Here is a 144,179-nt window from a genome sequence, read left to right on the forward strand (position 1 = left end):
CCTTGGGTCACTAAATGACACTGTCAGATCTCTGGTTTCTAGTTTAATATTCTTCGCTCTACCTCATGCTGGGGGTTAATGTTAATTTCATTAAGTCAATATAATATCAACAAGGTGACTCTGACAATATGACTGTGACAATTTCTCTACAAGCTGTTTTCTTCATCTAAACATTATCTTCTTCCTGATATCTCTGTGACAATAAATTATAGAAGAACTTTAAAGTCATAGTTAGGCTGTTCAACAAAACTTGCAAGAGGGGTGTGGGAGTCACAAAGCAGGTTCTGAGAATCATGTGTGTTGGCCTTCTGAGGGTCAGAAAGAAATACAGAGATTCTTATGAAGAAAGAAGAATTTACAGATGCTTTTATGGTTTGCATCTAAATTAGCTCAAGCTATGTCTGTGCTGTAAAAACTAAATTACCATATTATTTTTAATGTAAAATATAATTAAATATTTTCAAAATATTGATAAGAAACTAAAAAGAAAAGTAAATGACCAATATTGTAAATGTAACAAACAGAGACCCAGTTGTAAGGTGGATCAGATGTAAGTTATGGAGTTTTCCAGAACTCTGAAAGAGTGTATTCTCCTCAGGAGCATCAACAATTTATTTTTAAGAGCAGTTATTCACAAGAGGGTCAGGCATCATTTAAACTAAATGTAAAGCTCTAGAAGGGACTTCTTCTCTGGCACATGCTATATTCATCCTCAGAAATGGTGGTTTAAACAAACCTGCAAAACTCTGTTTCAAAATATATTACTTCAAATTAACATACTCTTTCATAGAAGACACAAATGTCTGTGCTTACCCACCATTACTTTGAAATAAGTGAAGGTTTTGGTGTTATTTCAACCTTCTATGTATATTGAACTGTAATCAGTATCATCTTACTCTTGAGAAAAATGAAGAAATTGGTCATTAAGAAATTAAAATCATTGCTTAAAATTATCTTAGTCAACAATAAGATGAAAATTAGAAGAACATCACTAGCCCATGCCATTACAAAATTCAACAAAGCTGTTTCTTAAATGTGTAGATTTAAAAGAAGAAAAGGAGGGAAGGAGAGAGGGGAGAAGAAGAGGAGAAGGAGAAGGGGAAAGGAAAAGGAAAAGGTAGGAAGAGAGGAAGGAAAGAAGCAGGGAGGAAGGCATCTGAGACTACAACTTGATGAGCTACATTTCTTCTAAATATTTACTAAACAATTAGTCGAAGAATAAAGCATTTAGGAAAAATAATGACAGCTCTTCAACCACAAAACAATAGTATATGTCTCCAGACTGCTTATTAGTAATTCAGATATTATCACCAAATTTGCCTAAGGATTTCAAGTGCAAAACTCACAAAATGTCATTTTAATTCATTCTTATAGTGTTGTTTTGGCAATCAGTGGAGAAAATTATCGTATTAAGTTGTCTGGCTATATATAAAACAAAGGCATAAACATAAATCCCTTCTTCAAATACTTGACTGATGTAATGATTTTAATGACTTGCATACTATCGTTCTTCATTCTTAGGAATGGATTATAGTTCTGGAAACTGACTTGACTGATTAAGTTTCATCCAGTCTCACTCTGGATTTTGCTGCTGAATATGATCATTTCTACCACATGAACAGCAGGAGCCAAGCATCTGCCTCTTTATGGTAGCTTCCATGGTATTATTGTTGAATGTGTAAGCCAGTGGGGCCTTGCTGAATGAAGTCCACAATTCAAATCATAAAATTTTTCATACACCAGAGAACACTTTGGAGGCAACCCAAAGTGAAACACAACATCTACAGCAATGAGCTATCTGCTGCAGACCCATAAGGCACAATTGAAGTAAGCTTTAAGAGCAGTGCTTCTCAAAGTGAAGTCCAACTGCCTTGTGAAACAACTGCCTTGGAATTAACTGCAGTGATGAATAAAAGATGAAGATTCCTGGGCACCTCTTGAGAGTTACACAATCATAATTTCTAGAGGCAAGTCCCAAGCACCTGCACAAGCTCACACGGTGATTTTTATATACCCTAAAAATTTAAAAGCCACTGTTTTAATTTTTTTCTCACTGTTTTGAAGTCTTCAGTATACATAACTCTCAGATGCCGATGTATTAGATTGGTTGAAAGTCATGGCAAAACTGCAATTACTTTTGCACCAATCTAATAGTTCCCCTAAAGAAGAATTACAGAATCTTTTTTGAAGTAGAACAGTTTCTTTTTATAGACTGTCATGGAACCCAAATGGGTAGAGTAAGGGAATGGATAGAGGCTGGAGAAATGCCCTGCCAGGTTGCCAGGCATAGAACTTGAAAAAAAAATTAAATTCTTGTTGTATCAAGAAATAAACATCATGGGGTAGGGTTTTTTGAAAATATGTTGCAACATAAAATATGAATTTAGTTTAAGAATTATTATTGACATTTCTTCCCAAACAAGATTATAGTGCTGATGACACAGTATTGACACATTTACATATAGCACATGGGTAGACACATATGGTAGAAAAACAGTTTCTTTCTTTGCCACATCCACATGCCACATATGCTGGAACTTATTAACATTCTGTTGAAGTGGTCAGACTGTTCTTAGTGTGCTTGTTTTTTCTTGGGGAAATCTATTTCCCTCTCAATGAGGAAGCATTCAGTTACCAAACTATTCCTGGTTTTAAGTAATTTGCAAACTTTGTCTTGTAAACACTTACAGATATACCACAGAAGTCCCTGGAGTTACCTTGGAAGTAGCCCAAATTTATCTCAAACATATCTTGCTCATGCAAAATAAATATTGAAACCATTATTTCAGAGAAACTATTTTTCTAACCCAGTTTCTTTTCAAATTGAACGTCAAGGGCATCGCCTTGGAAGTTGGAAATGCAAAGCCATGTTTGGTGAGATCGCCTGCGCTGAATGGGAATTATAGGCACAATTGCCTTCCCTCCTTCCCACGGATGTAGGCCTTGCTGTTCACACTTACCTGCTTTTTATAAAAGAAGAATAATGACTGGAAATATACAGCAGAGCTCTAATTTAGGCTTGCTCTCAAAACTTTCACCTCCCTTTAATATTTCCTTTACAGCTGGCATTGGCAAACTATGGTCCGTGGGCCAATGTATCCTGCAGCTAGCTTTTGTAAACAAATTTTATTGAAACACAACCACACCCACTTACCTACATATTGTCTATGGCTGCTTTCCCACAGCAAAATTTGAGTAGTGGCAAAGAGATACTGGGGCCTGCAAAACTAAAAAAATATTTACTATCTGATCCTTTGCAGATAAGGTTTGCCTACCATGGATCTAGATAATATTTACAGTTGCCTCAGTAGTAATCCCTGTCAAACAGAGGTAGGTAGAGGCAGAGGTGGTATATGCCTAGCATGATGAAGGAAGAAATTTTATATAAATATTATTGCAGAAAAAAGGGACAGCTTGATCATAAAAAGTGAAAAATGTGTATTCTTAAATAAAATAACTTCTTTCAAAGTACCCTAAAACTTAAAGTACAATAAAAAAAAAAAAAAGAAAAGTGAGACTTTCACTAAGTTGCTATTTTGAAAAGGAGGTCAGTAATAACCAAGTTATTGCTGTATGTTTGATTTTTATAAATATATAGTAATCCACATAATTTCCCCAGATAAATATTAACACAATTATTTTGTTTTCCTCTCCTACATTATCTCATTCATTCACTCACTCAACACTTATTTAATAAGTACCCATGCTAGACACTTGGTACACAAAAATAAACAAATGGACATTGATCTATTTTCAGGAAAGGCTTGCCAAGTGCAAATTTTGAACTCATATTTGAATTTATAAATAAAGAAAAAATATCAGACTATAAGAGTTTCTCTCCCCAGATAAAGTATACTATATGACGATATACAATCAGGCAATGCAACCTAATGCAAAACACTGATATAATATAGATTATTGTCAATGAATTTCCTATAGAATGACATTTTTTAAAGTAGTCTAAACTGTAGTGTTATTATTTTTGTTAAAAAAATTGTAATACTACTCACAGAGCTAAATGAAGAGGAGATTCAGACAAGTAAACTTCTAACAACAACAGGGTTCTAGGATAAAGGAAACATAGCATGTTAGGGAAGCAACATTATATGACAATGGAGTGAGACAGAGACTGTCTCCTGGAAAGCCTACCATGGAAGGTGGTATCTACTATGGTCAGACCTGATGATCATGGTAGGAAATTTTATAAAGAGGAAATAAAGAGAGAATGGAAAGAGGAGACAATGCCAGATCATGCATGGCCGTGTTGGCCATGTAAAAAGCTGCATTACTCTTTGTGTTTTTTTAATTGAGATAAACAGGGAGAAATTATATGTTTTAAATAAAAAATGAGAAAATAATGCGTTTCTTTATAAAGACTACTCTGGCTGCACAGAAGAAAAGCAGACTGGAGGTACTGAGACCACTTAGGAAGCTGGTATAGAAATTCAGGGAGGAGATGATGGAGGCTGATCTATGGTGATGTTAGTGGAAATGAAATGAAATGAAACGAAATGAATGTGGTGGCATTTGCTCTGATTGGGACTATGGAGTGGTAACGGGTTAGGGAGAAAAAAGTGATGAGTTCAGTGTAGAACATACTGACTGTCTAGTACCTGAGGATCATCCAGGTGACGTGTAGAACATGCAGCTGGATAGGCCCACCTGAGGCCAGGAGACTGGAGATAAACATGACCCTTCAGTCTACTGACAGTGATTGCTAGAATTGAGTGGATGAGATTCCCCAGGTTGCATATTTAGAGTGAGAGAGGAAGGGCCCAAAACGGAATCCACTAGGTAGAGCATGAGAATTTTGTGAAACAACAAAAGTTTAAGAAGGTGTGGCTTAAGTAGATTGGATACAGTGTGTTGCGTGTTTGATCATGAGAGTGCAAAGAGAAGGTTTCATAAACAAAAGAATGGTCAATTATATCATACTAAGAAAAATATATATAACCTAAAATGTGTTCCATAGATTTATCGTCATTGCCAATTGTAGTGATGGCAGCTGGAGTGGGGGCAGAAGCCATACTGCAGAAGGTTGAGAAATTAGTGAAGAAACAAAGTGAAGTAGCAGATTTAGGCAATGCTTTTCATATGTTTAACTATGAAGGAGAAGAGAGAGAGAGGGTGGTAGCTGGAAGCAAACACCAGCTAGGAAAACACATAAACAGGGCTTCTAGAAAGCTACCAATGTTCTATTTTTTAACCTGGTATATAGCTACATGGTTGTTTGTATTTCAACTAATAAACTGAGCTTTTCAAATAAAAAGCTAAACTTTATGTTTTGTGCACTTTTTGTTTGTTGGTTGGTGTATTTTCCAGTTAAAAATATGTACGAAGGTATCATTTTAAGGCCACAAAAGAAATGTAAAAGAATAAATCTAAAAAAAAATATGTGTGAAGAAAATTATAAATCTTCTTTGAAAGATATTTTTGAAAATCTTCTCTATTTGGAAAGGTATATGATGCTTTCGTATAGGAAAACCAAGAATCACTTAAATGCATATTCTGTTAAATCAACCTACACATTAAATGCGATTCCAGCAAAATCTGAATAGAGCTTTTCTATGGAATATAAAAAGGTAATTCTAAAATCCACATGGCATTCCTAAGGCTTAAAAACAGCAAAAATATGCCTAAAATATAAAAAGGTCAGATGTCATGCCTTGTCAAATATTAAGACATTATATCATAAATAGAACAGGTAAGAGGTGTAAGGATATAGAAATAATATGAGTGGATAGACATAGAAATAATAGAGATAAAGCCAAGCATATATAAAAGAGTCTTAACAAAGCTGACATTGCAGATTGGTAAGGAAAGAATTAACTATTCAATAAAAATGTTGGGAGAGTTATTATTCATATGAAAAAAGAAGATATGAACTTTACCTCACACTCTACAGTAATCTTAAATTCTAGATACATGAAGTACTTTCTTTTTATAAAGAAAAATCTATAAACTTCTAATTTGTCAAATAGAATAGCATCTTAATGAACTTCAGGTAAGAAAAGATTTGTTAACAAGACACAAACGATATGAAGATAAAGAAAAAGATTGATATATTTAGCTACATTAAAATTAAGAACTTCTGTTTCTTAAAATACACCATGAAGAGAATAAAAAGACAAGCTACCACCTGAATGAAAATATTTGCAGTATCTGTAAATAACAAGGATTAGTATTTAGGATACATAAAAGTTCTTTTTAATCAGTAAGAAAAAGACACATAACCTCAAGTAAAAATTGCAATAGACATAAACAAGCATTACACAAAAGAGGAAGGCCAAATGACCATAAACTTGTTAAAACGTGCATCCTCATCAGTAATTAGGAAATACAATTTCAAACCTCAATGAGATACAATTTCATGCAAAATTTTAAAGTAAGTCAGTGTCAATTTTGGTAAAAATATGGGACAAGAAGAACTCTTAGTCACTGCCAGTGTACATGTAAATTGGTGCAACCCCTTCAAAAACTATTTGTCACATAAAGTTGAACATGTGTGTATGCTGCAGCCTTGTAATTCTACTACTAAAAGATTTTATATTTATATATTAGAAGATTTATGTAAGAAAATGCATAGCAACATTTTTCCGAACAACAACAATCACAAACATTTACCAAAACAAATGCTCAACAAAATGTGTTGTACTATTGTTTTCATACAGTTATGTGTGATATGAGAAGTGAGGAAACAACTTACAGTATATTAATATACTGAAATCATCTAAAGTGATGAAAAGAAATGACATAGTACTTTATAAATCAATAAAAATGAATCTCAATATTAAGCAACATATGCAAGGCATAGAATACATATATCATGTGTTATTATTTGATTTTCACAAAATTCAATACCAATGAATTAAACCTACTCTTAGGGTATATACATGTGGTTGGACATAAAACATAGAAAGGGAAAGGAATGTGATCTCAGAGGGATACACTGCTATCATGATCATGTTTTATTTCTTAAGCTAGATAGTGGGCACATGGGTGTTAATTTTATTTGTTGTAATTTTACAGTACATGTATGCATTTCACGTACTCCTTTGTATGTATAGTGTATTTTCCAAATCTCTTTAAAGAAAATATCATATGCCTTAAAAATAGGAAATCTTTGATGAAAAAAATAACCAATGAATTTTATCTGATCATTTGAACATTATGAAGTTGATTTTTTAAAACACCTCAACATAAGGTAGGGAAGTAGTAAATAATCACTGAGCTAGGAAGAAAAGAAAAAAACTAACAAAACTATTATGAGGGCGAAAATTACCAAAAAAAGGGACTCTAAATAGGCAAAAAGCAGAGGAGTAGGTGGAAAGGATTAAAAAATTATGGAACAAAGTGTTAAAAAAATTGGCACACTGCTTTCTGCATGCCAGTTTATGTTGCCTCCAAAAATATAATACATTAAAGATTCCAAAAAACACAGAGGGAAAAATAGCTATTTTTCTTAAAAAAGCAAATAAAAATAACTAACTTCAGTTTGCAAGTACTCATGAGGGAAAAAGTTTACCCTGTGTTTTCATAAATCATGTTTCATTTGTGTGAAAAATAGAGAAGAAAATAATATTCTAACATAAACGCACTTAAAAATTTACTAATCTTTTACTGCTGTCATGTAATAAACACATACATAGAGAGGTGTTATAATAAAAGAACAATTCTTTATGTAAGTGTGTACAATAATAAAAAAATCATGCAAAAGACCCAAATTCCAGAGGGTTAAGGCGTTCCTTTTTTTGGTGGTAGTATGGATTTTATTCAGAGAAGGTAGCTGGACATTTGATGAAACTAGAAATGGATATAAGGTCTTTTACATTTGAGTTTTCCTCACTTTGAACCTTGTCCAAGTGGTGAATGAGTCATGACCAAATATTTTCACAACCTACTACACATTTGGTGATCATTGAGCCATGAGCTGATGGCCTTCCATCATTCCTTGGTGGGCAGGTGTCACCACTACTAATTAGGCTTTTGCTTAAAATCTGCTAGGGAGCCAGAAAGCAAGAGGGTCTGGAGACTGAACAGCCCATTCATGGCCTGCAGTGGCCCTATCCAGGTAGGAACAGAAGGCTCCAGGCCAAGGCCAGCTGGTAAATGTCATTACATCCAGTATAACAAAGAGGGGTTTTACCTTGGATTACTGTCAGTCTGGCTCCTCTACCAGCATTTAATTGACAGGATAAAATTTCACAAATGTAGGTGCTTTGAGGAACATTACTTTGTCTGAATCAGTCCCATAAATTTTACAACTGACATTTCACATGACATGTCACGGTATATTCTGGTCAAAAGTCTATCAGCCACAGATCAGCAGAATCTTAGAATAGGTACACGAGTAGGGTGTGCTCCACAGGCAACTGGTTTCCACTACAGATGTAGTTCTAGAAATGAGGCAGAAAATAACATTCTCAAAATAATAATACTCTTCATTTATACAAAATATTACAATTTTCAAATGATTTCACATACCCTTAGAGATAGAACATTTTAATTTCAGAAGTAAAAAAAATAATAATAATAAGCTCACAAAGATAGTATAGGACTGAGCCAGGACATATTCTGAGCCTAAGTTAAAGTCTAGTGTTGCAACACCAAAGACATGGAATCAACCCACGGTGGCCATCTATAGTGGATTGGATAAAGAAAATGTGGTACATACATACCATGGAATACTGCACAGCCATAAAGAGAATGAGATCATGTCCTTTGCAGAAGCATGACTGCAGCTGGAGCCCATTATCCTAAGCGAATTGATGCAGGAACAGAAAACCAAGCACTGCATGTTCTCACTTATAAATGGGAGCTAAACACTGGGTAATTATGGACATAGAAATGGCAACAATAGACACTGGGGACTACTAGAGAGGAAAGAGAAGGAGTGGTTGAAAAACTATTGCGTACTATACTATCTGAGTGACAGAATCAATCATACCCCAAACCACAGCATCATGCAATATACCCATTTAACAAACTTGCACATGTACCCCATGAATCTAAAATAAAAGTGGAATTTTTTTTAATAATCTATTGTAGGATCTTCTCCCTGACAGATGCTTAAACATAGTAACAAGGATAATGATTGGCCAGGGACCATGACCCATACCTGTAGTCCTGGCTACTTGGAAGGCTGGGGCAGGTAGATCGCTTGAGCTCAGGAGTTCAAGGTTACAGTGAGCTGCACTCCAGACTGGGCAACAGAACGAGACCAGACTCAACTTAAAGAAAATAGTGGTAGTAGCTGTCATTTTTATTAAGCAGTTAGTATGTATGAAGCATTGTATTATGCACTTTGTACTTCCATGCTGCATTGAAAATATTAAATTATATTAAAACACATAGCAAGAGCTTTCTCTATTTAATCCTTTGATTACAATAAAGATTTCTTATCAGTTTCTAAACTTAAATGCCGTTGTTTTGGTCTCTAACTGGAGCATAACTGTACTGATTTTATATACATATATAAATTAAATATTAAATATATGTGCTTATATATTATATTTTTACATTATACTAATTTCATCATATTTTGCAACTCATTTTTAATAATTTTATGTATTTATATATTTAAAATATGTTATAATTGTATTATAATTAATCATAAAGTATAATTATATATTCCATATATAAAAGATAGTTTATATGTGTATATATTTTATATAATGAACATATATTTTATAATTTTGTTATAATCAATTAAATTATTATATAATTACACATAATCATGTAATAATTATTTCTGTTATTTCACATATGAATGAAATTAGCTACGAAAACAGTATTATACATTAAGAGATGATAATTTTACTAAACTTTAAAAAAATTGCATGGTCAATATCTAAAACAAAAATTTTTCTTAGCCATTATTGACATTTTATTTTTTACCCTTAGTCTCACAAAAACAAATTACCTTGGAGGGTTCTATTTAACAGATATTTATTGAAAGTTGGCTGTGCTAAGAAAGCAGGAGCTATACAGAAGTGAAATCAGATAGTACCCTTAAGGACTTTATTATCTACTAAGAAGAATAAAAACACACAAATAGAAGATACTGAGAATTGACCAGAATTTTCTTTCTTTAAGTTCTTCTAAATAGAAAAGGTAGTGTATTTAAAATTAATCTAAAATATATTTAAACTGATATTTCAGCAATGGTAAACTAATATTTCTAAGTTCTCAAAAGTCAACTCAAATTCAGAATGGTTTCAAATATTGAGTCACTAAACTGACCCATAAGAATAAAGAGAGGACACAAACGGTGTCTCTTTATTTTCATTGATTTATTTCAGCACAATTCATCAAATTGGGTTTTTTCATTGGCAGGAAACTTTTTATTCTTGTATTTTTCATTTAATACAAGAGCCAGCAAAAATGCGTTGAAAGGCAAAGTTAATAAACTAAAATCTCTAGCTCCAAATGCAATACCTAAAAAGGAAAATCTCAAATCGTTAGCCCACATAAATATTCCTCTTCCTCATTCATCATCCCAATCTCCCTGTGTCCTCCTGAGAAAACACACACACACCCTTCACTACACACCTGAATCAGTTATTCTAACATACAGCAACCTGATTCTATATCCAGTTCTTTTATGTCTACTTTCAGTTTAACCTAAGCCAGAACACTATCACTGAATAATATAATATAATGCATGACAAGTATGAATCTTTTTAATATGGCCCCATATGCTAGAGAAGTAAAGAAAATAATATGATGCAGATTTCTGAATCTCCTTTTACCTCAGAAATCATATGCAATAATTAGAGACATATTAAAAATCCAAACAAAGAGACCTCTCGCTGTATGGATCTATAAACTGGATATTGGTGTTACAGATGCCAAAACACAGTCAGAAAGATTAGCTTTCAGCTCCAGCCCTGCTGAGGAAGTTCCCTGAAGGATGAAAGAGGCCTCGAACAAAGTGAGATGCTTTAGCTGATCAAGCCCTATTTGGTCACTTTCATCTTTGCGATGCATGGAAAAGGAGCTGCTTTCCTGCCAGCTCTTGGCACTGTGACCAGGCAGAGACATAAAGGGAGGCAAGGCAAGGCCAGCACAAAAGGGGAAGTGGTTAAAGGCAGCAGCCCATTCCAAAGAAACAAAGGTGCTGGCAGGAGACGTTAACAAGGAAGACGCTTGAGCCTCCATGGTAAATAGAATGGCAATGGCCTAATAATAAACCTGAAAGACACAAGTGAGGATGGTTGCATGCAAAGTGGAGGGAAACCTTCCAATTACTGCTGTAGACAGCCCTGTTAATCCTTAGGAGCACTCCCGACAAAAAGTCTATTCAATTTTCCCTTGATGTGTTCCATCTAATGGGAGCAGTATTATGTCTGACACTGAGGGTAATTACCTCATGAGAATTTCACATACAGAGAAGTAAAGTCTTTAATTTTCTGCAGGTGTTTTGGGCACATTCTGCATAATTCTTTGCCCCAAAATGAGGTGGGCATTCCTCTTCTGCAGAGCTGCTTTTGGATTGGGATGGCTTGCATTTGAGGACTATAAGTTAATAGTCATTTCTCTTAGCCATTATGGAAAGCAGCGCATAGTATATTCTCCCTTCATCACATTACAAATGTCATTTAGTAACTTCAGCAAAGCTGAAAAAATAAATATAATATATATCATATATGTACTGTATATATATATACATACACGTACTCACATATGTACAAATCTTGTTATAACACTCCTCTAGCTCACAACCATTAGCAGTAGATAAGTACTTAGGAGCCCTTCTATATACATTAGTTATGAGAGTTCCAATAAGACTATAACCCTGTAGGCAGACACTTAACTGTTTATGCCTCCTAGTTTATGAAACTTAGAAACAGTTGAAATTGCACAGGAAAGAGAATAAATAGAGAGAACAATATTAAGGCTGTTTTATTTTCTGAAATAATTACACATGTAGTATGTCTTGTTGATTTATTCTAAAGACACCTAAGCCAAACATAAACAGATAAATTTTTTGCTGAATTACATAAAGCAGTTTTATCATTTTAGCATTCAATCCCTTTTGCATAACAAAGAAAGCATCCTCTAACAGCAGAGGTGTGACAAAAAGTATGTTTAATATGCTAAGCAAACTACGCACAGGGAGGAAAAACTCATTTTTTTAAAAAAATTGTTTTTCAATGATGGAGCAGTCAAGAGTATAGAAATAGGTTATAATGTGGCACACCTCACTCAAATTAATGCAGAAATAATTAAACATTTCTTAGAGTTGATGGCTTTACTACTGAGAAATTCTTACATTATACAAGAACAAAGATGATCTTATTTTTTCTACTAGGAAATAGGTTACATGATCAAGACCACACTGCTTGGTGTCATATATGCTCTTAATGAATGTGTTTTCTTAAAAATCCACATTGTTAACTAGAAAATAATGACACTTCAGATATCGCAATATGGTTTACTGAAACAGAGGTGGCTGAATCCCTTTGTTTCTAAATTGGTTCTACTTCCAAAATGGCCATGATTTTAGGTTACAGAAGCTATGCCTGCATGGGACAATCAGATTGTTGCCCTGGGTTCACCAGCACTCTCTGCTGTTCAGGGGCTCATAAACAGTCCACACTAACTGTTCAGGTTTCCTTCTTGTCCAGGTGTCTTAAACATTGTAGAACATTTTGAATGTGTTCAGAAAATTCCCAAAAAGCCTGACTATAGCTAATAAAAATTTTTTATTACAGTTCAACTTTAGCAAAAAATTAACATGTCCTTAAGTGTAAGTTATCTTTAATTTTCTTTTTGAAATTAGGATGTAAAACTTCAATTAATTACTCTGAGGAAGTGTCATCTTCTACTCAAAAGCCTGAGGCATCCTTTCAGAGAGAGAAGACTAAGGATGTGCTCACGTCCTTCTCCCTCCTCTCTCCTGAAAATCCCAGTATATCCAGCAATCAGTGCTTCTGGTAATTGCAAAGGACATGCTGTCCTTGGCTTTCATTATTTCCCAATTTACTCAGGCAAGCAAAGACATCCATTGAGTCTTCAAGCCATAAACTTACTGGCATCCTGTAAAACTTCCCCAAAAGTCTCCCGAGGCTGAACAGACTGCAAAAAAACTGACCTGGAAACTTCCATAACTAGTGTGCTAACCTATAACTCAGTAAGAAGTATAGACTTGCTAATGCCCAGTTACCCTTCATGCTCGTGGCTAATCACTAAGGTTGGTCTCATTTCTTGATAAAAATGCCACAGGTGAAGGTGAAGAAACTACCAGTCATCTATTACTCCTCTCTGCTTATAAGCAGATACCACAATATGTTGTGTTTTTCTTTTACAGGGAGGGTGAAGAAAACCTTGGTTATCAGCTTTTTTTTCCCATTAATAGATATAAAATGGTTCTTTATGAAACATCTGAGTATAACTTTCAAATTTCCCTCTGTGAACTCACCATGGCTATGAAATATTGCAATCATGTAATTCTCCTGTATATTCTTAAAGAGACATTGACTTTCAAATTAGGTCAATGATAGTAAACTGTCTAAAACCAAGTGAACATAAATCTGAAAGATAATTCAGCATAAAATAGTCAAAGTAGAATAATTTTAACTAATACTCACAGTGCTCACTATTTTCTTTTCTTTTGTTTTCTTTCTTTCTTTTTTTTTTAACATCAGAAGTTTTTCAAATACCCAACCCCCTGGCAATTCAGAACAGATTCAGGAAAGGACATTACTTCTTACTCAATAATTAGTTCCAAACTAATACAGATGACGGAACAAGAAAGCATACATGGGAAATAAAATCTGAAACAGATGGCAGGAAGTCCTATATGAAGAATTATACATGCATAGTTGATCTGGCCAAAGAAAATTATTCTGGCACAAACACTGGGTCCATTCAAGAGATGGTCGAGAAGAAGGATGAAGTGAAATTGTCAGACCAATAAGTGGTCATCATGGGGCAAAATATACTTTTTAAATGTACTATTGGTGATGTAATTCACATTAGGGTATTCTGGCCTTATAGGTCCTTAGTTAGAAATGAAAACAGAACATAGCTTTATTCACCCTCATTTGCATGCAGTAATTTCTGCAAAAATGTACAGAAACAAAAATGCATTCTAAATACATGAGGATTCTGATATGAAAGGATGAACGAAGGTTCATAAATACAGTGTGTGTTGAGTATAAAGAGAGAAATATATTAACATCTAGATTATGTTTCTATCTCCAAACAGATTTATTTACTATTTTTATTTTCTGAGACAGGGTCTCACTCTGTCACCCAAGCTGTAGTGCAGTGGCACAATCATAGCTCACTGCAGTCTTGACCTCCTGGGCTCAAGCAATCCTCTTGCCTCAGCCTCCCAAGCAGTTAGGACTACAGCTGCACACCACCACACCTGGCTAATTGTTTCCTCAATTTTTTATAGAGCTGGGGTCTCACTATGTTGCCCAGGCTGGCCTCAAGTAGTCCTTCCATCTTAGCCTCCCAAAGTCTTGGGATTAACATGTAAGCCACCACACCCAGCCTGAACAAATTTATTTTTAATGTCTCTGAGTTCCAATGCATTTTGAGAATTGTACTCAATCTCCTTTATTTTTATTTCAGTCTTCCTTATAGCAACTGTGCATATCTAGCATTTCATAAACAATTAAAACAACATGGATTAGGATTCCAAAATGGAATTATAAAATGTTAACAGTTTAAAAAAATCAGATTTAAAGGCTTATGAAGAAAGATTTATGCAATACAATTTGACACTTCCATTTCTAGTTCTAGACAATGTAGCACAAATATGACTTTCACAGAGTATGTCAGGACTGTCAGCTTTAGCTAAACATTTTTAAAATATTCAGACTAAATTAAAATAACCTGTTTCCAGCCTTTGAATTTTTTTATTTTGTGTTAAAAGCTGTACAAAAATGTAAGGAGAACCATTATTTTACTGAACATTTAGTATGTGCTAGCCAATATTCTATTGTCTTCACACATGGTGATCCATTTAATATTCAAGATCCTCTAGTATTACTTACTGTACTTATCCTTGCTTTGTAGATGAGAAGGTTAAGTAAACTTATCATGTTCAATACTGTCAGGTAGCATAGCTAGAATCCAAACCTAGCTCCCAAATTCACTCACTTAACTGTTTGCTACAGTATTGTTTTTATATCTTACACATCCATAAACATTTATTTACCTCTTACTCTCCATTATCTAAAAACAAAATCTTTTTTTTACAAAATTTCTCTCACTAAACCTGAATTAATTAACTATAGTCCAATACTCATAAAACTATTCTCTTTACATTTATACATACAATTGAATAAATGAATGTGTGTGTTCTTTACCCCTCTAGCTGAAATGAATAAGAATTGTTTTGGAAAAAAAACTAATATAATACTTAATTTCTCCACTACAGCTATACAGTAGCACATTTACAGCATTTCACAGTAGTATCTTGGAAAGTCATCTTATTGCCAGATACTATAATATTTAACTCTCTGATATTCAATTCCCATTACTTTTTTGTGTACTTTCAAAAATTTTTAACCTGTATGCATTATCCAGCCAAAATATTAAATCAAAAAGTAGAAATTTGCCCAGGTGCAGTGGCTCACACCTGTAATCCCAGCACTTTAGGAGGCCGAGGCAGGCAGATCACGAGGTCAGGAGATCAAGACCATCCTGGCTAACATGGTGAAACCCCATCTCTACTAAAATATACAAAAAATTAGCCAGGCATGGTAGCGGGCACCTGTAGTCCCAGCTACTCAGGAGACTGAGGTAGGAGAATGGCATGAACCCGGGAGGCGGAGCTTGCTGTGAGCCGAGATCTTGCCACTCCAGCCTGGGCAACAGAGTGAGACACTGTCTCAAAAACTGCCCTGTTCTCCGTTTCGGCCTTACCCTGCTTGGTGCATTCTCTTAGTCTGTCGGTTGTTGTGTTATTCAGAGTTCTCAGGGAAACAAAAGAGAGAGAGAGGGAAATTTATTTTAAGGAATCGACTCAGGTGATTGAGGTCTGGCAAGTCCGAAGTCTGCAAGTCAGGCCAGGGCTGGAGACACAGGGAAAAGCTGATGTTGCAGTCTTGAGTCTTAAGGCAGTCTGAAGTTAGAATTCCATCCTTCTCAGAGGAATCTCAGTTTTGTCTCTTAAGGCCTTGACTTGATTATACAAGGCCCACCTACATTACGGAGTGTGATCTGCTTTACTCAAAGTCTACTGATTTAAATGTAAATCACATCTAAATACTACCCTTAAAGTGACATCTAGACTGGTGTTTAACCAAACAACTGGGTACCATAACCTCCCCAAGATGACACAAGAAAATTAACCATCACAGCATCTCGTACGAAAATTTTACATTTTAGAAACTGTGAACATTACAGAAGGCCAATTAGTGAATTGGTTTTGCCATCTTAAATCCTAAGTAGTGTGTCTTAAAGTTTCAATGATTCTGTAAAGCTGGACATATCATATCTTGAATAATTGTAAACAAAAACATTTTTCCCATAATAAACACAATTCCACTGAGCAACCAACACCACTAATGTAAAATGAAGACCCTTTTTTAGACTAGTGAATTGCGGTAGTGACAGGAGGGGACAGGGTAGAACAAGGAGTTCGATTAATAACTGATTGTGAAAAATCGATTTCAATAACGCACTACTTTCACACCAGCTGTGAGATATTTAAGGCTTGAATTTGAATTTGAGGCCCACACAAAATATTGCAGTGTCCTACAACAGATGCCATTTGAGCTTTGGGAAAGAGAGCCTTGGCCTGACATCACGGTGTTGTGATGGCTTCCTTCCTACAGACAAGGAGCAGGAAAATTGGGAAAGTCACTAGTGTAACCAGAAACAACATATTAATTTCAAATAGAAATTTGATAGTACTGCATCCATTACAGCAGTCTTCACATTCACACCCAATTTCATTACAAAATTAGGATTGGAAACTGCTAGTATTCTGGCAGGTAGTTTCAGGGCACAATCAAAACCTCATGTCACCTGAGGCGCTCTGAGCAAAATTCCAAACTGCCAACAGCACCACCTAATTTGCCTATACAGTTGCATATTTTCGCTACAAAGATAAAGAGTGCAACAGTGATATTTGCTTGCATTTTTGCATGTTACCCGATAAGTGGCTTCAAACTTCAAAGGACTTGTATTTTTTTCAGTGCTCACACAATAAAATTCTGAGATCATCAGCTCTGTATTTGCTTTCTCATCTCAGGGAAAAGTTGACCTTGGGTGATTTCTAATTGCTCTGCCCACAGCACTTAAGGGTTATTTGTAGCTCACATACTTTAAAAAAAATACTTCTTGTGACACATTGATCCAAAATATTACCACCAAAACATTTAAAACAATTGCAATATGATACTGATTGTCACATCTTTGCTGTGTAGGGGTTTATATGCAAAAAGATTCATGATTGACTCTTTCAATAGTTACAGATTGAATAATATCCAAGTTAATAACTATCCTTTAAGTATAGTTAAAGAGAGAGGCTAAGGCCTTCTCTCGTGTGCATATGCATTGTCAGCAACGCCATCAGTCAAGAGAAAGTAGGAAATATTACTTTTTCATGTGCACATGAGACACACACAGATAAACAGGACATGGCTCCTCAAGAATCTCATAGTCTTCTAAAGGAGAAAGAGAAGTAATCAGTTAAAATACAGCACAGTAAGGGCTGGGGTTGAGTATCATGAGCATCTGGGAAACTACAAATCTCTTAGTATGACCAGGGTACAGGACTTAACATGAAGTATTATTAGAGCTGTCCATGATTATAGTAGCTTAACATGAAGTATTATTAGAGCTGTCCATGATTATAGTATAGGATTAAGAGGCATTATTGAAGGCCCAATTCTAAAGCATGAATTTGTAATGATACAAATCTAAATACTATATAGAGATGGTTCTTGTTTTATCTTACCATAGTCATGCCATTCTGATTGTAATCATTCTGGCTTTAATAGATAATGTAACTGGGACTTAGAGACATTTATCAAGCCAACTTCGTTGACCACTTTTTTTCACACAGAACAATGGCTCCCCAAATATATCTATATCATAAATCCTGGAACCTGTAAATATGTTGCCTCACATGGCAAAGAAGAATTTGGAGATCAAATATATTTCTTGAGATGGGAAGATTATTCAGGTGGGCCCAATAAGAGGGAGGCAGAAGAGTCAAGAGTCAGAGAAGGAGATGTAACAAGAGAAGTAGAGTTCAGTGTTGCAGGGAAGGATCCCCAAAGCAGAGAATGTGGGCAATACTAGAAGCTGGGAGAAGCAAGGAAGTGAATTCATCCTAGAACCTCCAGAAGGAAGACAGCCCTATCAACATCTTGACCTCCATACTGTAAGATAATAAATGTGCACTCTCTTAAGCCAGTAGTATGCCAGCATTATCATAAGTGCTTTGCATGAATGAAATAATTTTAGCCTCACTAACATGAGTCAGGTACTACTTTATATTATATGTAGTCCTCACAACAACCCTTATAATGTAGGTACTAGCTTTCTATCCATTTTGGAAGTGTGGAAACCAAGATACAAAGAATTAAAGTAATTTGTGTAAGGTCATACACTTAATCATTGACAAAGCCTGAGTTTGATCCCAGGCAATCTAGGGTGCATCTTGACTTGAAGTGTCTTCTTTTCCACATTCGCACACTTATTAAATGTCAAAAACAGCGTCTTAATCTGTGTTTCCCCCAATAAAAACAGAGCCTAAGAAAAACGTTTGTGTGCAAGTAGTTCATTTTGAATATTGATCCTAAGAAGCAGGAATAGGGGACTTGGAATAATGAAAACAGAAGAAGGAGAAGCCAGTCCAAGGATTTATGATCAAGCTGTACTCACTGAAAACAACTAGGATCTTATCCCACGGGATAATGTCTAAGGAATGTGGAGAAGGCATCTCAGAATTGTCTATTCAAGGAACAGAAGAGGGAATTATTTATTTGCCAGATTTTGTCCCCCATTAATCCAAGGATCAGAACTCAGTGATAACTTTTCACACTTTCAGGGCTACGCATACACCAGATGAGATGAGTGGGTTACTAAGGTCTTCGACTTGGAGGCAGCTAAGAAGCCTCATGGTGACAGGTACTCAATTCAGCCAGAGTGAGGATCTGTCAGGTTACACCTGCCCCAGTTGAGTGCTGTGGCAACAGCTGGAGAAATAAATGTGAGCTGTAAAAATGTAAGAGCATAAAAGGAGTCTAATGCAGCTGGTCTTTGGATTTCAAATTCCAGATTCTTTCCATTGTATCATGATGCATCTCCTCAAGTAATCACTTGTTTTTGCATTGATAAGTTCTGATGTTTTGAAAGATTAAGTTTCTGCCATAATAGTGAACAATTTTCTTATATATCCCAGGAAAGGTGGATTATGCTGTTTTATATGGATTACTTTTGTCTCACTAAATGGATATCAAATTCCTAGAAAGTGGATATGGTAACATTTACCACTTTTTTTCTTTTCACAATATCCAAATCAACATTGGACTTAAAATAGGAACTCAAAAAGCATGCACTAATTAGTATTCATTTGAATTTCAACTTCTCAGATATTAGTTTTATTAGTAATTACTGTCAAAATGTAAATAGCCCCACTATGGATTTTAGAAAATGCTTTCTTCATGTTTTAATGCTCCTTTCAAATCTGTTGCCGTTCTTTCTTCTTTTAATTTTAATAGCTTAATGTTTTTCATCCAAATATAGCACAAAATTTGACTTCTGTCATTAGACAGGAGAATCACCAAGGACCAAACCTGGAAATCCTGAAAAATGTTTCTTTCCAGATGGATCATAATTCAAATTGAACAAAGTTTTAAGAAATTCTAAGTATAATTCTATATTAACATATTTGTCATTTTTATAGAGAACATTTTTTATCAATTGGACAACATGTACAGTACAACAAACCATCCAAAGAATAGACAACATTAGAATGTAGGTTAATATGGTTATGATTCTACGTCACTAATTTGAGGCCAATTACATAGACATAATAAAAACTAAATAGATTGTGATATATTATTATTTTATATATCTGGCCACTAAGTGAAAGACAGCCAAATATTTTATACCTTAGCAGCACAAGGAAATTTCTCAGGACATAGCACTCTTTATTTACCTCATTTTAAAAACAAAAACATTTCCATAAAGAAATATTCATGCCAAAATAAATACAGAAAGTAAACTTTGTTGGATATAATTATTTGAATTTGCTTGATATTTTTCTATCTTTTCTTGGTTATTACACCTGTGAAAATGGTGTTTTAGTTTTAGTATAAAATAAGCCAAAAAATGTTCCACTGGGAATCACTATCATTTACCAGAAAAATTAAAATTAAGTAATACACTAAAAATGTTTACCATTTGAGAGACAGTAATCTACAAAATTTACTATAGCCACATTGAAAATTTATTCTTGAATATGGTTTTATTTAATGGATAATTGCATAGCATATAAGTAATTTTCTACACACATGTATCATACAATAATTACTTTTGATAATCATTATTTTAAAATCATTTAAAGTTATAAATAACATAAAAGAAAAGATATTATTTTTCACTTTATCTGTATTTAATAGAAAAGTTTCTTAGGGTATAATTCTGGAAAAGTATTACAAATTAAGGTTTATTAAGTTTTTTTTTGTAGTTAACGCTTGGTAAGGATCAATCACATACTTACGATTTTGGAGGTTTAGGATTCTGTGAGACTCATTAATCATGATCAACTGCACCTTGAAAAAATATTCTATGCCAATGAAAAGAACTATTCAAATATGGTAATAAATCATCAATTCACAAGGAAATGTGGGGCCTCAGTTTTTATGGGCTCATCAGAAAGACCTGCATGCCATAAACACATGTATTTGGTATTTGTGGTTACTGCTTTTAAAAATATGGAGAAAGGACAAAAAAAATCTGTCAAATCAAAAAGCTAATATAAGGTTCCAAATTTTTTAAATCATAGATTCATAACCTTCTTAAGAAAAGGCGTGAATCTTTAAAGAAGGATCTTTGGAGGCCTAATACAAATGATAGAGAACAGAAATTTAAAACCTGTTTTTTCAAAGTTAACAACCCTATATTTGAAAAGCGATATATTTTAAAAATTAAGCAAATATTTTTGTTCATATTTCATTAGGAGAAAAGTGGCTATCACATTGCAGTTTCAAGTTGCAATTTATATGTAGAAGCTTTCTATTCATGCTAATGCTATTTTTTTCACTTCTTAGCATCTTCTATAGTTTGAATATATCCCCCCAAAAAGCAGGTGTTGGAAACCCCAGTGCAACAGTATTGGAAGGTAAGGCCTAATGAGATGGGAGTGGGCTATGAGGGTTCCATCCTCATCAACAGATTAATGTCATTATGGCAAAAGTGTGTTCATTATAAATGGGCAAGTTTTGTCCACTGTTCACTCTCTTGCCCTCTCTCATCTTCTCTCTTACTCTTTTGTCTTTTCCATAGGTTGCTACCACAAGAAAGGCCTCACCACAGGCTAGCCCCTCTATCTCAGACTTCCCTGAATTCAGGACTATGAGCCAATAAATATCTGTTCATTATCAATCACCCCACCTCACGCATTCAGTTATAGCTACATAAAACAGACGAAAATAACATCCCATATTTTCCATGTTCCTACAGTGTAACTTCAGAGAATTGCTTCCAATTTCTGAACACCAGTGAGCATGTACTAGAATGTAAGACTCAGTCAAGCTTCTGGAATGCTGGGAACACCAGGTAAAATGTGTGAAACACAACATACAGCAACTTACCCTGTACTGGCTCATCTCTAGCTGGCTGAAATTACAACACGTAATTTATCTTGCAGGAATATTGTTTCTACCATCTGTATCAAATAATCCAATTACCTAACAGCAGTAAAAGGTATGCAGGTAATATCAGGAACGATATTAGACTATGAACAACCTGAGGTCTGTCGTATTGGGAAACTAGACGAAAAGAGGAAATCAAAACCCAAAGAAATGTAAAACAGAAACCTTCACACAACATGAAGACTTAGCCATCCAACATCCCATCCAATAACTAAAATAAACAAAGCATCCATTTATCATGTTACAGTGTCTGGAATTCTTACTGGCCTAGTTTCTGTTCGCTCACACTAAATAATCTCAAACCAGATGTATGATGATCAGCCAGGTTTAGGTGGAAGAAGTATTTATTCCCATTAACCTGTTAACAGATAAATATGTCAGTAATGCCATGTAGTACCATCTGATTCAAGGGAATAGAAAGGCATATTTCTTCAGTTAAAAAAAATTCCTAGTACGTGTTATTTGTTCTTTTTAAAACATCTTTTCTTTTCAGTATAGATACACTTTCATCACATACTTTTCTTCCAGAATGTACTTGAGTGTTCTTTGTTTTTCAAACTTCCTATTACATGCGGGTTCTCAGCTGAGTGGTGTGCTGAAATCCCAGAAGGAAAAAAACATAAGCAAAAGGGAAGAAAGTGGGGACAGAGCCAAGTGTAAGAGATAAACCCTGCTTTAATGCTAACCCCAGTTAACTTGGCCAACAGCTCAAATCAAAATGTACAAAGTAGTTTTGTAAGCTAAGCTCAAACTGACCCTTCGCTGGCCAATGGACACTGTTGCATGAGGGTAACCCAGGCTTTTACACTGACTACAGTCGTTTAGGGGAAACTGGAAGGGAGGGCTGTATCTCAGGAAATGTAGGGGAAAAGGCCAGATCTACAATGGTCTCTGCAACAAAAAGCAGGGTTAATGGGTCAAATCCATTATGTGTCTGTGTGTATACTCAACATGAAAACTGGACATCAAAGACCTAATTTTAGATGAAGAGTCTGAAATTTTGGTTAAGTCCACAGAGTGAAAAAGGTCCAGGATTTAGAGAGTCCCTAAGGCCATTGTAGGCCCAGAGTGTTTTGTGGAAGATGTCAGTCGGGAGGGGAAGAGAAAATTCACAGTTGATTTCTTAGACGGAAATAACAGAAAAGTGACAAAGATCCAGAAGTAGATTTATTAGGGTTTACCTTGAATCTTATGACATTCAGGGACCCCTCACCTGCACAGACCCCTTCTAAACATATAGGAGGAAGCCTAGCAATATGGTCCTATGATCATAGGTTTCTGAAATTTTTATCAGTATAAAACAAACTTATTATGACATCAGAAGAAACTTGGAAAGACCCTTAGATTAGGAATGTCTGATTAAATCACGTGAGGAAAAAAAGACTCCTGGTATGAAGAGTGCTTTCTTGTATTTATTTATTTATTTAATAAAAATAATAAAGGACCTCACTCTGTTACTCAGGCTACAGTGCACTGTTGTAATCATGGCTTGCTGCAGCCTCGACCTCCCCGGCTCAAGCAATTCTGTCACCTAGGCCTCCTGAGAAGCTGGGACCACAGGTAGATGCCATTATGCCACGCTTTTTTGTGGTTGTTGCAGAAATTGAGTCCCACTGTGATGTCCAGGCTGGTCTCGAACTCCTAGACTCAAGCAAATTTCCCATCTCGGCCTCCCAAAGTGCTAGAATTACAGGCACGAACCACTATGCCCAGCCTAGAGTACTTTTTTTGTCATCTCTAAATTTATCTTTTAAAAATTCTCTATTGTTTTTGTATGCACAAACCTATGATAGTATTTCTCCCAGTTTTACAGTGATCTTAAAAACTGATGACAAATAACAAATAATGAATTGTTTAGATAAAAGAGCTTTTTCAAAACTTTTGGCAACGTATATTTTCTAAACTATCAATATACGTTATTGGCAGTTTAGAAAAACCTCTTTCAGATATATATATATTTTATATATATATATTATACACATACACATATATAGGTACTTTTCAGATATATAATCAACCATGCTAGAGGAAGTATTGAGTTATCCTTTCATTCTCTCTGTTGCAAACATAACAAAAATTGTTTTCATTTGAAGCATATGCAGGTCAAAAAATATAAGAAACACTGTATATATATGTACATATAAGGTATGTCAGGTAGTTAATAAAATATTATGTTATATTCATGAATTTCTGATGATTATGATGATTTGTCAGTTTTTTTAAGTTAGTAATTTTTGTAGTTTCTTTTGTATTCTAAATAATTACTTTATACCTAACTTTTATATATATAACTTAGAGGAAAGGGGTTTGAGGGGGAAAGACAGATATCTAAATTATATAAGCTTTAGCCTCCACAGAATCTAGAATCACTCCCATTTTGAAATTGAACGCCAGTTTTGTTTGTTCTTTTTTATTGTTGTTTCCAGATGGCAGATGAGGGGCTTTTAGCATGCTTCAACCACTTGGAAATAGCAAGACAGTGCATAAAGACCAACTCCATGAGCTTTATGTCAAGAAGGAAAATAGGAGTACACCGGAATCAGGAAGGACAGCCAGATCCTGGGAAGGAGAACATGGGAAAACAGACCCCATGACAGTGTCTGACTGATAGAGGTGAGTGAAGCCCCAGTACGTCAGAGAGGCAGAGAGCTTGCCTCTGTGACTCACCTTTCCACTGAGGATCCAAGCAATCCAGGCTGAGGGAAAGCACTTTGTTTCTCCCAAGCCCTGGAGCTTACCTGGGGAGAGGCTTGAAGATGCTGTGAGGCGAAGACACTAGGAAAAGCTGCAGACATCTTCCTAGACCAGGACCAAGAGAAGGACACCATTTATAATCCAGGTGCAAATAAAGACAACCCGGCACCGTGGCTGCACAGGCATTTCAGTCTTGGGCGGGATATTGGAGCACCTGCTCTGAAGCAGATTAGAGGCTTCCAAATCCAGAACTGTGGAAAGTGACTCAGCAATGGCAGTGGAATTGTATTCTTCTCCATCACAGGCCTGGGGCAGGAAGAGAGCTGCTACAACTACAGTCTCTCCTGGATGACACCACTGGCAGCCAGGGCCAGGTTAGTGACCTGGAACTGGTTTGTGTGTGTCATGGTTGAGTGCTTCAGCCTGCTCCCATGAGATGGTATAGAGAAACCCTCTCTGCTCCACTCCAGGCAGAACCTCAGGCATTTAGAGCATCCACTTGTCTGGAACAGCAGCTTGAGTTAACCCACCCTTCATGGACATAGATTGTGGTGCAATGGGGCCCTCTTTGCTCCACTCCCAGACACATCTTCAGGCATTCAGAGCACCCATTCACACAGGCTAGCAGCCTGAGTCACCCCACCCATCCTGTGCAGACTGTGCAGAGATCCTCTGCATAGGGGCCACTCTATAGCCAGACAGATCTCCAGGAATTAGGAGCACCTGCTCACCTGGTTCGACAGCCTGAGCTAACCCCCCACTACCTGGGTATAGATCTTGGTGCAATAAGACCCTCTTCACTCCACATTTAGGTAGATCTCCAAGCATTTGGAGCACCCACTCACCTGGATTAGTCATTTAGGCCACCCCTGTTCCTCATGCAGCGAACTTGGGGCCAAGGAGGTTTTCCAGCTCCACGCCAAGGAACAATTCTGGGCTCTTGGTGGCTGTCCACTGGATTCGTCCTCAGGCCTGGTGTTTGTACCTGCAACCAGGGCCTTGTAGGTGGACCTGTATAGTCCAACTCTACACATCTTCCCCCTTATCCCACTGGGGCTGAGCAGGAAGCTCAGACCACTGTGAACTCCACAAATAAGCCTCTTGCCTGAGGCAACAGAGAGCTTCCCCTGGTAAACAAGGATTAAGTATATACCCAGCCATGTGTTGGCCACAGTCAGCTCTCACCCATAGCACTATCTATTGATTGTAGGTCAAACTGCACAGTCCAATATAAAACCTGCCAGCAGAAGTCCGTTGGCTGTGGAAGAAAAGTCAAAAGACACTACCCAGAATTCTCTAGAGTCATACCCTCTAAGGAGTAGGGGAAAGGGAAAGGGAAAAAAGAAAAAATAATAATATTATAGGAAAAGAAAGAAAATAATAATCCTACCCACAAGAGAATAATTAAAAAATTAAAAAATACCAGTGTCCCCAGGTGAGAAGGAACCTGGGCAAGAATTCTAGTACCATGAAAAATCTTGATGACGTGATACCTCAAAGGATCACAGTAGCTCTCCAGCACTGGTCCCTAACCAAGATGGAAACTCAGAAATGACAGATAAAGAATTCAAATCATGGATGCAAGGAAGCTCAATGTGATCCAAGATAAGGTTGAAAATTAACATAAAGAAACTTCTAGGGCAATCCAGGAAATGAAGGAAGAAATAAACATCTTCAAAAGAAATCAGAGATTTTGGAATGGAAAAAAAATCACTTAAGAGATTTTCAAATACAAAGGAAAGCTTTGTCAATAGATGGACCAAGCAGAAGAAAGAATTTCAGAGCTTGAAGACCAGTGTTTTGAATTAACCCCATCAGACAAAATTTTTTTAAAAAGAAATTTAAGACATGTCCAAAGTTTTCAAGAAATATAGGATTACGTAAAGCAACCAAAATTATGAAATATTGGCATTCCTGAGAGAAAAGAGAAAAAGAAAACAACCTAGAGAACATATTTGAGGGAATAATTCAAGAACATTTTCCTTATCTTGATAGAGAGGTAGGCATCCAGATATAAGAAATGTAGAAGACACCTGGAAAATACTATTCAAAACAAACATCACCAAGACGTAGATTCACCAGAACTGTTCAGGGTCAATGCTAAAGAAAAAAATCTTAAAGGAACCTAGAGAAAAAGTCAGATCACATACAAAGGGAACCTCATCAGGCTAACAGCAAGACTTCTCAGCAGAAATCTTACAATCCAGGAGAGATTGGAGGCCTATTTTTAGTATTCTTAAAGGTAAGAAATTCCAACCAAGAATTTTATATTCCACCAAACTAAGCTCTATAAGTGAAGGAGAAATAAAGTCTTTTTCAGGGAAACAAGTGCTAAAGGAAATAGTTACCACTCTTGGGATAACCACTAGACCAACCACTAGACCACCAGACCACCTTACAAGAGATCCTTACGGGAATTCTAAACACAGACACAACAGAACAATACTTATTATCATCAAAATATGCTAGTCCACGGACCCTATAAAGTAACCACACAATAGGAACTACAAAGCAACCGGCAAACAACTTCATGATAGGATTAAGACTTTACTTATCAATATTAACCTTGAATGTATATTATCTAAACACACCACTTAAAAGGCACAGAGTGGCAAGTTGAATTAAAAAAATAAGATCCATTCAACTGCTGTCTTTAATAGACTCATCTCACACATAACGACACCCATAGGCTCAAAGTAAAGGGTTGGAGAAAGATTTATCACATAAATGGAACCCTAAAAAAGACCAAGGGTCACTATTCTTATAAAAGACAAAACAGACTTTAAACCAACAAGAGTGAAAAAGGAAAAAGGAGAACATTACATAATGATAAAGGGTTCAATTCAACAAGAAGATTTAACTATCCCAAATATATACACACCCAACAGTGGAGCACTGAAATTCATAAAATAATTTCTTCTAGACTTATGAAAAGGCTTAGCCTCATAATACTAGTGGGAGATTTCGATACTCCACTGACACTGTTAGATCACAGAGGCATAAAACTAACAAAGACATTTTGGATTTAAAATAACACTTGACTAATTGGACCTAATAGACATCCACAGAATACTCCACCTCTTAATCACAGAATATACATTTTTCTTATCTGTACACAGAACATACTCCAAGACTGACCACTAGCTCAGCCATCAGGCAAGTCTCAGTAACTTCAAAAACATCAAAATCATGCCAACCATAATCTCAGACCACAAAGGAATAAAAATAGAAATCAATACCAAGAAGATCTATCAAGGCCACACAATTACATGGAAATTAAACAACTGTATCCTGAATGACTCATCAACAACCTTTGTTGTTTTGGGTAAACAACAAAAGTAACACAGAAATAAAAAATTCTTTGAAAGCAATAAAACAGAGACACAACATACCAGAATCCGAAAGACATAGCAAAAGCAGCGTTAACAGGAATGTTTATGCCACCAAACACATACCTCAAAAAGTCAGAAAGATTTCAAATTAACAATCTAATATCACACCTACAGGAACTAGAAAAGCAACAACAAACTAATCCCAAAGCTAGCAGAAGAAAAAAAAAATAACTAAAATTAAATGAGAACTGGTTAACTGAAACACAAAAATTAATACAAATAATTTTTAAAAACAAGAGTTCATTTTGTTAAAGAATTAACAAGATTAATAGACTCTTAGGTAGATTCACAAAGAAAAAAAATGGAAGATCCAAATAAGCACAATCAGAAATGACAAAGGTGACATTAAAACCAATCCCACAGAAATATAAAAATACTCAGAGATAATTTTTAAAACTTCTATACACACGAACTAGAAAATCTAGAGAAAAATGAGTGAATTCCTTGGAACACACAATCTCCATCTCTCAACATTGAATCAGGAATAACTTGAAGCCCTAAACAGATTAATATCAACTTCCAAATTTAATCAGTAATGAAAACTCTACTGGCCAAGTATGGTGGCTCACACCTGTAATCCCAGCATTTTGGGAGGCCGAGGCAGAAGGATCACAAGGTCAGGAGTTCAAGACCAGCCTGGCCAACATGGTGAAACTCTGTCTGTACTGAAAATACAAAAAATTAGCTGGGCATGGTGGTGCGTGCCTGTAATCTCAGCTACTCAGGAGGCTGAGGCAGAAGAATTGATTGAACCAGGACCCTGGAGCCAGAGGTTGCCAGTGAGCCAAGATCATGCCACTGCACTCTAGTCTGGGCTACAGAGCTAGACTCTGTCTCAAAATAAATAAATAAATAAAAGAAACAAACTGAAATGAAAAATCTACCAGCCAAAAAAGCCATGAATGAGATGGAGTCACAGCTAAATTATATGAGATGTGTAAAGAAGAGCTGGTACAAGTTTTATTGAGACTATTCAGCAAAATCAAGGAAGAGGGACTTCTCCCTAACTCATTCCACAAAGCCAACATCTCTCTGATACCAAAATCTGGCAAAGATGGGATGATTAAAAAAACTACCAGCCAATATCCCTGATGAACATAGACACAAAAATCTTCAACAAAATACTAGCAAAGTGAATCCAGCAGCACATCAAAAAGTTAATTCACGATGGTCAGGTAGGCTTCATTCCTGGGATGCAAGGTTGGTTCAACATTTGCAAATCAATAAAGGTGATTCACCACATAAACAGCACTTAAAACAAAAACCATATAGTCATCTCAACAGATGCAGAAAAATCTTTTGATAAGATTCAACATCCTTCATGATAAAAAACCCTCAAGAAACTAGGCATAAAAGGAGCATATCTCAAAATAATGAGATCCATTTGTGACAAAACTACAGCCCAACATTATACTGAATGGGCAAAAACTGGAAGCATTCCTCTTGAGATCTGGAACTAGACAAGGAAGCTCATTCTCAACACTCCTATTCGACATAACACTGAAAGTCCTTACCACAGCACTCAATCAAAAGAAAGAAATAAAATGTATACAAATAGGAAAAGAAGAATTCAAAGTATCTCTCTTTACTGGTGATATGATTCTATACCTAGGAAACCCTAAAAATTCCTTCCACCAAAAGGCTCACAGAACTGTTATACAACTTCAGTAAAGTTTCAGAATACAAAAATAATGTATAAAAATTAGTAGCAGTTCTATACACCAATAATGTTCAAGCTGAGAGCCAAATCAAGAACACAATCCCACTTATAATAGCCACAATAAAATTCCTAGAAAGACAGCTAACCAAGGAGGTGAAAGATCTCTACAAGGAGAAATACGGAACACTGCTGAAAGAAATCATAAATGACACAAACAAGTGTGAAAATATTACATGCTCATGGGTTGAAAATTCATGGCCATACTGCCCAAAGCAATCTATAGATTCAACACTATTCCTACTAAGCCACTAATGCCATTTTTTTTACTAGAATAAAACTATTCTAAAATTTATATGCAACCAAAAAAGAGGCTGAATAGACAAAGCAATCCTAAACAAAACAACAAAGCCAGAAGCATCACATTATCCAACTTCAAATCATACTATAAGGCTACAGTAACCAAAACAGCATGGTACTGGTAGAGAAACAGACACATAGACCAATGGAACAGAATGGAGAACTCAGAAATAAAGCCACACACCTATGGCCATCTGATCTTTGACACAGTCAACAAAAACAAGCAATGAGGAAAGGACTCCCTATTCTAATAAATAGTGCCAAGATAGCTACCTAACTATATGTAGAAAAATGAAACTGGACCCTTATCTTTCATCATATACTCAAGATGAATTAAAGATTTAAATGTAAGACCTCAAAATATAAGACTCATTGAAGAAAACCTAGGAAATACCATCCTGGTCATTGGCCTAGGAAAAGAGTTTATGACTAAGTTCTCAAAAGCAATTGCAACAAAAACAAAAATTGGTAAGTGGGACCTGATTAGACTAAAGAATTTTTGCACAGCAAAAGAAACTCTCAACAGAGTAAAAGACAACCTACGGAATAGGAGAAAATATTGTCAAACTACGCATCTGATAAAGATCTAATATTCAGAATATATAAGCACCTTAAATACTTGAACAATTTTAAAAACCCATTTAAAAAATAGAAAAAAGACATGAACAAAGTCTTCTCAAAAGACTTACAAGTGGCCAAGAAACATATGAAAAAATATTCAGCATCACTAATCATCAGAGAAACATAAATAAAACCAAAATGTGGTAGTATCTCACATCAGCCAGAATGGCTATTACTGAAAAGTTAAAAAAAAAATGCTGGTGAGGATGCAGAGAAAAGGGAATGCTTACACACTGTTGGTGGGAGTGTGAATTAGTTCAACCACTGCAGAATACAGCTGGGTGATTTCTCAGAGAACTTAAAACAGAACTACCATTCAACACAGTAATCCCATTACTATGTACATATCCAAAAGAAAATAAGTTATTCTACCAAAAAGACACATGCACTTGTATGTTCATCACAGCATTATTTATTAGAGCAAGGATATGGAATCAACCTAGGTGACCGTCAGTTGTGGATTGGATTAAAAAAAAAATGTTGTACCTATACACTGTAGAATACTATGTAGCCATTAAAAAAGAATGAAATCATTCTTTGAAGCAGCATGAATTCAGCTGGAACCTATTATCACAGGAACAGAAAACCAAATACCACACGTTCTCACTTATAAGTGGAAGCAGACAATGGGTACTCATAGACATAAAGATGGCAAAAATAGACAATGGGGACTATTGGGGGAAAGAGAAGGGAGAGAGGAAAGAGTTGAAAACTATTGGGTACTATTCTCAGTATCTAGGTGATGAGATCACTCAAACCCCAAACCTCAGCATCGTGCAATATACTCAGGTATATTGCACGTTTCTATAATAAAATGTGAAATTACTTTTAAAAATAAATTGAGCAACAACCAGCAACTTGGAAGGAACAAAAAAATGTCACAAGCACCACAAAGAAGCAGCCATAAAAAAGGTGAGAGTTACCAGATTTTAGCCAATGACTGATGCTTACAACAATAGAAAGCTGGAGTGTGTGACTCAGGAACTAGAATTCCTTTCTAGTTCTCAGACTGTCTTTCAACACAGAGAGATGGCTGAATGCTGTTGTATAAAGGCACCTAAGTCATCCCAGAAAAAGATACCCCATTGTTAGGGTAGGAATATAAATTCTAAACCCCACCAGAGACTTTGCACTGTAGAAGCCCTCTTTTTATCAACAAGATTATAAATCGCAATTGATTGGTTAATAAGAAAAAAATAAAATAAATTGGTGATCCATAAATATGAGACATGTTTTCAACATTTTATTATAACTTGCAATGTCTAAATATGCATTTCACGACCAGATCTTTGATACAGTGTCAAAGGATTTCCTCTGAGTATAGGTCACTGATTATATTCCCATATATAATAGTGAGTTCCATATAAAATTGCCAAATTTTAGCCGCTTATGATTTTAAAAGATGGGAATTTCATAAAGTTCATTTGGACCTACAAAACAGCAATTTTTTATACCTTGCATCTAATTTAATTCTTGACACCTTGATTTTGTAGTCTTTATAACACAATAAAGTTACTTTTCTTAGAAAAATTGACCTTAGGTTTTCCTTTATAGGTTACCTGGTACTTCCGTCTCACAGCTCTTAAGATTCTTTCCCTGTCTTAACTTTGGATAACGTGATGACAATGTGCCCAGGCGAAGATGTTTTTGCGGTGAATTTCCCAGGTGTTCTTGGTGCTTCTTGTATTTGGATGAAGAATACAAATAGACAATCTAAGGTCACACCTCAAGGAACTGGAGAAACAAGAACAAAACAAACCCAAATCAAGCAGAAGAAAGGAAATAACCAAGATCAGAAACAAACAAACAAAATATGAAAGATAAATGAATCTGCTCTCCAAGGCCTTTAACCGTGAATAAAACAACTGATTTTTTAAAAATAAGTACATAACATAAAAATTTACAGGAGAAAAAGTGCACAAGTGTATCAAAGAGGAGTCAGCTTGCAGGAAGCTTGCATGTTCTCTGGGCCACCAACAATATGTTTTACAGACAACACTGATTAATTGACAGTTCAGTTAGCAGATCAGTGAAGAGATCTCTTGCCAGACTTGGTCAATATTATCTCCAGCACTGAAAGAAATTGAGCCTGGGTGGCAAAGTTTTCCGTTTACAATTTACTTGGAGTAGGGAAGCTGAGGATTGGCAGTTTCACATGAATACAAAGGCCAAACAATGGAATAAATTAATTTGAATCTCTCATTCAATGAGTAACATCATCCACATGGTAATCTAGTTCACACGTGAGGCGTGTCCACAGTGTGTGAGGCAAACTCCTAAGTAGCCCAAGGATAGCCTATCTTATGATGATATGAATCTCACCATAAACTGTGTGAGCAAAGAGTGTTTCCAATTTACTATATCTTTTACCTTTGTATTTTCCTTAGTTCTTCTCCTTATAAGTTAATTGAAAAGTATAAAGCATATTAAGGTAGAAAACCATTATGATACAAAAAAGTGAGAAAGTTCAGGACACTTAGAGATATATATTGTATTCACAAAGAAATGTACATAATTTTCATAATCGATCCAATTAGTTATGTGTGTACTAAGTTTTCTTAGTAAGAAGAAACCTGAGTTGAGGCTGAGTTTGCTATTTCCACAGAGTTCTAGGCCTAGCCCCATCTCCATGCTGTTTGAAGAGATGGCATAACAACCCCAACAGAATATTTTGGCCGTCTATCTGAGAGGGCGAGGGGAATCTTAAGGCTGAAACCTCATCTCATGACAGACACTGTGCAATGAACAAATCAATTCAATATATATTTTGCTGTAGGATCAAAATTGGAAGTCACTGACTTCAAAATCCTCTTATCAGTCCTTTCTGCTTTTGCCAGCAAGCAAGTATATCCCCAGAGTCCAGCCCCTCAGGTGTGAGCACATCATAATATAAAAATCTGTCAAAATCTCTAGTTTTCTATATGAAAAAATAAACCCCAGAAGCCAAATAAATATCCCTATAGTGTTACATCATATCTTTGACTTTGGTACAGACTGTAGGCATTACCAGCAGTCTCTATTCCTACCAAATTAAAGTAGGAATCCTAAAAAAAACCAGTTCACTTCCATGTATCTTTATTTAGTTGAACAAGACAGCCTACCTAAGCAAAATAACGAGACACATAAGAACTAGCATGTATTTTGAAAAGAAATTCCCCCAGGGTTCAGCTAATTACTATCTTAAAACAACTGCCTATATTCAGATGCCAATTGAAAGATTAAATCAGTGGCTATGACCATATTATTTGCCTCTTAACACTACAGACAATGTGTCTGCGGTTACTGTACTAACAGCAGGGTACCAAGCATCCTGTGGAGCATTCTGTAGAGGATGATGCTTTGAGGGAACACAGCTGCTTTCAGGGGGAGAAAAACTGCAGATTTAAATTTCAGAATGTTTTCCTTTGGGTCGTTTTGTACTTGTGAACAGAAAGTTCACTCTCTTATGCTCTCCTTCAACACACACACACACACACACACACACACACACTTCATACTGATGCAATTATTACCAACCATGATGAGTGTGGTTTCTGCAAGTCAGATGTTGTCTTGACTCATGACTAATTCAAATAACTGAAATAAATCCAGACAACCACTTTACAATATAAAGGGGAAAAAGTAAAAGCTTGTATATGTGTTTCTCCAGCATGCACAAGCAAAGTGTATGTATGGACTATGCACAGACCAGGTGAGAAACTTTTCCACATAGTAGTCTTTAATGTTTATTTTACATCAAAATAAGAATAAGACTTTCTCATGTAGATAAAGGGAAGAAGGCATATGAAGTGAGTGCATAGAAAGGCAAAGGAGCGATAAGCAATTGGGGAACAGCACATCAGCTCCTCCAAAAGGCTATCACTGTTGCAGCAGCCACATGCATTCTTATTCATCCTATACAGTCCACAACATACACAAGCAGCCCACAGGCACCCCTGCACTTGGCATGGATCCTGGAAATACTCACACCTACCTTTCACCAAAGCCAACCTGTCATCCACAGCAGTTGAGAACACATTCTCAGAGGAAAGTTTGAAGGATTAAGTAATCTAAAGCACCAAACATTCTAAATATAGGCCATAACAAAATGGGACAGCCTTACCGCATTCTGTGTATCCCCATTTGCAGTTCCCCAACAAAACCCTGCTCTGTCGTACTGTGATGCCTTTCTGCATCCCATTCCCACTGCAGGAGTGTTCCTCTTGATGCTTCTACCCAGACAGGTCCTGTCTTCCTTGTGTTACCTGCTGTGGTAAAACCATTCTTCACTACTGCTCTTTAATCCTTGGGCAACCTAGACATACCATTTTTTATATTGCATTGTAATTTCTAATACTAATTTTTAATTTTTCTCTAATCCTGCCCCCTCCACCACCCAGATTATGAGGTGTTGAAGGGCAGACAGTGATATTTATTCTTTTTCTATCCCTGGTGATTAGTACAGTACCTGGCAGACAATAGATTCCAAGTAGATGTGTGACAGATGAACAATCTCTAGGCTTGTGTTGGTTGTTCTTTGTTTCTTTTTCTCTAATTGTGTTTTGGGAAAACAAGTTTCTTACTTTATGAGGATGATATTTATTGATATATAAAACTTCATCTCCTTCTATTTCTGCTCCAACAAGGGTTGATTTGTGAGTGACCAGGTTCACTTCTCTGCTGCACAGCTGGCAGAAACCTCTGAAATTCACCCCCCACCCCCCGACAAGGAGTGCCCTTGGAATCACTTTTTTGCACAGAATCAAATTTTGCTCTCACTTCTAATTCTTACTATCCCTCTTGATGATGGGAGGGATTTGTAACCTTAATTTCACCATATATTACTTCAGAAAATACATCTCTTGTCTCAATGGTCCTAATATCCTTCCCAATGAAGCATGAACACACACAAACACACACATACACACACACATACACACTCTTGCCCTTTGAGTTATTTAAAGAGTAACCAACATCAATAGCAATTCAGTCCCAGAACACAAGTTTGGCTTCATAAATTAGTCTCACAGTGACAAGGAGTCTTTTCCATCCCAGGTGAGAAACCTATTCCTTATAGCAAGAAAAGAAGTCCAGGGATTGTTTTCTTTATATTATATATTTTCCTGGCAGTTTTAAATATATTCCTTTTAACTTTATAACACATGCATTATTTTATCTTCATTCATCCATTTCATGATTTAATTTTAACAAATAACTAATAGAAAGAAACCGTAATTAAAAGGAATTCTAAACCAACTACCTGACCTACTGGCCTTCATTCATGTTTTCACAAGCACCACATTTACACTTGTTTTAAAATGTTCCAGCAATCTTAGTTCTAACTTTGACTATAATATATTACTATACTCACTTAGAGTGAAACTCTCTATCCAAATTAAATCTTCTTCTGAGTTTTGCATAGTCAATAGTAAGATCTCACATAAAAGGCTTGCCAGAAAAATTCTCAGAATGTCTGGTGCTGAAGTTTGGAAACTGAAGGACACTGTACCCAACAAAAGGTAGGAAGGCAGAGCGAGAACCCAATGGCAGTGTAACAGGCAGAACAGAATCATGGTTCAGAGCACAGATCCCCAGAGCCAGACTGCCGAGGTCCAAATTCTACAACTGCAGGCAAGTTACTTAACACTCAGGTTCCTTATCTATAAAATGGTCATAACAATATTACCTACTTCATATGGTTGTTTGTGAGGATTAAGTAAGAGTACACATACTTAAAATGTTTGGACTGGTAACAAGGTAAGCACTAAGTATTTACTATTAAAAATATTATTATTATCAATAATATTCTCACCAAATGTATCAAGCCTCTGAGTTAAAAATCATTGTAACTGAAATGCATTAATTGACATTTCTGTGGTTGATGGCATCCCTGAAGAGTCAATTAATCAAAAGCAGGCCATGTAGCTTGCTTTATCTTTAAGGCAAGCTGCCATGGGTTTTAAATTTAAAGGAAAAACAATCATGGATAGATGCATATCTAAAATAAACTTATCCTTCTTAGTTTCATAATTCTTAAATTACAGCTAGTCTATCTAACAAATACATATTATATGTCTGCTATTATATCAAGAGGTGTAGATAAAAAGAAATGCAGTATAATACATGATTACTTTTCTCAACAAATTTTGGAGAAAACAGCTTATAGGCAGGAACTGGTACAATGCAAATTCTGAAGAAAGATCTGGAGGGAAAGACTCTAAGGATAATAGAATGGGCTTGAATTAATCTTTGAAAGATAGAGAAAGTTTAAGTCAGAAAAGAAAAGGAGGAGGCCTCCCAGGCAGAGTGGATAGTTTAGGCAATAAGTAAGCATGCTGGGAGACATTCTCATTGGTTAGGAATGAGCGACCCAGTTAAATGAGACATTGAAGGGACTGGCGGTGTGAGTGTACACCCAGGCCCTGGGACTGAGGTTAGACTTTATGTGCCTCCATGTTTCTCTTCAAATTGGAAATGTGTTTTCACTGTATATGAAAGGGAAGGAGATGCTTTGATAGATGGCACTCTTAAAGAGATGTCAAGTCTTCATGGAACAACCTCAAATACCATCCAGTTCTCTTGATACCTTGTGCCCTGGTTTCTTTTCTTCCTTGATGTTAAATCACTATGGAAATTTGCATGAGAAGGGGATCTTTGTTTCTCAGAGTTCATCTGCTCCAGTAGCCATTTACTCCTCACTTCATTGTCACTCATCTCCTCAGCAAAGAGAGGGTGAGGACTCCAAGGAGAGAATAGCGGCAGGAGCAGACAAGCTCCTGAGGACCAGAGACTTTGTTGTCATGTAAATCAGCACAGAAATAAAAGGGAAAAGATGTACGGAGAATAGGTTTTAGGAGCAAATAAATAAAATGATTTCCATGGGGGCAACAGTAGCTCTTTAATATTTATCAGTGCCACTGAGTTCTTTTTGCAACAGTAATTCATCATCATAAAGCCCATTTCCACATAACTTGTTGGGTATTGCAATCACAATGAGGGTACTCCCCTAAAAAAACATTACTAATGGCTATCTTGGTTTCAAAATGCTAGACTCATGCTAATGGAGAAGATGACCAAAACAAAAGAGAATAGATGCAAACAGAAACATCACATTTTCACCAGGGAAACTTAAGTTGAGCTGTGGATCATAGGACTTTGAATCTTTAAAATGGAAACTTACTATCACACTAACCCTATACGTCATTGACTTATGGGAATCCAAACACATATGGACAAAATGGTAAAGAATGAAATCTGATCCATTTTACCGGAATTCTTTTTGTAAAACATGAATTTCATTATATTGAAATGGGCAGCAAGGAAAAATACATAACAGACTGTGAGAAAACGTTTGCTTATCTGTTTCAAAGTGTTTAATGTGTTATGGTTAAGAAAAAAGAGTCTTAAAAAGTTGCTGTCAGCAGCAACTCATTTGACTGACAGATTCCTTAGCAAAAGCTAAAGGAGTGAGTAACCCTGGAAGCAATTCACGCATGCATGCAGCATCAGTTTTAAGGGAGCCCTGGGTAAATTTCACCCGATGAACTCCTAGTGGTAAACAACTTCACCATTGTATAGTAAAAGAAACACTAAGGGAACCTTGAAACTACTGAGGCATCAAAGGAAGCTGAGCGGACAAGAGTGGAAGCTTGAAATTTATCCTGTGTAAGCCACCCTTTGCTTCAGAATCCAGCTCAACTTCCCCCTGAGATAGACTCTAGATAAGATGTAAAACAAAGGCCATTCTTACCTTTAGAGGCAGTGAAAAAGCAACGAGAGGAAATAAAAAACAAAGAGAGGTTTTTGTATTCTGTTATTTTGATTTGGGAGCTCCCCTGCCCCCAACCCCCAACCGTTGTCCATCCTTGCACAGTGTCTCATGGCATTCATTAGGGAGATATAGCTTAAAATGGGTGTGCCCTAACCGGTTGTCTCCCAGAGTAACCTTGAAGGCAAAGAACATAACTTAAGGAGGCATCTGTCAAGGAATTCTCAGCTACTGTAAATTTAAGCTGTGAGAGCTCAATAATTAGAGAATTGTAATTAAGAAAAAGTGGAGCAATGTCAGATTCATTCAGAACCTAGAATAATTTCTATATTACCTTGCTTTATACAGTTTCTTCCATTATTAGTTTAGACCTCATAATAAAAATGCAGTCACACATCTTTGTGCCACAATTCCAAAGGAACTATCTTCAAATTTGTTTCTTTCCCATGTTCTCTCACTCAAGAATTGTTACCTTCATCAGCCCCTTCACCCACACCAGAAACCCTGGGAATCATCCCTGAGTCTTTCCTCACACCCAGTCAGTTGCCAAATCTTGTTCATCCTACTGCCTTACAATCTCTTTTATAGTTTCCACACACACACTGCTTCTACCCTAGTTAAGGCCCTTAGAACTCACCTACACCTAGTTAAGGCCCTAAAAGTCTCACTCACTTATCTTTTACTCTCCAAATTTAATCTTATCTAATAAACCTTTTATATTGCTGACAAGGTACTTGTTTGAAAATTCTTACAGTTGCTCCTGCCTATCTGTGGTATAAAATGCAAAATCTTCTTGATCTGGTCATTATTTGACCGTCCATCCTCATATCTTACCCCTACACATAGCTCCTCTGTGCAGTACTTATTCTTTTTGAACTTGGCTTATTCTCTCTTGCTTCTCTGCACTTGCACAACTGGTCCTCTGTCCTCTCCGTGGCCCACGCTGTGTGCCCTTCAAGTCTCAGGTGAACCATGTTCTCTATGATACGGTCAGGACTCCATGTTCTCTATGATACGGTCAGGACTCCCTATTTCATCACCTCATAGTACTTCTGTGATCAGCACTTCAAATTGCCAAAATCAGAAACTCACTCAGGCTACAGAAAAGTACAAGTGAGGAAGAGGGGCCCCAGACAAGTATCAGAATATACCCCCAGCCAGGCACCAGGAAAATGGAGCATGGTTCAGGAAACAGAATAGCATTCAGGACCCCAGGCAGCTTTTGTGGTTTATCTCACCATTCTCCTCAGAAAAGAGAATATGTAAAGCCCTTTTCTCAGTCCCAGTCATTGTTACCCCACAACATCTTCCAGCTTCTGTTCCAATTATCAACTGTCTGACTTCCTCTATACGTTGAATTCAAACCGTTTAGAAGAGATTTTACCAAGGCAATGAGGTACCATGAATCTCTATTGAGGTGTTCTTTCCTACCACACCCCACAGGACACTGGTTTGTAGCTGTGCTATGTGTTGGCATATCAAGCCAGCTGTGGCAGAGCAATTCCACTGGGCAGCAGCAAGGTGATCTATGGTTAACAAATGCCATAAGGGGACTATCGGGTGTCAGCATTCTGAGATTTGGCATACCCGATAAAAATTTCATTGTGTATAACTGACAAAGAAATTCTCACACTGTATTATATTTGCTTACATGATTGCAGGACTATCTTTTTAAAAGTCTGTGAGCATTTTGTGAAAAATTTTATCCCTCAAGCTCTAGATCTACTACATAAGTATATAGTAGGTATGCAATAAATATTTGCTAAATAAATGAATGAATGGATGGATGTATTAAGAATACACACATATATGTTAAATAATTTTATTTTGGCATCAAAGAGTTTATTACTAAAGGCATTCTAAGTATCTTACCTTTATATCCCATTTAGCTGAAGCACCTTATCTAAATCTGTACTGTAAGTCTCCTAGAGAACTATGGAGTGGAAACTCCCTCAAACCATAAACACAGAAACCCTAACCCCAGAATTGGTAGTTCTAGTATGTTAAAAGATTATGAAATCATAGAATATCAGGGCTGAAGGGGACCTGAGGACCATTTTCCTAACCTCTGTCCATCAGGATACACACAATAGGCAATATTTACGTGAGTAACAGTTGAGGTGGCCTAACACACTTCTCCATCGGTAAAGGGGACCATGAGCTCTGCTCAGTTACATGCACCATGCACTTTAACTTCTTCCTTTCCCAGAGATGCATTTCAATTGAGATATTTGATAACATGTTTAGATGAGGAAACCTAAGCCTATAGAAGATAAGTTGCTTGTTCAAGGTCACACAGCTCCCTAATTAAAAAGCCAGAGTCTAGGTCTCCTCCTCAGTCCAGTGTTCTTTTCTAGTTCTGTTTAGCATTTCTCAGTAAATGAATAATTTAACCTAAAAGTTCACTTTAACCATTTTGCTACCAGAGGCAAGAATGAACATAAGGCCCATAAATGGAGAATTGAGCAAATTGTATTTAAGGGAAAAGATCCACAAGCAGATAATGTGGTAAAGGAGAAGGCAAGAGCAGGGACACAGGAAAAACTACAACTCTAAGAAATGCTTCTGTAACACAGTGAACTGGTCATTCGGTAAATTGGTTCTTAGGTAAATTAATTTTCTGCAAATTGGCCTTGGCATATTGCAACTGGCATTTAAATACATAGCTCCATAAACACATATAGTTGTGAGCTAACTCAGAAGTCTCATGTAAGCCATTATCACTTCATATAATTTGTTCATATAGAGTATAATAATTGCTCTTTCTCAGCCTAGTTAATGTTTGGTTGTTTCGTAATTTTTAAAAATACCAGATACTTAATTAATTTAAGCTCATTGTTTTCCAGTCTTTTAAGTTACAAATTAGCAAGTTTCTGCTATGCACACATTTAGCATATCTGTGGTAATTGAGAACAGAATTTGGAGGCTTACTAACAGCAACCACATGAAGGAGAATATGAAATGCTGATTACCCTCATGGATTGCAACAAAATTCTGTGGTGTATGAATTGTCTGGCATTTAAACTAAGAGCTGATGGAGATCAACATCAAAAGAAAATTTACATTAAATGCTAAGGATTATATGTTTTCAGGGTCCAGAGTAGGAGAACAAGGAAATGCACTGAAAAATAAAAATAGTCAAGGTATTGGCCTACATTCCCTTTAAAATGCATATTATATTTTTCACTAATATTAGTTATTACTTTCTTAAGTCACCAAGCTAAAAGCCAAATTTATACCACGTATCACTTTGTGAGTATGCATAGATATTAAGTAGAAATATACATTATTGAAAATAAAATAATTAAATCATCAAGAAATTTTTTTTAAAAAAAAGAAACTCTTGACTGTCTCCCAAACACTCTTACTTGCAAAGTTTTAAGAAATTTAGTCCTACACAATCTCCCCCTTTGATTCTCCTGGAGATCAAATAGGATGGAAGGTAGAGAAGAAGACTGAATAAAAACTAGCCTGGACATTTTCACTATTTCAGCTTCATTCTTTCACTTCAGGTTATCACTCCAAATTCTCTGATATTTGTTTTTGTTTTTTCTTTCCCTTGTAAAATCGTCATTTCCACGAACCAGTTTCTATTTTTCTTCTCCTAACCTACTGACTTTTTTGCCTCTCGAAACAATCCAGAGTAATTTGTTCACACCAAAAAATCCCAAGGATATTGGGCCTCACCCACACCCCTCCCCAGGCTGGAGGTAAGATTTTCTTGACTTCAATTGAGACTGTCACATGATTTCTGGATCCAGAATCTGACTTCTCAGAGTGGCCAGTTATACTTTGCCCCTCGAGACAAAATGATCCAGGAAGCATGACTACTTGTACTACAATTTCCAGATAAAATTCAAGTTTCCCATTAAATGTGAATTTCAGATATACAATGAATAACTTTTAAGCATAAGTATATCCCATGCGATATTTTTTATATATTTTAACTACTTATTTATCTGTAATTCAAATTTAACTGAGAAACCTATATTTTTATTTGATAAATCTGGCATTCCTAACTTGTACCTCTCCCTCCTTTTGAAAACTTCCATTTCGTTTTCTCTAGAATTTAATCCTTCTTAAGTAATAGTTTAGTCTTAATAATGTTCCTTATTGTTTCAAGTTTCTTTCCAGGAGTTCCTATGATGATACAAATGTATATGCACAAGTATATATGGGCATGTACCTGTACTCAGAAAAGTTTAATGTCAATAACAACAATAACAAAAGGCTGAAGAATAAAACTTCCAGCCTTCCCCCCAAGGATCTTCTGATACTTTTCCATGTCATCCAACATAAATTCTTCAAAAATGGTCAAAATTTTCAATTTTCCATGGATGACATGGAAACTTTCAATTTTTGAAATTTTCAATTTCAAAAATTATGCCACCACAGCTCTTGAGAAGATAGAGCTAAGGAGAAGGCCTTCTTTGGCAAAGCTTACTGTACAATCTGAATTGGTAGCTAGATCCAAACATACATTGTCATCTATTGAATAGAAATCACCCAGATTTTGAATTGGCATAAAAGATTCCCAAACTAAATACTCTGTTATAAATATTTTGACCTGTCTAAAACTGTATACATTTTGTCAACACCAAGGGTAAGAAAGAAGAGAAGCCAATAATTCCTGTCTCTCTCAATAATTTTTATTTTTTATTTATGCTTTCTCCATTTGCACTGAAGCTAAAAGAACAGAGAAAAACCAGAAAGAAAATGCTGTGTCATACACACACACACACATACACATCATTTCAGCTTTATATACTTATACACATATATACATATATAATTTTTATATTTATATATGCATGTATATATCATATATATATAATATGTATATAGGAAAGTATACATTGAAATGTCAGTTCATTTAAAATAATCAGTAAACCATTGGTTCTCTTAGTGAATATCTGGATGGAAATTATTTCTTCAAAAAATTTTATTTATCAGTCATCCTGATGACATGTCCTGAAAGCCAGAAGCCAAAATGGCCTAGAAAGAATGCCTGAATTATTCTATTTTTCCTCTGTAGATCCAGGATGCTCTGAGATGATGGCTCCTGTAATCAGAGCTGCATCCATTGTTCAGTTTCCCAAAGCCAGAATTGTGGGAAAGTTATGTGAGAAAAGAAAATAAGGTGATTGTCTTTTCTCTTTTCTCCTAAGGAAAACTAAAATGCCAAAGTACCTAATGTGTAAAGAAGAAACACTTGCACTATGTCACAGATAGTGATGTCCTTTAAGATTCCAGGACTTGGATTTCTTAGATTTAAATTATTATGTCACCAAGATGGCAGAATAGAAGGTCATGCATTCATATCCCTCTACCACAACAATAATTCTGTACCAAACCACAGTCAAAACTCTTTCTGCAGGAGCCTCAGGATTCAGGTAGGAATTTGTGAAACCCCGGTGGAGTCAAAGACCTAGGTAACACCCAAGTGGCTGATCTGCTCCACTGAGCTTGCTTTTGGGTGCAAGCCCAGAAACAGCTCAGTCCCTCAAGGGGTTTGGCTACAGCCCCATTTGGCCATGAGCCTACAACCAAAACCAGCTGCCAAGGGGTCCAGAAGAAATAGCACACACTAGTGCATTGTTAGAAAGGCTCTCTGCCCACTGACATTGGTCTTGGCAGTGGACCTGAAAATTGCCCTGTGGTGCTGCTCCAGCTTTTCTTTGCTGTGGTCTCAGCTTAGAGCTGCTCAAATGAGGATTCAGAGGGAAATTTGCCCCATCTCTCCCAGCTCAAGAGACCAAGTGTCCCATTTGGGCTCACCAACCTTCATCCCACAGAAGATCCTGTAGGGGCCCAGTCTCAGCTCTGACCCCTATTGCTGCAATCTGGCACTATTACATCTGTGCAGAAACCTGCTGGCAGATGTGTAATAGTCTGTGCAAAAGAGAGGAATAAGCTCTCCAGGCTTCACCCCACAGCAGATCCCAAGTGAAGACAGTCTTAGCTCTGGCCTCTCTCACTGCAGATAAAGAATTACCCTATTTGTGCAAAGACATGCTGGGACATGCATACCTGTCTAGGCCAATGAGATGGACATTCCAGTCTCTAATCCATAGCAGATCCAGACGGAACCCACTCTCAACTCCAGAACCCAGGCTCTGGGAGGCATGCTCACGAGGGACACCAAGATAGTCTTCCAGACTCAGGACCCCAGCTAGTGTTCCCACACAGCTCCAGTACCTTCCTTGGGTCTTCCCCAGGCCTATCTGGGCTGAAAAGCTGCATCAATCTCAGAGGCCTAGTGAGACTTGCAGGAAGTTTGGATGCTTGAAGTCTCCTCTAGTGCTGAGGTAGGTGCAATGGTGATAAGCTCAAGGAATATAACCGTCAGTCAGCTTAGAATCCCTAGAAGGACCTCTGAAGAACAGGCACAAGCAAAGCCAGACTGTGAAGACTGAAATAAATACCTAATCCCTCAGTAAGCAGACGTTGTCACACTTCCGTAAGCATCATTTGGTGAGGTCATATTCCCCTCACCAAACAGACAAAATAAAGTACCAGAGACTGACCCTAAAGTGATGGAGATGTGTGATCTCTCAGACAATGAATTTAAAATAGTTGTTTTAAGGATGATCAATGAATTTCAGGAAAACATAGAGAAGCAATTTACAAATTCATCAGAGAAAATTAACAGAGAGATTAAGACAATTTAAAAATCAGATAGAAATTCTGGAGCTGAAAAATACAATGAATAAAATGAAAAATGAAATGAGTAACATCAACAGCAGAATTGATCAAACAGAAAAATGAATCAGTGAGCTTGAAAACAGATTATTTGAAAATACAATATCAGAGGATAAAAAAGAATGAAAAAGAGTGAACAAAGCTTATGGGATCTATGGGACAACAACAAAAAAGCAAATATTCACGTTATTAGAGTTAAAAAGGAAAGTGAAACAGACAAAAGGGTAGAAAATTTACTCAAAGAAATAGTAACAAAACTTTTCAAATCTGGAGAAAGATATAAATATCCAGGTATAGGAAGGTCAAAGGTCACCAAACTGATTCAACCCATAAAAGAATACCTTAAGTTATATTATAATCAAACTCTCAAAGGTCAAAGACAGAAGAAAGATACTGCAAGTAGTGAGAGGAAAGAACCAAATAACACATAAAGGAGATCCAAAATGCCTGGCAGCAAACTTCTCAGCAGAAACCTTAGAAATCAGGAAGCAGTGGAATGATATATTCAGAGTTCTAAAGGTTAAAAAAAGTTGTCAACCAATAATTCTGTACCCAAAACAGCTATCCTTCAGAAAGGAAGGAGAGATTAACACTTTCCCATACAAATAAAAGCTGGGGGAATTTATCACTATCGACCTGTTCTACAAGAAATGCTAAAGGAAGTATTTCCAAGTGGAAGAAAAGAACACAAATGTGATCATTGTATTTACAGTGTAATTACAGTGTCTAATTGACTGACATCATTAGTAAGAAGACTAAAAGACAAAATGTTAGAAATAATAACTAAGAAAATTTGTTAAGAGATAGGCAATATAAAAATATAAACTGTGACATCAAAAATCCAAAATGTGTGAGAAGAAGGGAGTTAATGCTTTTGGGGGCTTTGTTTCTTTCTTTATCACTTCTATGATCAAAACAAGGTGGTCATTTTTAAATACTTGTTACAATGTTAGGATGTGTTTTGTAAGCTTCATAGTAACCACATAGCAAAAATTTATAACAGGTACACTAAACATAAAAAGCAATGAACTTGGTGGAAGATTTTTTTTCCTTTTTCATTTCTATGATTAAAATAAGTTGGTCACTTTTAAATACTTGTTATAACTGTAGGATTTTTTTGTAAACCTCATGGTAACCACAGAGCAAAAATTTATAATAGATACACTAAACATAAAAAGCAATGAATTAAAACATACCACCAGAGAAAAACCACATAACCAGAAAGGATGAAAGAAAGGAAGAGAGGGGTTACACAATGGCTAGAAAACAAATAACAAAATGGCAATAGTAAGGCATTGCCTATCAATAATTGAACATAAATGAACTAAATTCTCCAATTAAAAAACATAGAAGGGTAGAACATATTAAAAAAACTATATGCTACCTACAAGAAATTCACTTTATCTATAAAGACATGCATAACCTGAAAGTAAAGAAATGTAAAAAGAAACTCCATACCAATGAAAACCAAAAAAGAACAAGAGTAGCTATACTTATATCAGATACAATAGACTTTAATAAAAACTGTAAAAAGAGACATATATGGTTATTATATAATAACAAAGAAATCAATTCATCAAGAGAATATAACAATTATGTCTATGCACCCAACACTGGAGTACCCAAGTATATAAAGCAAACATTAATAGATCTAAAGGGAGAGAGAGACTGTAATACAATGATAGTAGGAGATATCAACATTGCACTTTGAGCAATGGACAGATCATCCAGACAGAAAACTAACAAAGAAACATTGTAGTTAAACTATACTCTAAATCAAATGGACCTAACAAATATTTACAGAACATTTCATGAACTGCTGAAAAATACACATTTTTCTCATCAGCACGTGGCACATTCTCCAGGATAGACCATATGTTAGGACACAAAACAAATCTCAACAAATTCAAAAACGGTGAAATCATATCAAGTATCTTTTATGACTATAAAGGCCAAAACTAGAAATCAATAACCAGAGGAACACTGGAAACCACACAAACACATGGAAATTAGACAACATGCTTCTAAACAACCAATGGATCAATGAATAAACTAAGCAAAAACAAATTTAATCTTTTGGAACAAATGAAAATGGAAGCACAATATAATAAAGGAACTTAATTTCCAAAACATATGGAATACAGCAAAAGCAGTACTAAGAGAGACGCTAATAGCCACAAATGCCTACATTAAAAAAATAGAAAGACTCCAAATAAACAACCTAATGATTTGCCACAAGAAACTAGAAAAGCAGGAACAAGCCAATGCCAAAATTAGTAAAATAAATAAATAATAAAGATCAGAGCATAAATAAATAAAATTGTGACTATAAAAAATATGAAAGGCTGGGTGGGGTGGCTAATGCCTGTAATCCCAGCACTTTGGAAGGCCAATGCAGGCAGATCACTTGAGGTCAGAAGTTCAAGACTAGCCTGGACAACATGATGAAACCCTGTATCCACTAAAAATACAAAATTAGCCGGGCACGGTGGCGTGTGCCTGTAATCCCAGCTACTTGGGTGGCTGAGGTAGGAGAATTGCTTGAACCCGGGAGGCAGAGGCTGCAGAGAGCTGAGATCGTGCCACTGCACTCCAGCCTAGGCAACGGAGTGAGGCTCTGTTGCAAAAAAAAAAAAAAAAAAAAGAAGAATACAAAAGATCAACAAAACAAAAAGTTGGCTTTTGAAAGGATAAACAAAATCAATAAACATTTAGCTAGTATAAATACAAATAAAAGAGAGAAGACCCAAATAAATAAAATCAGAAATGAAAAAAGAAACATTATAACTGATACTACAGAAATACAAAGGATCATTAAAACTATTATGAACAATGATATGTTAACAAATTAGAAAACCTAGAAGAAATCGGTAAATTCCTAGACACACACAACCTACCAAGATAGAATCATGAATAAATAAAAAGCAATAACAAATAATGAGCTTAAAGCAGTAGGAAAAATTCTCTCATCAAAGAAAATCCCAGGACTTGATCTATTCGCTTCCAAATTCTACAAAACTTTTAAGGAATTAATAACAATTCTACTCCAAATATTTCAAAAAACTGAAGAAGGGGAATGCTTGTTAGCTTTTTCTGTGAGGCAAACATTACCGTGATCTCCAAACCAAAACAACACAACAACAAAAACAACAAGCCAATATCGCTGATGAAATACATATAAAAATCCTCGACAAAATACTAGCAAACCAAATTTAACAACACATTAAAAAGATCACTTGCCATTGTAAGTGAGATTTATTCCAGGGATGCAAGGATGGTTCAGCATGAACAAACCAATAAATGATACATCACATCAACAGAATAAAGGATTAAAACCATATGATCATTTCATTAGATGCTGAAAAAGCATTCAATAAAAATATCCTTCATGATATAAAACCCTCAAAAAATTGGGTATAGAAGGAACATACTTCAACTTAATTACAACTGTATAAAAAAGCCCACAGCTAATATGCTGAATGGGGGAAAATTGAAAGCCTTTCCACTAAGATCTGGAACAAGACAAAGATCCACTCTCACTTTCATTCAACATAGTTCTGGAAGTCCTAGGTAGAACAATTAGGCAAGAGAAAGAAATAAAAGGCATCCAAACTGGAAACGAAGATGTCAAATTATCCTTGTTTGCAGATGACATTATCTTATATTTTGAAAAACCTAAAGACTCCACCAAAAATCTCTTAAGACTGATAAACAAATTTAGTAAAGTTGCAGGATGCAAAATCACCATAGATTTAATTGAATTCCCCTCATGCAATTACTGACTTAGGAGAACACTATTCATATGTAGAGAATATAAATTCTGGGCCACAAATTCAAGCAAGTGAGGAATAATCAAGACTTCTATACAGTCACTTAATTTCCATTTCAAGCTGTCATCCCCATAAACCAGTAGGAAGCTTGTGCTCAGGCATAAGGAATTCCCCCACTTCATACCAAAGTTCAGGAATACTATTAGCAGCACCAAGGTGTTGGGAGCTCTGGTTACCTGTACAGTTGATTCTTGAACAACATTGGTTTGAATTGTGTGGTTCTACTTATACATGGATTTTTTTCAACCAAACACAGATCAAATATACAGTATTCATCGGATGTGAAACCCACATATATGGTGGGCTCTTTGAATATGCAGGTTCCACAAGGCCAACTTCAGGTCTTGAGTATGCATGGATTTTGGTATATTCAGGGGTCCTGGAACCAATCCCCATGCATACCAAAAGACAACTGCAGTACCTATTAAACAACAGGAAGTGTTTAGTGGGTCTGCACACAGGTTACCACTGAGATGTCTAGTAACTCTTTCACCCTAACCTCTCCAGGTCCAGAAGCCCTCTAATGATTTCTGCCATGCATAAAACACTTTTACAAGGTTGCTTTTTAGTTTTACCAGTCTAGATGTCCCATGAAGCCACTACTCAAAGTTGCAAACATAAGAAGCCATGTTTGCTCATTTCTGCTTGCCAACATAATTTCATAAAGCCCCTGACTCTATGACAATATGCCACTCTCCAGAAAGATGCTCTGAAGACAAAATAGAGCACACAGCCCCCAGCGTCTCTTGCCTTAGGCACTATGTTTCTTAAAAGACAAACAACCTTGGTTTTTGCCTTTTCCTGCATATAAGATAATGTCTGATGGGGTTAGTGACTATGCTTCTGTAATCCATAGCCACCTGTACTCTTAGACAGAACCGTGATCTGGTTCTGCTTTAATGTAACTTCAGAGAGAGTTTGATGCACCCATAACCCCCTACCCGTACATAAGCAGTGGGTTCAAATACCGTACCTGAGCAGTCTAATAGAACCTCTCTAAAGGGCTGCTCCTGGGACACAAGCCTTGGTCTGTACTCCTCAGTAAGAATTCTGAATAAAACTAACTTGAATTCTTAATAAAGGCTTGATTTTTTTTTTTAGTCAACATATTTAGTCACTATGCTGCCAATAATCAGGGCCAGGTCCTATGTGCTCTTGGGGCCACATGACCCACCCCTTCCACCTCTCTGAGGAAACATTAAAGATACGTCCAAGGGAAATCCTTTCCATCTCATGATTCTTTGAAATAATTACTTTATAGCCAGTAATTGCCATCTTTTAAGCCCTTAAGAGTTGCAGACTATTTCTATTTTCTCTCCTGCAAAAGGCCTCCCTGAGGTTAGGCATTGTACAAACACTATCTACTAGAAGGAATAGGTAATTTGATGAAGGGAGAAAATGCAGAGGAAAAACACTCACAGACTAATATCCCAGAATCAGATATCTACGCTCAAGCTCAGTTAAGAATTCCTAGTTTTAAAAGAGACCAAACAACCTATTAATGGTCTAAAATCAAGGTTTTATTTTCCATATCTTCTTAAAAGGTATAACCTCAAAACAGTCTACAGTAGTTTTCGCTAATCCACAGGGGATATGTTCCAAGACTGAAACCAATACTACCAAACCCTGTATATACTATATTTTTATCCCATATATACGTACCTATGATAAAGTTTGATTTATAAATTATGTACAGAAAAAGATTAACAATAATAATAAAACAATTATAACGATATATCGGCATGACTACCTTTGCACTTTGGGGCCATTATTAAGTGAAATAAGGGCTACTTGAACACAGATATTGTGATACCGTGACAGTCAGTCTCATAACTGAGACAGACACTAACTGTCTAATAGGCAATAGTGCATACAGTGTGGACGCACTAGACAAATGGATGATTTCACGCACCAGGTAGGATAGATCAGGACTGCAGGAGATTTCGTTATACTACTCAGAAAGGAGTGCAACTTAAATCTTATGAATAGTTTATTTTTGGAATTTTTCATTTACTATTTCAGAGTACAGTTGACCGTTGGTAACTAGAACTGCAGAAAGCAAAACAGCAGATAAGGGGGGACTACTGTACTGCAGATGTGACTTGAGCATCTAAGAGAATATTTTCAGAGAGTCTGTGGTTGATCAAAAGATACATTTGAGAAATATGTAAGAATAGGAGGTTTGTGTTCTTTTAATAAACTGATGATATTCATATATAAAAGACTCATACCAAAATATAGTCCTATATAATTAATTCAAATTAAATATAGAATGGCCTGTTGTTATAGGCACTGGTGGGTAGAAGTAAAATTTTCCTTTCTGTTAATGATAGAAAGGGTGGTCAATATGAAAGCAGTACTTCATTCTTTACTTTCTGGCAGATTTACAAACCAATAAACATCACACCACTGTTCCTTTAGCACACACGGCCTGGCAGATTTTATTCCAAAAGACATATCTCATTTGAATCAAATGTAAAAATTGTCCAAGCACATCAAATAGGGCAGGATGAAGCTGTAGATTTTGAAGTGTGAGGTGAAGTGCAGTGTTTTAGACTTACATAAAAATAGAGAAGTAGACCCTACTTTTATAAATAGCTTTATTTTGGCTAGAACAGCTTTCCAAAGAGTAGTTCCAGGGGACACATTTGCAGAGGGAGAAATGTGACTGTGCAATTCTGTTCTAGGTGTGCAGGTGAACTGTAGGGACACCCAGGATTTCCAAACGGCATTGAAGGACTACCTAGGGTAAGACACCAACCTCCTAGAAAATGGAACATTTCAAAGGCTAATTCCCTGACCTGCTTTACTGAAAATATCAACAGCTGTTTTTGCCTAAACCTCAGATGTGCCAAAATATATAAGGATGAGATTAAATTCTACATAAGGAGCAGAAAAATGAAAAGTGAGAAAGAAAAATCTCAAAACAGTGAAGAATAGGAAAAAAAAAAGAATTCACAGACCTCAAGTAAGTTGAAGAGTGAGTCTGAACAAAAAAGAAGAGAGCTATTTAGCATGAGCTGTTTAAATCTCAATGAGACAATGAGTTTATAGCTCTTTAGTATGGAGCAATGCAACTCTGGCAGCAGGATACTCAAGAAGACCTAATGGGCCTCTCGGATTACTCCATGATTCAAAAGTCCTGTGTATCTGGTGTGTGTCCACAAGGGCTGGAACACATATGATGGGACAACCCAGCACAGCATTGCCTGGTCCCACATGTGAGTGAGGAAGAATGTGTCTGAAGATAGTGAATCTCTATTTTTAAAATGTGAGATTTACTATTTGTCTCCTAACTCTACTTTAGATGTCTGCTTTTTATTCTAGCCAGCATGCTTATTTTAATTCCTGGTATATTTTAGAAACATGACATTATTCTGAGGTAATAAATAAAGTGAGAGAGAGGGTGTGAAAAGACTGAGTTAGAAGAGTTTTCTGATGATTTGGTGAAGCTTCTGGAGAGGAGAATAGGGACTCCAAATATTGTCAAGATGCCTTTTGTATTGAACTACTCAATAGGGCAATTTGTCATTTTCTTAGTGTCCTGCAGATTAATTCATACCGCTCTAGGTGCCAGGAAAGTAGGATCAAGTAGGCACCACGCTCCGCTTTTTGGTGTAACCAGCCCCTCGACACACAGACACGTACCTATAGTGGCATTCCAACCACTCTTCCTGAATCTGATTTTATCTTCTTCCAAGTATTTCTTCACATTGCAACCATAATACTGTTTAAAGAATGCACACCCAAACAGATCAACCATTGCTAACTTAAGAAACTTTCTTTTCCATGACTCTAAGTATGAAATCCACTATCAGTAACATGAATCTGGCCAAGGCTTACCTCCTCAGCCACATGCTGCCCTTCTCTGCTCGCTGTGCCTCAAATGTAACTTCTTTTAGTCCTATAAACTTCACCATAATTTTAAATATGTATTTTATTTGAGAATGTATTATTTTAATATTTGTGTTTGCCACTAGTCTTAGGATTCATAACAATAAAGATCCTATATGTCTTATTCATTATGCTACTTGTAGGCAAAAGAAAAATTTGATCCTAGTTTTCCTGCCTTCAACACATTGCACCTCTCTCCTCCCTCAGTTTCCAGAAATCAATTCTTTAAACTTGACTTTCAAGACATATTATGTGATGAATTCCCCTAGAATCCCAGCCCTCTGTTCGAGTTACCCCAATCTGATTGCCTTTTCACAAAGCAGGTTCTTCCCTATTTCCTTGTTCTTGCCTGTGATCTTCTCATAACTTGGAATATTATGGATTGTTCAGGACTAAGATGATACTTTACTTCCCTTCCAAGCCTTCACTATAAATTTCGATGAATTTTTATAGCACATTTGCTCAATTTGATATAGTATCATGTCATAGTTTTTCATATTTATTATCTATCTTAACTTCTCATGTCAATTGGAAGCTACTTAAAGGTAAAATCCATGAAGTCTTATCATTTTAAACTTGATGATTCCTAGTACAATGCTGAGTAGTGCATGATTGGCTGGTTTCACGAGAAACCTTCCCAGAGATGACCAAGTTCCTATCATTTCTCAACTCAAGGAGTGAAGCCTCATAGATCTCAGACAAATCTGCCTTCCTGAAAAATAGATGTTTCTTTTTACACTGCGTTGTCCATGTGAACCTCCCCCTGAGTTCAAAGGAGAACACATCCAGCATGCTGGGCGTCCAGGAGTTTCTTTTGAGCAAAAACATTTTGGATTTTTAGTTTCATAGTATATCTTGCCTAAAGCTCGAATAATAGAAAAAGGAGAAAAAACACTGTTAAGGTATCTGACAAAATTTTACTCAGGCCAGCTGTAAAAACAGTACATGCTGCTTTCTAAGGGACACACATCTGAGTGCATGCCTAGGAATAATGGTGCACAATTCTAAGAACATAATCTCATGACTGGTCCAAATATATCAGAGGGCTGTGTTCTATAAGTGTTTGAAAGTGTAAATTCAGATGCCTCTAATTCTCATCAACAATGATAATGTAGTTTCCAAACAATTGCCTCTTGTAAGAATTATTCTAGTTGAGAAGCATTTTGAATTTCTTTTATTTCCCTAACAATAACTGAATTGACAGTTCAAGACTTCAAGTCTCAGACAGTCGTTATATGGGACTTTGGTTCTACTATGCTAAAGAAGATTCGTGTTTCTGTTGCCTATTTGAATAGCATGCATTCCATAACTAACCAAATATTGATCTTAAAACAGCTATTTGTCAAGAAATTTCCTGTATAGGAACAACAAGAAGAAAAGCAACAGGAGCAGCAGTTTCTGCTTATTCAGCAATCTGCTATGTAGACATTTTAAATAAATGATTTCTTAATCCTAATGGATTAAAGTATAGAAAATATTGATTTTACTGTTTTTTAAAAAAACAAGTTCGGCTGGGCACAGTGGCTCACGGCTGTAATCCCAGCACTTTGGGAGGCCGAGGCGGGGGGATCACCTGAGGTTGGGAGTTCAAGACCAGCCTGACCAACATGGAGAAACCCCATCTCTACTAAAATTGCAAAATTAACCAGGTGAGGTGGTTTATGCCTGTAATCCCAGCTACTTGGCAGGCTGAGGCAGGAGAATCACTTGAACCCAGGAGGCAGAGGTTGTGGTAAGCAGAGATTGTACCATTGCACTCCAGCCTGGGCAACAAGAGCAAAACTCCATCTCAAAAACAAACAAACAAACAAAAAAACAAAAAAACAGGTTCAAGGAGGCCAAATAAAAAGACAGGAAAAAAAGCAGTGAGAATTTGAATACTCAAAGACCAGTGTTCTTTCTACCATAAAAAGCAAGCAATTGATAGCTTTTGAGAATTCAGAAAGTTTTTAAAGACCAAGTGGGTATTCTTGGGGGTCTTGCTATCAGGGCAAAAGTCCAACATAATGTAGAACATGCCACAAAATATATATATCGCAATTACATGAAGGACACTGAATGCTGAAGTTGTTTCACTGTAAGAAAATATTTTCTCTTTTAATCACAATAATAACTAACATATTTTTACATCAACTGACAGAGTATATGCAAAGGCAAATAAAATGCTTTTAGCATAGCAATCCAGTTTTTTAAAAAATTTGTTATTAATCTGTTATGGAGGATTATACATTTCCATCCTATTGACCTTAGGAGTAACTATGTGACTTATTAAAGCAATGAAATTTGAATAGAATTGTCATTGGCTACTTTTGGCTGAAAACTTTAAGAACTAGCATGTGCTTTGTCATCCTGATTTCCTCCTTATCTATGGAACTACCAATATTCTTGACTTAAGCTGCTTCATCAGCCTGGCTGCTGGTGTAACTACACTGTGAAGCAAAGCCACATTTGATCTTCAACAGACATGCGGCATGGGTAAAATACAAACCTTTGTGATTATAAGCCACCGAGATGTTGTGATTGTGGTCCTAGCATAACCCAGCCCATTCTGAATGATAGATCTGTAAATCACCCTTCCTAACTCCCATTGTGTTTGTTTTCTGTTGTAAAGTGTCACATAGTAATCAAGCCCCAAAACAGTACCTTATAACAAGCTCTCATTTGTCACTTATGAGTCTGAAGGTCATCTAAGGCTCTCTGCTCTTGGCTGGGATATTCTGGATGCAAGAGATTATGGCTTGAAATCAAACATCATTCTATTCTGTATGTTTTCTTCAAGACCACTATCTACCTGAGACATTTTCTTCTCGTGGTAGATGGTAGAAACACAAGAAGCCATCAAAACAAGCAAATTTAAATCTTCTTCTTGCAGCACACTACGATAAGGTATGCTCCATCACCAAGCCCAAAGCTAAGGATTACTTCACTGAGAGGTAATGCAAGATAGCATGGTACTGAGATGTAGTTAAAATTGAGAATAATTATACAATCTACCACATGCCACTCCCTTGGCCACAGATATTCACCCTCTCACACAGGAAAAACTTACCCCTTCAGGACATCCCCAAAATGCTCATCTGATAACAACATTAGGCACAAAGTTCCAGATCTTGTGATCTACCATGGATCCAGATGTGGTTGCTCTTGATCTCAAGACCTACGAAATAGAAAGACAAGTTATCTGTCCCCAACTCCCTTTGGTTTCGTATGCCCAACATAAATGGTGGGATAGGGAAAGGATAACCGCAGTAAGCAAGACTCTTTTAAAAACAAAAGAACAAGAGGCAAACAGCAGTCTCTGGTCTATAGCTATTCTAATCACTCTGTACAGATCCCCCTATGGTGTAATCAAAAGCATCTCTTGATCAGACCCAACTCCCATTTCCTAGCAGAAACATCCTAGTCCATAGTTCTCCTTGGCTACTGGCTCCATTATGTATGTCTTTTCCATTAGCTCCCCAGCCATATCTTAAGAGGGCATTGTAGAAAATGTCATCAGTGGTTGATGAGCAGCTTCCTCTCAGCCTACTTCCCGGCTGTAGAAAGTTGGTCTATTAAAACATCCTTTTGGGTATTGAATTACCGCTTCTTTTTTAAATATATGCTTATGGTACTTTGTAGCTCTCTCAGAAAAATTTTGTCTTTCATGTATCAGATTGCACTCAACTACATCTGGCAAATGCCTTACAATTCTTTGTGAGACATGTCTCTCTTGACTCCACATTGGCAGTGCCAGCGATTTCATAAAGAGTTAAGTGATATATTCAGAGGAAAGGAAACAACTGAGTCACTCTGAGGAAGCTTACAAGACTTGAGTCAGATACATCAAATAATCTGATCTGATTTTTTAGCTTAATCTGGATTCCCTGCCTTTTCCTGAAAGAATTTAATCCTTTTACTTATGATTATGACTATATATTTTAATATATTTGGCTTGTCTGCTCCATCTGTTTTACTTTTTTAATAAGCCATGCCTCTGATTACTTCCCATGTCTTTTTCTTGCTTTTGTTGTATTGATCAAATTCTTTCATTTCATTCTTTTCATTTGGTGGTTTGGGAGCTAGACATACATGTTTAGTCTTTCAATGTTTCTCCTTACATTTGCAACATGAATGTTTAAACATTCTGTCAATGTATAGTTCCCAAAGCAGTGCCTGAAAAATAGCACTGCTAAATAAATATGTGTCTATGTAATTAAGACTACAATTTTAACATTATGTAAGTAATTTATTAGTATTTATTATTATCATTTGTTATACTCACTTCTTTTCCTTGCCTTTGTTTTTTTTCTTTAATTTTATTTAAACAATATTGTAGTAGAATGTATCTGTGGTGAGTAAATATCCTGAGCTTTTGAAAATGTGAAAAATATATAAAATTTTAAACCCCTATTCTATAAATATTAAGCAAACTTAGGAGTATATAAAATTACAAATGTGAAATTATTTCTCCCATAAACTCTAAAGATATTTCTCTACTTTCTTCTAGTCTCCAATGTTGCCATTGAGAAGCCTAATTTTAATCTGATTTCTACTCTCACAAGAAATATGTTTTCAGCAATTTGCCCGTCTGTGTCTTTTAATTGGGGCATTTAGCCTGTTTACATTTAAGGTTAATATTGTTACGTGTGAATTTGATCCTGTCATTATGGTGCTAGCTAGTTATTTTGCCCGTTAGTTGATGCAGTTTCTTCATAGTGTAAATGATCTTTACAATTTGGCATGTTTTTCCTGTGGCTGGTACCGGTTTTTCCTTTCCACGTTTAGTGCTTCCTTCAGGAGCTCTTGTAAGGCAGGCCTGGTGGTGACAAAATCTCTCAGTATGTGCTTGTCTGTAAAGATTTTATTTCTCCTTCGCTTAAGAAGCTTAGTTTGGCAGGTTATGAAATTCTGGGTTGAAAATTCTTTTCTTTAAGAATGTTAAATATTGCCCCCCCCCCTCTTCTGGCTTGTAGGGTTTCTGCCAAGAGATCCTCTGTTAGTCTGATGGGCTTCCCTTTGTGGGTAACCTGACCTTTCTCTCTGGCTGCCCTTAACATTTTTTCCTTCATTTCAAACTTTGTGAATCTATTATGTGTCTTGGAGTTGGTTTTCTTGAGGAGTATCTTTGTGGTGTTCTCTGTATTTCCTGAATTTGAATGTTGGCCTCTCTTGCTAGGTTGGGGAAGTTCTCCTGGTTAATATCCTGAAGAGTGTTTTCCAACTTGGTTTCATTCTCCCCGTCACTTTCAGGTATACCAATCAAACGTAGGTGTGGCCTTTTCACATAGTCCGATATTTCTTGGAGGCTTTGTTCATTCTTTTTCATTCTTTTTTCTCTAATCTTGTCTTCATGCTTTATTTCATTAAGTTGATCTTTAGTCTCTGATATCCTTTCTTCTGGTTGATCAATTAGGCTGTTGATACTTGTGTATGCTTCACAAAGTTCTGATGCTGTGTTTTTCAGCTCCATCAGATCATTTATGTTATTCTCTAAACTGGTTATTCTAGTTAGCAATTCCTCTAACCTTTTTTTAGTGTTCTTAGCTTCCTTGTATTGGGTTAGAACCTGTTCCTTTAGCTTGGAGGAGTTTGTTATCACCCACCTTCTGAAGCCTACTTCTGTCAATTCATCAAACTCATTCTCTGTCTAGTTTTGTTCCTTTGCTTGTAAGAAGTTGTGATCCTTTGGAGCAGAAGAGGCCTTCTGGTTCTGGAATTTTCAGCCTTTTTGCACTTGTTTTTCCTCATCTTCGTGGATTTCTCTACCTTTGGTCTTTGATTCTGGTGACCTTCAGATGGGGTTTTTGTGTGGACGTCAAGTTTGTTGATGTTGATGCTATTCCTTCCTGATTGTTAGTTTTCCTTCTAACAATCAAGCCCCTCTGCTGCAGGTTGCTGGAGGTCCACTCCAGACCCTGTTTGCCTGGTTATCACCAGCAGAGGCTGCAGAACAGCAAAGATTGCTGCCTGTACCTTCCGCTGGAAGCTTTGTCCCAGAGGGGCACCCGCCAGATGCCAGCCAGAGCTCTCCTGTATGAGGTGTTTTTTGACCCCTGTTGGGAGGTGTCTCCCCATCAGGAGGCACGGGGGTCAGGAACCCACTTGAGGAGGCAGTCTGTCCCTTAGCAGAGCTTGAGCACTGTGCTGGGAGGTTTGCTTCTCTCTTCAGAGCCAACAGGCAGGAATGTTTAAGTCTGATGCTGTGCCCATCAGCCACCCCTTCCGCCAGGTGCTCTGTCCCAGGGAGATGGGAGTTTTATCTATAAGCCCCTGACTGACGCTGCTGCCTTTTTTCAGAGATGCCCTGCCCAGAGAAGAGGAATCTAGAGAGGCAGTGTGGCTACAGCAGCTTTGCCAAGCTGCAGTGGGTTCTGCCCTGTCCAAACTTCCCAGCAGCTTTGTTTACACTGTGAGGGGAAAACCACCTACTCAAGCCTCAGTAATGGTGGACGCCCCTCCCACCCACCAAGCTCGAGCATCTCAGGTCGACTTCAGACTCCGGTGTTGGCGCGAGAATTTCAAGCCAGTGGATCTTAGCTTGATGGGCTCCGTGGGGGCGAGATCTGCTGAGCTAGACCACTTGGCTCCCTGGCTCCAGCCCCCTTTCCAGGGGAGTGAATGGTTCTGTCACGATGGCATTCCAGACACCACTGGGGTATGAAAAAAAACTCCTGCAGCTAGCTTAGTGTCTGCCTAAATGGCTGCCCAGTTTTGTGCTTGAAACTCAGGGCCCTAGTGGTGTAGTCACCAAGGGAATCTCCTGGTCTGCGGGTTGCAAAGACTGTAGGAGAAGCATAGTATCTGGGCCAGAATGCACCTTTCCTCATGGCACAGTCCCTCACAGCTTCCCTTGGCGAGGGGAGGGAGTTCCCTGACCCCTTGTGCTTCCCGGGTGAGCTGAGGCCCCACCCTGCTTCAGCTTGCCCTCCATGCGCTGCACCCACTGTCTAACCCCCCAATGAGATAAGCCAAGCACCTCAGTTGGAAATGCAGAAATCACCTACCTTCTGCATTGATCAACTAGGAGCTGCAGAACAGAGCTGTTTCTATTCAGCCGTGTTGCCCTTTCCATGTATATTTTCATGGCTTGATAGCACATTTCTTTTTAGCACTAAGTAATATTCTGTTTTCTGGATGTACCACCCATTGTGGAAGACAGTGTGGTGATTCCTCAAGGATCTAGAACCAGAAACACCATTTGACCCAACAATCCCATTACTGGATATATAGCCAAAGGATTATAAATCCTCCGCTATAAAGACACATCCACATGTATGTTTATTGCAGCACTGTTCACAATAGTAAAGACTTGGAACCAACCCAAATGCCCATCAATGATAGACTGAATAAAGAAAATGTGGCATATACACACCATGGAATACTATGCAGCCATAAAAAGGGTTAGTTCATGTCCTTTGCAGGGACATGGATGAAGCTGGAAACCGTCATTCTCAGCAAACTAACACAGGAACAGAAAACCAAACACTGCATGTTCTCACTCATAAGTGGGAATTGAACAATGAGAACACATGGACACACGGAAGGGAACATCACACACTGGGGCCTGTCAGGGGTTTGGGAGCTAGGGGAGGGATAGCATTAGGAGAAATACCTAATGTAGATGATGGGTTGATGGGTGCAGCAAACCACCATGTCACGTGTATACCTATGAAACAAACCTGCAGGTTCTGTACATGTATCCCAGAACTTAAACTATAATAAAAAAATTTTAAAAAGAAATATGCTTTTTGCTTACTGGGTCTTTAGAATTATATATATATATATTATTATTATATATTATATATTTATGATATATATTATATATTTATAATAAATATATAATATATATTATATATTTATAATAAATATATAATATATATTATATATTTATAATAAATATATAATTATATATTTATAATAAATATATAATATATATATAATATTATATATTATATATATATTATCTATAATATATATTATAGATTATATAATATATAATATATAATATATATTATATAATCTATAATATATATTATATATTATATATTATCTATATTATATATTATGTAATATATTATTATATATATTATATATTATGCATTATATATTATATATTATATATTATATATATTATGCATTATATATTATATTATATTATGCATTATATATTATATATTATATATTATATATAATGCATAATATATATTATCCATATAATCTATACATAATATAGATTATATAGATAATATATATTATGTATAGATTATATGGATAATATATATTATGTATAGATTATATAGATAATATATATTATCTATATATCATATATATGTTTGTTTTGAAGTTTAAACACAATATATCTAAGTATATATGGGTCTTTTTCAATTCACCTACCTTGTCACTTAGAGGCCATCTGAAAGTTCATGTCTATCTTCATCTTTAGGAAAGTTTTTCTATCATTTCTTTCATTATTTCTCACTCTCAGAACCTTCTATAGCGTTGATGATTAAACTTCTGTTTGTCGCTTAACTTCTTTCATGCTTTCCATCTATTTGTCTTTTGGTACTATATTCTAGAATTATTTTGCTTAGGCTTGCAGCTCATTAGTTTATGCTTGAGTAATGTCAACCTGATATTAAATCTATCCAATTCTTGGCCAGGCACAGTGGCTCATGCATGTAATCCCAGCACTTTGGGAAGCTGAGGCAGGCAGATCACCCGAGGTCATGAGTTTGAGACCAGCCTGACCAACATGGAGAAACCCCGTCTCTACTAAAAATACAAAATTTAGCTGGGCATGGTGGCACATCCCTGTAATCCCAGCTACTCGGGAGGCTGAGGCAGGAGAATCACTTGAGCCCAGGAGATGGAGGTTGTGGTGAGCTGAGATCACGCCACTGCACTCCAGCCTGGGCAACAAGAGCAAAACTCCATCTCAAAAAAAAAAAAAAAAAAAAGAAACTTTCCATTTCGTTTTCAATTATATCATTTTATCTCAAAGATTTGTTGTTTCATGGATGAGATACAGTTTCTCATCCCACTGGGAATATTATCTATACTTATATTCTAGCCTTTCTCTTCATGCTCCATCTCTCTCTTTTTTCAGATGGTATGTTGATCAGTTCACTATCCCGAATGCATGATGATTCTCAGTTGTGTGCTTATAATTGTATTTTGTAATTTTTATTCACCTATTTATGAATACTACTTCTATTTACTATGGATTATATCTTTTCACTATGGGAAAGGGATTGCACAATGTGCCAACAGGGAAGTACCAGCAAATGGTTTTACAGCAGTGACAGTTTTCTATCTCACCTGATTAGCATAAGCCACTAAGGGCCAGTCCTCCTCTCTGACTCAAATCCCCACACTCACTACTGCAGACGGTAGGGGGAAACAGTGGCTTGGAATTTAAATTCACTGTGGAGCAGTCCACCTGTTTGTCCCAGTATGGCATGCCAATTAACTGCTAGACTTTGCTTTGGGGATTACTTCTGTTGTGGTATCTATATTCCTAAGTTTACAGGTACCCTAAAGATCCTTCCATATATTTTGCACTTTCCTATTGTACATTTTTGGAGCTGTAGTTTTCTCCTCAACTGATTCCATATGTTTTATCATAATCATTCTTTTTGCCTTACAATGTTATTATGAACTTATAATTTTTAAATATAAAAATATTTTATCTGTTTAAGTGTTTGGGGTAGAAGGAAAAGTAGGGTTCTGCATTCATTTCTCCATCTTGATCCAATCTCCTCTACAGTCTTGTTTAGTTTACACTATTAGTATACTAATTTTATTCATTGTCTTTAACAGATTGTACTAAGATAAATTTTAGATCCACCCAAGTCAAAATAACACAAATTATGAATTAGTAGTTTAAATGAATGAGGTTTTACTGCTGATAAATGAAGCTTTGTCTATACAACACCAAACAAACCTGTCAACTCAAGGGAAAAACAAAATCAATTGAACTGATTTTAAGAGAGAATGCTTTGATTTTAAAGAGTTGCAATAACGCCATGTAGACAGTCTGGGTTGCATTTGACCTATGAAGTAATTCAAGCAATTAGAAATTATGTGATGTTCTCTAGATAACACAGCCAAGTAGCCATTTGGTCAGGAATAGCCCCCAATGAGTACTTGCCCTCTGCAAATCCTTTTGGATTTATTTTTCAGCTCATTCAATCGATTTATGACTTTGTGAGGACAGCCAAGAAAATGCATCATGCACCACCCTGTGAACTAAGGAACATTTAGTTCACATACCCTCCAGCTTTTGCACTAACAAGCAATAGTAACACCATAGCGCAAATTATCTGCAATCGCATTAATTCTCCTTAATATATAACATGTGGCCAAGCAATGTGACCCTTCCAAAATTGTGTTTTCTGTAACACTGTGCTTATTAAATTCTTCTTTAAGAACATATTATAAATAATCAATGACAATCTGCTTTGCATCCCCCCCCCAAAAAAAATGCTGAAAATGTAGAGTACCGTCTTACCCAGACTATTACACAAAAAAGAGTTCTTACTATTTGTGATCATATCTTCAGTTTTGATGCTAGAAGGTAAGAAACTATTTGAAAAATAATGTTTCTGATCTGGTGTGGTGGACATCTGTGGTTTCAACATCTGTGCTGGAGGCAGAATCTCAGCATGGACACAAAGGTAATATTCTCAGAGTCAATTAGATGCATCAGGATTTTTGATGAAAAGAAGCAATTTCTTCAATAACAAAGGCTGTTATTCTTCTTTCAAATAACAGCATGAAAGCAATTCTTTTCACAGAGATTCTGGCCATATTGCTGTCATACTCACAAAATCTATTATTATCCAGTATCCGAAGAAGAGAACTGCTTCCCCACCAAATAGTAAAACAATATATGGATTTCTTCTACAAAGGTTTCCAAATTAGAAATGATTTCTTCAGAGGAAATATAGGAAGGAATTTTGGAAAGCAGGGGAACACATTTTAGAGAAATGAGACAGATCTATACCACATGGGAAGAATCTTGTGGCACTAATAGCATCAAGCTTGTTTGCTGTAGAGGGAGTATGCTACCACCCGACAAGATAGCAAAGCCAGGGGAAAATTTCAGCATGTTGTTTCCTAGGCATTTTATTTTTTTCAATGCTCCTATATTGAAACTTTAATCAAGTCTTATAGCCCAATTTTTTCATTTGTATCCCTGTGCAGCAATAGAAAACGTGTGTGAACTAAACCTCTTTTTTGTACATATCAGCAGTATGAGTTTGCATAGACGCATGCTCCTACTTGAAATGACTTTCCTTTTGTGAATGAACGAGGCCCCGCTGATTGGAAACCTATTTATTTTAAATGCTAAATTCAGTGGAAAGGGACCACATCTAACTGAGTGGTAAACTACACCCTCTCTACAGAAACAAGAGAAAACTGTGAACCAGAGTTTCCTGCACCTGAGTTACCCCCTCATTATAAGTTAAGTAACCTTGTAAGTTCAGTTCTACAGAGACATTTTCCACTGTCTACCAGATCAACTAGAAAAATACCAAGCTTTAGAAGTATTTATATCTTCATAAATGTCAAGCAACATCTACAGCTATCTAGCTTACCCACTAACTAGGATAGAAAGAGAAAATATATCAATAAATAGTATTCAACATTCAGGTTTCCAAAAATTCTAACTTCAAATTTTGCTTTTTATTCAACATCTCCTAACATTCCCTTGTGGAAGATGAAGTAGTGGGACATTATTTTGCCTTCTTGAACCCAGCCTTCTCCAGTCCATCACTTTTCTGTTCATTCAAATTGCTTCTTCACGTGAAGGTTTCCTTTGGAGTTTGTATTTCTTCCTACGCATGGACAATTGAAACCTAATAGCATGGCTTCTGGGCCTACAACTGCTTACAGTTGCTATAACTTGTAGTTTGCAGAGTCTTAGAGTATTCGCAACTAAAATCAAAGAAACATAAAAATCTATGGAAAATAACATCTGCTGACCAATATATACATATATTAGATTTACATTTTGATGCCAAATCCATATGTAAGTTTTCATTGTGTTCTCCCCAATGCTTAAGACAGTTAATAGTCCATTCTTAGCAGTATGTTTTTTATTAATAAAGACTCTTACTACTGCCGAGATCACTCCTAGATAGGAGGAAATCCAGTGCTTAGGAGTTTCAAGACAAATCCTGTAATTGGGACTTTAGTGTTCCTAAATTCACCCAAAGATAAAAATCGAATTGAAATGAATACAAAAAATTAACAAATAAACATATCAAATACCATAAGCATAAATAACATTGACAGCTTATTTTTTGAAAGAGCTGTATATGATAGGAGGTAAAGTCATCACTATTTTGTCAGCTAGAGTTAAGAGGAATAGAATTTAAGAATCAATCTAATTTTAAAATGATATACAGAAGAATAATGAGAGACCCAAGATCCAAGAAAAAAAAGAAGAATAAAAGAAATCAGAATAGGGAGTTTATGAAAAAACCTGGCCTACAGGTGAGTTTTTCTACAAATTGGCCAAGTTCACCCTAATGTCTGAACACTTGGCAGACACAACAAGCAGCTGCAGCTTCCTTCTCAATTTTTAAAACACACCAGATTAACAATAGATTTTAACACTCAGTTGAGGACAATGTTTTTGCTATATACTTTGTCATTAGTACTATGTACTAAATTCTATCAGCAAATGCAAGAAAAAGAGCCTGACTTTTATTCTCATGATATGTATTATACTGATCATTTGAAATTACTGGCTTCTAGATATGATGCTTCCAAAGTCATTCTTTATACATTATTCACAGTGAAAAGCAGCAGCTAGATTTGGCTCCACGTCTACCTTATGCTATGGTATCTATGTATTCTTATCTAAAAGATATGTTTAAATTATTGATTAATCACATTTTTCCTGCCCATTACGTACTACAGGACTTCATTTTAAAAATGTAAAACACTAACATCACTTCCCAAGACAAAGCATAGCAGCATAGTGGTGGGGATCAGATCAGTCCTCAGGGCATACAATGCTGACAGAGCTAGCAATTATAAAGCTGGCTATGAGGGTGCCTTTGTCAGATGCACATGTTTTCCAGCTAAGAAAAATATAAAGCAAAAGATTTGCAAACTTCTTCACTGTGCATGAATACATCTCAAAGCACAGGGACCCAAGTAGCCAGAAAAATAAACTGAAACAAGGCTATGCCCCAGAACATTACTAGGTGTTCATTAATTCCAAGACCTAAAAAGGAAATTTCATCAATTAGACAGCAAAACCCATGCTCAGAAAACAAGAAGCAGGTCATGGTCATTCTCACTGCAGTCTAGCTTTAAACTCTATAGGGTATGGACAGAACAGAGGAGACAGAGGGACACTTAAACTGTTGAAAATATGTTTGTCTCTCACACAAGAAAGCAAGCTTGGAAAAGCACCAAATTTTTATTTTCCAATGAATATAAACACAACTATGTCCACACTTTGCCTCTGTGTTTGCCAGCTGATGAAGATTTTGAAAAACTTACCCTTGAGCTCTGATTAGCAAAGTAGTAAAAATAAAACTCAATCTCATAATAGGTCCTAGATTCAAAATTAGGAAAACACCAGAGATAGACACCTCATGACTACTCACTAAGTCCTTCAAGTTCCAGGAGAAAGAGCAGACCATACAAAACTCCTTTCCTGTTTTTATTTAGTAAATCAGGAGGCTATTTCTTGAGTCTCAAAATGCAGGAAAGTATCTCTCTAGAAGTCTCTCTCTTTCCCCTCATACTCTGCCATGGAGAAAGTATGAACCCCATCACACATCTCAGTAAAAAATGGAAATCCTGACAAAGTGACTGTCCCATGATAGCTACCTCTATATTAATATAGAAACATGCATATTTTCCAGATGCCCCAAAAGGTGACTCATCTACAAAACTGCCAGGGAAGGTTTCTCCTAAAAGATTCTCTGTCTTCTCTGTTGATTGCGCCCAACCACACATCAAATTCATATCTACAATTATCCCATTTTTGTTTTTTCCTTTCTACTTGCTCTATTGCAAACATAGATGACTCTCCTGATCTCAACAGACCAGTGGGAAATCTTCCTAAACATTCTTTCCATTATTGGTACCTCCTCCTTTTCAGTCTAGTCCTCCCTAATCCATTGCTGGATTTACATTCTATGGCTCAGTTCTGGTCACTTCATTCCCCTGCTCACAAACCTTCCAAAGCTCCCCCACTGCTTTCGAAATAAAGTTCAATCACTTTTTTTTTTGAGATGCAGTCTCACTCTATTGGCCAGGCTGGAGTGCAGTGGTGACATCTCAGCTCACTGCAACCTCCACCTCCCGGGTTCAAGCAATTCTCCTGCCTTAGCCTCCCAAGTAGCTGGGACTACAGGCATGTACCACCACTCCTGACTAATGTTTGTATTTTTAGAGAGACAAGGTTTCACCATGTTGGCCAGGCTGGTCTTGAACTCCTGACCTCAAGTGATCTGTCCACCCTGGCCTCCCAAAGTGCTTGGTTTATGGGCATGAGCCAATGTGTCCAGCCAAAGTTCAATCACTTTTGCCTGTCACTGAAAGTCTCCATAATCTGGGCCACTATTTTTCCAATATACTAGAACAAGGCTATGCCCTGGCTTCCTTGCTTTTCTTGTACCCAACATTCCAATCACCTTGGCATGTACATATATCATGAGCATGTATCAATTTTTCCTATGATTTTTCCACAGTGGTGGGGCAAAGGAACAGGATGAATCATCCACCAAGTCTTAAAGATTTTTGTTCAGAAATGTTCTATTGGCAAAAGACAAACATATGGACATGCTGATTTTCAAGGAGGTAGAGAAGGGCAGAGTTGTCAGATGCACAATAAAAAGAGAATTAGCATACTGGTGAGCATCCCAAATGCCTACCACACATGAAAATCCTCAGGCATTACATGAAACAGTTTATACTAAATAGTTAGACATGAATCTAATAAAATACTTTCAAGATTCATATACATAATACTATAAAACATTCCTAAGATACATTTTAAAAGCCTAAATAAATGGAAAGATCTTGCTGTGCTCATTCATTGAAGAGTCAATATTGTTAGGTCAATCCTATTCACTTTTTCTATAGATTTACCACATTCCCCCCAAAATTGCAACATTTATTTTGTGGAAATTTATGAGCTGATTCCAAAACTTTTATAGAACAGTAATTAGTATAACCAAAACTATTTTTAAAATGAATATCAAAGTTGGATGACCTACACTACCTGATTTTAATATTTATATAAAGCTACAGAAATCAAAGTTGGTATGGTTTGGCTGTTGTCCCCATAAAAATCTCATCTTGAATTGTAGCTTCCATAATCCCCACACGTTGTGGGAGGGACCCAGTGGGAGGTAATTAAATAAATGGGGTAGTTACCTTCATGCTGTTCTCATGATAGTGAGTGAGTTCTTGTGAGATCTGATGGTCTTATAAGGGGCTTTCTCCTCCCTTTACACATACTTCTCCTTGCTGCCACCATGTGAAGAAGGAAATGTGTGCTTCCCCTTCTGCCATAATTGTAAGTTTCCTGAGGTCTTCCCAGCCATGCTGAACTGGGAGTCAATTAAATCTCTTTCCTTTATAAATTACCCAGTCTCAGGCAGTTCTTTATAGCAGCATGAGAATGGACTAATACAGTAAATTGGTACCACAGCCAGTGGGGTGCTACTGTAAAGATACCTGAAAATGTGGAAGTGATTTTGGAACTGGATAACAGGCAGACGTTAGAACAGTTTGGAGGGCTCAGAAGAAAACAGGAAAATGTGGGAAAGTTTGGAACTTCCTAGAGACTTGTTGAATAACTTTGACCAAAATACTGATAGTGATATGAACAATGAAGTCCAGGCTGAGGTGGTCTCAGATGGAGATGAGGAACTTGTTGGGAACTGGAATATGGGTGATTCTTGCTATGCTTTAGCAAAGAGACAAGTGGCATTTTGCCCCGCCCTAGAGATCTGTGGAACTTTGAACTTGAGAGAGACGATTTAGGGTATCTGGTGGAAGAAATTTCTAAGCGGTAAAGCATTCAAGAGGAAACAAATCATAAAAGTTTGGAAAATTTGCAGCCTGATGATGTGATAGCAAAAAAAAAAAAAATTCTAATTTTTCTGGGGAGAAATTCAAGTCTGCTGCAGAAATTTGCATAATTAATGAGGAACCCAATGTTAATCACCAAGACAATGGGGAAAATGTCTCCAGGGCATGTCAGAGACCTTTACAGCAGCCCCTCCCATCATAGGCCCTGAGGCCTAGGAGGGAAAAATAGTTTTGTGGGCCAGGGCCAGGACCCCCCCCAGTCTATGCAGCCTCGGGACATGGTGCCCTTAGTCCCAGCTGCTACAGCTCCAGCTGTGGCTGAAAGGGGCCAAGATACAGCTCAGGCCATTGCTTTAGTTGGTGCAAGCCCCAATCCTTGGTGCCTTACACAAGGTGTTGGGACTGTGGGTGCACAGAAGTCAAGGATTGAGGTTTAAGAATCTCCACCTAGATTCAGAGAATGTATGGAAACACCTGGATGTCTAGGCAGAAGTCTGCTGGAGGGGTGGAGCCTTCATTGAGAATCTCTGCTAGGGAAGGGCAGAAGAGAAATGTGAGATTGGAGCCCCCACACAGAGTCCCCACTGGGGTACTGCCAAGAGGGGCTGTGAGAAGAAGGCCACCTTCCTCCAGATCCCAGAATGGTAGATCCACCAACAGCTAGCACCATATGCTTAGAAAAGCCACAGACACCCAATGCCAGCCCATGAAAGCAGCTGGGAGGAGGGCTGTACCCTACAAAGTCACAGGGGTGGAGCTTCCCAAGTCTGTGGGAGCCCACCTTCTGCATCAGCATGACCTGGATGTGAGACATGGAGTTAAAGAAGACTATTTTGGAACTTTAACGTTTAATGACTACCCTATTGAATTTCAGACTTTCATGGGGCCTATAGCCCCTTTGTTTTGGCCAATTTCTCCCATTTGGAAAGGTGTATTTACCCAATGCCTGTACCTCCATTGTAAATAGAAAATAACCAACTTGCTTCTGATTTTACAGGCTCATAGGCAGAAGGGACTTGCCTCTTCTTAGATGAGACTTTGGACTTGGACTTTTGTGTTAATGAGTTAACAAATTGGGAGACTGATGAAAGGGCATGATTGTGTTATGAAATGTGAGGATATGAGATTTGGGAGGGCCCAGGGTCAGAATGATATGATTTGGCTGTGTCCCCTCCCAAATCTCATCTTCACTTGCAGTTCCCATAATTCTCACATATTGTGGGAGGGACACAGTGGAAAGTAATTGAATCATGGGGGTGGTTACCCTCATTCTGTTCTCATGATAGTAAGTGAGTTCTCATGAGACATGATAATTTTATAAGGGGTTTCCCCCACTTCACTCATACTTCTCCTTGCCCCAGTGTGAAGAAGTACATGTTTGCTTCTACTTCTGCCATAATGGTAAGTTTCCTGAGGCCTCCTCAGCCATGCTGAAGTGTGAGTCAATTAAATTTATTTTCTTTATAAATTGCCCAGTCATGGGCAGTTCTTTATAGCAGCATGAGAACAGACTAATACAAAAGTAGTATGTATATTTGTCATAAAAATTAGACACATAGATCAACAAAATGGAATGAAGCGACCAGGCATGGTGGCTTATGCCTATAATCTCCACACTTTGGGAGGCCATAGCAAGCGATTGCTTGAGTCCAGGAGTTCAACACCAACCTGGACAACATGGCAAACCCTGTCTCTATGAAAAAATACAAAAAAATTGGCTGAGCATGCTGGTGCACATCTTTAGTCCCAGCTACCTAGAAGGCTGATGTGGCAGGATCACCTGAGCTGAGGAGGTTGAAGCTGCAGTGAGGCATGATGATGCCACTGCACCCAAGCCTGGAAAACAGAGTAAGACCCTGTCTCAAAAAAAAATGAGGAATCTAGATATAGACACACACAGATATGACCATTTCATTTTAGACAAATGATGCCAAGATAATCCAATAAGGAAGGAATACTCTTTCTACAAATAGTGCTGGAGTAATTGGACATTTATATGCTAAAGAGGTAAAAAAAAAAAAAAAAAAAAAAACACCATGACACTTACTTCCCACTTTATACAAAATTTGAACTCATAGACCTACAGGTAAGAGCGAAAGTCAGTTTTAAGAAAACTGAAAAAGGAAAAAAAGTGCTAAATCAGACCTCACAAATGTTATATATGTTTGCTCAAAAGGCAGTTAAAAATTGAGATATAGAGAAGAAAAAATATTGCAATTCATATATCTGATTTAAAAAACAATGTAGAATGTATAAAAACCCTCTTACTACTACAAAAAAATATGAATAAGCAAATTATTTGAACCAACATTTCACAAAAGTAGATATATAGAGGGAAAGGAAACACATAAGAAAAGACGCACACTGCTTCTTTAAGCAGGACCCTGATCCACTCCTCATAGGGCAAGTCCTCCCAGCCAGGTCCTCCCAGCTGGGGTCTCTGGCCACCCCTGCCCGTGTTCTCCCTGGGACAGAGTGCCTGAGGGGTGGGGCAGGCCACCATGTTGGCTGTTCAGGCTTCTCAGCCAATCCAGACTGTGGGCCTTGGAGAACCCAAACCGATTGGAGGCTGAAGGGATCTTCAACACAGCACAGCTGCTCTACCAAAAAGCAGCTGGACTGCTTCTTTAAGCAGGTCCCTGAACCCATTCCTCTTGACTGGGTAAGACCTCCCAGCCAAGGTCTCCAGCCACCTCCTACAGTCACGTTCAGGCCGACAATAGGTCAGTAACCCCCTGAGGTGGAGCTTCCAGAGAAAGGGGCAGGCTGTCATCCTTGCTTTGTTGCAGCTTCACTGGTGATACCTCCAGGTTCAGGAAACCTGAGGCAACTAGGGTCTGGAGCAGACCTTCAGCAAATCACAGCAGCCCTATGAAAGAGTGGCCAGACTATTAAAAGAAAAACAACCAACAGAAAATCATAACAACAACGAACCACAATAACCCCATCCAAAGGTCAGCAACCTCGAAGATCAAAGATAGATAAGCCCACAAAGATAAGAAAGAATTAACACAAAAAATGCTGAAAACTCAAAAAGCCAGAGTGCCCCTTTTCCTCCAAATGACTGCAACATCTCTCCAGAAAGGGCTCAGAACTGGGCTGAGGTTGAGATGGATGAAATGACAGAAGTAGGCTCCAGAAGGTAGATAATAACAAAATTCACAGAGCATGTTGTAAACCAATTCAAAGAAGTTAAGAATTATGATAAAACAATATAGGAGCTGATGGCCAAAACAGCCAGTTCAGAGAGGAACACAACCAACCTCTGAGAGCTAAAAAACACACAAGAATTTCACAATGCAATCATAAGAATTAATAGCAGAATAAACTAAGCAGAGGAAAGAATCAGAGCTTGAAGACTATCTTTCTGAAATAAGACAGGCAGACAAGAATAGAGAAAAAAGAATGAAAGGGGAGGAACAAAACCTCTGAGAAATATGAGATTATGCAAAGAGACCAAGTCTATTGCTGATTAGGATACCTGAAAGGGACAGTATGAAAACAAGTTGGAAAACACTTCAGTATATCAACCTGGGGAACTTCCCCAACCTAGCAAGACAGGCCAATATTTAAATTCAGGAAATCCAGAGAACCCCTGTAAGATACTCCATGAGAAGATCAACCCAAAGACACATAATTATCAGATTCTCCAAAATCAAAATGTAAAAAATAAAAATGTTATGAGCAACCAGAGAGAAAGGCTAGGTCACCTACAAAGGGAAGCCCATCAGACTAACAGTGAATCTCTCAGTGGAAACTCTACAAGCTAGAAGAGATTAGGGGCCAATATTCACCACTCTTAAAGAGAAGAATTTCCAACCCAAAATTGCATATCCAGTCAAACTAAGCTTCATAAGTGAAGGAGAAATAAGATGCTTTTCAAACAAGCAAATGCTGAGGAAATTTGCTACCATGAGACTCCCTTGCAAGAGCTTCTGAAGGAAGCACTAAACATGGAAAGGCAAGACTATTATTAGCCACTACAAAATATACTAAAAAAACAGCCACTACAAAAACACAGTGTGTACCCAAAAAACACACAGACCAGTGACACTATGAAGGAATCACATAAACAAGTCTGCAAAATAATCAGCTAGCATCATGATGACAGGATCATATCCACACATAACAATACTAACCTTAAATGTAAATGGGATAAATGCCCCCCATTAAAAGACACATTAGTATGCTGTTTTTAAGGAACCCATCTCACATCCAAAGACACACATAGGCTCAAAATAAAGGGATGGAGGAGAATCCACTAAGCCGATGGAAAACAGAAAAAAGCAAGAGTTGCAATCCTAGTTTCTGACAAAACAGACTAAACCAACAAAGATCAAAAAAGACAAAGAAGATAATTACATAAGAGTAAAGGGATCAATTCAACAAGAAGAGCTAACTATCCCAGATATATATACACCCAATACAGGAGCACCCAGATTCATAAAGCAAGTTCTTAGACATCTTCAAAGAGATCTTGACTCCCACACAATAATGGGAGAGTTTAACACTTCACTGACTGACAACATTAGACAGATCATCAAGACAGAAAATCAACAAAGACATTCAGGACTTGAACTTAGCTCTGGATCAAGTGGACCTGATAGATGTCTATGAACTCTCCACCCAAAACAACAGAATATACATTCTTCTCTTCACCACATGGCACTTACTCTAAAATTGGTAGCATAATCAGAAGTAAAATACTCTTCAGCAAATGCAAAAGAAATGAACTCATAACAAACAGCCTCAGACCACAACACAATCAAATTAGAACTCAAGATTAAGAAATTTACTCAAAACCATACAACTACATGGAAGCTGAACAACCTGCTCCTGAGTGGCTCTCGGGTAAATAATGAAATTAAGGCAGAAATCAAGAAGTTATTTGAAACTAATGAGAACAAAGACACAATGTACCAGAACCTCCAGGAAACAGCTAAGGTAATGTTAAGAAGAACATTTATAGCACTAAATGCCCACATCAAAAAGAAAGATCTCAAGTTAACAAACTAACATCACAACTAAAATAGAGAACCAACAGCAAACAAATCCCAAAGCTAGAAGAAGGCAAGAAATAACCAAGAGCAGAGCAGAAGTAAAGGATTTAGAGAACCAAAAAGCCCGTTGATTCGAAAAAATCAACGAATCCAAGAGCTGGTTGTTTGAAAATAATAATAAAAAAATAGACCACTGGTTAGACTAATCAAGAAGAAAAGAGAGAAGATTCAAACAAACACAATAAAAACTGATAGGAGGATATCACCACTGATCCCACAGAAATGCAAGCAACTGTCAGAAAATACTATAAACACCTCTATGTACATAAACTAGAAAATCTAGAAGAAATGGATAAATTCCTGGACACACACACCCTCTCAAGACTAATCCGGGAAGAAAGTGAATCTCTGAATAGACCAATAACGAGTTCTGAAATTGAGGCAGTAATGAATAGCCTACCAACCAAAAAAAGCCCAAGACCAGACTGATTCACAGCTGAACTCTACCAGAAGTACAAAGAAAAGCTGATACCATTCCTACTGAAACTATTCCAAAAAATCGAAAAGGAGGGAGTCCTCCCTAACTCATTCTATGAGGCCAGCATCATCCTGATACCAGAACCTAGCAGAGACACAACAAAAAAGAAAACTTCAGGTCAATATCCTTGATGAACATTGATGCAAAAATCCTCAACAAAATGCTGGCTAACTGAATCTAGCAGTACATCATATAGCTTATCCACCACAATCAAGTGGACTTCATCCCTGGGATGCAAGGTTTGCTTAGCATATGCAAAACAATAAATGTGATTCATAACATAAACAGATCTAAAGACAAAAACCACATGATTATCTCAATAGATGCTTCCCTTCAGGTTAAAAACTCTCAATAAACTAGATATCAAAGGAACATACCTCAAAATAATAAGAACCACATGTGACAAGCCCACAGCCACTATTATACTGAATGGGCAAAAGTTAGAAGCATTCTCTTTGAAAACTGGTATGAGACAAGGATGCCCTCTCTCTCCATTCATATTCAACATAGTATTGGAAGTTCTCAACAGGGCAATCAGGAAAGAGAAAGAAATACAGCGTATTCAAATAGGAAGAGAGGAAGTCAAACTACCTTTCTTTGCAGAAGACATGATCCTATATCTAGAAAAAACTATCGTCTCACCCCAAAAGCTTCTTAAGTCGGTAAGCAACTTTAGCAAAGTCTTGGATACAAAATCAATGTGCAAAAAACACTAGCATTCCTATGCATAAACAACAGGTAAGCCAAGTGCCAAATCATGAATGACGTCCCACTCAAAATTGCCACAAAAAGAATAAAATATCTAGGAATACAGCTCACAGGAGAAGTGAAAGATCTCTACAAGGAGAACTACAAACCACTGCTCAAAGAAATCAGAGAAGACACAAACAAATGGAGAAACAGTTCATGCTCATTGAATCAATATCGTGAAAATGGCTACACATTGCTCAAAATAATTTACAGATTCAATGCTATTCCCATTAAACTACCATTGACATTCTTCACAGAATTAGAAAAAACTATTTTAAAATTCATATGGAACCAAAAATGAGCCCAAAGAGCCAAGACAACCCTAAGCAAAAAGAACAAATCTGGAGGCATCACGCTACCTGACTCCAAACTATACTATACGGCTACAGTAACCAAAACAGCATGGTACTGGTACCAGAACAGAGACATAGACCAATGGAACAGAATAGAGTACCCAAAAATAAGACTGCACACATACAAACATCTGATTTTTGACAAACCTGACAAAAACAAGAAATGGGGAAAGGATTACCCATTCAACAAATGGTGATGGGATAACTGGTTAGCTATATGCAGAAAATTGAAACTGGACTCCTTCCTTACACATTATACAAAAATCTACTCAAAATGGACTAAAGACTTAAATGTAAAACCCAAAACAATAAAAACCCTAGAAGAAAACGTAAGCAATACCATTCAGGACATAGGCATGGGCAAAGATTTCATGACAAACACACCAAAAGCAATTTCAACAAAAGCAAAAATTGACAAATGAGATTTAATTAAACTAAAGAGCTTCTGCACAGCAAAATAAACTATCATCACAGTGAACAAACAACCTACTGAATAGGAATCAATTTTTGCAATTTATCCATCTGAAAAAGATCTAACGTCCAGCCTCTATAAGGAACTGAAATTTACAAGAAAAAGCAAACAATCTCAGCTTTCTACATATGGCTAGCCAGTTTTCCCAGCACCATTTATTAAATAGGGAATCCTTTCTCCATTTCTTGTTTTTGTCAGCTTTGTCAAAGATCAGATACTTGTAGATATGTGGCATTATTTCTGATGGCTCTGTTCTGTTCCATTGATCTATATCTCTGTTTTGGTACCAGTACCATGCTGTTTTGGTTACTGTAGCCTTGTAGTATAGTTTGAAGTCAGGTAGTGTGATGCCTCCAGCTTTGTTCTTTTGGCTTAGGATTGACTTGGCGATGCGGGCTCTTTTTTGGTTCCATATGAACTTTAAAGTAGTTTTTTCCAATTCTGTGAAGAAAGTCATTGGTAGCTTGATGGGGATGGCATTGAATCTGTAAATTACCTTGGGAAGGATGGCCATTTTCATGATATTGATTCTTCCTACCCATGAGCATGGAATGTTCTTCCATTTGTTTGTATCCTCTTTTATTTCCTTGAGCAGTGGTTTGTAGTTCTCCTTGAAGAGGTCTTTCACATCCCTTGTAAGTTGGATTCCTAGGTATTTTATTCTCTTTGAAGCAATTGTGAATGGGAGTTTCCTTACACCTTATACAAAAATCAATTCAAGATGGATTAAAGACTTAAATGTTAGACCTAAAACCATAAAAACCCTAGAAGAAAATCTAGGCATTACCATTCAGGACATAGGCATGGGCAAGGACTTCATGTCTAAAACACCAAAAGCAATGGCAACAAAAGCCAAAATTGACAAATGGGATCTAATTAAACTAAAGAGCTTCTGCACAGCAAAGGAAACTACCATCAGAGTGAACAGGCAACCTACAAAATGGGAGAAAATTTTCGCAACCTACTCATCTGACAAAGGGCTAATATCCAGAATCTACAATGAACTCCAACAAATTTACAAGAAAAAAACAAACAACCCCATCAAAGAGTGGGCGAAGGACATGAACAGACACTTCTCAAAAGAAGACATTTATGCAGCCAAAAAACATATGAAAAAATGCTCACCATCACTGGCCATCAGAGAAATGCAAATCAAAACCACAATGAGATACCATCTCGCACCAGTTAGAATGGCAATCATTAAAAAGTCAGGAAACAACAGGTGCTGGAGAGGATGTGGAGAAATAGGAACACTTTGACACTGTTGGTGGGACTGTAAACTAGTTCAACCCTTGTGGAAGTCAGTGTGGCGATTCCTCAGGGATCTAGAACTAGAAATTCCATTCGATCCAGCCATCCCATTACTGGATATATACCCAAAGGACTATAAATCATGCTGCTATAAAGACACATGCACACGTATGTTTATTGCCGCATTATTCACAATAGCAAAGACTTGGAACCAACCCAAATGTCCAACAATGATAGACTGGATTAAGAAAATGTGGTACATATACACCATGGAATACTATGCAGCCATAAAAAATGATGAGTTCATGTCCTTTGTAGGGACATGGATGAAATTGGAAATCATCATTCTCAGTAAACTATCGCAAGAACAAAAAACCAAACACTGCATATTCTCACTCATAGGTGGGAATTGAACAATGAGAACACATGGACACAGAAAGGGGAACATCACACTTCGGGGACTGTTGAGGGGTGGGGGGAGGGGTGAGGGATAGCATTGGGAGATATACCTAATGCTAGATGACGAGTTGGTGGGTGCAGCGCACCAGCATGGCACATGTATACATATGTAACTTACCTGCACATTGTGCACATGTACCATAAAACCTAAAGTATAATAATAATAATTATAATAATAATAAAAGAAAAAAAAAAGAAAAAGCAAACAATCCATTTAAAAATGGGCAAAGGACATGAACAGATACTTCTCAAAAGAAGACATGCAGCCAATACATATGAAAAAAACCTCAGCATCACTGATTATTAGAGAAATGCAAATCAAAACCACAATGAGATACCATCTTACACCTGTCAGAATGGCTATCATTAAAAAGTCAAAACACAACAGATGCTGGTGAGGTTATAGAGAAAAAGGAATGCTTTTACACTGTTGGTGGGAGGTAAATTAATTCACCCATTGTGGAAGATAGTGTGGCAATTCTTCAAAAACCCATAGGCAGAAATACCATTTGACCCAGCAATCCTGTTACTGAGTATATACACAAAGGAATATAAATCATTTTATTATAAAGATACATGCACATGTACGCTCATTGCAGCACTATTCACCATAGCAAAGACATTGAATCAATCTAAACATCCATCGATGATAGACTGGGTAAAGGAAATGTGCTACATATACACCATGGAATACTATGCAGCCATAAAAAGGAATGAGATCATGTCCTTTGCAGGCACATAGATGGAGACGGAGGCCATTATGCCTCAGATGGAAGCAAACTAATATAGGAACAGAAAACCAAATACTTATAAGTGAGAGCTGAATAATGAGAACATGTAAACACATGAGGGGAACAACACACACTGAGGCCTGTTAGAGGGTCAGAGGGGGACAAGCGAGAGCATCAGGAAGAACAGCTCATGGATGCTGGGCTTAATACATAGGTGATGTGATGATCTGTGCAGCAAACTACCATGGCACATGTTTACCTATGTAACAAACCTGCACATCCTGCACATGTACTCCTAAACTTAAATTTAAAAAGAGAAAGTGAAAAAAAAAGACACTCAACATAGTCTTTAGAGAAATGCTAATTGAAACCACAATGAGATCACTGCCTTTCTACTACAATACCTTTTTAAAAAATCTGACAATACCAACCTCTGACGTGGATGTGGAGCAACAGCATTATATGTCTGGTTATAGTGTAAAATGATAACAGCTACTCTGTAAAACAATTTGACAGTTTCTTATTAACTGCAACATATACTTACCTTATGACCCAGCAATCCTGCTATTAGGTATTTACCCAAAGTAAATATAAATGCATGTCCATGCAAATACCCATATGTGATTTCTCAGAATCATAAAAAATTGGTTACAACACACTGGTCCATATCTGGTAAAGGGGTACACAAACTATGGCATATCCAGATAATGGAATACTACTAGGCAATAAAAAGGAAAAAACCTACGTGGTTGTATGAGTCCAATTATATAATATTCATGAAAAGCAAAACATTAGGAACAGACATCAGATTAGTAGTTTCCTGGGAATGACAAGGAGAGATGGAGATTATCTACAAAGATCAGAAGAGATATTTGGGGGATGATAGGAATGGTCTGTAAACTTGACTGAAATGGTAACAACATGATGGTGTACATTTGTCAGAACTTATCAAATTGTACAGTTAATGGGGTAAGTTTTATAATATGTAATTTATACCTCAACAAAGCTTTAGATATATAAAAGTCCTAAAAATCCAAAGAGCAAAGAAGAATTAATTATTAAATCTTAACTTCCCCCATTCTTCCACAATTTGGGATTTTCACCTTAGAGCAAAATACTTAACTCTTTTGCCTATGTATTGGAGAAAAATCCATAATGAGTTTCTTCACAATGATTAGCATTCATATCTTGTCCTCCGCCTCGAAAACAGACCGGTTAATTTCACAAAAACAAGCAATTTCCTTTGCTTTAAAGTTCTGCCCGCCCTCTTAAAATCCTGATAGAAGCTGCAAGAGAGAAAAGGATGTCTTTACAAAAACTGTCTTCCTTCTAATTTTTCAGAAATAAGGTGTACCCAATCCAAAGTTACATTGTTTCTCACACTGTGTTTTCTTTATCCATACTTACTCTTTGATTCACTAGTTTATTATAGTAGCTTTTCTGTAGAGTGGGACCTATCTAACATTTCTGGGGGATGAAAGAAGATAATGGGAATTGTAAGGGCACTTCCAAATCTTGTATTATGTTACTAAGAATATAAACAATGCACCCAAAGATGCTCACCAAAAGTGTTCTCCAATTGAATGAAACCTGAGTTTCATGGTATTGCCAATAAATATTTATTTGTAAAATAAATGAGCAACTTACCCTCACTCCATCCTATTCCCATAACCTCCCTTATTGGTTTATGTTTAGAGTTTTCCATATCACATTATGTTAAAGGAAAATTACACTTGCATTCTTACAAAATGTGTTTTAATGGTTCATAAGGCAAGAATAATAGTTCACATTTTTGAATGTTTATGCGTTAGACAAGCATTGTTCCAAGTACTTTAATTTAACCTTCACAAAAAGCTATGAGGCAGATTTTATTATCTTTGTTTTAGAGATTAGGGAATGGAAACACTGAGAAGTTAGTCCATTTGCCCAAGATCACAGTGCTGTTAAATAGAGGAGTCAGAATTTGAACCTAACAGTTATGGCTCCTGAATCACCATCTATAACTTCAATTCAACCTCAATGAGAAAGCTGTTAATTACACATGAACACACTTGTTTAAAAACAAATACTTCATGAATACATACCATGTCTTGAATGCCTCTCTAGGGACTGGGAAAATAACAGTATAATGTTAAATAACGCATCTTTTAACTTGCCAATTTCTAAATAAAAAATTTAAATAATTGGGAAATAAAAGTATGTTTTCAGTATAGATATGCCCACAACTAGTTTATTAGCCCATTTTTGAGTTGCTATAAAGGAATAACTGAGGATGGGTTATTGAGAAAGAAAAGAAGTTTAATTGGCTAACAGTTCTGCAGGCTTTGCAGGAAGCATGGTACTCACAACTGCTTCTGGTGAGGCCTCAGGAAGCTTACAATCACGGTGTAAGGTGAAGAGGCAGCAGGCATATCACACCGCAAGAGCAGGAGCAAGGGGGGTGGGGAGGTGCCACACATTTTTAAACAACCAGATTTCATGAGAACTCACTCACTATCACAAGGATAGCACCAAGCAGCTCATAAGGATAATGGATCTGCCCCATGACACAAACACCTCCCACCAGGCCCCACCTCCAACACTGGGGATTACATTTCAACATGAGATTTGGAGGGGACAAACATCCAAACTAAATCAACTAGTTTGTGTCCTGAAGTAAATCACTTTACTTATGAGAGCTTTAGGGTTTTTCATCCATGAAATGAGGAGGTTATGTCAGAAAGTTATTTAAGGTCAATTTGTTTTATCTTCTAACATTAGACTTAAGCCTATATGGATTGCAAATTCTCATAATTCATAGAAAACTTCTTAGTTTTCAGTATCCTGTCTGTATTTCCAAATCCACATAAATTATGGAGGTGTAAAAGAAACTATAAACTCAGCTAATTTTATATTATTTCATTCGATCAGTCGTTATTTTATCACGACTGTTTCACCCTTTAAGAGGAAGCTATTTCAGTATAATTTTTGAAGTTTTAGGTCAGATTTCTAAATATAGATTGAATCATTCTCTTAAACTAGTAAAAATGATTTGAAAGAAGGAAGGAATGGAGGAGAAAAGGGAGGAACAGAGAGAAAAAGTGAAAGGAAGAAACTCAGAGCTACTGCTAATGTTTTATTTGTTTGGCTTTTATTTTTATTGGGAGTGGTGAGGAGGAGGCGGGTTTGGACAGAAGGACAAGATACTTCCTTCTAAAGCTTTCCACATGATGAAGTTAATTATCATTTCTTCTCTTCAGACATGGATGGCTCCTTCCTAAGAAGTGCCAACATCTGTTGAGAGAGAGAGAACATCTGTTAGGCAAGTGGAGACATTGGGAGATAAGCTGCTTACTCAGACAGTTTGGGCATGATGAAGAAATCATAATAAACTGGAAAATTAAGATTAAAATATGGGCATAATTAGCAGTTTTCAATGTGCCAAATACTGTATTGCTGAACACATAATTAATGGGGTCAGAAACTCCCAGTGATTGTCAGCAACTCCAGCTCACAGTAGCTCAACAATCTATTCAGAAATATCTACTAGGTGGTGGGTCACAGGTTTACTCAGGGTAAATGCTTACAAGTGAGCACACACTAAAATGTTGTCAGCTGGTATAAACTCCAGGCACAGTCCCCTATAACCCAGGTCACTGTGTGTAGACCTGGTCTCAATGTATGGTGCCACTACTTTAAGTTCATATAAATGCATGCACGTGTGTGTGTGTGTGTGTGTGTGTACTGTAAGTGCAAAGACAATAATTGTAAGGAACACATAATTATTTGGATCTTTATCATTATTTAAAATTTCACACATGTGATCTTCCCTGTTTTCAACAATCCTGTGAGACAGATTGGCCAAACAATCTCTCCATTTTAAAATTGAGGAAACAATCTCCAAGTGGCTAAATGGTTTAAGTCAGGCTATATAGGACTTGTAAATAATAAATTCATACATTTAATTCCATATAATGCCTTGAATAAACTCATTAGAATATGAAATGGGTATCCTAAAATTCAAATTTTGACACTGAATCATACATTAGTAGTATAATCCAAAATATCCCCCAACCATATTCCCACCCAATACACACACACTCACTCCTCTCTTTCTCTCTCTGTCTCTTACTTAAAGCCTACAACTCTTAACTTCAGTTTCTAGAAAACCTTAAGTTAGAATTTTGATCTTTCTACTATGCCAGCACTATAAGTTTCTTCTTTCCTTTTTTCAATCAGTCAGAAGAGAGAGAAATTTAACCTGGCATACATTCTTCTTTTCAAATAGTTTGTGTGGTTTTCAAGTTTCAGTATTTAAAAAGGTATTTTCTTAAAATATTATAATTTCAGATTTTTATGTTAATAAAGAAGTTTGTGTATAAAAGGGATTGAGTAAATACCAAGAGAAGAGACCCTAAGTCTGATTAAAGCTAAAAAAGTCTAGGTTTTCAATTCTAAGAAACTGTTCTTCTCATTCTTTCCAGCAAAAAGCCTAAAATACAGAGAAGTCCAAATGTCACCAGAAAAATACCTACTTTTTTCCCAAGGTGTGGCCAATGTCAGCATAGGAGAGCAGGCTGTCTGGTCTAGCCTTATGCATTGCTTCTTGCATTGATAGTCAAGATGTTATTGTGGAAACTGAAGCCAGTGTCACCTGATAACTCTTCTACCTAAAATGATAGTGAACACCAGCAAAAGAATTTTAATTAGTCAACAGGTCTATTAACAACTTAAAAGGGGTCCTAAACTGTTAAAAAATGTCAGGATTACAAAGGAAGACTAAGATTTGGTAACGCTTCTCAGGAAGAAAACTGGCATATGTAAATCAAGACATCCAGAATAATTAAGTCCTAAACGGAATGAAACTAACCATAAGTGCAATCTAAGTTCATATCTGTGTAATAACCCTCACTGCCACAAAAGAATGAATCTAAACAGATTCATGTAAACCCCATATCAGTTTCTTCCTTAACATTTTCAGAGTATATCTGGGTTTAAAGACCAATCTTTACAAGCAGAGGAAGGAAACTTCAAACATAGCTACTCCAATCTTAATTGTATTACACTTACTGTCATCCGTCGCACAATTGATTCAAAATTATATAAGAGAATTTGACAGTTTTATTGATTTCTCCTCAACCTTGGACTCAGTGAACTGGATTATTTGTAGGTTATCCTTTTGGGACACGGGGTAGTCTGGCTGTGTTGCCCAGGCTGGAGTGCAATGTCGCAATCACGGCTCACTGTAGCCTCGACTTCCTGGGCTCAAGCAATCCTCCCACAACAGCCTCTGGAGTAGCTGGGACTACAGGCTCACACCACCATGCCTAGCTGATTTTTGTATTTTTTGTACAGACGGGGTTGCGCCATTTTGCCCAAACTGGTCTCAAACTTCTGAGCTCAAGTGATCTGTCTGCCTTGGCCTCCCAAAGTGCTGGAATTACAGGTGTGAGCCACCACCCCCAGCCTATTCGTAGGATATTCTGCATGAAGTCAATAAAGGTTTTTGGTTACTGATGTTCAAACCAACCTGCTATTTAATACCACGGCCACAGGAAAAGCAGGTCACAAATTTTCCTGAAGGATCAGAAACAATTTATAGAGGCACATATTTCTTAGTAACTTTGGAATGATGTAGATACTTGGTTTATACCATAGAAAATAGAATAGATATTTTTGAAAATTCTAAAAATATGATGTAATTGTCCATAAATTAGGAATGGCATCAAAAGAAAATTGACCTTAGTCTTGAAATATTATAAGAAAAAAACTTATTCTCAAGAATTAAATTAACTAATATCAATCTTTTAGCATAATTATCCAAGTTAATCTCTTCATATTAAATAGATAGGTCAATATGTTATACTTAGCCCCAGAAGATATATTTTGCAATGAATTATTCTGAGAACCTGTACTAAGAAGCCATGTGATGCAAAACAATCTTTAATATGAGGAAATGGAGCTTTCTATTTCTAGTGAAGGTGTGAAATGGTTTATCATTTCTTTGAAATATTTTCAGACCAAAATCATCTTAGCCCTAATTTTACAAGTGGAACTTTGGAGATTTGAGCAAACCTTCATTCAAATTCTGAAACACATTCGGAAATATTTCTTGAGCAAAATCCTTACTATGTTCACAAGTCTTGATGCAGTTTCTTCATCTCACAAACAAATAAATATATGTGGAGCCTTGTCTGGGGCCTTAATTTTCACAGAGGAATGTCAACATCACCACATGTGTGTTGGATTCAAGTATTTGTAGCCAAGCATTTGTCTATCTTTGGCTGTGTGAATATAAATGGACTTGACTCATACAAATAAAAAGTCTAAAAAATTAGAATGCAAGTGAATACTAGAATAATATTTATACCATATATGACAACAAGTTCGCATCTTTGCTGTATTAAGAATTTTCAAGATGTGTTCTGAGATAGAAATGATAATAGTTTTAAGTGACACAACATTTCCAAAGGGCAATATTGAGACATAATGATTGTATTAGGTTTGGTACAAAAGTAATTGCAGTTTTCACCATTAAAAGTAATAACATTACTCTGTGTGTGTGTGTCTGTCTGCCTGTCTGTCTGTCTGTTCCATATGCTTAGTATGCACTAAACACACATTTTAGCAAGGTTCTATTGGCATCACAAACTAGACACACACATACACATGAGTAGATGATGTATGTGTGCTTCCAGAATTTTTTTCAAATCTTAGTTTATGGTTATAATGAACAAATCTGATTTGAGAAAAACCCAAATTCTGGTGGTCCCCTAAGTGCTTTGCTGAAAACACTGATTACTATTACTGATTACTATTAAAGTAATATTTTAATTAATAGTAACTTCTAACATTCATTGGATGCCAAGAAGAGTGCTTACTACACCTATTTAATATCAAAGTAACCCTCACAACAAACCCATGAAGAAGTTATCATTGTAATCTCTAATTTCAGATCAACTGAAGCTCAGAGATATTAACTTGTTCAAAATCACAGAGACATGAAGTGGGAGAGCCAATATTCACATTCACAGAGTTGAACCCCAGAGCTTTCAAACTCTTTGTGACTTTTGACTCAGTCAAAATTTCTGTCATTTTCTAGAAAATTTTTTCAAGTAAATAATTGGGTATTCATACACAAATACGGTAAGAGCAGTAACCCTGATAACAGCAAAATCTTGGAGACAATATATGTCTAATATTAGATATTGTTTGAGTAAACTATGGTTACACATACAAGAATAAGAATATGCAATCATTTAAAATTATTTCTCAAATAGTTTTTAAGGTCATGGAAAACGTTCACATATATTGCAATGTGAAAAGAAATACGTGACTAATGGCTCACTTTTGTATATAAAGTTTTGTATTCATAGATAACAAAATGGTTAGAACAATAAGTATCAAAATGTTTATAGTTACTTCTAGCTAGAGAAATTATAGATTTTCTTTTCTCTTTTAATAGCTTTCTGTGTTTTCAACATTTTCTATAAATAACATTTATTGTATTTACTTTGTAAGTTGAAAAATTACATAAATTTGTGATTTAGCCATAACCCTGTAAGCCCTTATTGTCCATCTATATTCATTCTATTTTTATCCTTTTGTTTCTACTATTTATTTTTTCTTGGTTACAATGCTTTAAATGTATTATATTCATTTATTATATGTAGTTTACATATAATAGCTATATATTTATTTATTATATATAGTTTATATATAATCATTTATTTGTGTTTTTATTGTTAAATTTCTTAAATTCTAATGGAATCCAATATATGTATGGTAGCCTCTTCCGGAACCCCCATTACATCCATTGCCAGATCTCAAATATATGAACAAACTAACCTACAAAATTGGATAAATGGTCCTTTTAAACCAAAACAGAAACCCATTATACTGTGTTTTCATGTTTAATCCTGAATCAGCTGACCATTTTACATAAATTTTTACTAAAAAAATCATTTGATCTGAGAACATCTCCCAGAGCCTGGAACACGTTTTCCCAATTCCTGACTTGAAGTTTAGTATCAATATCATACGTATGCTCTCTCAGAGACTTTGACATATCATAATATCTTTATACACAACTCATATATGTGCCATGCATTTGCACAGAAATGTAATACTTCTAAGAGCAGTTTCACATGCATTGACTCAACTAATCCTCATAAGACTACAACACAAGTATCACTGGACCAACTTAGATAAAAATGTCATGATGGCTACTTATAGCTGATCCTTCAGGCTATTACTTTTTCTAACAGAAGCATGATACTTTACTTGCCAGCACTAATAGATGTGTCAATATTGAATCCATGTTATATGTTAAGAATAAGTGTTTTCAGCAAAGCACCCCACCAGAATTTTGGTTTGTTCCAAATCAGCATTGTTCATTACAACCATGAACAAAACTTTAAAAAAAATTCTGGAAGCACACATACATCATCTGCTTGTGTGTGTGTGTGTGTGTGTGTGTGTGTGTGTCTAGTTTGTCATGCCAATAGAACTTTGCTAAAATGTGTGTTTAGTGCATACTAAGCATATGGAAAACACACACACACACACACACACACACACACACACACACAGATTTTTCCTGTGGAGAATAATTAAGCTGAAGATGTGTTCTTCCTGGGGGATAAAAATGCAATTAAATGTCAAATCTTTCCTTTCAAAAGACAGAATAAATGTTCCTTTTTTAAAAACTCCAGATGGTTAAATGTATGCTTTTGAAATTTTTCTGTTTGAAGATAATCTTTTTGCCTCACAATTCCCCTGAGACTCTTCTCTCCTTCAGTACTCTTAACAGTTTTTTCTCAGCCCTCAAACACTGTTCCAATTAAAGAGGATGTCCATTTCCTTTTCCTTCAAATTTCCTCTTCCACTGGTTTCCTCAATGACCCGCCCTTCTCTCTAATGGCTCCCTGGCCAGCTCACATTCTAGAACTCCAACTGATTCCACCCCGTCATCTCTCTCTGCACTTGTACCATACACATATCTTTGAAAACACTAGTGACAGCTTCTAGCAATACCTATCAGCCATGGAGGCATTTTTCTGAATTAGATTTTAGCCTCTCTCTTAATTTTTTCAACTCTTAGGTGCAATTAGGAATCACAAATACAAAAATGAGTTATACTGATTCCCTAACCCTAATCTACCTCACAAAGGTAGGTGCTACTGCACTTTATGGAGGTAATTCATAAACAATGACCAAAGAACCAGAGAGCTATTTCAGCAGCAGGCTAATCAATATTATGAAAAATGGAGTGTTTGTGAAGAGGGAAAGACCTAGCCTAGTGTGATAGTAATCTAGTGAAAAATACTCAAACTTGCAACAAAAGAGATTCCTCTACATTCTTTTAGCCATTTTTTTTCAGAAGGATATTCCACAAATCATTTTATGACAGGCTTTCTACTACAGACATCAAATGAAAGATTCTTGAATAAATATATGAACCGTAAGGGTGTCGGCATTATGGATGTGTTTGATGCATCACATTTTAAGCTCCGAGTTTCTGAAACATGTAAAAATGTCTAAGCCTGCCTGTGAAAGTGTCTATCTTATGAAAGTGGTCAGAAGTGTTGAAGCTCTCAACTCTTACTTTGACTTTGTACAAAGCATTAACCATCACATTGAAAGATCCATAATTTAGCATTATTTTCTCTCACATGAGCTTAGCTTTGACTTTGCCAAAAAAGTCGGCATTTTGCCTCTAAAAACAACAAGTGGTTGTATTCTGCATATTCTCTTCTTCCCTTGATGACACCCCTGATTGCATCTAACCTGCCAGCAGAGCTGGACTGGAAACAAGAGCTTTCATTTGGCCATGAGAACAAAGAACAATTGTTTCTGTTAAGCAGTGAAGTTTCTAATGCAGCCAGAGATTACAGAAAAGAATCCTCATAAGGGAAGAAGAAAAAAATTCCCCATCATGTCAGCACTGTCAGTGACCAAAGCCATACTCTAATGTATGACCTATGGCCCTCAAAGCAGAGGAATATTTCTTCCTCCATAAAGTGAGTGTTATTTGATTAAATGAATGTTTCTCTAATAAATAGCATACTTAAGGTCTTTCAAAAACCTCAGAACAACCGTCTTATCTGGAGCCAAATAAAAGATATATTGGCAAAAACAAAACTTTCATCCAAGTTAATAATGTCTTTATATATCCCTGTCCAGATCTGCATTGGCTCAAGAATTGGGAGGCATTTCCCCAGTAATCATTCTGTAACCACTGAGTTTTCTAGCAAAACCAGCATCCTCTGCATCGAGTGAGGTTCACAGGACCTATTTCTGAGGTTGTCTTTGTCTTCCTGTCCATTACCACTGTGTGATATTCGTTAGTCAATCACAAAAGAGCAGATTATTTCACATGTCAGTACGAAGGCACTTTGGATCACACTTCAAATTAAAAAATAAAATACAACCTAACTTCAATAGAGGATATACACTTTTCCGTCCCCACTCTTTGTTTTGTTTTGTTTTGTTTTTAATCTTCACCATTCTTTTCTTTTTGAAATTGAATTTGTTGGCAGGGATAGACTATCTGCCTGTTTTGAAAATGGCATTAGTAAAAAGCAAAACTCTAGTGATAGTTCAGAAGCTTGAATGAGTTGATCATCTTGGGCCATCACCTTCTGGGCACCATCCCAGATATAAAGTCATTGCTCATTTGGACACTAATTGCTATCCTTCTTGGTGGTAATTGGAGAATTAAACAAGCAGATTACTCTTTCATCTTCCTATCTGAAACTTCCCCATATTACACCATCTCTGGTAAGGTAGTAAATGGGAAATTTTACTCCTTCTTGTCTTATAATATATGCCACAACAACTTGAAAGATTAACACAAATTAAATAGCAGTTACACTTCCACAATCTTTTAGTCTTCAATTTGAGTTAATTTATCTCTGAATTAAATAATAATTTGAAAAATAACAGCTATTTTTTATTCGACACTGACTCTGTTTACCTGCCTTTTCTAAGTGCTGTAAATATATAATTTAATCATACAAAAACTTCATGAGGATTTATTTTTAGGGCATATTAATTAGGGTATAAGAAAGGTAGCAGTAATGAGACAGCCAAAGTGCAATGGCTCAGACAAGGCAAAGGTTAATTTGTCTTTTATAATGGGCCCTGATTCCTGAGGTTTTCCAGGGACTCTGTGGTGGAGGCAGCTCTATCTCAACTGTGGTTTCCACCTCTGTATCTAAAGTGACTGCTGCAGTTGTCACCATGATCCAGATAGGATGAAGTGGGAAATAGAAAGTACTGGGAAAGCAGTAGGCCTCTAAGAAGTACCTAGAAAGTTAACAAACATCACTTCCTGCAAACAAGCAGGATCTGGAGAGATTCACTAAGGCGTTTTTGCACAAAAAGACTCCTTATTAACAGGGATGCTATGGATTGCAATGTATGGAAAATGCATGGTTGAGATAATTGCCATTTATCTGTGTAATCATGAGTAAAACATTGACCTCCTCTGGATTTCCATTTCTTTTTAAGTAAAATTTAAAAGTTCAATGACATCATTTCCAAGGTGTCCTAAAGCTCTAAATTTCATGATTATGTTTAGAAACATGTACATATAAAATAAAACTGATAATGTGCTATAGATTAGGAATTTAGAAGAACCAGAATTTTGTCCAATTTGTCACAGAATGAGATTGGGAGAAGCTGTCCCTTTTGTTTGATTTTTACCATTTAATAGCCAACATTATCCAAAATGAGTTTCATATAACATTAATTCCATAAAATACTCTGAGAAAAACAAAGGCAGTTCTATGATATTTTAACTGAAATACTTTTGGTTAAAAATGAAAAATAAAGAACTAGATTAAAAAAAGGGATAATGTCTATAAGGAATACAGAACGTCAGGCCACCATTTATGCTGTTTGGGCAACTTAGCCATTCCAGCCTGTGGGCTTTGAAAGCAGTACCTCAGCACAGCACAGCTACTCTGTAAAAGTGTGGCCACACTGCTTTTTTAATCAGGTCCCCAATCCCGTTCCTCCTCACTGGGCAGAACCTCCCAACTGGGGTCTCCAGCCACCCCCACCAGTGTTCTCCAGCCTACAGAAATTTGAAAACTCCCTGGGATGAAACTCCCAGAGGGAGGAGTGGGCCTCCATATTTGCTGTTTGGGCAACTTAGCAATTCCAGCCTTTGGGCTTGGAGAGCCCAGGCTGACAGGAGATGGAGGTGGTACCCCAGCATGGCATAGAACCTCCATGAAAATGTGACCAGACTGCTTCTTTAAGTGGGTCCCCAACCCTGTTCCTCATCACTGGGTGGACTTTCCCAACCAGGGTCTCTGGTCACCCCCACTGGTGTTCAGCTGACAGAGGTTTCAGGTATCCCTGGGAAGGAGCTCACAGGAGAAGGGGTGGGCTTTCATCTTTGCTGTTTCAGTAACTTAGCTGTTCCAGCCTTGGGTTTCAGAGTGTCCAAGGTGACAGGCAGGGGAGGGGGGTGGGGGCTGAAGTGGACCCCCAGAACAGCACAGCTGCTCTAAGAAAACGTGGCCAAACTACTTTTTTTAAAGAAGGTCGCTGATCCCATTCCTCCTGACTGGGTAAGACCTCCCATCTAGGGTCTCCAGCCACCTCCTACAGGTCCACTCAGATTGGCAAAACTTCCATATCTTCTTGGGATGGAGCTCCCAGAGGAGGGTGCAGGCTGCCATTTTTGCTGTTTCACAACCTTCACTGGTGAGACATCCAGGGACTGAAAAATTCGAGGTAACCAGGGACTGGAGTGGACCCCTAGGATACTACAGCAGCCCTATGGAAAAGGAGTCAGACTGTTAAAGGAAAAAAAAAAATCCATCCAAAGATTAGAAACATCAAAGATTGAAGGTAGCTAAGCCCACAAAGATGAGAAAGAATCAGCACAAGAATGCTGAAAACACAAAAAGCCAGAGTTCCTTCTTTCCTTCAAATGACCACATCGCCTCTCCAGCAAGGGTTCCAGACTGGGATGAGGCTGAGATGGCTGAAATGACAGACATAGAATTCAGAATATGGATAGGAACAAAATTTACTGAGCTAAAAGAGTACATTGTAACCCAATGCAAAGAAGCTAAAAGTCATGATAAAACATTGCAGAAGCTGACAGACAACATAACCAGTATAGAGAAGACTGTAACCAAACTGACAGAGCTGAAAAACACAACACAGGAATTTCATAATGCAATCACAAGTATTGATAGCAGAATAGACTAAGCAGAGGAAAGAATCTCAGAGCTTGAAGACTATCTTTTTGAAATAAGACAGGCAGACAAGAATAGAGAAAAAGAGAATAAAATTGAATGAATAAAACCTCCAGGAAATATGGGATTATATAAGGAGACTGAATCTATGACAGATTGGTGTACCTGAAAGAGATAGGGAGGATGGAACCAATTTGGAAAACATATTTCAGGATATCATCCATGAAAAATTCCCCAACCTAGCTAGCAGGGCCAACATTCAAATTCAGGAAATGCAGAGAATGCCAAAGAGATACTCCATGAGAAGATTATCCCCAACACACACAGTCATCACATTCTCCAAGGTGGAAGGGAAAGAAAAAATATTAAAGGCAGCTAAAGAGAAAGGCCAGGTCACCTACAAAGGGAAGCCCATGAGATTAACAGTAAGCCTCTCAGCTTAATTCCTACAAGCCAGAGGAGATTGGGGGGCCAATACTCAACATTCTTAAAGCAAAGAAATTCCAACCCAGAATTACATATCCAGCTGGATTAAGTACTATAAGTGAAAGAGAAATAAGATCATTTTCAGACAAGCAAATGCTAAGGGAATTTGTTACCAACAGACCTGACTTACAAGAACTCATGAAGGAAGCACAAAACATAGAAAGGAAAGACCATTATCAGCTGCTACAAAAACATACTGAAGTATACAGACCAGTGAAACTATAAAGCAACCACATAAAAAAGTTCGCAAAATAACCAACTAACATGATGGTGACAGGATCAAATCCACACATAACAATATAATTTTAAATGTAAATAAGATAAATCCCCCAAATTAAAAGACACAGAGTGGCAACCTGGATAAAGAACCGCGAACCATCAGTATGCTGTCTTCAAGAGACTCATCTCACATGCAAAGACACATATAGGCTCACAATAAAGGGATGGAGGAAAATCTACCAAGCAAATGGAAAACAGAAAAAAGCAGGGGTTGCAATCTAAGTTCCTGACGAAACAGATTTTAAACCAACGAAGATTATAAAAGACGAAGAAGGGCATTATATAATGATAAAGGCTTTAATTCAACAAGAATATCTAACTATCCTAAATATACATGTACCCAATAAAGGAGCATACAAATTCATAAAGCAAGTTCTTAGAGACCTTCAAAGAGACTTTGACTCCCACACAATAATAATGGGAAACTTTAACACCCCACTGACAATATTAGACAGATCATTGAGACATAAAACTAATAAAGATATTCAGCACCTGAACTCAGCACTAGATCAAATGGACCTGATAGATATCTACAGAACTCTTCACTCAAAAGCAACAGATTATACGTTCTTCTCATCACCACATGGCACTTATTCTAAAACCAATCACATAATTGGAAGTAAAACACTCCTCAGCAAATGCAAAAGAACTGAAATCATAACAGTCTCTCAGACCACAGCGCAATCAAATTTGAAATAAAGACTAAGAGATTCACTCAAAACCATACAATTACATGAAAACTGAATAACCCACTCCTGAATGACTTTTGGGTAAATAATGAAATTAAGGCAGAAATCAAGTTCGTCAAAACAAATGAGAACAAAGATACAACATACCAGCCTAACATTACAACTAAAAGAACCAGACAACCAATAGCAAACAAACCCCAAAGATAGCAGGAGACAAGAAATAACCAAAATCAGAACCATGAACAACCATTTACAGGATCAATGAATCCAGGAGCTGATTTTTTGAAAATATTAATAAGATAGAACACTAGCTAGACTAATAAAGAAGAAAAGAGAGAAGATTCAAATAAATCAAATCAGAAATGACAAGTGGATATTACCATTGACCCCACAGAAATATGAACGACCATCAGAGAATATTTTGAACACCTCTATGCACATAAACTAGAAAATCTAGAAAAATAGATAAATTCCTGGACACGTACACCCTCGCAACACTGAGCCAGGAAGAAATTGAATGTCTGAACTGACCAATAATGAGTTCTGAATTTGAGACAGTAATAAATAGCCAATCAGAAACATCCCAGGACCAGATGGATTCACAGCTGAATTCCACCAGAGGTACAAAGAAGAGCTGGTACCATTCCTACTAAAACTATTCCAAAAAATTGAAAAGTGGGGAATCCTCCCTAGCTCATTCTACTAGGCCAGCATCATTCTGATACCCAAACCTGGCAGAGATACAGCAAAAATAAAAGAAAACCTCAGGCCAAAATCTTTTATAAACGTTGATGAAAAAATCTTCAACAAAATACTGACAGACTGAATTCAGCAGCACATCAAACAGCTTATCCACCACAATTAGGGAGGCTTCATCCCCAGGATGCAAGTTTGGTTCAACATACACAAATCAAGAGATGTGATTCATCACAAAAACAGAACTAAAGACAAAAACCACGTGATTATCTCAATCAATATAGAAAAGGTTTTCAATAAAATTCAACAGCCCTTCATGTTGCAAACTCTCAATAAGCTAGGTATTGAAAAAACATACCTCAAAATAATAAAAGCCTTATATGACAAACCAACAGCCAACATTATACTGAATGTGCAAAAGCTAGAGGCATTCCTTGCAAACTGGCACAGAACAAGGATACCCTCTCTCACCACTCCTATTCAACATAGTATTGGTAGTTCTGGCCAGGGTAATCAGGCGAGATAAAGAAATAAAGGGCATCCAAAGAGGAAGAGAAGAAGTCAAACTATCTCTGTTTGTTGAAGACATGATCCTATATCTAGAAAACCGATTAGTCTCAGCCCAAAAGCTTCTGAAGCTGATAAACAACTTCAGTGAAGTCTCAGGATACAAAATCAATGTGCAAGTATCACTAGCATTCCTATAAACCAACAACAGTCAAGCCAAGAGCCAAATCAGGAACAAACTCCCATTCACAATTGCCACAAAAAGAATAAAATACCTAGGAATATAGCTAACTATGGAAGCAAAAGGTCTCTATAAGAAAAATTACAAACTACTGTTCAAAGAAGTCAGAGGAAACAAGTGGAAAAACATTCCATGCTCATGGATAGGAAGAATCAATATTATTAAAATGACCATACTGCCAAAGCAATTCATAGATTCAATGCTATTCCCATTAAACTACCATTGACATTCTTCACAGAACTAGAAAAAACTATTATTTTAAAATTCATTTGAAATCAAAGAGGAGTCCAAATAGCAAGGCAATACTAAGTAAAAAGAAATCTGGAGGCATCATGCTACCTGACTTTAAACTATACTAAAGGGCTACAGTAACCAAAACAGCATGGTACAGGTACGAAAACAGACATATAGACCAATGGAACAGAATAGAGAACCCAAAAATAAGACCACACACCTACAACTATCTGATCTTTGACAAACCTGATGAAAACAAGAAATGGGGAAAGGATTCTCCATTCAATAAATGATGCAGGGATAACTGACTAGCCATATGCAGAAGATTGAAACTGGGTCCCTTCCTTACACCATATACAAAAATCAACTCAAGATGGATTAAAGACTTAAATGTAAAACCCAAAACTATAAGACAATCTAGGCAATATGATTCAGGATATAGGCACAGGCAAAGATTTTATGATGAAGACGCCAATAGCAACTGCAACAAAAGCAAAAGTTGACAAGCAGGATTTAATTAAACAAAAGAGCTTCTGCACAGCAAAAGAAACTATTATCAGAGTAAACAGACAACCTACAGAATGAGAATCCATTTTTGCAGCAAAATATGCATCTGACAAAGGTCTAACATCCAGCATCTATAAGGAACTTAAATAAATTATAAGAAAAAAAATAAAAATAAGCAAATGGCATGAACACACACTTTTCAAAATAAGACATACATGTGGCCAACAATCACATTTTTAAAAGCTCACATTACTGGCAAGGCTGTGGAGAAAATGGGATGCTTATACACTGTTGGAGGGAGTACAAGTTAGTTTACCCATTGTGGAAGACAGTGTGGCAATTCCTCAAACACCTAAAGACAGAAATACCATTTGATCCAGCAATCCCATGACTGGGTATATACCCACCTATTACAAAGACACATGATGCACATATACATTCATTGCAGCATTATTCACAATAGTGAAGACATGAAATCAACCTAAACGCCCATCAATTATCATTGGTTAACTGCTCAAAGAAAATGTGGTATCAATATATATACACCATGGAATACTATGTAGCCATAAAAAAGAACAAGATCATGTCCTCTGTAGGCACGTGGATGGAGCTGGAGGCCATTATCCCTAGCAAATTAACACAGGAACAGAAAACCAAGTACTGCATGTTTCACTTATAAGTGGGAGCTAAATAATGAGAACACATGGACACATAGAGGGGAACCACACTCTGTGGCCTTTCAGAGGGTGGAGGGTGAGAGGAGGGAAAGGGTCAGGAAAAATAAATAATGGGTACTAGGCTTAATACCTGAGTGATAAAATTATGTGTACAACAAACTCCCATGACACAAGTTTACCTGTGTAACAAACCTACACTTGTACCTCTGAACCTAAAATAATTTTTTAAAAAAGGAGAGAATACAGAATGTCTTACAGAGCCTAAATTCAGGAATATGATTGGATTTGAGATGGCAAGACCCAAGGAGACAAATGTTCTGAGGACTTTTTCTCTCTCTCTCCTTCCCACTTTATTCTTCTTTTTCTTGGTTAAAAAAAAACCAGCCTCCTTTCACTCCTATATGGCAAGAAAGGCTATTAACAGTTCTTGCATGTTATAATTCACCCAAAAACCAGGCACACAAGCAAGATGGGCCCAATTTTCTTTCAGTTTCAAATCCAAAAATCTTGGAGAAAAGACTCATTGGCTCTTCTGGGTCAAGTTCTTTCTCAGGCAAAGTAGCAGAAGCAGGGTCACACTGCAGCATGGCTGCCCTCTGCAAGCAAGAAGTAATCCGACAAACTTAGAGATTGCTATGCAAACATAGAAAATGCTGCTTTACTATAAGCCTTTCTTAGAGAGGAACAAAGCATACTGGCAAAATTAAAGCAATCAAAATCCTAAGATTAACTGTTTAAATTCATGTTCCACAACAAATTTAATAAATTTTCAAAAAACTATCTACTCACACACACACACACGTACATATGTGCACAGATAATTATATGTATATATTTATTTATTTATTTATATTTTTATATATAATACATTTGAATGGATAATATATACAATGCATTTTAAAAGCTTTCCCTGGAAATTAATTTATGTCACTATTCCAATTGAATTTACTTTATAACAGTCACTCAGTGGATCATTAACATTATCAAATAGCTTGTATGCTTTCATATTAACAGTTTGCATACCCTGGGAACCCAATAAAAAGTGAGCTAACCCTCTGAACATTTTGAAATCTGGAACAACTAGAACACACCACAATCAGGTTTGTTAGATAGAGTCATATCATGAAGAATAACTACTTCACACAAGCAATAAGGTTAGAAAAAGTTAAGCTCTCTCCTCTTAAATTTGCTGTGGGAAGATATCCTCTGTATTGAAAACAATATTTACTAAGAAACAAATTATGATAAAGCATTGCCTCTTCCTAAAATAACATGTAGTTCAGAACACTGTGATAAACGACATGATTGGTACTTAATTGGTGCTGTAGTAGTCTTGAAAGCAGAAAGGAGGAATCACTACCTGGTTGGGCATGAAGGAAAAGCCTTAAGGACTTTATTAGGCAAACAGTGGAAGCACTCTATGGTGGAATTCTGAGATTAGGAAAAAATACATATGAAGGCAAAAAGCTTGAGGACACATCCTGGCATAGATACATTATATAAATAAACAATAAGTTACAGTATATGATATGGTTTGAATCTGTGTTCCCACCCAAATCTCATGTCAAATTGTAATCCCCAGTGCTGGAGGTGAGGCCTTCTGCTCAAACCCGGTGATGTCCTGGCTTCCCCTTCACCTTCCACCATGACTGTCGGTTTCCCAAGGTCTCCCTAGAAGCCACTATGCTTTCTGCACAGCTTGCAGAACCATAAGCCCATGAAACGTCTTTTCTTTATAAATTAACCAGTCTCAAGTATTTCTTGGTAGCAATGCAAGAAGGGACTAATACAGAAAACTGGTACCAAAGAGTGGGGCATTGCTATAAGGAAACCTGAAAATGGGGAAGCAGCTTTGGAACTGGGTAACAGGCAGAGGTTAGAACAATTTGGAGGGCTCAGAAGAAGAAAGCAAGATGAGGGAAAGTTCGGAACTTCTTAGAGACTTGTTGAATAATTGTGACCAAAATGCTGAGAGTGATATGAACAGTGAGGTCCAGGCTGATGAGGTCTCAGATGGAAATGAGGAACTCATTGGGAACTGGAGTAAAGGTCACTTTTGCTATGTTTTAGCAGAGACTAGCAGTATTGTGCCCCTGTACCAAGGGTCTGTAGAATTTTGAACTTGAGAGATGATTTAGGTTATCTGGTGGAAGGAATTTCTGAGCAGTAAAGTATTCACGAGGTGGCCTGGGCTGCTTCTAACAACCTATGCTCATATGTGTGAACAAATAAATGACCTGAAACTAGAACTTATATTTAAAAGGAAGCAGAATGTAAAAGTTTGGAAAATTTACAGGCTGGCCTTGCAGTAGAAAAGAAAAGCCCACTTTCTGGGGAGGACTTCAAGCAGGCTGTAGAAATTTGCATAAGTAAAAGGTGCCAAGAGCTGACAGCCAATACAATGAAAAATGGCCTCCATGGCATTTCAGAGACCTTTGAGGTCACCCCTCCCATCACAGGTCCAGAGGCCTAGGAGGGAAGAATATTTCCTGGGCCAGACTCAGGATCCTGCTGCCCTGCCCAGTCTTGAGACATTGTTCCCTACATCCTAGCCACTCCAGCTCCACCCATGGCTCATAGGGGCGCAGGTACAGCTCAGGCCACTGCTTCAGAGGGTGCCAGTCCTAAGCCTTGGTGGTTTCCACATGATGTTAAGCCTTCAGGTGCACAGAGTGCAAGATTTGGGGCTTTGGAGCCTCTACCTAGACTTCTGAGGACGTATGGAAAATCCTAGATGTCCAGGCAGAAGCCTGCTGCAGGGGCAGAGCCCTCACAGAGAACCTCTACTAGGGCAGTGCAGAGGGAAAACATTGGTTTGGAATTCCCACACAGGGTTCCCACTGGGGCACTGCCTAGTGGAGCTGTGAGAAGAGGGCCACCATCCTCCATACCCCAAAATGGTAGATACACTGGTAGCTGGCACTCTTAGCCTGGAAGAGCTGCAGGTACTCAATGCCACCCCAGGAGAGTAGCTGTGGGGGCTGAATCCTGCAAAGTCACAGGGTTGGAGCTGCGCAAGGAGCTGCACAAGCTGCACAGGGTTGGAAGCCCACCCCCTGCATCAGTGTGCCCTGGATGTGAGACATGGAGTCAAAGGAGATTATTTTTTAGCTTTAAGATTTAATGGCTACCCTGCTGGGTTTCAGGCTTTCATGGGGCCTGTAGCCCCTTTCTTTTGGCCAATTTCTCTCTTTGGGAACGGGAATATTTACTCAATGCCTAGACTTCCATTGTGTCTTGTAAGTAACTAACTTGTTTCTGATTTTACATGGTCATAGGTAGAGGGGACTTGCCTTGTCTCAGATGAAACTTTGGACTTTTGACTTTCTAGTTAACACCAGGATAAGTTAAGACTTTGGTGTACTGTTGGGAAAGCATGATTGTATTTTGCAAAATGAGAAGGACATGAGATTTTTGAGGGACCAGAGACTGAATGATATGATTTGGATCTGTGCCTCTGCCCAGATCTCATGTTGAATTGTAATCCTCAGTGTTAGAGGTGGGATCTGGTGGGAGGTGATTGGATATCAAGGGTGGATTTCCCTCCCAGTTCTGCTCTCATAATAGTGAGGGAGTGCTCACATGATCTGGTTGTTTAAAAGTGTATGGTACCTCCCCACTTTCTTCCTTCTGCTCTGGCCATGTGAAGTCCTCACTTCCCCTTCACCTTCCACCATGATTATAGGTTTCTGAAGCCTCCCCAGAAGCCACTATGCTTCCTGTATTGCCTGCAGAACCATGAGCCAATTAAACCTCTTTTTTTAAAATAAATTACTCAGTGCCAGGTATTTCTTTATAGCAATGGGAATGAACTAACACAGTATATGACTGGAAGTAATATCAAGTTGAGGGTAAAAGGCAATTATGTCTGAATGCTAATTTAAGGAATTTAAACTTTATCTTATATGCAGCTAGAAGACTTCGATATTTTTTATCTCCTTCTTTGTTTTCTGCTTTTATTTTTGACAAAGAAATGTTTTCTTCAAAGTACTTCAAAACATTAAGGAATCAGTGATGTACTGAAAAATGTAAGATGCACAAGCAAGAGAAAAGCAGTTAGTTTCCTCTTCCTTGATGTGGCAGATTATATTTTCCAAAGATGACAACAACAATATCCCCCACTCCATACCGTGTTTCTACAATGTGACATTGACATTCCTCCCATCAATTGGTGGGGTCTATGCCCTTACCCTTGAAGCAGAGTGGATTTTTGTGACTGCCTTGTGTGATAGAGTACAACAGAACTGATAGTACCTGACTTCCAAAACTAGATCATAAAATGCTAAGCACTTCTATCTTGCTGTGTTGGGAAGGTAGCTCTAGAAATGCAGTCTGAGAGATCACTTGAAAAAGCCACTGTACATGTAGGTCTTCCAGCTGACAGCCCAACTAAGGTGTCAGCCAACAGCCAGCATCAACTCTCAGACATGTAAGAGTAGATACCTCCAGATGTCCCAAGATTCTAGCCATAAAAATATCCTCTGTCTTCAAGTCTTCCCAGCTGAGGCCCCAAACACTGTAAACTAGAAACAAACTGAATCGTCTGAACAATTGCTTGAACTAGGAAGTTCTCTGGGGCCAAATGATGTTTCCAGTGAGGGACAGAGTTGTGAAACATCAGCTTGGGAATCTGGGTGGAGAATTCACTGCAGTCTAGACCTTGAACTCAGATTGACTCCTTCTCATGGTAAGTCACCCTATTTGAAAAGAGTTTCCACCATATTCTGATTGCTCTTGTTTTCTGGAGAAACTTACAAGAGAAATATTAGTGGAATGAACTATAGCCTCCACTGCTGCAGTTGTTCTTTAGGCCATAACTATTCCTCAGCATCCTCCTTTCCACTGCCAATTCAAATTGCCTTCATCCTTGTCTAGGACCTTTAACTCATCCTAATTCTAATGGCAAACACACAATCCTCTGCTTTCCAAAGAATACAAGCATGAAACAAACATTTTATCTTCCTGTTTCTGAAACTTAAAATAAAATAACATTTCTCCTCCCTATTCCCCTTGCCATTTCCTTTGAGATATTAGGAGAATAAGCTAGACAGAGTGTCTGGTAGCATGACCTACCTTCAATCTATTGGTCCGAATCTCTAACTACCATGCTTTTCTCCAGTTTTGGCTGAGGAGCATGGGATTGACAAGAGATGCCCAAATGTATCACCGAGATACAAAACGTATTCTTCCCTTCCCATGTTGTCTAGCAGTAGCCCTACCTCTTGCTAATGATCAGGGTCAAATATTTACCCCTGCCAGCCTGCTGACTCCATTCTTGCCTACTGCTGCCTTACCACAAGAACCCTGGAGTAATCAAAAGGTCTACTAAGCATTGTAGTTCTTCTTTATGGGTGGAAAAGACACAATGATTTAGCCTTTATTTTGGAGTGAATGTCACAGCATGCCCCAGTGTGTAATATTCCCAAAAACGTCACTGATGTTATATGTACTTGAATCTTCATAGTGCTCCTCTGTTTCCTTCTATCTCACCAAGTCTTCAAAAAAAACTGCCACTTCTTATTAATTTGATGCAGTTATATCATTGATATAGTAGATGAATAAGATGTTCCCTTAAATATCCAGACAAGGCAGATCTTTGGACTGTATTACAACAAAGATTGGGAGAGTTAACATGGCCCTGGGGAAAGCTTAGAAATATATGCTGTTGTCCATGAATGCAAACGATCTCTGATCATCCTTCTTGTTTATGATCTTGGGAAAGTAATGTACCTTAGTTTTATCTTCTATAAAATAAGAACTTAAAATAGTACCATTTCCTGATTTGCTATACACATTAACAAAATTTCATTGATATAAAATAGGAGGTAATTTTTTCCTCTTTATGCAGGAATTTGTTGCATGATATAAAATGTCTAGCAGGGCTTCTGATAAAGAGTAAGCACCCCAATATTAACTTTGAAAATTAGGTAATACCAAACATTGTCAATGTTCTTTATTGTCTTATTTATAAACATGTTTGCTTTGTTAATTTCCAGACAAATTGAAGAGATTGGTGCCAGTACAAAGAGAGGCTTTCTCTCTGTTTGAAGTAATCAAAACAAAGGGCTCTGAACAGAAGGGAGCTATGCCTCTTAACAGTCAAAAGGCCTGAGAGGATATTCAATGAACACCCATACCCACTCTTTCCATCCAGCAGGCCATCTTAACTCTGGAACTTTTTGAAGGAACACTTTTCAAAAGCACAAATCATTACTCATATATTTCACACTCAGAGTTTACTGACAGTTTAGGTGCCCAATAGTTACAGTTATATAATCTGCCTCAATTTTGAAATGATGAGGTTTAAGAATTTTATCATAATCTTCCAACAGCATTTCTCTACTAAACACATTTGACAAGTCAAGGCCCTACTTGATACATTACAAAGACCATAGAAATTAAGTGATCAGCTTCTAATACAAATGCAGAGCATTCAGGCTTTCTCACATATTGTAAACTGCTAACATGGAGTCATCTGTTAATGTCACGTCCTCCAGAAGAACATTTAAAAATTTACAAAAACTTGTCCAGTACTTGTTCGGAAAAGGATATTATCTAAATGGAAAGTAATATCATGAGTGTTTGGTTATGTCTCAACTCCACCAGTTAGATATGAGGTCTTGAGAAAGTTAATCACTACTGAATTTAGTTTCCGCAAATGTAAAGTGACAAGGATATTTATAGAGTTGCTTTCATTGAATAAAAAACTTATGTAAAGTTACAAACAATACCAAATCTATGGTAACTATGATCATAAATATTAGCTATCATTATGACAGTATAGACTGTTAAAGTTCTATTTTCATTTCTACCACTATAAGCTACCTGGATTTTATGTCTTTCCCATATTTAAATGATGGTTTATTGAAGATCTGTTCTCCTTATTAGTTTATATAACTTAACAAATTCCTACATAAGGAAGAAAAAAATTTAACTCCTATTTTATAAATTGAGACAAACATGATACACCATTTATCAAACACCATTAAAAAAAGAAAACAGCTAATCATTTCAATTTACACAGGAAACCGCACACTCTGTTCATAAAGAATTTTCCCGCCCTGTGTTTCTCAGCATAGAAACTACCACAACCAAACTACACATTGGCAGTGGTGAAAAAATCTCCCTCATTCTGTTAGGCTTTGGTGTTTGATTCTTGTTTACATTTTTCAAACAATAGGTCTATAGGTCCTCTGGAGTATTTACCCATCTTTCCTGGGACTAAGTTTGGCCTGCCCTGTCTTTATATCACAAGTGCTCCAGTGGGAGGTAAGCAACACTAATTCATGTTAATATTAATGACAAACAGACCATCCTCTGCTTTCCAAAGAGTGAACACATGGGACAAACATTCTCTCCTCCTGCCTTTAAAACTCAGAACGAAATCTCATTTTTCCTCCATATTCCCCTGGCCATTCCATTGAGATGCTGTTAGGTGAATTGAGCACATTTGTGGAAACTCTAAAGCTGGTTAAGAAATATTTTAACTTCTTTTGTAGAATTCTTGATCTTGGAAGGCTTATCTAAAGCTGATGCATACCCAGGAAAAAAAACCCATTGTATTTTCTCTTCATGCAAAACAAAAGCAAGCTCTTTAATCTCCTGCCTAGTTCCAATGAAACCAAGCCAAGAAAATACTCCTGTCAGTAAAAATTAGTGTGTGAAGGTAGTGTACAGAAAAAAAATAACCTTGTTTCCAATTATACTTTTCAAGGTCTGATTGACAATTAGTGGAAAAGTCAGAATTTCTTTATAGGAACTTTTAACTAAAAGGTAAGTTACATTTTTAATAGATCTGAAAAATTTTTGGAGCAAAAATCATTGCCAGGTAAGGACATTTTATTAAAATTCTTGAAGAATTTTTCAACTGTGGAAATACTGTATTCAAAAATAAAGTTTTACTGGATCTATTAAAAATAATAAAACCAAAGTAAAACATGGATGCAACATATTCATGATAAGGATACACACAGTAGCATAATAAGGAAGGACTCACTTCATTATAAGCATCCTTTCTTTGATAAATTTCTTTGTATGATTTCCTAGAACCAGTCATATGCATGGTAGATGAATGCCATAATTAATTTAAAATATAATTGCAGGTCCATTCTTACAAAAGGAGTAAATATACCTAAATATATATGAAGATTGAATCATCCTAGGATTTTTCATATTAGACCAATATTTGGTTTTATTTATAATATCTGGCAAATTTTTGAGTATATATATATATATATATATATATATATATATCTTAATAGGTATTTCTCAAATAAATTATCTTATTTAACCTAAATGCTATTGAAAGGCTGTGTTTAAAAGCATGATATCAAGAATCAGATGGCCTGATTTCATCATCTCAGGCCTGTTAATTGCTCATTGTATGACCTTGAACACACAAGCTATTTATCCTCACTGTGCCTCAGTTTTCTCATCTGAAAAATTGGAATAATAGTAATGGGAATAATAATAACAATAAACTACTTTGTAAGATGTGATTATTAAATGTTAAAGTATAAGGTATACATGTAAATTCTCAGTGTAGGGTTCAGAAAATACTAGCTATTATTACACATGAGGTGAATATTATTTTTGAACTATTATACAAAAGAATTAAAGCTTAATCATTAAGTTACAAAAATTTCTCATGTATCTATAAAGAAATAAGCATTTTTATTTTCTCCAGTTCAGAGGAATGAGTGTCAGATGGTAGCAAACTGACCCAATTTGGTAGTTTACAATTATTGGGTTATTTTGAGTACATATTGTTAGTTTTGGCAGGTATTCTTACCTGCAACCTTGCTGTTGAGTAGAATAATGCTGTAAATAAATGTTCAAACCACATCCGGCCACATACATAAACGTTTAACTGTTAAAATGCCACAAAAATACTAATACAAACAGTTCTATAAGCTCGATGAAGTACTAGCTCTCCATACTTTTAGGTATTCAACAGGATCCTGCATAAAAGGTTAATACAAGACAGAAAAAGCAAACTCTAGAGGCAGAATTCAGCTACCCCAGTAGGAGTCAGGAAAAAAAAAAAAAAGCCCTAAGATGAACACACTCGTACCAGATGGGTCTGGAATCCTAAACCAAGGAATTAGTCTCAAGAAATGCAGGCTATCAAGTTCACTGAAATCCTGTGCATGCGGGGGCCCCAGATCAATATATCTAGCCAATCCCAGATTCACATCTTGAACATAACTAATTTTGCCAATGAAAGAAACATTTCTACATCCAATGCGCTAATTACCATGCCATCTGGCATTGATCTGAGATGAAGAGAACTGAACGCTTGCTTGGATTAGACACCTCCAAAGTGTAGGATTTTGATTAGCGTCTTTCAAGTGCTAGCCAACAACCCCTCCTCTCCAGCATGTGCATTCCATATTTGGTTATTGTGAGTTTTAAGTAACCACACCCCACCCCCACTCCACAAATTAAAACTGAGCGCACACATACACACACGACACTGCCTAGGCTGAAGTATTTTAAATTACATACACTGCCATTAAAAGACAGAGAAGGAAGAACAGATCATACATTTTGGTAATACCACGATATCCAATAGATTTTGATACTAAAATATGATAGAATTATTTTTTGAACCTTGACTAAAATTAGTATTAGGCACAAGGATATTGCCTGACTAGAAGTCGGGAATTTGAAGATCTGTGCCCATATTAACTGAAACTCTTAAGTAAACTCATAAGATGCCAGTTTTGAAAAATTGCTAAGGAATGAAAGAATAATATGTTTTATACTATGTAATTTAAAATAATCATTTAGACCTACAGTCTGTGACTCCTTTTTCTACCTTCTCTTAAAGCATAGGAAGTGATGGAGCATACAGAAGCTAGAGATAGAATAGCCCCAACTAAAAGTACTCAAAATTAAAATTATTGAAAAACATTACTCATATTTTGCTCCCAAAACCCCATCACCTGTAAGCCAACTATGATCTCTCATTCAAAGTGTCCTTATATGCATAAATGAAGTCAGTTCAATGGGGAGTCTTCCTCTTATCCTCTCTTGCAACTTTTTGTTTTTTTTGGTTTCTCTGACTCCTCTCTTTCATGAATATCTACTGTCTCTTCTATGGTTACCCTTCTCAGTCTACTTTTGGAGATCTGTTTTTTTTTTTAATTCACCTTAAATATTCATGTCAGCCATTATTTGTCCTCAGTTCAAGCCATTTTCATGCAAATATATTATATATTTTACCTCTGACCCAGTGGTTCTCAACTGGAATCAATTTTGCCCTTTAGGATATATTAGTCAATGTCTGGAGACACTTTTGGTTGTCACAACTGTGGAAGAGGTACTACTGGCATTTAGCAGGTAAAGGTCAGGGATGTTGCTAAATATCTTACAGGGCATAGAACAGCCCCCACAATAGCTTCTGAATTATTTGGCCCAAGTGTCACTAGTGCTGAATTCGAAAAATCCTGTTTAACCTATAGCAACCTTGTATCATGAAATAGTATTTACCCTATGTTACAAACAAGAAAATAAGACCTGCAAAACTCAGTACCCAAGATCACCTAGTTAATTAGTGGTGAGACCAGAATTTAAACCCATGTCTAATGTCTAAGGGCATGGAACGTTTAAATTCATGCACTTTCCAATATGGCATGATGTCTCTACCCAAATATTTTATAACTATAATTTTTTAGCTATAAAGATAACTAAATTGTATGTGATTTTATTATGTATTGTACAATCATACCCTCCAAAATAAAATATAGAAAAGTTGAAAGTAATTTAGAGTAATTAAAGTTCTGTTTTTTGTTTTTTTGAGATGGGGTCTCACCCTGTTACCCAGGCTGGAGTGCAGTGGCATCGTCACAGTTCGCTGCAACCTCAAACTCCTGGATTCAAGCAATCCTCTTGCCTCAGCCTCCTGGGTAGCTGGGACTACAGGCATGTATTACTATGCCCAGCTAATTTTTTTTTTAAGTTTTTTAAAGGTGGAGTCTCACAATGCCCAGGCTGGTCTGGAACTCCTGGCCTCAAGCTATCCTCCCATCTCAGCCTCTGGAATAGCTTGGATTATAGGAGTAAGCCACTGAGTCAGATCAGTTCTTTACAGATGACTATTATAAATATGTGGCCTCTATTATTTTCTTTTAAACTTTGTTTGGAGATGATATTGTGGTTCTGTATTTCTAGTTAGTTTTATTTATTTCTCATTTACCTAATTCAGCAATAAATTTGTTAATCTACTCAGCTTAAGGTTATTTAAATATGTATACATTTACATGCATTACCTTCAATTCTCAAAACAATTACTTAAGGTATTATTTCTCCTAGATTACAAATAATAAAACAATTTTTGTTCCAGTGAACATTATTAGTCTATTGAAAATATTGGGGAGCAAAATGTTAAAACTGCTTCTCTAGATCTTACTGTATCACTAATTGTCCAAGAAGTTTCAGAACAAAAACTCAAATACTATCATGACAACTGTAAGCTTCCGATTTGCAGTTTTAGTTCTATTAAATTTCAGAGATTATTCAATGGCAAACCACTGATTACCCTGTGACTTTATGTGTACAATGTGCCCTATAAATGAGTACAATTTCTGTAATTAAGGTTAACAGTACTCTTGCTGTAATCAGTACCACTTTTGAGTCCCAACATTCACTATTTGCTTGATATACTTTCCTGTTCATAGCTTATAATTTTTCCACTAAAGAAAATAATAAAATAAACTCATGTTTAATAAACACAATATATATGAAACTTCCTGGAATACATGTACTCATTACAAGCTGAGAAAAAGTAGAAATTACATAACGTTGCCTTCTATGTTTAGATGCTTTTTCTTAGAAAAGTATTTCTCATTATTTAGCTCTAGTTAGTTGCATAATTAGAAAAATAAATAGAATCATGTGCTATCAGGGAACCTGCCCCCGATAGTCACATAGGTTCTTTTCTATTTTCCCTAAGCATCGGCCGGTTTGAGAAATAAAGGGACAGAGTAAAAAAGAGAGAAATTTTAAAGCTGGGCGCCCGGGGGGAGACATCACATGTTGGTAGGTTCCATGATACCCCCCAAGCTGCAAAACCATTAAGTTTTTATTAGGGATTTTCAAAGGGGAGGGAGCGTACAAATAGGGTGTGGGTCACAAAGATCACATACTTCACTAGATAATAGAATATCACAAGGCAAACGGAGGCAGGGCAAGATCACAGGACCACAGGACTGGGGCGAAATTAAAATTGCTAATGAAGTTTCAGGCACGATTGTCATTGATAACATCTTATCAGGAGACAGGGTTTGAGAGCAACCAGTCTGACCAAAATTAATTAGGCGGGAATTTCCTCTTCCTAATAAGCCTGGGAGCGCTATGAGAGACTTGGGTTTATTTCATCCCTACAGTTTCGACCATAGAAGACGGCCACATCCAACGGGGCCATTTTAGAGACCCACCCTCAGGGGCATATTCTCTTTCTCAGGGATATTCCATGCTGAGAAAAATAATTCAGCGATATTTCTCCCATTTGCTTTTGAAAGAAGAGAAATATGGCTCTGTTCTTCCCGGCTCACCGGTGGTCAGAGTTTAAGGTTATCTCTCTTATTCCCTGAACATTGCTGTTATCTTGTTCTTTTTTCAAGAAGCCCAGATTTCATATTGTTCAAACACACATGCTCTACAATTTGTGCAGTTAATGCAATCATCACAGGGTCCTGAGGTGACATACATCCTCCTCAGCTGACAGGATTAAGAGATTAAAGTAAAGACAAGCATAGGAAATCATAAGGGTATTGATTGGGGAAGTGATAAGTGTCCATGAAATCTTCACAATTTTTGTTTAGAGACTGCAGTAAAGATAGGCATAAGAAATTATAAAAGTATTAATTTGGGGAACTAATAAATGTCCATGAAATCTTCACAATCCATGTTCTTCCGCCATGGCTTCAGCCAGTCCCTCCGTTCGGGGTCCCTGACTTCCTGCAACAATGTGCACATTTACACATACCATTGTGTGCATTATCTCTAAGTGCCCTGATATGGAATGTTTCATTTATCATAAATATAACACACACATATATAACCAAACATATATATATAGAGAGAGAGAGAAAGAGAGTAGGTATTACTATATAAGTATGCAGATGTGTGTGTATTTGTGAGTGTGGGTGTTTTCTGTAATTAATTAAAAAGAATAAATAAAGGCACTACTCAACTAAGAATTGTCTTAAGTGTTTGCTTTCAAGTGAGATACAAGAATTTTACCTTATGTCAACCATTTCTGAAAAATCTCAAGGATAAAGCTCAAGACAACAATAGGAAAGTAAATAGGAAAGAACATACAAGAATATCCTAAATTATTGCTCTTTTAAACCTTAAAAATTTTTTTTAAATATTTCAGCTTTGAAGGCTGGGATCTTCTTGTTGCATTCATACCTCTCCTGTGCCATCTAGTGTTTTTAGGTGATTACTATGAATCCAGAGTGTAGAATAACCTGTTAACACTTTAGCTGACCATTCAGCTTGTCTGCACATTCGGCCTCAGGCAAGCAAGCAAGTAACTTAAACTTGGGCTGAAAAAGGGTGGTTTTATTGGGTTATGAAACATTGCAAATGAATAGGACTTTAATAGCAAAGGAGAAAGCTTTAAAGTTAAGTTCAGGAACTGTGGCTAACAGATGTTGAGAAAATAATGCATAATGGAGCTATTGAGTCTCATTAGGTTCATCTACAGTATAATAGAAGTAGAATTTTGATCTGAGGCTGCACAGCTGGATGGGACAAAGTAATAGGAAAAGGACAGAGTGAAATAGAACTATCCTTCCTTATTCACGGTGAAACTTTTTTGCCTGTCTTGTGGTCTGGCTACTGTACCAGATTGGGTCATAATACCTACTATTAGAAGTGGCTGCCTTGGCTACTTCACTCTCTCAGGGTGAAATTCTACTTTTTATTTTCTAAATCCAAACCTTCCATTAAGAACATAGGATCTTTGCATGAAGCCAGGCAGAAATCTTTTCCTGCAAGATCTTGGATTTTAATTTTTTCTCTGAAATACTGTTCTACCAGACATAAATTACCCAATATATCAATATATGGAAATATTTGACTCTCAATTTATGCCTGAAATCCCTGATTTGAGAAACAACTTGAATGATTAAATTCTATTTAGATAATATATCCTTATTCAAATAACAATTAAAAAGGATGAATACATAAAACTTAGTAAATTGACTTCATCTTGACTCAGTTTAAGACTACACACATAAGTAAGCCTTATTCTGTATGTTTAGGTCTAATTAAAACATACTTAGCCAAAATTAATTAATTGTTTCCCCCAAAAAGGTGAATGTCTACTGCTGCTTCTCATTTGCATTTCACTTCAGACTCTTTTTGTATTTTATTATCACTGGAAAAGATAGAAAATCTACACATATCTACTGTTGTTCACTGTTGTTCTGAGACAGTAGTCAAAGTCATGAATAATTATTAGTAGGAGGAAAGAGAAAGTTAGGTATCACAATTCAGTGATGCAGTTTGTGGAATAAAACTGGGCTTGCTAGTGATGTTTAAACTCTTTCCAAGCATGAACAGTCAGTCACTGCGCTGATGAATTACCAGTCTGATAACAGCTATCATCCTTGGAGCTTTAAAATGTACCAAATAAGCACAGCTCTTTCTAAACATTATCTCATCCAGTCCTTATAAGCACCAAGCTAGGAAACTAAGGCCTAATTTGATAAGTTAATGTAACTTGCCCAAGGTCACACTCATTCATAAATGGCACAGCCCAATTCATTCCTGTCTGACATTAAGGTTCATGCTCTACACCACTCTCTCCCCAGTAATGGGGACACTGTTAGAAAGTCAGAACCCCTGATTTACATTTCTTAGGCTGGTGCATCCACAATTTTATAAAGAAATATATTCACAGAAGAGAAATGCTTGAATTCTATCAGAATTTAAGACCATTCTTTCAAGATGCAATTGAACATCTCACTTTGGTCAGCCCACTGTTCTTTCTAGTCTGCCATTATCTTGAGATCATTTTTTGTCAACACCCTCTTAATAATAAGCAAAAAATATTGTGAAAATAACAACATCCCAGCTCAAAAAACATCTCAGCTTTGTAGCAGCACAAACTCTCCCAGCTATCCAGTGAAGTCCAAGACCCACACAGGGTTGAGTTCAAAGAAACTCAATAAACAAAGCTACTCAGAATGTAATTCTAAGCACTAAGTATACCCTGTTAAAGGAAATTACAAGCAAATTCCATTTTGGTAGATTGACTCAGATTTAAACTATAAACAAACCTTTTCAGGCATCACTTGTCTTCACTACTCCGTTAGCTCAATATCACTCAAGACCAATGTTTGGAATTGTTCTACTTTTTACTCTAAATCCAAAACCAAGTTGTTTTGCTAAAATAAAATATATGTTTTTTTAATCTTCGGAGGAACAAAGTCTTGTTCTGTTTGGGTCCCCAGTATGTCCACTTTGAATTCTGATAAAGATTATTCTTAAGACCAATGTAAGTATCCAATAAACTTCTACCCCTAGAAATTTTATTTCCTTTCCTTGTTACTCTCCCTCTATCTGTGATTTTGACCTGCCCCTCCTTTCCCTACTTCCTTAGCACATAAACCACAGCTGAAGGACTCATACTTCTTGAAGTGTCGGTCACCATAAGCCTTTCACTGTATTCTTCATACAGAGATGCTGCTATGGACTGAATTACGTCCCCACAAAATTCATATTCAAAATGTATACCCCCGATGTGATGGTATTTGGAGATAATGTCTTTGGGAGAAAATTAGGTTTAGATGAGGTCACAGGGTAGCAACCCTCATGATGGGATTAGTGATCATTTAATAAGAAACATCAGAGAGTATACTGTCCTTCTTTCCCTGTTGGCAGCTGTCTGTAAGCCAGGAAAAGAGGCTTCTTCAGAACCCAACCATGCTGTCACCCTGATCTCAGACATCCAGCCTCCAGAACTATGAAAAAGTAAATTTCTGTTCTTTGAGCCACAGTATTTTGTTGCAGCAGCCTAAGCAGACTGATCAAATGCACGACGTGATTTAATGTATTAAATACACCCACTGTCTGGTTGTAGGAAGTCACATTATCCACCGATGCATATATTTTTAAAAATTAAGACCTGTGGCCAGGCGCGGTGGCTCATGCCTGTAATTCCAGCACTTTGGGAGGCCAACGTGGGTGGATCACCTGAGGTCAGGAGTTCAAGGCCAGCCTAGCCAACATGGTGAAACCCCGTCTCTACTAAAATTACAAAAATTAGCCAGGCATGGTGGCAGGCACCTGTAATCCCAGCTACTTGGGAGGCTGAGGCAAGAGGGTCACCTGAACCTAGGAGGCAGAGGTTGCAGTGAGGTGAGATTGTGCCACTGCACTACAGCCTGGGCAACAGAGCAAGACTCTGTTTCAAAAAAAAAAAAATTAAGACCTATTTTTAAAATTATTATCAGATAAACTCCTGCCCCTATCTGGGATCTACTTTAATCCACAATCATTTTGGTAAAGAGGAATGTTTTCCTGCAAACAAGAATGATGGAGAGACTAAAGAGATCACTTGAATATCAATCCAGCAATGCAATCAAGATAGTTATAGGGAACAGTCAAAATCAAAAACCAAAGCTGCAAGAGAAAAAGGACAATCAAGTAAGTGAAGGGAATTAGTACTTACAAAGAAGGTTGTAGTATTTTTCTTCCTTTAACAGTCAACTGAGCTATCATCCAGACTTCTGAGCAAAAGCCTAATTATGTAAATCTAGACAAGCCACCAAGAAAGGCCCACTCCTGACCACTTGAGGGCCCCCAATTTTCATCTGAAGATTAAGAGACTACATCAAATAATTCTTGACTTGAGTTTCAAAGACTTCTGTGAGATCTATCCATGGAACTCAGAGGGCTATCAGAGTCTATGCACCTTTCGAAATCTGAATTAAAACTCTATAGATATATGTACTACTGCTTACAAAAGTTCATTCTCTGTCTTTCTTTCTCTCTCTCTGTCTCTCTCTCTCTCTCTCTGTGTCTCTGTCTCTTTCTCTCTGTAATTATTCTTTGAAGAGAATCCAGAGCTTACATTAGCTTCTGAGAAAAATTCCTTATAAAAAATGTTTAAGAACAAAAGTAGCAAACTAGAAAGCGGTATTACAGATACACGATTTAAGGGGAAAAATAACAATAATAGGGGTTATATTGGTGGGAGATGGTTATATGAATTAAGTATAGGGTAGGAGGAATATTTTATTGTTAATTTTTGATATTAAAATTTTTCTGAACAAAGAAAATTTATTACCAATGAAAAAGATTACATTTAATTATTCTTTATTTTTATTGCTATGAATACAACCTATAGAATTTAAAAGAAAATTGTTATTTTACTCTAATGAGTTCTTATATAAACAAACAAGGTATTCTTTTCCATTCTGTTCAAATTTTCTTTCATATTTATCACTAGGTTTTCAAATTCTTCTTGGCATTGACCTTAAACATGTCTTATTACATTTATTACCGAACAACTTATTTTTTGGTTGTGTTACAAATTGTAATTTTTCTCATTAGATTTTCTAAAGGATTATTATTTGAATAAACACTATTAATTTCATTATACTAATTTTATACTCAGACCTCTTTCTAAATTCTGTTATTTTTACCAAAATTTTTCATTTGAACTTTTTGGATTTTTTTTTTCTTTTTCAATTGCATCAGTTTGTACTCTGGAACAGTAAACATCAAATTCTTAAAGTGATAGTGGACTTCCTTGCTTTGTTCACAACCTTAATAAGGACGTTTCTTAAGTTTCACCAAAAAAATATCATTTGAATAAGCTTTTATAGCAAAGAACAAGACTTTGGAGATATGTGGCCAGGATATGATAGATCAAGCATTGATAAACTGTATCCTTAGGCCAAATCCAGCTTGTTGTCTGTTTTTATAAATAAAGATTCATTGGAACACACAAAAAAATAAAACATTCTCCTTATGAGATGCAGAGTAAGGCTCCAATCCCAGGTGAAGGAATAAAAAAGGCAAAATTGGGAGATGGAACTCCTGAAATGTCTACATTAAGTGTCTGAACAACATTCTCAGAAGTAGGAAACAGGGCTGAAGCCCAGTCCCTATAACTGGGCCAATATTGGGAAGTGAAAGGACAAATTACAGCTAAGTAGCACAGAACCCAGGATTCAACCATGGTAACCAGGTCCCAAGTCTCAGGAGCTCTATAGCTAAACATCTACTCCATACTTCATGTCCATGAGGGTTTATACACTCTAATCCACTCTGGACTGGGAGAAGGCAGCTAAAATCATTGATAAATGTCCTGCAGGAGGCAATGTGAATGGCCGAGCCTGCAGGTGGAGGCGATGAGGACCTGTGGTGGATGGGTGCATGAGGCAAGTTTAGGAAATGAGGTAGAGCTAGCACAACAGAAGCGAAAACTTCAAGACCTTGAGGCTTAAGTTCTTGTGCTTTAGTCCTCTTAGCATTTTCTAAGGAAATAACATCCTCCTTGGTATATTTCTAGTTCATACATCCTTCTAGACCTTTACCATCTAGATCTAGCAGTAAATTTCAGGACTTCAAAAATAAACCTTAGTCCAGTTGATCGGTGAGATGATAATACTAAAATAGGTTTAATCAACAGTATCTCAGGCAGTCTTTTCTGCCTAATAGTGAAAAGAGGAGAACGTTTAATTATGTAATAACTAAACCAACATTCTCATCCAAACAAAAAAAATCTTTGATTCAACGGGGACAAAAGAAGGGGAAAAAATCCAACATGCAGCTTTTATGATTGACTTCTCACAATTTCTCTGCTATTAACAATTTCCCTTTATAGATGGTCTTCATTACCCTAGAAATAAAGGGTAGCAGCAGAAAACACAAAGCTTTATTTTGAGGGTAGCCCAAAACCCATTAGTTTAAAAGTGTTAATGTTTTATGGTTTCAAGGAACAGTATAAATTGCAGTTGTTTGTGTAAGTTCATTTTTCAAATGTGTGAACACAAATGTCTATTGTCTATGAGGAAATTTCATGCTGAGCTACAAGTGAATTGTACAATTGCGCTCCCAGCTAAGCAGCTGCCTCTGCCAAGCTAGCCATTTTGGTAAGTGGTCCTAAACTTGATACAGGGGCAAATAATTTTTTATTGTTTTCCCAGGGGGAGGAGGCTCTTTTTACAGACCACAGACCAGTAACGCTTTATATATATATATATATATATATATATATATATATATATATATATATATATATATATTCTTGCTGACATTGCATTTTTTCTTTTTTTAAAATATAAAAGAATCTGAGTCTGTAATTTTTAGCTTCCTTTTGTTAAAACTGTGCAAAAGGCCTACTAACCTCTATCCTTAAAGCCCTGACTTTATTTTTTGCTGCAGATATCATTAAAATCTTTCTCTACTTTCTGCTCAGCAATTTCTTTTTATAAAGAAGCATGGTCATTCATTGTATTCCCAGAGAACTCCACAGAGAGATCAGCTCACCCAACTTCAGCCCATTTCCTGAAATTAGAGAGGAGTTTATCTTCTGTGTTCTTAGTCACTTGGTGTCTTTTCAAACCATTTTAGATACAAATAACCTCAGAAAATCTATTCAAATTGGTAAATAAATCTTTTGAGCATATCCTTCATTAATAGTTTAGCACAAGCAATCTTTGTGATGTAACTGTTCTGTATCTTAACTTTGGTTGTGGTCACACAAATCTGCACTTATAATAAAACTGAATAAAACTAAATACTAAACACACACACACACATACGCACACACACACACAATAAGTCCATGTAAACTGATGATTATAAATAAGGCTGATGGATTGCCACATATTCATTACTGATGGATTCACCCAGTACGCTGGGTGTGGTATTATAGTCATGCAAGATGTTACCACTGGGGGAAACTGGGTGAAAGGTATATGAATCTTTCTGTGTTAATTCTTACAACTGCATGCGAATCTAAAATTATCTAAAAATAAAACATTTATAAAAATCGTTAGCAAATCACACATTTTGGGGTGTTTTTAATTTCGCCCCCTAAAGAAAATTATCCCTGAAATATCTAGAAGACAATGAAAATGTGTAATATAGTGAATAACAGTGACCTTTGTGCTGCCCCTTCCTCATCCATGATTATGAATTGCCACTGCCTGCAAGGGGAGCCCGACCCCCTCAGCAAAGCCAGTATATGTCATTTTTAATTTTCTGACTTAGAAGTGGTAACCTGGTTTTGATTATGTGCTTGAGTGTGGCTGCAACAGGATCTCCAGTTGGCTTCTGAGTTTTCCAAGGTAGACTCACCAGTCATTTTTATTTCAGTTGTATATTCAGACTTGCCAGATCACAGCCATTAAGGAAGGAGAGCCTACATTAGTGCCGTTGACTCTGCCTCTCACAAATGCAGTCACAGAAAAATATCCTTAGGGGTGGATGTCTTCATAAGGTATCAAAAGAGAAATTTCCTTTTAGGTTTCCTCTTGCCTTTTTCTAAGACTAATTATTGTGGTCTGCAACACCACAATAATTGTGGTGAATAGGTGAATAATTGTGAATAGGGAAAATAGATGAATTGTACTACAGAAATGAAGTAGTCATCTAAACTTTCTGGCATTACAGTTAGATTTCAATTTAATACTGTGAAATGAAATTGCTTTAAAAATTCAATATCCTAGTCAATTTCTATCCTGTCTCTACAGTCTCTAAAGTTTTGTAAATTAATAGATACAACCCATTGCATCTTCAAACCTGAAAAATATGCAAGCTTAGTTTCATTAAAAATAATCCCCCCTACCACACATCTCGACACCTTTCAAAAGGAGGGTTGTGAAGGTTTAGATTCAAACTTCTAAACTGAGTTAATAAGACCTACTCAATCAGAATTGCCTAGGACTTAAAAAAAATTGCAGGCTGTATCTAAATTTTAAAATCATGCATGCCAGGAAACATCAAAGAGCTACAGATTCAAACAAAATAACCAGCACTTGCAGCTGCAAGAGAGCTAGCAATTTATTCAAGTACGGTTCATAGATAATGTGACCCAAACAGACACCTATGCAGAGGACCAACTCTAATATGGGAAAAAAGAAAAATGAGGCTAGAATATAGCTATTTGTTTTCTGCAGTGGAGTCTATTTTCAAAGACTTACTATTTTTCTTCAATTGTTCAAAGTAGCCCTTGTGACTCCAGAAATAATGATAAAGAATAGTATTTTGAGTCCCCAGAAGCTCATGAATCATTGGCTCTGCCTTCTCCAGTGATAACCTACAAGTAACAAGTTTCTTACCGACCCACCCTGAAGTTATATGTGAGAATAAAAACTGCAGCAATGCTTGAAGCTTTATAAATGTCTAAGATAAAAAAGTATCAGTCTAGTAACATTTTTATAATGTTAACTAATTGGAGGGAAAATTTACATAAATTACTAGAAATCTAATATGCAATCCACTTTAAAATAAATTCAGTATTAATACTTTCATTCATATAAAACTTACATTTACATTTTAGTTTACATGTATATGTGCATGTACACATACACATATGTTCCAGGAAAACATATAATATGGGCAGTGTGAAAAATCCTTAGCCAATTCCTAGCAACTTTTTTGCAATCATTCTACATTACTGAGGCATTGCATCAAATGCCTGATTCAACACTGAAGGATACGGGTAAACTAAAAGCATAATCTGTTTTAATAACTGCTTCAAAGTGACTTTACATTACCATAACTTTTTATACTAAGTAAGTTTCTTTCCTTTAATATCAATGGAAAGATGCACTGCAGAAATTTTGGCAACAAAAAACATGAAACACAAAAAGATTTTGTTCCCTTAAGTAGTCTTAATATTCTTCTCTGAAATTTTGTTTACACTACTAGTTTTGAAAACTCTTACTTTAACAGGGCGTCCTCTACAAAAAAGCCCATTTTCATTCCTATGTCCCCCAAGTTTTTTAACTATCAAATATCAACAAGTTTGCAGCCTAAACAAGAGAATAATGCTGTTTTTCCCACAATTGCCATTAACTAGGACATTAAAGGAAGGCCCTCGGTTTCCCAGCCTCTTGAATTAGTCTTGATGTCATTTCCTGGAGAAGTTCAGTGGCTGTACATTCACACGTCAAGGCCTGGATCAGAAAAAAATTGGCTCATCTCCAGCCTCATTTAGAGAGATGTGCAAGAAGGTGCGGTCAACATCTGCCCACAAGATGGTTTGTTTGGAAAGGGTTAAAGGCAGGCTATCAGTCGGCTGCCACTGTTTCCAGCATTCACATCAGTTATGGGAAGTGATGTCACACACCTGCAAAGCACATGCAAACTGTAAACACTTCACCAACATTGAATTTGAGTCCCCCATCCAAAATCATGCCCAGCTGCCTCACACTGAGTTCCTTGGCTGCCAAATTTGCTAGTCTGCATAGCATTGAGAAAATGAATGGGTCTTACACTGACAACAGTTAAGTAGGTTCAAGTTTTATACCACCAGGCTGTGTACAGTTTTGTTTTTCATTGATTGCTTCTTGTTGTTTCTAGAATCACAGTGGTGGAATTGAAAGAAATATTAAAGATTAGGCAACACAGCCCTCTCATTTTTCGAATAACAAAATTACACCTCTACTATAGCTTTTATCCATTGTTCTCTTAAATTTCCTTCTCATCCGAATCAAGGGCAGGTACTAGGATTTTAGGCACTTTTTTTAATCCTCAGAGCTTAATACCTAGAAGACACTCAAGTTTGTTAAGCAAATGGATGAATGAACGGATGGAAGGACAGATAGATAGATGGGTGAAGGATGGGTGACTTCTTTGAAAACCACTTCACATAGCTATACTGGTGACTTGAAATAGTTGTGTGGACTTAGGCAATTTATTCAATTTTTCTAAAACTCAGTTAACTCATTCATAACATGGGAAAAATAATAGTGTCTTTTTCAAAGGATTGTTGTGAAAATTCCTTGAGATAATGCTTTTCAAAAGTACCATAAATATTAATAAGGATTTCATAAATATTCACTTGCCATTATTTTAATAGTGGTAGCAGTAGTATCACCCTTCACTTCTTGTTACTGTCACTCACCGGCCTTTTGGTGTGTGCCATGTGCTTGTCAAAGCTTTATTTCCTGACTTGAGGGCTCCCTCTCTTTTCCTAGCTCTACAACCAGAGACCTACCGTTAGTCTGAGTGACATCCACATCCATGTGGACAGCTCATCAGTCTCTACCTTCACATCTCACTGATCTTTTCATCCTCAGTGATGCAGTTTTTCCTTTCAGCCATGTGTTCTAGAACCATACACAAACATTCTCTCTGGAATCAGTCTTCTGGCTTCAAATGTTAGCTACACCAGTAGTTATAGCTATGTCACCTGCTACACATTTTCTTTAGCTTCTCTAAAGATTTTAATCACCTCATTTGTAAAATAGGAGTGATAAAATTACTGTCATCATAGCGCTTGGTATACAGTAATACCAACATGTTGGTATATAGTAATAGCTCTTACTGACACCCAAACTATACTACTTCTGAAGGACTAAACCCCAACATTAATGTGTAATGTGTGGACACTTAAGTTATTCCAACTCTTTTACTGTTATAAATAATCCATAGCAGAAGTAATAGGCTAAAATAAACTAGAAATAAAAAGGAAGAAAGAGTAGGAAAACACAGAAGTGCTTAAAGGTAATAAAATAGTTGCAAAATAAAATCACAGGGACCAAAACAATAACAATGGCAATAATAATACCAGTTTACACTTATTGATAATATATATAGTATAGTTAGAATAATAACTGGGCCAAAAGTGTACCATTCTCAGTACATTATGTGAACTATGAGTGCTTCCTGTGGACAGGTACAATACTAAGTGCTTTACGCGGTGTGTTTTACACACACAGATGACAAAAAATTGAAGTTCAGAGAAACTTAGGAATTTACTCAATTTCCACATCTAGTAAATGACAGAGCTGGAATTCACACCCAGAGATTCAAGATCAAGTTGACAGTTTATACATACGTGGTGTAGCTGGGTCTTGGACCCAAGCAATCTAACACCAGAGCCTGGGCTCTTAATTATTTTCTCTCTCCATAAATTACTAATACCCATGAATATAGTGACAATAGCTTATCTTAAAAACAAAATATACATATACATTAGTTTAACCTAATCTTTATATCAATTTATTTCATTTCAATCAATTTGCTTTCAGTTACAGCTTATGCTACTGGCAATCCCAATAGTCCTGCTCTTCGGGACTAGTGTCAGTCTTCAGATACAGGGCCCTGCCAGGTTTGCTCCAGCCTTCACAGACGAGGACTGGCCCCTTAGCCACGGCATGTCTCTCCTGTCCTCCAGAGTTTTTCACTTAACTAATGGATTAAGTCCTGCACCCAGAGGTAATCGAGGGCGTGTAATGTAAAAAAGCATGTTTTCTGGGCTTTATTCTGCCTCCACTGAGTCAAGCTTATTTGTACTACAAGGATTAGTCCAACGACAACTGTGGAAAAATAGGTTTCCTCCCACCATGCAGTAGTGACCTGGGCTATCCAAGGTCCAGCTTGCAAAGGATTGATTTCAAAGGCATTTCTTCCAGAATTTCTGGACAACAGTAGACCCCAAGTACATCTCTTCTACGGCCATCTGGCACCTACTTTTGAGGTTCCACTCGTAAGCTCTTACCAAGGCCACAAAGTAAAGGAAGCAATAATTCTTCTCTGGCCACCACACTTTCCAAAGTAGAGTTCACATGATAGTTCCGTACCCACTCTCAGAGAAAAATACAAGCTTCCTGTACAGGTTAAACATCTCTTGGCTGCGGTGTGTTTGGGGCTTCAGAGGTGAGAAGTCAGGCTACATAAGATGCAGGGGAGGAGCGGGAGCAATTCAGTAGTGCTGCTTTTGCTCTTCTGAGTTCCTGGCATAGGGATTTGGAAGTTGGGATAGGGGGAGAAAAAAATAATGTGCTTCACCTGTAACTTAGCAGTAACCATCAATGATAATCTTATTGAACATATGGTCATTCATTCTTTATCAGATTTATACTCTATTTCAGCACAGCACTGTTATAGAGACAGTGACTCAAGCAAAACATTTATTCTTGCTGAAGCTGTCTTCTCAAAGTTTTTCCTAACAATTACAGATCGTTAAGAAGAAAAAATACCTTCCGTGTAAATAGAATCCTCTAATCTACAGATGAATTAAAGGAAAACCAATAAAGTTTCATTTTGAAATCCTAAACTTGCTGCTGAAAATAGCATCAAAAATTTTAAAATATTTATACAAATCATTGAGGAAATTTTTTTGTCTTTAGATATATAAGAATGTGATCTAACTTCTTCACAGGTAAAAGGAATTATCAGCACACACAGCTTGATGAGCAACAAAACATCATTGGAAAGTAATTTTTGTCAATGACACTCATTCATTCCTGTCCCAAGCATTTTCCTCCTTGGATAGATTCCTCTCCTCTGTGTTTGAGGGAATTTTGAATGCTTATCTGAAGTAGGACTCTAATGACAATGATAATAATGACAAAAAGCAATAAAACAGATAAGAAAGTAGTAAAAAGTATACGTGATTTTCAAGATAGCATAGACATAACAAGTATAAATCTTTGTTCTTCACCACAATATTTCAATGAACACTATGAATTGTATTCATGGTGTATTTTTCTTATTAAAGTATGATTTTCTGTCATTAACTAGCTCAGAATTTTTTGGCAATTATCTCAATCTTTTCAGATTTCAGTTTTCTCATTTGTACAATAGGAGAATTGTCATCAGTCCTCTGGGTAATATTCAATAAGTGTCTCTTCACTTCTCCTTGCCTCAAGTGAATCCCAAATCTGTTTGGATGACTTGGAATCAAATGCTAAATCAAAAAAATCAAAACTTTTATCAGGTCATGCCAAAACACTGGAGACCAATAGGATATTAGAATACCAAAGTAATTATTTCATCGGATGGCACTTTGCTTTATGGAGAATGATTGCCATTAATCTAAAAAAAACTAAGACCCTTTGGCTCTTTTTCTTTCAGTGTTTGAGATGTCCTGCTGTTACTACCAAACCTAAAACCCAGCTCTGCCTACCATATTCAAGCCTGCCCAGAGAAAACACACATGATAGTCTCGCCTGTCTCAAAACAAACAGAAAAACAAAGTCTGTTTTTACTTCTTTTGCAATATCTTGCTTTACAGAGCATAGCACCAAAATAAAAAAAAATCATGCATCAACATCAATTTCTGACAGTTTGTTATGTGCCAGCCTAAGGCACATGTTCAGATAAAGGACATTTCACAAATTCCCTGAGTTGAATGTCTACTTTTGGCTCTTTTACCATAGTCACTATTTCTAATTCTTCTCGGTCCACAGATCTGCTAGAGTGCGACACAAAACCACAGAAATGTCGAAAACAAGTGTTGGAAGTAAGGACTGTAAAGTCCCAACTGCACGTATGAAAGACAAAAAAAAAAAAAAAATAGACCATGTGTATAAAGTTGTCGTCCAAGCATTTAAAATATATTTATCCTCAATTTGTAACATTTGGACTCCAGAGAAATTAAAGACTGTGAATTTAAATAATGCATCAACCAGAGGGCAAAAGTGAATCATTTTGGCTTAGTCTATCATCTGTGGTGAATCAATTTTTTTTAGTTTAAACTAATTTAAGCATAAAAATTAAATAGCTCAGAAAAGCAGAAGACCATAACAGACTCCTTAACTATTATTAGGACACACAGCCTCCTTTAATTCTACACAATCATCCTAACAATTTTCAAAAAGTTAATATCCTCAATTAGCTCTTACATGTAAAAAGTTTAAGTATCTCCATTTCTAAAATACTGTCTTATAAACTGTACCTTGACCTGTAATCCCAGTACTTTGGGGGCTGAGGCAGGCAGATCATCTAAGGTCAGGAGTTTGAGACCAGCCCGGCCAACACGGTGAAATCTCGTCTCTACTAAAAATACAAAAATTAGCCAGGCATAGTGGCAGGTGCCTGTAAACCCAGCTACTGGGAAGGCTGAGGCAGGAGAATTGCTTGAACCCGGGAGGCGGAGGTTGCAGTGAGCAGAGATTGTGCCACTGTAGTCCAGCCTGAGCAACAGAGTGAGACTCTGTCTCAGAAAAATAAATTAATTAAATTAAATTAAAATAAATAAACTGTACATTGAGAAGAATTCAAATTTATATTAACAGGCAACTGATAGATAGCTGCATTTGATACTTTATATTTTGCTTGTATTCTAGAGCAAGGGTCCCCAACCTTTTTGGTGCCAGAAACCAGTTTAAGGGACGACAATTTTTCCATGGACAGGGGGCTGGGGGATGGTTTTGGGATGATTCAAGAGCATTACATTTATTGTGCACTTTATTTCTATTATTATTACATTGTAATATACAATGAAGTAATTAAACAGCTCACCATAATGTAGACTCATGGGAGCCCTAAGCTTGTTTTCCTGCAACTAGATGGTCCCATCTCGGGGTGATGGGAGACAGTGTCAGACCATCAGGCATTAGATTCTCGCAACCTAGATCCCTCACACGTGCAGTTGACAACAGGGTTCGTGCTCCTGTGAGAACCTGATGCTGCCACTGCCCTGACAGGGGGCAGAGCTCAAGCAATAATGCAAGTGATGGGGAGGGGCTGTAAATACAGATGAAGCTTCACTCGTTCACTGGCCACTCACGTTTGCAGCCTAGTTCCTAACAGGCCACAGACTGCCATGGCTCTGTGACCAAGGTGTTGGGGACCTCTGTGCTAGAGGAATAAGAACTACCTTTCCTTCTTATTATTTAATGATCTATGTATTTCTCTACTTTTTTCTTCTCATACCCACTTTAATTTCACTTAATCTTCACAGCAACAAGGAGAAGTATTGTTATTTTCAGTTTACAACTGGAAGAAAAACAGCACAGTTTAAGGGAGGTTAGTTAACTTGTTCAAATTCCTACTACTGGTACGCAGCAGAATTAATAACCAAACACGGGCCAATATGACTCCAACATCCGGTAGACTACACTGAAGAAAACAATGAGTCACCTAAGAATCCTCACTACCTAAACAAATAAACCTGATCCAATTACATAAGCCCTTTATCCATTCAGAAAGAGTGACCAGTGTCAGGGCCTGTATCATAGGATATGTTATTAAGTGTCCCCTGTGACGTTTCAGACTGGAAACAAATCTAAGCAAACAGTATAAGCCATGAACACAGCAGACTCTGAAAACATTTTTCTGTGTCACATTCAACATCTCTCAAAACTTAATTTTCCTGATACATATGTAACTTACTGCACATTGGGCACATGTACCATAAAACCTAAAGTATAATAATAATAATAATAATTACAATAAAAGAAAAAAAATAAAAATAAATAAATAAATAAATAAATAAAATAGAATAAAATAAAAAAAAAAAAAACTTAATTTTCATTATTTACCAATTTCTTCCAAAATCTTGTTTCATTCAATATAAAAATTGGAAATAAAAGGACAGACTTTTCTCAATGGCTTATTCCTTGTTCATTCCTCCTCCTTTTTCCTATCTCTATAATGCCTATTTTTCATGGCTTATCAGTACTGGCCATTGAAAATCACTAAAAACTATTAAGTTTTATGTAACAGAAAATATTAGTCACTGAGTTTAAATATTTTATTATTTATGGTAAGGGTAGGTAAGCAAAAATTAAAGACCTTCAGGCTAGGCATGGCGCTCAGGCCTGTAATCCCAGTGCTTTGGGAGACTGAGCGAGGAGGATCACTTGAATGCAACAGTTCGATGTTATAGTGAGCTACAATCACACCACTGCATTCCAGCCTGGGCAACGGAGTAAGACCGTGTCTCAAAACAAACAAACAAAAATCAAATAAATAAAAAATAAAGACCTTCAGAGTTATTAAGCATATTTACATAATCCTTTGTAAGTGGCAATATTAGCTACCAATTGTCCAGTAACTATTTTGTTCCAGGCACTATATTGAATGTTTTATGTATTAATATCTGGTCTTTTTATCCCAGCAGCAAACTTTTGGGCTATTATCGTAAATAAGTGTAAAGAAATAAAAATACCTTCAGATGGGTTAAATAACTTGACCAAACTGACACAATTGGCTAGAGCTAGGACAGGGTCTCAGCCCAAATCTATCTGACTTGTAGATGTTATTTATTTAGTCTGCTAAAGTCAGAATGGCCTAGGTTCAAATCCCATTTCCTTCACCTAAAGCAGTGCTCAAATGGTTTGGAAAAGAAATAAATTAACTCAAAAATCTTTGCCATAGATGAGAATGAGCATAGCCTGTTCAGAGACACTAATGCCTGCGATACCTGTCCTGCTGGCACAGAGGCTTCTGACTGGAAGGTACCTGTCCATTTGCTGAGGTACCGTTGGGTTGGGAGAAGACAAATTGAACTAATGCCAATTTAGGAAACTATATGTAGTAAATCACTGTTCAACATAGCAATTATAAAATGGCCAGAAAAAGACAATTAAAACATTCAAAGCTGTGCAAACTCCCCTTGTAATAATTTCTAAAAAGATAGGCTATATATTTTTCTAAAACAGAGTGGCTCTCCTCTGTTAATCCTGTAGAGGCCTTCTTCACTTAGTATCTGTGGAATCATTGAATTGTCAGGGAATCAATAAAACTATCACCATAAAGTAAAAATGGCTGGTGCCCTGCTCTGAAACCCTGACTAATTAAAATTGCATGTGCAGAGGATCTACGTTTGTCCCAGGGGGTGACCACACTGACCTTTCATGTCTGCAGATTTAGAAATACATCTTGGGTTGGGCCATACTGGAAAGTATGTTTGCTGTCTCCAGCTAAGCACTGATTCATCTGTTCCAGGATACCAGAATGTCAATACAGTCTCCTCTTCATTGCATTTTCTTTTTCATTTTCTTCCTAAGGTGTTATTAGTAAGTTACCTGATACATAGATGATAAACCTCGTGTGTGTGTGTTTGTGTGTGTGTGTGTGTGTGTGTGTGTGTGTGTGTGTACTCTTTTCTAATGACCAGCTCTTTGGCAGTGCCTTCTCAAGAGAGAACTGGGAGTGGAGGAACAGGGGCACTGATGTCACAGCCCAGGTACACTGGCAGGGACAGATAGAAAATCTTACATAGCACCTGCACAGATGGTGGTTCAAATCAGTTAATTATTATTCTCTAACTTTCCAAAAACAAAATGTGTTCTGTTTTCCTCTTTTAATTTACTAGGGATGTTTTGGTTTTGTTATATATAAAAATTGTATTTTCAGATAAAGAGATGAATCTTTGTTAATATAAATCACTGAATTTTGTATTTCTCGTTATCACACCCAGCCCTCTCCAGCTTATTCTAAGAGCTAACAGCTATTACATATACTGAGAAAAGTGCCATTGGATCTACCTATACCTCCCTGCCCTCGTGGCAGCTTAATGCCAAGCAGGCTTAAACAAAGTTAGTTTTACCTTTTAGTGATTCGAATATTCCTCTCACCTAAAAAATGAGTCTCAACTTTATCATTATATCACATATAAATCCATAAATGAGGGAAAATTTTGGTGTTTTTCTGGAAAAAAAGGAGAAAAAATAGGCTTTCTCATCTAGCTCACCACAATGCAGACATGTTTCAAAGCCATCCTTTCAGGTTTCTTTGTATAAGTAAAACTTTACTTATATATGACTTTGGTGTGGCTAAAAGGGATATAATCAACAATGACTCAATAATCAATCAATTGACCTAAGATTGAGAAAGGACTTAAAAAAGCCTCAATCTGGGCCAGGTGCAGTGGCTCACGCCTGCGATCCCAGAACTTTGGGAGGCCAAAGCAGGTGGATCGCCTGAGGTCAGGAGTTTGAGACCAGCCTGGCCAACATAGTGAAACCCCATCTCTATTACAACTACAAAAAATTAGCCAGGCATGGTGGTGGGCACCTGTAATCCCAGCTACTGAGGAGCCTGAAGCAGGAGAATCGCTTGAACCTGGGAGGCAGAGGTTGCAGTGAGCCAAGATTGCGCCATTGCACCCCAGACTGGGCGACAGAGTGACACTCTGTCTCAAAAAATAATAATAATAAAAGCCTCAATCTGTATTTGGGTGCCATAAGGCTGTGCCTTTATTTTCCGATTTAGAATGGAAGGGGGAAATGGATAGAATGAACTATTCTTATTTAAGAAAGTTATATAAGAATATTACAAAATAAATGTTCAAAAAATATTCCACAGTATGACTTTGAAGAGGTGCCCAGAGCATTAATTCAACATAAAAATGGCAGAGACGAATGGCTGATTATATAAGTCTGTATTATGTTTCTAGGTCCTGTCACGCCTGTCAGTGGGCTTGATAACCACCAGAATTAGGGCTCAGAAGCTGCCTGATGTATGAAAATGTCTCCATGGCACAATCTAGAGTAATTCTGTGGCTTAAGGGAAAAAAAAATTCCAATCCAAAAGAAAGCCACCATGACAGATTTTAAAAGATCTCTCGCCAATCTCAGAATCTCTCAGTGGAATTTGGGAAAAAGGTTACCTATGTAAAAATATCAACAAGAATAGAATAAATAAATATGAGACTTATATTCATCTCTCATTATGAAAAACCTCAGATTCTGAGGCAGCAGCAGCCATTCTATTTACAAGGAAGTGCAAATAATCAAGTCACTAATACCACAGATATTTAGAGTATTTGGCAAGAGGTACTCACTAGGATTTAATCATAACATTGGAATTCTCCCCAACTCAAAAAGACTTCTTCAAACTCAAGGATTCTTGATTCATGGCCTGGGGTCCATGAATAGGCTCCAGGGAAGTACATAAATTTATATAATAAATAGTGTGGGGACATGGATTTTATATCTTGCAAAGAATGTATATAGATTTTAAGATTTTATCAGTTTTGCAAAGGGACTCGTGAATTTCTTTTTAAAAAGAAACAACTGTTTTGGGTTCTGACACAATGAAATCTTTTTATTCGTTCTAGTTTTTCTGCTTTAAGGGTCTCCCTTTAATAAGTTTAACAAGGCCATATGAGATACTTAAGATGTTTCAACATTGCCATCCACCTAGTCACCAATGACTTTCTCTTTCACTTATAAATGACCCTCAACAGAGTATAGTTCATAATATCCCATCTCCATTCTTAGTCAATGTTGGATGTGACTATTTGTATCTTTTGCAGTGACTACATCTCAGTATTTTGTTGGGGGGGGTCATTCCACAGCTGCCCAGAATTCTCATTCATTTAGCATTCATCAAACTGACTACAAAATACTTTTCTAAGAAGAATCTTTTTCTCATGTTCTCCCTTTTTATTATATCCATCTTCCTTTCAGACACAGTATAATATCAAAAAAGGAGCATCTCAGTAATGTTTCTGATGGAAATGATGAGTTTTAATGCAAATAAGAATAGTTTGCCTTTATAAAGCAACTGTGTCTCAAATTATTCTACATGTTCTCTCTTACATTATTTCTTTTATCACCAACATATAGCATAATATTTAATATCTCAGCTTTTGGAGTTACCAGCTTTGAATCCCAAATTTCCCAGTTACCAGCTGTGTGATTTTGAGAAATTTTCTTAATTTCATCTGAAAACTGAAACAATATAGTATCTATGTCATAGTTTATTGGGAAAAAATAAAATAAGAAAATGGGCACAAAGCACTGGCACTGATATATAGAAATGTTTAGTACGTGGTAACTTTTTTAAAAGATTAAAACATCATATGTGTTATACCTAAAGAAATGTTTCATCTGCAGTAGGGCAGGTCTCACTTACATGGCCAGGACCAAGAGACCAAGTAGAACAAAAGGATTAGACCAGCTAAACCATACAGTTCTAATGAGTAAGCAACAGGGGCAGTCCTGTCGGTGGAGTGGGTTGGACAGCAGGCAGCAGACAGAGCTCCAGGACAGAGCAGGTGCAGAGTTCCTCCTCAGAGACGTGCAGCTTTAGGCGCTAGACATGCAGCTTCAGTAAGCAGAGTTCAGGTTTAGCATCCACTCTGACCTCTTTTAAGAAAATTTATGAAATCTCAAGTAACTAACATACTGAAGGACTTTGTTTAGTAAACAAGGCACAGCATCAGATTGTGTCCACCTAGAAAGATGATTTGATACTCAATGACTAGTTACTGGACTCCTAGGATCTCCCTGTCAAAGGCCATAATTGGCACAGAAATTGGAGATAAGATTGGATCTGCAGGCAGGTGTTAAGTGGTCCCAGCTGCCAGTGGTAGAAGCCAAGTAGATCATTATTCCACAAACACTTACAATTGGCTTTCCATTGCCAAAAATTAACAATAATAAAATATCTACACCATTGCCTTGGGGATTTCTACTAGTCTCACTTCACAAATCTACTATTGTTATCCTACCTGATCTCCATTATGGAGCATACATCTCAGAGCTGCTTCATATTCTCTGCCCTCTGGCTCTCTAAGCCTCATGTTTTTGGACAGTTTCTTGCTAAGCTAGATCAACTGACTTGGAAGTTGGATCACACTTCATCTTTGCACCAATTCTTTTTAAACTGACCTCTCACATTTTGGCCCCAACTCTCAAGGCCTCAAATTTGGACCAGAGACCCAAACTCTAACTCCTCCTAGGGAACAGGTAAAAAAAAAAGTGTCCAGAAAAGGGCACCAAATTTGGAGGCAGAAAAATTTGATTTGAGTCTAAGCTGTGCCACTAACAAGCAATATAGCTTTGGATAATAACAGATAACATGGACTGAGCTGTTAATAATTAAATAACATTTAATCCTCACAAAACTCTGAGGTAAATTATATTATTATCTCCAGTTTACAGTTGAGGAGACTGAGACACAGAGAGGCTAAATATGTTGCCTAAGGTAAAGAGGCTAGGATGTAGCAGGATTATTATTTAATGTCAGGCAGCTCAGGCTACCAAACAATATGCAACATGTCTTTATGTCCCTTAATTTCTTTCAGAGATGGAAATGCTTATAAAGCCAGCCTTCTGGGGTGAGGGGTTGTGAGCCTAGAACCCCATAGAGTGTTAAAAGTGAAAATGGGATATGGTCTCTGTGTGTCATACAAACATAGAGCATTTCTCTTTATTGTGGTTTTCTCTTTATATCAGTTTTAACTTTTTCAGTATTTTTACTACCCAGAAATCATGGTTTTGTTATTCTTCCTTTTTCTACCTTTAAAGAAATAGTTTCTTTGTAATAAAAATGTATGTATCTTCCTCCCTAATCACTTGCTTTGGCACATTTAGAGACAGAATTTTACTGTGTCTGATCTTCCCTACATCTTCTGCTGAGGGAATATTCTTTCCTGATTCATAATTTTATGACCATTCAAAAGAGCAACCTGTTATAACAGGACATCTCATACAACAGCTCTGCTTTAAACCATTATTTAATTTTTCCAGGCTTCTAAAATTTTCACTTAATGTCTTTAGCCTTATGTTAATAGTTGTTCTTATTGTATAAATTGCCACCCTCTGTTGACATTTTTCTGGCTGTACACTCCTGCTTTCCAGCATCAGATCTTTAGAAAACAACCTTTGCTGCTTCATCCTCTTCATTTCATTCTTCTCATTGATGGATTTTGTTTTGTTTTGTTTTTGCAGCTCTTTTCACTTTAATGGATCATTTCCCTCCCACTAGTTTGGAAAAGTAGACCAGTAGAATTTAAAATTACTACTGTAGAGAGATTCCCTAAAGGAACAATTCCTGTTGAGATGAGATTTATACAATTTGACAGTTCTCAAAATTGCAAAATAGCCAGTAGTAACCAATGGACCCCAAAATGGACTGAGCATATTCCTGGGAAGAGAGGAGAGAGGAGCATAAGAGAGGGCAGATCCAAACAGCTTACAAGGATCAGTGTTCTGAGGGAAATGGCAAGTTTAGGGATACAAACAGGGCTAACAGTCTTATAAATTTGAATCACTATTAGCAGGGGCCAGAAAGATGCCCGAAGACAGAATCACCTACTCTAACGGTTAGGCTCACACTGTACCATAAAAGAATTGGCCTTAGGTTAACGTTCTTAACCCTCTTTCCTGAACAAATACACCAAATGTTCTTACTGTTCTAACCTCTACTTTATGTTTTTAATATTACAATATTCTTCCCTTTCTGGAATAAACTCTTTAGCTTTTTGCATTTTCACATGAATTTTGGAATCAAATTGTCAATGTTTACCCAATTCAGGTAGAACTAATAACATTGATTCATAAGGTTTTATGTTCTTCAGCAGATAATCACGCACAGCATTTATTCACAGCATGTCTCAACCAAAACTTTTTCTTATATACAACCAAGTATCCATTCGGTTTCTTTCTCTGTGTTCGTCACTCACAGAGCACCTGTTCACAAGTCCCTCCCTGATGTTTCTTGGCCCCTAATCTTCCCATTTGTTTCTTTTTTTTTTTTCTTTTTTCTTTTTCTTTTTTTTTTTTTTTAGACAAAGTCTCATTCTGTCATCAGGCTGGAGTGCTGTGGTACGATCTCGGCTCACTGCAAAATCCGACTCCCTGGTTCAAGCAATTCTCCTGCCTCAGCCTCCCAAGTAGCTGGGATTACAGGCATGCACTACCACACCCAGCTAATTTTTGTATTTTTAGTAGAGACAGGGTTTCACCATGTTGGCCAGGGTGGTCTTCATCACCTGACCTTATGATCCACCCGTCTCAGCCTCCCAAAGTGCTGGGATTACAGGTGTGAGCCACCGTGCCGAGACCCCCATTTGTTTCTAAAACCAGATTTGTAGAGAAGTAAGGCAATAGGTGTTTGATGATGATATTGTCCTCTAGCATCTAATCCTCTCCCCTTCTTTCCTTTTAATAAACATTTTTGGTTAAAACTCCTGGCTTCATTTTGCAGGTTATTTCACCTTTTCCCCATATGTCAATGAAACAGCTGCCAAAAGATTGTTTAGACAAACCTCAAAAGTCTTTCTGAACTCAGAAATAAGAACCTCAGAGCCAGAATCATTTCCCCTCTTCAACAACATGATTGTGCTCCTCATTTCTTGAGCTAAAATGCCTGCTGTTAATTCACTTTTATCCTTAGCCTTTGACTGAAATTTCAGCATAAGTCAGCATTCTTTCTCCAAGGGAGGGAGAGGGAAACATTAGCTTCGGAGTCAGAACAACTTGGATTCAAATCCAGCTTTGATATTTAGTAGCTCTGCTTAGCGCAAATAGTTTGATGAGAGGATTTCATGAAATCATATATTTCAAGCTTCTATCACAGTGCCTGCTGCTTAGGAGTTTCTTGTGAACTGCTACCTTTTCCTGTATTTCAGTCCAGTGCTCTTTCTTAAAAACATTTATAGAAACTATAATCTCTGTCTTTTGGCGCATGTTCAACTGTCTACCTTTATTCTTATCCCCATCATCATTCTCTACTGACCCACTATAAAATGTTACTATAGAATGTTTTATTAGTGCTTAACGATCTTTCTCACACACCCTTAGTTCTAACTTTATGTGCTTTTACCATTTGTTAATAAATATTTGGGTTTTTTACCTTTGTTATTATCTCTGTTCATAATTTGTTCCTCTTTTTTGGCAGTTGGATATCTTTGTTGACTCTTATGTTTGAAGCATTGGATTCACTGCACCCGGTGTCCTTAGGGCAGCCAATGTCCTCTGGACACTGCAGCCCTGCTTGTCAGTCACCTGAACTGACGTTCACTGCCCCTACTGGACTTCTCACTCCCACAGGTACCTCTGCGTGTGCTCGTCACCTCCACCATGCTGCAGTGTCTCTAGCTCCTGCACCTCACCTACTGAAGCCATGGAGAGGCAAGAGTCACATTCTATTTGAAGCTACTTTGGGAGAATGTGTCTCCTCCCCTTTACTGAAACAACTCATCTGATGCAACCCACTCCATCCTTCATTGGACATTTATATCATAAACAGTTTTTAGTGAAAACAGCTCTTTCCTTTTTTATTCTGCATCCAGGAACATATCTCTGAAACAAGTATCAAGACAAACATAAAAGAACCCTGTCCCTCTGATGACTGAGGCCATGGTTGGGTTACCTCATCTGGCTGACTTTGCTTCCCTTAGGATGTGCTAGTTCCAAAAAGAATCCTAAATTTCTCTTACAAACAAGCACCTGGAAGGCAAATTCCACCAGATTCCCAGTGAGGCTCAGATATGTCTAAATTAGCTACGACTAAGAATGAGCTTCAGCTAGAACTCCGTAACACTGTCAAAGGTACCAAAAAAAACTATCTTTCTATATTATATTTATATACACTGAGTCTAGGAATGTGGCTTTATGCTTTTTTCTTCATAATATACAGTTGGAATCCCCTCCCAGTCTATTCTTCTGATAATATATGGGGAAGATGACTTGACTTTGAATAATTTTTTCCTTTCACATTTTATTTAGAGTCATACACATGTACTTAACTGATCTTATGTCTTCACCAAAATATAAATCTTCCAAACATGATTGCATTTTTCAGACATTCATACTGTGGTTTGAATACAGAAAATTCTTACCCTTTAAGACTTTCCTCCCTTACTGACCAGGAAAAATTGCCACAAATCCAGGTCTTTCATGCACAGCACATCTCCCTTTTGGTATTCAGCCTTGTTCCTTGCACCAAGTCACACACTGATGTCTCTTGTCTCAAATCCTCAAGGTCTCTTAAAGCTCTCTGTGCTCTACAGCCCAGAATTACAGCATGTTCAGATCAGAGGGGACTACACTAATCAGGAAATTCAGACACTTCAGAATGCACATGAGGAAATTGAGACAAAAAGCTTAAGAGACTTGCCCAAGTCCACACAGGTGGAAATACCTTCATCGGCACCATCTTATTTTATTTATTTATCCATTGAGTCTCAGAAGTGCTATCATATTCTTAAATAATTTGTTGCTATCATAGAAGAGTACTCTTTTTGGTTTTTTTCAAAATTTTGTTCGCTAGAGTACACTCCCCTTACTATAATTTGGTAGTTTGTTTTTTGCTCCAGATGTGGTTAAAGCAAGCACATTTATAAGGCAAATCTGGTAACCTGACATAATACAAAGCATTACAAAGCCAAACATTAAGGAGCCTTAAGGAACCTTGAGGGAAGACACAAATATTTTTCCCACTTGGCTCCACCCTATCTGGCTAGAATTCTAAGGCAGTGATACAAGAAGTGGGTCTTCTCATCTTTCTATTAGGATGAGACTAGGAATCCAGGTTGATGTATAAGAGATGTAAAATGTTTCTCATACTTCGCCACTAAGAAATACCACTGAAATCCACAATCTCTTCCAATTTTCCAGTTCTTTCACTACACAAATGGAACAAGGCAGTAAGAGTTCCACTAAAAACTATTTAGAGTTATCCATATTGCCATTTTCTTCCTTTATACACATAGTTGTAGACTTATTTATATGAAGATGTGATTGTCATAATAATACTTTTCATTTGTTAAAACTGTTAAATAAATTTATTAAATTGAAAGTCACACTCTTTATTATCATTTAATATATAGTTGGGAACTTGAGAAAAGCATGATCATGGTATTAAACTAAGATGAGGACAGAGACTCCAAATCTTGTCCCTGTTTCATTAAAACCAACTATTTCTATTTAGTTGACAAGTGATTAAACAAAAACAAGGACAGAGATCTCAAAATCACACCCTAATTATTTGTTTCATTAGAACCAATTATTTCTATTTATTTGTTTATCCCAAGCTTATTTATTGTCAATCAACCTATGTTATTCAAGGGCTATGTGAAAATTCATGCTGATAAAAGAGATGCATTCACAGTTTTCAAATCAAGGACTTTGCTGGGTTTCTGAATCAAGAATTACTGCATGGCATTTTTGACTTGATATAGTTAGCACATCATTGTTATATATTCACCCAAGCATCACCTACTTCACTGTTAGCTAAAAGAGAACAGAAAAAAATTAACATATCCAGAGCATGCCATAAAATAAAGACAGGATCATCCTTTCTTCTGTGCTAACATTGAAGAAAAACTACCAAGAGTGACGGAAAGAACAGTGCCATGCATGCCATCACTAAGCTAGAAAGTTGTTCAAAGCCAAGTCCCAGATGCAGACTAAATAAGCTCAACTTTGTAGTTGATTCTAACAGTATGAGGAAGGAAGCAAATATTTGTATTCATCCAGTGCCACTGAGCTCTGATTTTACCAAATCATACATTTACCATTCCTGCCATTGAATCATGGGTCTCCAGAACAAAGTATGGAATCATTATAAAGAGCCTTTTAAATCATCTAAAAATCAAGGACTTCAACTTTATCCAAGTGAGCACAGTACTCCTGATTATTTATTCTGAGAGTTGAACTTCTTTGGAAAATAGGTTAATGAGGTAATACACACACAGCAAAGTTCACTTAAAAATGCAGGTGTAAGTCTAGTTTAAAAATGCGGCTTTTTAAAAATCCAACAAACATCTTCAAAAATCTAGACATTATTTAATATAAGCAAAAACAAGCAAATGTTTAACTCATATTAGGTAGCCTGTAGATTGGAAGATGGCATAACATAATGGAATGAGCTGCAAGTTCAGCATTTATAAACTATCTCCACAGTAATTAATTTTGTCATTGTGAGCAATTCAAATAATCTTATAAATACTACTGAAATTCAGCAGTATTGAAAAAAATAACAGTAGCTTGATTGAACCCAGCTGACAAGTGGAATCAATGAAAATAGTTACAAGATAATTTAAGAAATTGTGGCAGATATGGTAACCCAGAGTCAGAAGATGGAAGCACAGGAGTAAACAAGCAATAAACCTCTAAGTAACGAGTTGGAAAGCAGGAGAAGAGAGGTTCTCTGAATTCTTTGAGCTTTGTTATTTGTCATGTGGTTCATGACAAATGGACATCATATGCTGTAGGCCCAGATGGTTTCACTAGTAAAATCTATCAAACACTTAAGGAAGAAATAATACCAATTCTGCATGTTGTCAAGGACTGACAGAAAATAGAGAAACATGTAGGACATTCCAAGTAATTTGAAGAGGCAACATCACCCTGACCAAAATCAGACAAAGACAAAGAAATTACAAGAAAACTACTGACCACTATGCATTGTAATCATGAACAAACACACAAAAAGAACTCAACAAAATATTAGCAAATCAAATTCAGCAACATATAAAAATAATAATACATCATGACTGAAGTAATAAGATGTAATGACCCATATAAACATCACGGAGTTTAAATGGGGAAAGCAAGGTTGGTTCAATATTTTGAAAATATATCAATGTCATTTATCACATGAACAGACTAAAAAATGATCTCAGCAGAGGCAGAAAAATTATTTTTACAAAATACAGCATTTATTCGTGATTAAAACTCTAAGAAAATTAGGCATAAAAGAGTATGTTTTGAACTTGATAAAGGGCATCTGCATAAAACCTGAGCTGAAGTCAGACTTAATGGGAAAAATTAAATCTTTCTCCTTAAGATTAAAAACAAGGCAAAAATGTCCTCTCCTCCCATCCGTAACCAATATCATACTATAGGTCCTAGCTAGAATAATAGACCAAAAAAAAGAATAAAAGGAATATATTATAAAAATAAATAAAATTTTCTCCATTCTTAGAAAACATGATTATCTATGTAGAATTTCACAAAGTTTACCCAAAAAAGCTACTAGATGTAAGAAGTCTATTTAGAAAGACTGTAGGATACAAGATCAATATAAAAATAAAAACTATGTATCTACATGCTAGCAATGAACCATTTGAAATTATAATTTTAAAAGTACCGGGGGGAGGAGCCAAGATGGCCGAATAGGAACAGCTCCGGTCTACAGCTCCCAGCGCGAGCGACGCAGAAGACCCGTGATTTCTGCATTTCCATCTGAGGTACCGTGTTCATCTCACTAGGGAGTGCCAGACAGTGGGCGCAGATCAGTGGGTGAGTGCACCGTGCGCGCCAGCCGAAGCAGGGGCGAGGCATTGCCTCACTCAGGAATCGCAAGGGGTCAGGGAGTTCCCTTTCCAGGGGTGACAGACAGCACATGGAAAATCGGGCCACTCCCACCCGAATACTGTGCTTTTCCGATGGGCTTACGAAACGGTGCCCCAGGAGAGTATAGCCGGCACCTGGCTCAGAGGGTCCTACGCCCACGGAGTCTCCCTGATTGCTAGCACAGCAGTCTGAGATCAAACAGCAAGTCGGCAGCGAGGCTGGGGGAGGGGCGCCCGCCATTGCCCAGGCTCGCTTAGGTAAACAAAGCAGCCTGGAAGCTTGAACTGGGTGGAGCCCACCACAGCTCAAGGAGGCCTGCCTGCCTCTGTAGGCTCCACCTCTGGGGGCTGGGCACAGACAAACAAAAAGACAGCTGTAACCTCTGCAGACTTAAATGTCCCTGTCTGACAGCTGTGAGGAGAGCAGTGGTTCTCCCAGCACGCAGCTGGAGATCTGAGAACTGGCTGACTGCCTCCTCAAGTGGGTCCCTGACCCCTGACCCCCGAGCAGCCTAATTGGGAGGCACCCCCCAGCAGGTGCAGACTGACACCTCACACGGCCGGCCAGGTACTCCAACAGACCTGCAGCTGAGGGTCCTGTCTGTTAGAAGGAAAACTAACAGAAAGGACATCCACACCAAAAACCCATCTGTACATCACCATCATCAAAGACCAAAAGTAGATAAAACCACAAAGATGGGGAAAAAACACAGCAGAAAAACTGGAAACTCTAAAAAGCAGAGTACCTCTCCTCCTCCAAAGGAACGCAGTTCCTCACCAGCAACGGAACAAAGCTGGACGGAGAATGACTTTGACGAGCTGAGAGAAGAAGGCTTCAGACGATCAAATTACTCCGAGCTACGGGAGGATATTCAAACCAAAGGCAAAGAAGTTGAAAACTTTGAAAAAAATTTAGAAGAATGTATAACTAGAATAACCAATACAGAGAAGTGCTTAAAGGAGCTGATGGAGCTGAAAACCAAGGCTCGAGAACTACGTGAAGAATGCAGAAGCCTCAGGAGCCAATGCGATCAAATGGAAGAAAGGGTATCAGCAATGGAAGATGAAATGAATGAAATGAAGCGAGAAGGGAAGTTTAGAGAAAAAAGAATAAAAAGAAACGAGCAAAGCCTTCAAGAAATGTGGGACTATGTGAAAAGACCAAATCTACGTCTGATTGGTGTACCTGAAAGTGACGGGGAGAATGGAAACAAGTTGGAAAACACTCTGCAGGATATTATCCAGGAGAACTTCCCCAATCTAGCAAGGCAGGCCAACATTCAGATTCAGGAAATACAGAGAATGCCACAAAGATACTCCTCGAGAAGAGCAACTCCAAGACACATAATTGTCAGATTCACCAAAGTTGAAATGAAGGAAAAAATGTTAAGGGCAGCCAGAGAGAAAGGTCGGGTTACCATCAAAGGGAAGCCCATCAGACTAACAGCGGATCTCTCGGCAGAAACCCTACAAGCCACAAGAGAGTGGGGGCCAATATTCAACATTCTTAAAGAAAAGAATTTTCAACCCAGAATTTCATATCCTGCCAAACTAAGCTTCATAAGTGAAGGAGAAATAAAATACTTTACAGACAAGCAAATGCTGAGAGATTTTGTCACCACCAACCCTGCCCTAAAAGAGCTCCTGAAGGAAGCGCTAAACATGGAAAGGCACAACCGGTACCAGCCACTGCAAAATCATACCGAAATGTAAAGACCATCGAGACTAGGAAGAGACTGCATCAACTAACGAGCAAAATAACCAGCTAACATCATAATGACAGGATCAGATTCACACATAACAATATTAACTTTAAATGTAAATAGACTAAATGCTCCAATTAAAAGACACAGACTGGCAAATTGGATACAGAGTCAAGACCCATCAGTGTGCTGTATTCAGGAAACCCATCTCACGTGCAGAGACACACATAGGCTCAGAATAAAAGGATGGAGGAAGATCTACCAAGCAAATGGAAAACAAAAAAAGGCAGGGGTTGCAATCCTAGTGTCTGATAAAACAGACTTTAAACCAACAAAGATCAAAAGAGACAAAGAAGGCCATTACATAATGGTAAAGGGATTAATTCAACAAGAAGAGCTAACTATCCTAAATATACATGCACCCAATACAGGAGCACCCAGATTCATAAAGCAAGTCCTGAGTGACCTACAAAGAGACTTAGAGACTTAGACTCCCACAGATTAATAATGGGAGACTTTAACACCCCACTGTCAACATTAGACAGATCAACAAGACAGAAAGTTAACAAGGATACCCAGGAATTGAACTCAGCTCTGCACCAAGCGGACCTAATAGACATCTACAGAACTCTCCACCCAAATCAACAGAATACACATTTTTTTCAGCACCACACCACACCTATTCCAAAATTGACCATATGCTTGGAAGTAAAGCTCTCCTCAATAAATGTAAAAGAACAGAAATTCTAACAAACTATCCTCAGATCACAGTGCAATCAAGCTAGAACTCAGGATTAAGAATCTCACTCAAAACCGCTCAACTACGTGGAAACTGAACAACCTGCTCCTGAATGACTACTGGGTACATAACGAAATGAAGGCAGAAATAAAGATGTTCTTTGAAACCAACGAGAACAAAGACACAACATACCAGAATCTCTGGGATGCATTCAAAGCAGTGTATAGAGGGAAATTTATAGCACTAAATGCCCACAAAAGAAAGCAGGAAAGATCCAAAATTGACACCCTAACATCACAATTAAAAGAACTAGAAAAGCTAGCAGAAGGCAAGAAATAACTAAAATCAGAGCAGAACTGAAGGAAATAGAGACACAAAAAACCCTTCAAAAAATCAATGAATCCAGGAGCTGGTTTTTTGAAAGGATCAACAAAATTGATAGACCGCTAGCAAGATTAATAAAGAAAAAAAGAGAGAAGAATCAAATAGATGCAATAAAAAATGATAAAGGGGATATCACCACTGATCCCACAGAAATACAAAGTACCATCAGAGAATATTACAAACACCTCTACGCAAATAAACTAGAAAATCTAGAAGAAATGGATAAATTCCTCAACACATACACCCTCCCAAGACTAAACCAGGAAGAAGTTGAATCTCTGAATAGACCAATAACAGGAGCTGAAATTGTGGCAATAATCAATAGCTTACCAACCAAAAAAAGTCCAGGACCAGATGGGTTCACAGCCGAATTCTACCAGAGGTACAAGGAGGAGCTGGTACCATTCCTTCTGAAACTATTCCAATCAATAGAAAAAGAGGGAATCCTCCCTAACTCATTTGATGAGGCCAGCATCATCCTGATACCAAAGCCTGGCAGAGACACAACAAAAAAAGAGAATTTTAGACCAATATCCTTGATGAACATTGATGCAAAAATCCTCAATAAAATACTGGCAAACAGAATCCAGCAGCACATCAAAAAGCTTATCCACCATGATCAAGTGGGCTTCATCCCTGGGATGCAAGGCTGGTTCAATATACGCAAATCAATAAATGTAATCCAGCATATAAACAGAACCAAAGACAAAAACCACATGATTATCTCAATAGATGCAGAAAAGGCCTTTGACAAAATTCAACAACACTTCATGATAAAAACTCTCAATAAATTAGATATTGATGGGACGTATCTCAAAATAATAAGAGCTATTTATGACAAACCCACAGCCAATATCATACTGAATGGGCAAAAACTGGAAGCATTCCCTTTGAAAACTGGCACAAGACAGGGATGCCGTCTCTCACCACTTCTATTCAACATAGTGTTGGAAGTTCTGGCCAGGGCAATTAGGCAAGAGAAGGAAATCAAGGGTATTCAATTAGGAAAATAGGAAGTCAAATTGTCCCTGTTTGCAGATGACATGATAGTATATCTAGAAAACCCCAGTGTCTCAGCCCAAAATCTCCTTAAGCTGATAAGCAACTTCAGCAAAGTCTCAGGATACAAAATCAATGTACAAAAATCACAAGCATTCTTATACATCAATAACAGACAAACAGAGAGCCAAATCATGAGTGAACTCCCATTCACAATTGCTTCAAAGAGAATAAAATACCTAGGAATCCAACTTACAAGGGATGTGAAGGACCTCTTCAAGGAGAACTACAAACCACTACTCAAGGAAATAAAAGAGGATACAAACAAATGGAAGAACATTCCATGCTCATGGGTAGGAAGAATCAATATCATGAAAATGGCCATCCTTCCCAAGGTAGTTTACAGATTCAATGCCATCCCCATCAAGCTACCAATGACTTTCTTCACAGAATTGGAAAAAACTACTTTAAAGTTCATATGGAACCAAAAAAGAGCCCGCATCACCAAGTCAATCCTAAGCCAAAAGAACAAAGCTGGAGGCATCACACTACCTGACTTCAAACTATACTACAAGGCTACAGTAACCAAAACAGCATGGTACTGGTACCAAAACAGAGATACAGATCAATGGAACAGAACAGAGCCCTCAGAAATAATGCCACATATCTACAACTATCTGATCTTTGACAAACCTGACAAAAACAAGAAATGGGGAAAGGATTCCCTGTTTAATAAATGGTGCTGGGAAAACTGGCTAGCCATATGTAGAAAGCTGAAACTGGATCCCTTCCTTACACCTTATACAAAAATCAATTCAAGATGGATTAAAGACTTAAATGTTAGACCTAAAACCATAAAAACCCTAGAAGAAAACCTAGGCATTACCATTCAGGACATAGGCATGGGCAAGGACTTCATGTCTAAAACACCAAAAGCAATGGCAACAAAAGCCAAAATTGACAAATGGGATCTAATTAAACTAAAGAGCTTCTGCACAGCAAAGGAAACTACCATCAGAGTGAACAGGCAACCTACAAAATGGGAGAAAATTTTCGCAACCTACTCATCTGACAAAGGGCTAATATCCAGAATCTACAATGAACTCCAACAAATTTACAAGAAAAAAACAAACAACCCCATCAAAAAGTGGGCCAAGGACATGAACAGACACTTCTCAAAAGAAGACATTTATGCAGCCAAAAAACACATGAAAAAATGCTCACCATCACTGGCCATCAGAGAAATGCAAATCAAAACCACAATGAGATACCATCTCACACCAGTTAGAATGGCAATCATTAAAAAGTCAGGAAACAACAGGTGCTGGAGAGGATGTGGAGAAATAGGAACACTTTGACACTGTTGGTGGGACTGTAAACTAGTTCAACCCTTGTGGAAGTCAGTGTGGCGATTCCTCAGGGATCTAGAACTAGAAATTCCATTTGACCCAGCCATCCCATTACTGGGTATATACCCAAAGGACTATAAATCATGCTGCTATAAAGACACATGCACACGTATGTTTATTGCAGCATTATTCACAATAGCAAAGACTTGGAACCAACCCAGATGTCCAACAATGATAGACTGGATTAAGAAAATGTGGCACATATACACCATGGAATACTATGCAGCCATAAAAAATGATGAGTTCACGTCCTTTGTAGGGACATGGATGAAATTGGAAATCATCATTCTCGGTAAACTATCGCAAGAACAAAAAACCAAACACCGCATATTCTCACTCATAGGTGGGAATTGAACAATGAGAACACATGGACACAGGAAGGGGAACATCACACTTCGGGGACTGTTGTGGGGTGGGGGGAGGGGGGAGGGATAGCACTGGGAGACATACCTAATGCTAGATGACGAGTTGGTGGGTGCAGCGCACCAGCATGGCACATGTATACATATGTAACTTACCTGCACCTTGCGCACATGTACCATAGAGCCTGAAGTATAATAATAATAAGAATAATAATAATAATAATAATAATAATAAAAAGAAAAAAAATAAAAAATAAAAAAATAAAAAATAAAATGTGAAAAAAATAAAAAAATAAATAAATAAAAGTACCATTTACAATAGCAACACAAAATATAAAATACTTAGATATAAATATAACATACAAAATTTGTAAGCTAAAAACTATAAAAGTTTAATGAAAGGGCAAAATTGAAAGACTTATGCATACTACCTGATTTTAAGATTTATTATAAAGCTACAATAATAATAACAATGTGGTCTTTGCAAATAAATAGATACATAGATCAATTAATTAGAACAGAGGGTCCAGAAACAGGCCCACCCAAATGTCAGCTGATTTTTTGTAATGCCCCAAGAAATTCAGTGGAAAGATGGTAACCTTATTGAAAAGTTATGTTGGACCTAAATGTAAACCCTAGAAGAAAACATTGGAGAAAATCTTTGCAACCTTGTGTTTCACAAAATTTTTTTAGAAGACTGAAAATACAAATTATAGAAGAAAATTAATAAATTGGACTTCTTCAAATTTGAAAGCTTCTACTCTTCTAAAGATAACTATAGAAATTAAGAAACAAACAACAGACTGCAAAAATATTTGCAAAACACATTTCTGAGAAGGACAGGTATCCAGAATATTTTTTTAACTCTCACGACTCAGTTATAAGAAAACTTATAATTCAATAAAGAATATTTTAACAGATATTTCAACAAAGAAGATACAGAGGTATAAGATAAACACATAGGCGATCCACATACTAATAATTTAAAAATTGCAAATTAAAATCACAATAGGACACCAATATACAACTATTATCATGGCTAATTAAAAAAAAAAAAAAAAGTAGCAGGTACCGGCAAGAATGAAGAGAAATTGGGACTCTTATACTTTGCTGGTATGAATGCAAAAATGATACAACCACTTTGAAAAGCAGTTTGATAATTTCTTATAAAATTAAACACACACATACCATGTGAACAGAAATACCACTCCTAAGCACTTACCCAAGGGAAGTGCAGACATATGTCCTTAAAGTCAATAAAAAATGTGTATACAAATAATATTTTGTTTATAATTGCCAAAACAATTTTGCTGGAATCAACCCAAATAACCATCAACTGGTGAATAAACTGTAGTATGTTCATGTAATGAAATACTACTTGGTAATAAATAGAACAAACTACTGATACATGCAACAACATGGATAAATCTCAAATGCAACATGCAGAGTCAAAGAAAACTGACTCAAAAGGACACATACTATATGATTCCATTCCTATGACATTCTGAAAAAGGCAAAACCATCGCAACTGAAAACAAATCAGTAGATTCCAAAACACAAGGTGGGAGTGAGAAGGGGTGACTACAAATGAGCTTGAGAGAATTTTCAGGAGTGATTGAAATATTCTATGTCTTGATGGTGGTAGTGGCTACATGACTCGTGGTGAGACCAGAACATCTTCTTATGCCAGAAAGGAAGTATCAATCAATTACAAAGATCCATCAGAAGGACTCAGAAGCCAGCT

The 144,179-nt window shown here is 36.9% G+C and overlaps 2 long non-coding RNA genes across 2 annotated transcripts; both read right to left on the reverse strand.

Moving 5' to 3' along the window:
- Positions 1-9,007: 9,007 nt before the first annotated feature.
- On the reverse strand, positions 9,008-79,675 carry LOC134739383 (uncharacterized). Its single transcript, XR_010125979.1, has 8 exons — positions 79,479-79,675; positions 78,787-78,852; positions 59,738-59,912; positions 55,801-55,908; positions 32,138-32,312; positions 25,394-25,533; positions 24,593-24,653; positions 9,008-9,202 (listed from the first exon to the last, which is right to left on the reverse strand). It is a non-coding gene; the product is annotated as an uncharacterized LOC134739383 (long non-coding RNA).
- A 494-nt stretch (positions 79,676-80,169) lies between these two features.
- Positions 80,170-119,181, reverse strand: LOC134739384 (uncharacterized). Its single transcript, XR_010125980.1, has 3 exons — positions 119,068-119,181; positions 82,870-83,004; positions 80,170-81,628 (listed from the first exon to the last, which is right to left on the reverse strand). It is a non-coding gene; the product is annotated as an uncharacterized LOC134739384 (long non-coding RNA).
- Between the last annotated feature and the right edge of the window lie 24,998 nt (positions 119,182-144,179).

This window comes from Pongo pygmaeus, chromosome 3 (assembly GCF_028885625.2).
Source record: "Pongo pygmaeus isolate AG05252 chromosome 3, NHGRI_mPonPyg2-v2.0_pri, whole genome shotgun sequence".
Classification (NCBI taxonomy): domain Eukaryota; kingdom Metazoa; phylum Chordata; class Mammalia; order Primates; family Hominidae; genus Pongo; species Pongo pygmaeus.